Source organism: Haliotis rufescens, unplaced genomic scaffold (genome assembly GCF_023055435.1).
Source record: "Haliotis rufescens isolate VD_foot unplaced genomic scaffold, xgHalRufe1.0.p SCAF_7, whole genome shotgun sequence".
Classification (NCBI taxonomy): Eukaryota; Metazoa; Mollusca; class Gastropoda; order Lepetellida; family Haliotidae; genus Haliotis; species Haliotis rufescens.
This window is the reverse complement of record NW_025964361.1, coordinates 8,796,479-8,940,657: the sequence shown is the minus strand read 5'-3', so window position 1 is coordinate 8,940,657 and position 144,179 is coordinate 8,796,479. Positions and strand designations below refer to the sequence as shown.

At 41.0% G+C, this 144,179-nt stretch overlaps 4 protein-coding genes across 8 annotated transcripts in view; 3 read left to right on the top strand and 1 right to left on the bottom strand.

Annotated features, from left to right (window-relative positions):
- LOC124144451 (ubinuclein-1-like) overlaps positions 1-28,784 on the bottom strand; it is a 45,860-nt gene extending 17,076 nt beyond the window's left edge. For both annotated transcript variants that reach the window (XM_046513852.2, XM_046513853.2), the window contains exons 1-12: positions 28,521-28,784; positions 19,284-19,385; positions 17,787-17,897; positions 8,585-8,737; positions 7,885-7,938; positions 6,932-7,056; positions 5,398-5,689; positions 4,361-4,428; positions 2,486-2,655; positions 1,314-1,383; positions 1,022-1,177; positions 489-632 (exon numbers count right to left, since the gene is read on the bottom strand). In XM_046513852.2, the coding sequence (XP_046369808.2) occupies positions 489-632; positions 1,022-1,177; positions 1,314-1,383; positions 2,486-2,655; positions 4,361-4,428; positions 5,398-5,689; positions 6,932-7,056; positions 7,885-7,938; positions 8,585-8,737; positions 17,787-17,897; positions 19,284-19,385; positions 28,521-28,685 (1,610 nt within the window). In that variant the 5' untranslated portion in view covers positions 28,686-28,784. The remainder of the gene's footprint in view (positions 1-488; positions 633-1,021; positions 1,178-1,313; positions 1,384-2,485; positions 2,656-4,360; positions 4,429-5,397; positions 5,690-6,931; positions 7,057-7,884; positions 7,939-8,584; positions 8,738-17,786; positions 17,898-19,283; positions 19,386-28,520) is intronic.
- Positions 28,785-28,987: 203 nt separating this feature from the next.
- On the top strand, positions 28,988-43,464 carry LOC124144452. The gene is made up of 2 exons (XM_046513855.2): positions 28,988-29,143; positions 39,192-43,464. The coding sequence occupies exon 2, from the start codon at positions 39,238-39,240 to the stop codon at positions 42,682-42,684; it is 3,447 nt and encodes a 1,148-aa protein (XP_046369811.2). The 5' UTR covers positions 28,988-29,143; positions 39,192-39,237; the 3' UTR covers positions 42,685-43,464.
- LOC124144453 lies at positions 31,667-34,948 on the top strand. Its single transcript, XM_046513856.2, has 2 exons — positions 31,667-31,727; positions 32,671-34,948. Exon 2 carries the CDS (start codon positions 32,718-32,720, stop codon positions 34,713-34,715), a length of 1,998 nt encoding a protein of 665 aa, XP_046369812.1. The 5' UTR covers positions 31,667-31,727; positions 32,671-32,717; the 3' UTR covers positions 34,716-34,948.
- Positions 43,465-58,313: 14,849 nt separating the features above from the next.
- On the top strand, positions 58,314-136,904 carry LOC124144454 (transcription initiation factor TFIID subunit 1-like). 4 transcript variants are annotated; one of them, XM_046513859.2, is made up of 44 exons: positions 58,314-58,445; positions 59,934-60,008; positions 60,586-60,725; positions 68,475-68,604; positions 70,838-70,966; positions 72,500-72,783; positions 73,824-74,117; positions 76,238-76,417; positions 78,528-78,741; positions 80,176-80,250; positions 81,098-81,198; positions 82,847-82,969; positions 84,150-84,224; positions 84,661-84,774; positions 85,225-85,398; positions 88,682-88,855; positions 90,279-90,469; positions 91,512-91,626; positions 92,607-92,748; positions 93,000-93,130; positions 94,086-94,166; positions 95,867-96,136; positions 97,290-97,374; positions 98,729-98,837; positions 100,665-100,788; positions 101,302-101,442; positions 102,110-102,246; positions 102,819-102,878; positions 103,659-103,755; positions 106,199-106,404; positions 107,177-107,285; positions 107,512-107,610; positions 110,102-110,194; positions 111,749-111,833; positions 113,019-113,086; positions 113,633-113,752; positions 114,565-114,657; positions 123,251-123,403; positions 124,935-125,058; positions 127,129-127,235; positions 131,313-131,414; positions 133,005-133,095; positions 134,530-134,651; positions 135,550-136,904. In XM_046513859.2, the coding sequence occupies exons 3-44, from the start codon at positions 60,606-60,608 to the stop codon at positions 135,784-135,786; spliced, it is 5,679 nt and encodes a 1,892-aa protein (XP_046369815.2). In that variant the 5' UTR covers positions 58,314-58,445; positions 59,934-60,008; positions 60,586-60,605; the 3' UTR covers positions 135,787-136,904. The 4 variants fall into 4 exon arrangements, with proteins under 4 accessions (XP_046369815.2, XP_046369813.2, XP_046369816.2 ...); XM_046513857.2 differs by having other exon boundaries at positions 103,659-103,761; XM_046513858.2 differs by lacking the exon at positions 58,314-58,445 and adding an exon at positions 58,482-58,684 and having other exon boundaries at positions 103,659-103,761.
- The last annotated feature ends 7,275 nt before the right edge of the window (positions 136,905-144,179 follow it).

Below are 144,179 nucleotides of genomic sequence, written 5' to 3'. Positions count from 1 at the left end.
TGACATCAAAGACAAAAATCTACCTGAGCCTCTAGTCTAGCCCTTCCTCTCAAGTCATACAGCAACTGAAGGTGTTGACTACAATGTTTAATCAAATGACTACACATTCCAAGACAGTCTGTGGACTTTCATGAACTACAAATCTGTTCCCCACCCAGTTACCTCCCCTCTTCATCTCACTGGTAGAGTGCACAGGCTTTGACTAAACAGCAAAACAACTGAATCACAACAGCATGTTTTGTGTACTTGTGCCTGGAGCAGAATACACAGAAGCTGTTGAGGCCCTCTTGTACAATGCGATAACAGAATTATGATAAAAACTTCAACACTGGCCTATCAACAGCACTAAAATCACTTTGTGCAAGCGCCCTCGTCTTCCCTATTACTATTTTATTCCGCTCTTCATCTTACAAGCCTGGGGGGGTCCTGCTGATTCCCCTTAAGGACAATCACACAGCAGACCAAACCCTCAGGTGTTCCGTACTAACCGGGTCTGCATCCAACCTTTTGGCCATATTGGTAGTACATCGGCGCCAAGGAAGAATCGTACATATTCCTCAGCAGTCTGCCCCCTCTGCTTAGCAGCAGCAAAAGTCTTCATCTTTACCTTTGTGACTTCACACAGCAGATTCCTGAGAAAGCATGTCAATAAGTAAAGAGACCTGCAAAGCATGTAAGTATGTACGTGCCAAAACCCTTCCTTTGTACACCAAAATAGCCAACAAGTATCTGACATATTCATGTTTCACCCTGATTGTTAATTCTTGTCTTCTTTCCATCTAGTTGAACCACTTGAATCCAACAAATATGGTAAGGAGAAAATTTAACATCATATTTTTTATATGATGCGAGTTCGTTTTATCCTCAGTACAACTTTGGTGGTATTAAAACTAAACCTTGGCAAGGAGAAAATCTTACAAAAAAATATTGCCATGCGAGTTTAATTTATCTGAACATGCTGTAATTATAATGTAAAGTTTGAAGGAGAAATAAGGCATCCAAAACTGAAGTTTGTCCAAACCTGACATGATCTGTCCATTCAAACTTTTTACGAGGTCCCATTATCCTTTTCTTCTTCTCTCCATCTGGACCTCTTTGTTCCTCTTCATCACTTTCTGTTGACCCTTCTTCCTTAGGGTCTTTCTGTTCTGAGTCCACTTTCTCTTTGTTTTCCATTCTGAAAGAGGATACATTATTACACAACCAAGCACTGCATCTTTACAATAACAACTGAAACAACTTCGAAACAAAAACTAGTGATTCTGCTAAGCCACGACAAAAAACTCATATCTAGGCATGTGTTTTTTCTTTACCTCATGAGAACAGCCAGTTGGTTCTCGGCATCATATTTCTCCAACAGTGTCGGCATCATGCTGTTTACAGCTGCAACAACGAAGACAAATCTGTGTATTTTTTGTTGTTTTTCAACCTTAGATTTCAATTTATTTTACAATGATGCATATGCTCCTAAATAGTTTTCAGGGGTTGAAAAATCGGGCAAGAGTTTTGGACCAAAGCCTGAGAATTTCCCCTGGTCCCAAATAGTTTCAACTTGGACCAAAAATTGCAACTTAAAATAGCTCATGATAATACCATGTGAAGATCTTTTTCAATATCTTGTATTTCCGACAATGGTCGTATTTTCATTTATATGACCTTGTGTAAAATGAATGGTATGGTTAACTGAAAAGTAAACATTTTATTTGTCTGGGAAGTAGAATTGCTGTCAGTAGACTCGTAGGGTTGACCGATATCTTCAGATAATCACACTCATATTAATTTGAAATGATTTGAAAATGAGCTGGTCCATTATACCAACTGACGAATAAAATGCTTAGTCCCACGTGAAATGAGTCTGGTCTTCGTTCTCAGACCTGGGGATATTTCAACCACTGTTTTTTGTACTTGTACAATTCTTAAACCACATTTCACTGTCATCTCTATGATCTGACCTCTTACATGGTTACAAATGCCCATTACATGTGAAATAGTGACAGAGAGGGGATTAATGCCATTCTGTACAGAAGTTCCACAGTCTGCAAATCCCCCTGCCAAAACTTTCCTTTTTTGTTTTGAAATACTTTCTGCCATGACATGCATATATCGTCATAAGGTCAATCACATAATGTCACTATTATCCGACTGCAAATGCAGGAGAATTCTTATTTGTTCTGTTAGTTAAACTGACTCTAGTCAACCAAATACTTTTTGTATACATCTGTTTACCCATTGGTTATGGCTAGTAGTGATTTGGGCTTTACACCACTTTCAGCAATATGTCAGCAAGGTCATGCCAGGAGACACCAGATATAAGCTTCTCACATAGTACCCATGTGGGGGATCAAACCCAGGCCTTTGGTGTGGGAAGCAAACACTTTAACCACTAACCCCTATCAAGTTCATGTATCATGTGTATTTTTTCGAGGCCATTCAAGATATGAATTGAGCCAGTAATATAGACCCTACAAATGACAGAAAATCCAACCTTCTTTCAGTTTGTTGAGTGGATCTCGGAGCATATCATCTTGCTGTGACTGTCGTAGCTTTTTGGCCCGCTTCAGCAGTGTCTCCTTCCCACATGGCAGGAAACAGGACAGATGGGCAAAGATGGATGAGCGGTTCCCGCACGTCAGCTGACGGGATTTTACCTCCACACTAGAACAATACACACACAAATATGACTCCTTACTTAAGCCACTAGTCTGAAGCCCAGGCCCAGAAAATATGCTTTTGGTGTAGCGAGCATAGCATGTGAAACAACTCATAAGAAATACCTAAATAAGTATAGGCTAGTAGACTCAAAGTCAAAAGACCTTGTCTTCAGCATCATCCTTCCTTTCATGAGGGCAAGGGGGCAAAAATGTCAGCTTCAACACAATCCCATTAAAATCAGATCTTAGTTCTCGCTACCGCAAAGCAAAGATCTGAGGACATCCCATTGCAGGTCATGTCAGAATGACCTTTCATCTGACCAATCAGAGCATCGCTTATCAGATCATGAAAGTAACAGATGGAATGTGATTTTTGATCGTGCAACCTCGAAAAAAACACACACAAGGTATTCCGAAAGACAGTTATGTGCTTTATGTCTGTATTCATACAATCTAAACGATCTATTTGCCATTCCAGAACGTTCTTTTGTTCAGTTTATGTTTTTTTAATCGTGTATATGTCAGAATATGTTTCGAAGCGTAGTCGCTAGTTTGAAACTCGTGCCGTAAAGCTCGATTAAGCTGCCTTCTGATTGGCTATTGTCGACTTCTTGTCAGTCATTCAATTAGACGGTCAAAGTTAGCGAAAGATCGGTCTGACATGACCCATAATGGGATGTCCTCAGATCTTTGTTTTGCGGTAGCGAGAACTAAAAATCTGATTTTAATGAGATCGGCTTCAACAAAATTCAATCTCATTAAAGTCAGATCTTAGTTCTTGCTACCGCTGAACAAAGATCTGAGGACATCCCATTACAGGCGATGTCAGAACGACCTTCGTGAGCTTCCTCAAGCTGTACAGCACTAGTTTCAACCTGACAATTTCCAAACAGACTATGAAAAATATTTTGAAAAAGTTCTCGATTAAATATTTGAAAACTGAACAAAAGAATATTCTGGAATGTCTTATAGATGGCCTAGATTGTATGGCAGTACTTATCACGGGCTATGGAAAGTCTCTTCGGTTACAATGTTTATCCCACAGAAGTGCGAGACAGATGTTGATTTTGACAGATTCAGTTGTATAGCCTGTAACTGTAGTTAGAATACACTGTTTTAACCTTTTAGAAATTGCATGATTAGAAGACACGTTCTGACTGTCATTTCCTGACCTGATAAGGTCAGATAGGTCAGATGAAAGGTTGTCCTGATGTGACCAGTATTGAGGTGTCCTCAGATGTTTGTATAGCGGTAGCAAGAAATCAGATCTGAGTCTAATGAGATTGAAGAACACTACCTTTCAAATCCAAATACACAGTAATACAACACTATCACAGATCCTGTCATGTAAATAGACTCCTACTCAGACACCCTTCAAGGCTTGTCCAAGGTTTGAATAAGCATAGGGCACTGGGCATGCTGCAAGCCATATGTCTCCACATCATAATGGATACAAGAAACTGAAAAGGATGCTTGCTTCCAGGAATGAGATTGGAGACTGTAGATGTACAACCTTCAACACATGACACAATGATATCTAATCAAGACAAATGATGGACAATCATGCTGCCTTTGACAACTGTTTTGTTGTACTGGTTCAGGCTTATCCATTCAAAAAGTTCAAAATAGTATGGTGACTGAGTTACATTAGCCTGCGAGACATGTATTGGACAGGGTTTGGGGGCAAAATGAATTATAGCAAAACTCACTCCAACAACATCCTGTTCACGTTCGGTGAGAAAAATTTACACTTCCCTTCTCTAGACTCCTTGGCAGACTGAAAAAAAGAACATACAAACTCTCATCATACGTAATGCCAGTTATTGTGGACATATTGAGAGACTTCAAAAGACATTTGGGCTCATATCAGGGGACACAACTCTATTGATCATAAATATCTCACAGGAGCATTACTCCCATATATCACTTAAATGAAGTAGCAATAAAATATGTCAACCTTCACAAGGATCAAGTTTGGAAAATCTGCACAATTTCTTCTGGAAAATATGACTTGCTCGAATTAGTTTTCTATCATACAAATGAAAAACATTCAAGATTCTGGTTCTGAGTTTGTAGTTAAGCAGTATAGATTTCAGTTGAGAATGATTCCGGAAAAAACGCAGCAAAACATGCCATATATCAGTAATATTTCCCCAGCTTCCACTACGTTCCTCCATCACCTGCGAATACATACACCTGCTTAACAGTGTCATCAGTTAACAGCTAACTTAGTCATCTGATAAAATGAGATTGTGTCTAAACACATGACGTCACAAGAGCACTACTCCTTTCATGGACTTTGTGCAAACCATACCCCGGAATGAATGAGTATGGTTTTACGCCCCTTTTAGCCATATTCCAACAATATCTCAGTGGGGGACACCAGAAATGGGCTTCACACTTTGTACCCATGTTGAGAATTGAACGACGAGCAAAAGCTTTAACCACCAGGCAACCCGGCCGCCCTACCCCCCTACCTCTGCCAGTCACTGAAGCAAGGTGTACAGTTAGATTCATGTGTTACAAGACCATGGCCTATATTCCATACATTTTCAAGCAGGAGCCATTGCTGTTTATGTGATGTAATCAGTGTGCTCATTGGTCAGAACACCCATCTCTCTAGAAACAGGGGGCACGGCTTGATTCGTTGGTTAACACAGCTCTTCATAGAACAATGGCTTTATGCACAGATGGATGATGGAGGAACATGGTGCATGCCAGGGTGTGAAGTTGTAACAATGTCTACCTTCTTAAGGCTGGTGATAGTCTGCACAAGGTTGTCCGAGAGCCCTTGAGGTAGTGGGACCATTGTCTCCGGCTTCTTGTAGTCGTCGCCATCTCTGCTCTCTGAGTCATCCTTCAGCAACATCTCAATGGTGCTGCTGATGCCATCATAGGGGTTGTAGCCCTCATCCGCAGGCCGGCTGCCATCACCGCCACCTCCACCTCCACCCCCACCATTCACAGCGTGAGTTGGAGTAGAAATGGAGGCAGTCTGTTGTTTCAGCAGCTCCGACACAGTTGGGGAAGTCTTTTTCCTAAACATAATATTGTAATCACATTTCATGTCCTTTTCGTTGGTTTGCAAATAACAAAGCAAGAAATGTAACAGGTAACAAGGGCAAAAGGGAGCGAAGCTCACTAATACCCCCGACCCGCCTAGTGTGTCAGTAGTTTCAAATTAAATAATGGATAGGGTTAGGGTTTGAAAAATTCATTAAAAAAATGGAAAATTAATAAAAACAATTTTTTCTTTTGACTGCACCCCTCCATATGACACAGATTATATGTACTAAGTTTGAGATGAATCCACTGAATAGTTTAAGAGAAATCGCGAGGACAAAGTTTTTGGACGGACGGAATCTTGGTATAACTATAATTAATTTTCACACAAAAGTCAAATAATTCCATACCATGAAAATAATTTTGAGAATTCAAGTAGCCATGAAAAAAGATGTAATCATGTCAGTTGAGCCTAAAAACAAAAAGAACTGCATCTCCGACTGGACGGAAAAATACAAGAGTCATCAGAAGATGACATATCCCCCTGTCTGGTGCATTTCGGAAATGGAGGTTGGCTACTTATCCCCACTTTTGGTTCTTCACCATCTGATACCTTCAGTTCAGTGAAGAAAACTGCTGTTCAGTATTTTTCAATATCCCAAATCATCAAAAGACACCAGTTCACCACTAGACTGATCTGTATGGTAATTTTCATGAAGAAATATTAAATGGTTTTAGAGTTCTGCTCCATAAACGAGCACTACCCTCACTCCAAGTACAAGTCCAACTTTTGTCATGAAAACAAAAACAATATCAAAAGGCACCAATTCACCACAAGACTGATCTGTATAGCAAGTTTCATTAAGAAATATCCAACAGTTTTGGAGTTCTGCTCCAGAAACAAGCATAACCCTCATTTTCAGAACATGTCCAACTTGTCATGTAAACAAAAAAATAAAAGTTTAAAAAATCCCCAAACATCGAAAGGCACCAGTTCACCAAAAGGCTGATCTGTATAACAAGTTTCAAATATTCAACGGTTTAGTTCTGCTTTGAAAAAGGAAAAGGGACGGCAGACAGACAGACATGCTGATCAATATATCTCCCCGTCTTATAACCGGGGGATAGAACAGGTGAGGAGCAGATGGTTCTCATAGGTTTAACACTGGTGCCTGAGAAACACTAAAATATTACCTGAATCTCACACAAAGTTTTGATACATAGTTTTTAACTTTCCAGTAGTAAGTGATCATCGTAACCATGGTTAGCGTACATACTTGAGTTTATTTTTGTCCAGTGGTTTTCTGCCTCTCTTCACCACAATCTTCTCCCCATCTGGACCAATCACCAGCCTCTTCTTCTTCTTCTTCTCCCCATCAACCCCCTCCTTCAGCTTGCGCTTCTGTGGGGTGAGCAGTCAGTGAATGAGTGTGGACTTACATCATAGTATTCAATCTTTCAGCTTTATCATCAAGCCGTCTTCATTATGTGGGTGTAAGGAGAGTATGTACAGATACAGCACTGTAGACAGGTTATGACCGTGACCCATCTTGGTCCGTGGTCCTTTGTCCAGTGTCATTCATAACTAATAGCCTTCTCCTCACATTTGAAACATCGAGCTATTCACACATGCAATTTCATTTTTTTCTTGGATATTTTGTTGCCTTAAATATTTCTATTAAGGTGAGTATGTTGAAAAACACTAAATAATTTAGATTTTCATCCACATCATCTTGACATGGGATAAATAATACAATGTATAATTGAGGATGGCAATATGAAGACATGAGGAGTCACCCAGTGTGTGATCAGGAAAGAATGAATGAGTGTTATTTTTTTAAACTTCATCAACACTGAAGCTGTATCACAGCAACATGTAAATAATAGAATCTGTACCAGACAAACCAGTGTTAACAGGATTGTGAATGACCCACACTGCGAGGATACGTCAGCCACGTCACACATAGCAACCACCAAATCCTGAATTTGGTAGGTCCATACAAAAAGGGGTGCTAGGGACAACTTATAGCATCTTCTCCTCAAAGGGAGGTGAAAACAGATCCAGAACTATGACAGCATATCAGCCTTGTCCAAAGCAATCTTACCACCTTCCCCATCGTATGATTCCTGTAACTCATGATGGTCTAAGCAGGTAGATTGATTAAGCAGAACAGAGGCTAGACAGCTCTGTTCCCTTCCCTCTTCATTCTTAGCACCCCGGAGTACCTACCTTGGGGCCATTTTTCTTGACTTCAGCATTTGAGTCAGAGTCAGACTCAATCGTCTGGAATAAAGAACGTTCATAGTTATCTACACCATTAGAATACAACATTGTCAGTACTTCACAGGTTTGTCATAATAAAAACAACATTATTATTTATGCTTCTTATATAGAGTCAAACTTTGTTTTATGCTCAAAACATGTACCATTATTATCCCGGGAAATGGATCAGTATACTTTCAATGTTTCATGATATACTGCCGAAATGAAGAGTTGAAGTGATGCATGCTTTCCTTAAGTCAAGCAGTTATAATAAGGTAGAGTAGAATTCATGGAAGTCAAATGAGCCCCACTCTGCATGAGCTTTAGTGCACACCCTACAGATGCCTCATACTGAAGGAATGTGGAGAGCAGAGGGCAGCAAGGCTGTAGCACAGGTTGCAGGAGAAATATTGCAATGTTGGTTAAAAATGGGCGACCATACTGCAAAGCAGCCACATACTAGATTCAAAGGTGATCATGGCAATAGAAGGAACATAGTGGATATAAACCCACGAAGTACTGACAATGAGAATACAATTGGTTTTATTTTACATGTCCTATTTTAAGACATGACACATTTGTCGTGTATTTGAAGATACTATTTCTAGGTTCTGCACACATACAAGAAAGGGACTGATCATACGAAGGCCAATTTTCTGACACTAACCCTGATTTTCCTCTTCTTCTTGAGGCCAGAACTCTTGAGGCCCTGGAAATCATCTGTGGAATCTTCGGATGCATACCGGAAGTCGAGAGCACCTGAGTTGATGTAGAATCCTCCAAGTTTTGTCGTCAAACACCGAGGAACAATCTCATCATACTGTTACAACAAAGAAATAAGCGTTATGTTTCCATTCTTGATCAATATATTTCAAACTATCATAAATGATTGAAGGGCCGGATAGAAGTTCATTTCATCGGTTATCATGTGGTGAGGGTGTAACGGTGCACTGAAACAACTCAATATTAAACTCAGCAATTTCGTACAGGGTAAGCATGGTTACATGATTAATAGGTTGTGAGAGAGAGAGAGAGAGAGAGAGAGAGAGAGAGAGAGAGAGAGAGAGAGGGTTACATGATTAATAGGTTGTGAGAGAGAGAGGGAGAGAGAGAGAGGGTTACATGATTAATAGGTTGTGAGAGAGAGAGGGAGAGAGAGAGAGAGAGAGAGAGAGAGAGAGAGGGTTACATGATTAATAGGTTGTGAGAGAGAGAGAGAGAGAGAGAGAGGGTTACATGATTAATAGGTTGTGAGAGAGAGAGGGAGAGAGAGAGAGAGAGAGAGAGAGAGAGAGAGGGTTACATGATTAATAGGTTGTGAAAGAGAGAGAGAGAGAGAGAGAGAGAGGGTTACATGATTAATAGGTTGTGAAAGAGAGAGAGAGAGAGAGAGAGAGAGAGAGAGGGAGAGAGAGAGAGAGAGAGAGAGAGAGGGAGAGTGAGAGAGAGAGAGAGAGAGAGAGAGACTTCAGATTGCGAGATGGGTAGTCTGGATGAACGAGGCTACCTATTATGTCATCAATATGGAATGTTGACGTAAAATTATATATTAGTTCTTTTGTGATTGTATCACTATCAGAAAGTATTGATACACAAGGGTTGTATTGTGATACGTGTACTGCTGACGGACGTATTTCAATACTGATATACCAGTGATAATGCACACCCCATTTGGAAACAGGCCCTCTTTAACAATGATCAATGAAACGAGGCTATTATAAACAATTCAACATTCATTTGGTTCTCAAAACAATTCTTACATCACAGAAAAGGAAACACTACAGGCTTCGTGGCTCACCCAACTTGCAGCATGGTGAATCAAATTCCATACATTATCATACATTAAAATCATATATGTGATAAAAATGTAAAAATACTTGACAAAAAGACAAATTGCAACATATATATTTCTTAACGATGTTCACATATAAATAATGTTGGTCAAAATGACATTTGCAAATTTCTGATATATAAGCTAGTTTTGCACCCTGAAAAACTTAGTAGTTTCAAATTGAAAGTCACATTTCGTATTACAAGAATCAAAAGCATCAGAAGGTCAAAGTCACAGCTGAGCCATTATGCAAAGATACATGTGTAATACCTAATGGATATACATATCATGTCAAGAGTCTTATACCTCTTCATGAATGTCATGCTTAAGATTAGCTAGCACATTAAGTATCTGGAAAAAGAACTATCTCATATTTTCCAAAAACGACAGAGATTCTTAAATTAGCATGATTACTGGTTCTGAAAAAAATGTTCAGATTTTTCAAAGCGGATCAATGCATTTGGCAAATCCTGTTTTGATCCTACAATATTTTCATCATGTAGTCTTGGCCTTTTATTTCATATTAGTTTGTCAAACTGACAGAACTAAAAAAAAAAAAAAAAAAAAACCGAATTAGAAAAAAACAAGTATTTGTCACAGAGTGACGAAATATCCCCCGCCATATACACCATAGTACCAAATATGAAGACAATCCAGCGATTAGTTCTTGAGATATTGTGGCAACACCGTTTTCCAACTCCAAAAACAGATTTGCCTGCTGTGACCTTGAAAATGGGGTCAAGGTCACCAAATCTGACAGGTGTATGCGGTGTCTGTATATACACTATAGTTCCAAATATGAAGACAATCCAGCGATTAGTTCTTGAGATATCGTGGCAACACCGTTTTCCAACTCCAAAAGCAGATTTGCCTGCTGTGACCTTGAAAATGGGGTCAAGGTCACCAAAACCGACTGGTGTCTGCAGAGTCTGTATATACACCATAGTTCCAAATATGAAGACAATCCAGTGTTTAGTTCTTGAGATATCGCGGCAACAAACAGGTGGGACGTACGGACGGACGGACGGACGGACGGTCGTGAATACTATATCCCCCGCTTCGCGCTTTCGCGCGGCGGGGATAATTACAATGAATATTCTTTTACATCTGACTGTTTCATGATTGGGGATTTGTCCAAGGAACGCTGAAGCCATGTAATTTACAGTTGTTCGGAGGACAAAACTACCACCATTCACACACAGATGCTTCCTTTAACCATGTTAACTACTGTAGAGTTAGCAATGGAAGTCTAGATCGACACTGTTGGATGTTTCTCCTCTCAACTCTTGGTTGTCTTACTGCAATTTGTTGTGATTATATGATAAAGTTACTGTCAAACCATCAACGAACACTCATCTTTATTACCTCCAAAACCTGTTTGTTTTTCATTCATAAATATTAGGTTAATTTGGAAGCTGAAATTTTTATAGTGCTAGTCCAATGAGATACTATGCCGCAGTTTAACATGGATACCTAACTCATCCACAATGTACTGAGTTGTCCTTGTTTTATCCTGTTAAAGCCCAGCGCCAGGCAGGGAAACAACAAGCACCATATTTTAACTTCTTTTGTATGACGCAGCCGGAGATGAAATCCCCAATCTTCCCTTTTCTAGGCAGACACTCCCTCCACTAGTCTACAGAGGCGACCTCTAAGATTATGCAAACTTGAAACTACAGGGGTTTATTTGGACCTCCTCAGAGGCCAATATTCTGCAGTCTACAGCAAATGACAGTACTTTAGAAAATGGATATAACGAATTGTTTCGTTCTTATAGAGCGAATAAACGGATACAACGAACTGTTAAAAATCCCTGATTTATCTCCTATATATTATCATATCAAATTTTCGTTCATAACAAACTCTCTACAGCGAACTAACGGATATAGCGAACTGATATCTGATCACTGACAAGCCCATCTACCACTAATTAGTCATGTGTATAGCGAACTGAGAAATCTCACTCAGTGTCAAGTGTCACTGACAATTGGCTGTACGCAATCAGACACAAATCAACACAATAGCGGCAAACAAAGCAATCACTGGTGACGATTCAACCTTGTTAAACTTGCATTATGTTAATCTTACCTGTCCATGTAATTGGACTAATCTAGTCTGTAAAACAAACAAATTTCATTCAATAATGTTTACATTAATTTTGGTGATATTGGAATATACTATTCTGAAAAAATAATAATTTTAGATACAATTTCTTCCGAACATTGCATTAATTTTTTTGAAGTTGTATCATTTGGTACTTTTTAACTGAAACACCGGTAGATGCAGGAGGAAACGTGTATAAACGGGTATGTGTATTGTGTTTTGTTTTAGCCAAGATGGCGGACTTTTCCAAGCAAAAGCGTATATAACGAACAACGTATATATATAACATATACTCTGGTCCCTTGCAGTTCGTTATATCCATGTTCTACTGTATATATTCCCAGATCACATATTTGATGTGATATAGCAATAAGTAATGGTATGATTTGTATGGGAGACTTGTATATCACTGACCAATTGGAGCAAACTAATGATGCTTTTCCACAATTGCCAGCCAAGTTTGTAACCTGGATAAATCCGTGAAACTAACGACAACATAAATGGCCTTTGTAGCTGAGAACCCATTTCTGGGCACCTTATACTAATTGGCATCACCTGTTTGGACAAATAGATAACACGGTGGCCATTTATCCTCAAACATCCAAGGACTTAATGACTTGGACATGTAGGAGGCCCACTGTGCAGAACAAAATTAATTATGTAACTTAATCCTCAAAGCATGATGTTAACACATTGATTTTATGCAATCAAGTCAAAATCATCTGAAAATAGATTTTATCTGCAGGCTGAGCTGCATATAACCATGACAACTGTCTCCCTAAATGTTTCATCCACAAGTACCTGTCTGCCAACAAAAACAGTTTACACATTTATTTTTGATGACGAGGACTGCCAGACAATATATTATTAAAAAAAATTACAGCAACAATGTTGCCATTTGTATTGGTGTTCAATTGTTTAGTTAGACTTAAAGTTTAAAACACTGAAACCCGGTCATCACCATGTCATGGACTTATCTTGGTCCAGCTGCCCAGGGGCTCATATTCAGGCCCGAGTCTACACCAAATCTACATGCCCCCCCCCAAAGCATTCCAAATTCATGTTAATACAGTACTAATTCATGTTAATACAGTTCTAATTCATGTTAATACAGTTCTAATTCATGTTAATACAGTACTAATTCATGTTTATACAGTTCTAATTCACGTTAATACAGTACTCATTTATGTTAATACAGTAATTTTTGTTTATACAGTACTAATTCATGTTAATTCAGTTCTAATTCATGTTAATACAGTTCTAATTCACATTTAACATAGTAAAAATTCAGGTTAATACAGTTGTAATTCATGTTAATACAGTACTAATTCATTATGATACAGTATTAATTCATGTTAATACAGTATTAATTCATGTTAATTCAGTATTAACTCATGTTAATACAGTATTAACTCATGTTAATACAGTAATTCAAGTTAATACAATACTTATTGATGATAACAGAGTACTAATTCATGTTAATACAGTACTAATTCATGTTGATACAGTACTAATTCACATTAATACAGTGCTAATTCATGTTGGTTGGTTGGTTTGTTGTTTAACGCCGCACTCAGCAATATTCCAGCTACATGACGGCGGTCTATAAATAATCGAGTCTTTACCAGACAATCCAGTGATTGATTTCATGAGCATCGATCCACGCAATTGGGATGGATGACATGCATGAACCAAGTCAGCGAGCCTGACCACCCAAACCCGTTAGTCGCCTGTTACGACAAGCATAGTCGCCTTTTACGGCAAGAATGGGTTGCTGAAGACCTGGGCCTAGATTTTCGAAACGCTCTTAGCTAAGATAAATCTTAACAACTTACGTTCAAAGATAAGTTATTTTAAGGTTAAGATAAGATAGATTTTCGAAACTACCGTAAACCTGTCGCAGATCATTCAGAGTTACGATACCTATCATAACTCTGACAGAGAACTCATTTGTGTTAGAGATGGAAAAAGCGGGGTGTTTCCCAGTGACGTCACGGGGATTTCCCAGCTGCTGACAATAACAACAACATAGATACATGTAAGTGACACGGAATTCATGATTACATTGTCAGGTCACATTGTTTAACATGCACATATTTGTGTGAAATTCTGTACAATCCTACATATGTCATACATGTGGACGTTTTGTTCTTATGATAAAAGATGCCATGACTACCCGAACACAAAAAGCATTCGTGTGCCATGCAATAGCATTTTTCAAAACCAATAAATGCTATAATCAATAAGTGTAGTGTTACCACACTTTAGCTATTAGAATTGAAATAATGTGCCCAAAGATACTTCACTATTTTCACTTCAAATGGTCCTCTCGTGAGCGTGCAGAACTTTACGATATAAACACATCGCGAACAAAGTCAAGGACGAAAGTAAGGGACGTTATTCTAAATGACAATGACGAGACCTTTGATCGAACAGCATATGCGTTCAGCATTTAACATGCGTGTTCAAGTCTGATGTTAAGTGATGTATACTGTATATTTTTGTGTTTATGTCAAAAGTCAAGTTTATATTAGTGTAAACACCAACATTATACGTGGAAACACTCAAAACAAAAAATGTTCAAGAAGCAGCGCACCCACAAGCAAGTTTTTAAGACAATCTAAGCTTGTTAAGTTTGTTTTGTTATTTATGTAGGCAATATATTTCACGAATTATCCAAGGACTTAAATACAATATCAAGCTATTAGTATTTAGATGATGAAATTATTTTTTTTATCTATCTCGATCCATAATTCTTTTCAAAATTTAAAGGTGACACTAATTTTCAGTCGCAAAGGGAGATAATTTAGGAATTGTCAAGTCATGTTGTCTCATGGAACATGCCACAAGTTAACGTGAACATACATATTATGTAGTCATTTTCTATCATTTTAGATTAAGTAGAGCTAATAAACTGATTTGTCTGATTTCAATTAAATCTGGCTGAGGAGCGAAATACCTTGTATGTGTCAAATCTGTTCCAGAAAGTAGTTCAATGTTTGGCTTGTCGAACAGAATTGCTGAGGATCAATTACTAATATTTGTCTGTTGAACCTATACGTTACAACGATTTTATTGTCTCAAGTATATCTATATTTTTTTTAAACCTTAAAACGGGAAGATGTAGACTTGAATATTCAAAAGACCAAAATATTTTAAAACCGGTTTATTGAATGCAAAGATTATTGTGTTGAAAATGTGTATTTTATATTGATCAGTAAATTTCATTCAGTAAACTTTTTTTCTGCGAACATATATTGGAAAGTGAATTTTGGACAATGTGCAATCTATGCTACATTTTGACGATAACCCAAACGAGCATGGGAACGAATTTTTTATTTAATTTGTCGATACGAAAATCTATGATTAACTTTTGCTGTCAAAATTTCAGTAAATTGTTATATTTAATGGAATACATGCCGTTAATCACCTGTTTGTAAAGAATGCAATTGTTCAACAGACAGTTTGTAAATCACTTTGTATCAAATATTTGTCTTTCAAGAGGACATAGATAACTTAGGTATTGAAATTAAAACGAAACAAATAAATACAATTACTTTTGCAAGAGTGAGTGAGTGAGTGAGTATGGTTTTACACCTTCCGTTTTTATCCTTCCCAAATTATCGAAAAGGTATGTTGTTTCACACTTCTTCAGCATGGACTCGGATAGAAATATATTGTAAGCTATCGACGCCACAGTTATGTGGATCGCTGTCGCGATTAAGAACATTTTTGGCGTGAAATCCTTAATGCGTTCTTTGTATTTTCAAAATGTCAACTTGAATCACTCAGTTTTACAAAATGAAATGTCAATGTTTGAACGTAAAGCAAACTACAGAACTAATCATGCTAATGGTTTGTCAAAATATCTATGGAAAAGTATGCAGCAATCTTGGATGAAGATAAAATAAACTTACGACAGGTATGGGGCTATCTTAGATTTACGACAATCTTAAGATATCTTAGGGCTATGATAGTTTTTCGAAAATATGCTACGATAGCCTACGATTTCCTTACGACAAATTTACGATAATTTTAGGGCTACGATCGTTTCGAAAATCTAGGCCCTGTTCTATCCCAGATCTTCACGGGTAACTAATTCATGTTAATACAGCACTAATTCACGTTAATACAGTACTATTTCATGTTAATACAGTATTAATTCATGTAAATACAGCACTAATTCATGTTAATACAGAACAAATTCATGTTTAGACAGTACTAATTTTGGATAGGACAGTACTAACTTAAATCTTATTGCCTTGTGGGCAGTGTAGAGAAAAATTCACTGATAACATGACCAACAAACATGACGAGGCCATAATGCCTACAGCCCTTTAAGTAGCCACCTTTTTGGTCACCAATGGGATTTAATTCTATGATTGGCGACCTAAATTTATCTACTGTTCGCCGCTTGGCTACCTAAATATATACATTACTGGTGACAATAATTATTTCTGATACAAAATGTTAAATGTTAAAAGTTAGTTCATATAAGAAAACCTTGACTCAAGATATCCTGGTTGTGTGATCTGGGCCATATTCCGATTTAACAGAATAATGTCGCCTCACATAATAATGCACGTGTACATCTTCTGGGGTATTTGTACCCTGTTGAAAATTTCATTTTCACGAACATAAGCCTTACTAAAAAATCTTCTTGTTCCGATAATGTGATTGACCCTATAAAATGCTTGCAACCTTCGAGCTTTGTCACTACATGTATAAATTAAATTGACTGATATTTGCTCCGCCCTTTTCTCGATTACCAGTTCCCTGATTGCAATGGAAGTCGTATGATCACACTTATCATCTGTCAATGAACATTTTGATGGCTCCATGCATTCGGTTACCCTATTAATAAATGATACTTTACAAAAAAGTAAATACTTACATTATTATTAAATGCACAATCAAATGCCCATCTTTAAAGTTCACATAATGAAGCCCCTAAAAACCTGTGTATGTCCTATCTCAAACTGTCACTGAGTCAGTCTGGCTCCTTGAAAGAAAGGTTGGCTCCTCAGACTTACAATTGGCTCCTAAGACTTACAATTGGCTCCTAGGACTTACATTTGGCTCCAAATATATTAATGTTATGAGGCACTTGGCTCCCTGGTCAAAATAAGAACTAAGCGGGCATGCTTAGTTTTAGATTACTGCAGAGAATGCAATTCTATGAATACGGTGTAAAGACACTTCTGAACTTCAGAAAATAAAAACTTAAAAATTTCCCAATATTTAACAAAACAATGTTTTGGGTTTGGAATCCAAGGTATCCCTGTGTTGAGTAAGCTTGCTGAACAACTCTTCCCAACAGACAATGTTCCAGATGCTCGAATGTAAGATTACAAGTGAGGGCAGTCCAATTAATGAGGCAACATGTGATTCTTCTGCCTGAATAAACAAGTAACTGTGGGGTTTGACTGAGTGAGCATGGTGAGTTTGGTTTAACAACTTTTTAAACAATATTTCAGCAATATCAGTTTTCCAGTTTGATTTGGGAGGAAAGGCCACAGTGATTCATGTCTAAGATGCTTACCACTTTGTTGAAACCCACAGGCCCAGATATGGTGCTGACAAAAGTAGAAATATAAATTGGGCGAACAGGGATTTGAACCCACAATCATTGGTATCTGTCATGCCCAAGGGACACAACTCTGTGCAGAGAATTGTGGCACCTTAGACGACAGGGCCATCCGTACCCCCAACAGAAATGAGAAACACAATGTAAGGGAAATATGGGATTCAAACCCACTATCAAAGGTTTCTCCACAGTGAGTTGCAAGTCCTAAGACCCCACAATCCAAAACCATGACTCCGCCTTCCATGTGGGTATAAACAATTGGAATGCTTGTCAGTGAGTTTAGCATCACATATCATTCCCACCCTTTTCTATACTTTTTTACAGGATTAATCAGATGGTAATACTTACAGCTTCAGAGTTGTCAATAAAAGCATCTGTCTCATCATAGCCGTCACCAAGGTCAACCAAGTCACGCAGCCGATCGCTTGGACGACCTTTCTTGGTTTTCACTTTCGGACCCTGAAAAAACCAATTACCAGTTAAATCTGCTGAATGACATTTGATGCTGGATAAAGAGAAGTATTCCACTATATAAACTGTCTATCAAATGTTGTAACATGCTTCAGTCAGCAATATTCCAGCTATATTGCATGCAGTGGCCTGTCAATCATCTGGACAAACTGGAGACTTGGGACAGCAATAGCGTCAGACAACAGGAAGTATTACTAGGAGGTGTCATTAATTGGAAATGTTAGTTTTGATATATTGACTACAAGTATCACGATATATCGATTACTAATAAAATAATTATTCTGTAGATGTATTCACATAAATTAGTAAAAATTACCTATGTAGACCTACAATTAATCAACTTCATGCTAAATAAGAACTAGGCTGATCCATGAATTTCTTTTAGTTGAATTTTCTCTGTACTTAACTATAGTAATCTTAATAAAAGTAAACATTTCTGTGGCAGTGATTTATTAAGTGAGTATTGATATGCATAAATTTCTATCAATACAGTATCGTCTTAAAAAATTATAACATTCCTGATATTACTTGATTTCATTTACCAACATATCTTTCTCAAATTAGAAATCTAAATTTTCATGAGTGAAAACTACAAGAAACACTTGCATGTATTCATTGTCAAAATCCCCAGATAATGTAACATTATATGGCCGCAAAAGTTGGGAGAAGTGAATTGAAGTTAGAAGTTGAAAATCGAAATTTTAGTCTTATTAGTTGTCCAAAATTTCATCTCAAAATCTAATCTGTCAGCCACTCATTGTGACAAGCATTTAATCTGCCAAGACAATCACACAATCAGAGTCAATAAGCCACTGACAATGCTTGATGCAAGGCATGTGTGTACGGTGGCCCATACCCGCCACTGGTGAGATCATTTTTCACAGTATGCCTCTATATTTTATCTGGCGGTGAGATAAAATATAGAGGTTTACTGGGGAAAATGATCTCACCAATGGTGGGTATGGGCCACCGTATGTGTGCAATGTCTGACAAAAGTTACAGCAAATTAGTTCATATATGTTCAAGAAATATACTGAATATTTTAAACAAGGAGGAATTAGTGAAAAAACATTGATTCCACTTATATTTCAACATGAATAGTAACAGTGACAAAATATACATATACTATTATTTATTAATAAATCTGGATGGTAGGTGTTTCACCAGCTTCCACCTGCAATGCTGTGTCTAGAAAACATCATAAAAGAAATCTCTGAAACTAACAGCTATGAGGAAAGGCCTTGACTTGTTATGAGACCAGACAAACTGTACTTGTGATATGAAAAATTCTGTTTTAATTGCATCCACAATTTCACTGTCTATTTCAGTGTGTGAAGATCAATACAAACAGTATTAACTTCACACTTAACCTACATATTTCTCTTCAAATGCCTTGGCAATGGCCTCCATCTTGTCAGCATCCTCATCGTCACCGAATGGGTTGTCAGGGTCTCCACCACCACGCTCTTTCTCACGCTGAATTCAAAACAAAGCCATGAAAGTGTCATTCATAATTAAAGACATCCTAGTGTTCCAAAATGATTGGTCATAAATGATACTTCAGTCTTACACGGCTCCCCATGTACATTTAAGGTTTGGGTGAAAATTATTTGAAGTGAAATCTTGAAGTATTACATGTGCAGTGTTTGAGATTAAGGAAGTCCTAGGGAGCCGAGAGCTCCCAAGCATGTGTGCATGGATGCATGCAAGAGGGAGGGAGAGGGAGACAGACATTACTGTTGAGGTCCTTGCCCACTGAGATGACATGCCAAAGTTTAATATGGATACCTCACTCAGAAACATTATACTCCAAGCTGACTAGTCCTTGTTTCAATGCCAAATGCCAGATTAAGGAATTTCAGGATTAACAAATCATTGCAGCGATAGAAACTAACAGTTTTAGTACACCAGTCCTTATAATGATAACATATAGCAAAACCCTGGAAATGGCAATAGTCCTGGTGATACCGTAACTATTGGGCAGTTTGGCAAGTACTATAGGACTAGAGCCAATTTCTGACACAGCATTGGTAGATAGTATTGTTTGGGCAAGAGAGTGACTTTGAGGCTCACTGCCTGCTGATGCAATTATGCATTGTACTCGCGCAAGATTATGTTTATCGACTTACACAAATTCGCAATATTATATTTGTATTCAATATTTATCCCACTGTCAGCATCAGTTCAGCTCAATTTTCTTGTTTCCATGGAAATCAACATTTTAAAAAAGTCACAAATTTTAACAAACATGATCATGTCATAAGAGAATTTTAAAAAGTTTGCGATCATGTTGAGTGTGGAATAATTAATGTACCAAGAGCATGCATGAGTTTATTATGATGCTTCACGTCATGACCCAGTCACCGAGATTCCAGCCATATTATCTGATCAGGACAGCCTGAAAACAGTCTGGACCAGGCAAACCAGTAATACATAGCATGAACAACAATCCATGCTCTCAAGGTAGCAAAGTTTGAAAGGACATTTTACTCCATCAATATAATTATTTTTTTTAAATTATAAGGACACTTTGGATGACTGTCAGCCACAGTCCTTGAAAATGAACCAGCAGCGGTAGAAGCTAACATTCTTAGTCCACTAGTCCTTATAATGATATCATATAGCCAAACCCTTAAAAAGGGCAAATTTCTACTTACTAGTCCTTATGATACCTTAACTATTGGGCAGTTTGGCAAGGACTATAGGACTAGTGTAAATTTCTAACGGTGACCAGTCTGAAAAGCCTGTACAATACACCATCAGTCAGGTGATATGCTTTGACCACAAGCACAGATTCGGGATAAGAAAATAACATATATTTTCACTAGTCCCAAAATGATCTCAAACACAGACATTTATCTAGTGTTACAATAATAGTCCACAAGGAAATGTCACTACTCGTCCCAGAATTTCATCTGTCTCAAACCTGCAAACTTTACAACATTTGACCCATGAAGATCCGGGTAGAGAATAGGTCTTCAGGTGTGGTGTTGTGTACCTTGTCGAACTCATGTGTCAACTGATCGCACCAACTCAATCATTAACTGCAGCCATGACAAGATTACCACTAGATTGATTACTTGAAACAAAATTTAGCTGTCAGAGAATGGATGTACATACATTTCAAAAATAGAGGATATTTCATGTGTCCAGTGAAATATCTCCTTTTCCCCCCGTCATGTCCCAAAATACAACTTCACACGATAAGACTGACAACAGCCTTTTCACAACATCCAGGTCCTGCCATGGCCCTCCAGGCCTCCAGATTTAAATCCAATCAAACATTTATCAGAAGCACTTGATCATGACTCCGAGCATGTCAGCAACAACCACAGAACCTCCAATAGTTGACACAAGCACCGCAGGCAGAGTGGGTGGACATTCGCAACAATTTGGGATCTGATTGCTTCCATGGGACGGTGATGCCAGGCAGTTTGGACTCTAATGGTGGCCATACAAGATGTTGAGAATAGGTGACCTTCACCTTGAAAATCTACTGTTCCATGTGTGCCATACGGAACCTAGGACAATAACAACGTGTGCCAGTTTCCAACAATCGATTACCATCTGTTTATTCTTTTTATAACAGTAATATACATCTAAGATCAGTTTTGCCTTTCTTTTCTTGCAGAGTATATATAACAAAAGGAACTACCATATTCGATGTAATAAGCGCCCAGGGCACTCTCAAAATTAGAAATAGGGGGCTCTTATTAGAATATTATTTTGGTGAAAAAAATGAGTTGAAAGATAAATTTCATGGTTATGCTGACAGCCTGAAATGTTTATGTACAACAGATATATTTTTCCAGAATTTTATTGCCCATAATTAAGGGTGCATATAGCACACGAGTGCGTATTATATGCGAATAAATTAGTCTTGTGTACACTGATCACTCGGAAGGGGTGCTAATTGGGATTGTTCACCAGCCAATGTATCAGCAAATGTCACCGTGGGCACTTATTAGAGAGGGGCGCTTATTACGTCGAATACGGTATTCCTTATACAATAAAAGTTTCAGATATTATTTCTACTGATCACTCTATTCAAATTCTTTTTATGATTATATAAGGTACATGTATATCTGAACTGAATCCCTGGTATCACAGGAGAAAATGTGTTTACAGCTCATTGTTATTTCAGGCTCTCATCATATGATAATCTTAACATCTCCACTTGAACAAATTCCAAGCATAACAGGAAATCGGTTGAAATTTCAAGTCATTATGTTTTATCACAAAGTTTACATTTTTACTGACCAAATTTATCCCCTGTTTATTCATCTGAAGCGATACGATGCAGTGTTCGACTGCGTATTATATACAACATGGCAATTTTCCCTGAAACTTGCACCCAAGAATGTGGGGTGTGTATTGTACCTAAGTGTAAATAACACACAAGAAAATATGATAATAATATGATAATAATGCAGACATAGCTGAGACACAATAGCTGGGATCAAACATCCAAAGTTTCAGATTCATAGGCCTTGTAGTTGAAAATATGAAATTAACAACAGACACACAACCAGACAATGGAAAACATGCCACAACATGAGGTCACTTAAATTGCAATCAGGTGAGCGAAAAGCCGAAAACAAGATGTGAATAATGTCAGCTTATTCCCCAAACCCAAATTCACATTTCAATTACCTTGAATTCCAGTCAGTAGAATTTCTAAAGAGGCAAAACCTACCCACAATTCTGGCAAAGGTGCGAGGGCTCGTTTCACGATATTTTACATGATACATGTAACACTTCCACCTTACGTCAATATTGGCTATATTATCAGTTAGGGTAGACATACCGAATGTAATATCTCTTGAATATTTGCACGTACTACTGATCCATTGTTTATGACATAAAATATTGATAACATTATGTCATCTGAACAACAGGCTACGTGCAATTATGTTTCTCTGTAGGGTTTTTTTTTTCATTGTAATATCTCTTGAATATTTGCACGTACTACTGATCCATTGTTTATGACATAAAATATTGATAACATTATGTCATCTGAACAACAGGCTACGTGCAATTATGTTTCTCTGTAGGGTTCTTTTTCATTTTCTATATCCCACAACCATTACACTGATGACAAAGAAATGATGTACAGTCAAGTCTCGTTAATCCGACACTTGTTAATCCGACACTCGGCTTTATCCGACACAAATGATGGGAACCGATTGATTCAGCGCTATTTAGTCCCGTTAATCCGACATTCTCGCACTCCGACTCCGACACACCTAATTTGCAACGAATTACCGAAATCACTCATTAATCAGACACAGTGGTCAGCGTACTCCGTGGTCATCTGCCCGCGAGTACACAACCCCGTGTTTTGACACGCACTGGCTGCAGAGATTAACTTTAACAATTAACACTAGATGCCGGGATCATAAAGAATTTCAAGCTTTATTATAAGAAACAAATGAAATTACACCTCGACAATGTTGATGCTGAAGAACCACCAGCCCTAGACGTCAAGCGAACAGGGGACTTTGAGAAATGTGCCTTCAAAATGTGAGAAACAGAAAACACTGACAGACTATTTTAAGTAGATGAAGCAAGTTGTTAAGACAGTAGCACTTGCATTTACACGAGGAAACACACGGTTATTATCTATCGTGAAGATGTCCGATTTTCGATCACAAATTACTTAATTTCGTTAATCCGACATACTCGTTAATCCGACACAATCATGTGCAACCAACGATGTCGGATTAACGAGACTTGACTGTATTGAGTCCTATTTAGTACAATCTATCTGGTGAAAAGCATATTTGTCCTTGGTTCAGCAGCAAAGGAAATACTAGGGTGTCACACTGCCTTTGACCAGTGTTTTGAAAAGTCTATTATTCAAGTTTGATGTTATAAATAGACCATGAGGAGCAGGGTTAGAAGTAAACTGAAAAGCTTCACTAGCCAGGGTAAAGATAAAATGTACTTCTACTGTTAAAACAATGGGGAAATTAGGAAATTTGTACTAGCCCCCAGGATTATTTACAAGCCCTGGGCTCGCGGTATTTTCCCCGAGGAGTGAGTGAGGATTAACGTTGCTTTGAACAGTTTTTAGTTGAGATTTGAAACTTGAAGCAACAATCATAGGGTTTCAATGCAACTCAGCACAGTAAATTACGATACCTTAAGGCAATTTTGTCACCATACTGTTTTCACAAGGAAAATGTAAATTTACTGATCATCAGTACGTAAAGCTTTATTGAGAGTTAACATCTCTTCTTTGAAAAGTAGTGTTGGTGATACTACAGTTATTAAACTGATAAGGTGATTACTCTGGAACAGGCAACATAGATGTAATGTCTATTTGCTCAACATCATGGAGATCCCTTTCTGTTTCTGGTGCCTCATGTTCGGCCTCTTTGGTCACTGGACCCGTGAAGATTCCGGGGTAGAATAGGTCTTCAGCAACCCATGCTTGCCGTAAAAGGCGACTAACGGGATCGGGTGGTCAGGCTCGCTGACTTGGTTGATGCATGTCATTGATCCCAATCACTGGATTGTCTGGTCCAGACTCGATTATTTACAGACCGCCATCATATAGCTGGAATATTGCTGATTGCGGCGTTAAACAACAAACCAATCGACCAACAAACTTTGGTCACTGGGTGAAATTAGTTACTGAATGTAAAGAATGTAAGGATGGAGTAATAAAGGTTTATTTTTGCAGCTGTAAATTTGACATCTTTTGACCATCTAAAAGAGGACTTCAAACACCCTTCTTCCTGTGATTTAGTATGAATGGTGAGCAAAATATAGTCATGAACATGAACATAGATGTGATTCAACATTCATAACACTATCCTCCATAATTACTGTAAAACGCTAAGAATATCATGAGCTCTGTGTTATCATGGTATCCGATTCCATAAATACTCATGTACCTAGGTCTGTTTTCAGGGACATGAGTAGTTTTAGGGCAGTATGCTCTAATTGTTTTCAATTTTTCAATTGTTTGTGTTACACTATAGTGTTTGTGTGCTGAACAACAATCATCACAGAAATCTGCTGAGCATGCCGAGTTGGTCACAAATCCAAAGTTGAGTAAAATTGTCTTGTCTAGTCAGCTCTTAAATAATAATGCATGTCCATATTATATTGATGCCATAATTGTCAGAAAAAGGATGACAAGTTCTGGCAAGTCAACTCCAAAACATATTTGGCACCGTCTAATATTGGAAGTACTTCATATAGTGACCAAAGCTCCACCATGTCTACCCTAACCATATATATTAAAACAATGTTGTAAATTAAAGACCTGACAGGAGTCAATCTTCTGACAAATATCTGCGATATAGCTTGACTAATGTTTAGTTTTTTGTTTGTTTGCTGCTTATGTTTAATTTCAGGGTTCGAAATTATCACAAGTCTGCTAGTCTGGGACTAAACTTCAGGAAGGACTAGCTTGTAGACTAACGCTTTTACCAGTAGACAGACAGCAAAACAGTATCGGATCATTAGTGAAGGGTAAAGACAATAAAAACAGCCTGCAAATGTAAACACTAGTTCGAAGTTTGAATCCAGTAAAATTCTGTTCAGACTAATAATCTCAGTTAATAACAGTAAAGATATAACATTTAATTATACTGAAAATGGTGCCAAGGTCCAGGTTGGGGCTAGTTGCCTCAAAAATGTTCAGCACAGATCATGAAATATATATATATAATCTCACCAGTGTCTTTGATATCAAATATATTGTTACAAGTTTAAAACTCCCAAGATTAATAAGAATTTATAAACTCTTATCAACGAGTGTTGATATGTTTGATATCAAAAGATGTGAGGGTGAGATCTGATTTATCATTCTTCCATCTTTTTCAGTTTGTGAACAGTAAGAACTAAAGTCCAGTGAAAAAAGTTGAGCTAAACAGCTTCAGTGGCAGAGATAAGTGATGTCATTCGATTGTGACATCATGATAATTGTTTACATCACAAGGGTCTGAAATGCATTGTGCTGCAATTTACTGTTATGATATCTCACTGGATTTCAATCTCAACCAAGCAATATCTTGCCATGGAGTTTTTATCAAAGAGTTTTGATATATTTGATATCAAAAGACACATGGGTGAGATTCTATTTATCATCCAACATCATTCTATCAACATTTTCAGTTTGAAGACAATAATAAGCAGTGTCTTAGTGTAAAAAGTACTGCTAACAGCTTCAGTAGCAGAGCCATCAGTGATGTTATTTGATTGTGATGTCATGGTAACCAATAACGTCACAATGGTCTGCAAAGCATTGTGATGCAATTTCATTGCTGCGATATAATTATAAACCATAACACATATGTGCTGATGAAAATAAATTTGGTCTAAATGTCTACTTTCTTGTGACCTTATACAAGCTGTTCAGCAATAATATCCAAAACTAAGACAGCAATAGAGTTGCCTCCCCTAAAGTGACCAGACTAAAGGATTATCAGAGAAAATGGTGTAGAAATTAACATTTTCCAGCCAGCATAGAGATAACATTTATAGAATCGTCATAATTCACTCATTTTTTCCAACTCTCATTACCCCTGTAAGAACGTAGAAAAGTGGCACACGTGTCCATAATGTCAGGGACTCACACACCTTACGCTACCTACACAAACTCTACTGGAGTGAATCGACTTGTAGACATGTAAATCACTCTTGCGAGCTTATGCAACGTCAGACACTTTGGGCAGCACACTAAACAGACACAAATTACAAGCCTGCTAACACAGCATAACATAGCTACACCTGCTTACAAATTAATTACAAATAACAGGACACTGACAGGTGTGCTAGAAATCTTTATTCAATGTGAAATAATGTATTATTCAGTCAGAAAAATAACATATTTACCCTTGTTTTCTGCAAAAGATTATAGCTCATTATTAGAAGGCCTTTAGTTTCAATAGGCAAAGTTTAATTCAAGTGTGTACAAGGATAGATTAATTAATTTCGAGATTGTTTTATGATTAATTATTTGCCAAACAATTATTCACGAAATTCACACTCTAAATTTCACATAAAACATCATATTTATACTGTGGAACAAATATTTCTAAATAAGGACCTGAACTGTTTCAATTGAAATCTATCGTGAAGTTCAACTTTATTTAAGATTGCGTCACTCCAAAACAAGAATATGTTCCAAATAACAAAAATACTTGGAAATCAGGACACAAGTACATGTATTCCCGTTCAAATATCAATTCAAACACATCTCCAAACAAAAATCCGGTAAAATCTGTATTTTCCACTTTCCCGCACGTGTAACCTAACGCGCGTGCATGTGCGCTCCGGCGTGAATGACGCGCATGCTAACCCACCCGCTACCCAGGGGCAGCAGTGCGCGCTCATATCTATCACGCGAAGACACCCCCAGCGCAGTCAAACCCCCAACACACAACTCAAGACCCGCCCGCTAACACCAACTCACACCACATGCGCAAAACGGCCCATCGTATGACCTTCCGCTGTCAAGTTCACCCAATCACCCAATAATCAATCAATAAAATCAATAACTTACTTACAAAAGATCGTGAAAATCAACCATCGTCAATAACGCACGCGAGTGCATTGTTTTCAACACAAGGAAGCGTCGGTATCAATGCATAGACAACTGTGCTAAAAATAGATCTTGACCTACTTAGTCTCTCCCCTCACGTGGGCAAACCCATACGATCGATCTTATTTACATAATGACAACAGAAATTAGATTTATCAATCATTCTCAAATATGTAATTACAGAAACACTTTAGCCTCCTGATAATATATACCCTAAACCACGACGCCAGAGCTTGACACGGCTAATATAATCCAATACATCGAATGACATGCAGCTGAATGTAGCGAAGTTTACAACTTTAGAAAGAAAATTAAACTTTCAACACAAAATATTATCACGTGATGTCAGTTAACCAAAATGTACATGTCTGTTCCCTTATCTCCAATTCTTCCCGAACACAAATAATAAAGTTGATCAAAAACATCTTATGCCTGTTTCCGCCTAAAAGTAGCGCTGCATAATGTATGAAAATCTCCCAACCTGCCAACCCAGCCTTGGCAGACGAAATGTGCATGCGTGTCCTAGCTCGGGCCCAACATGGCAGTCGACAAATAACCTGCCCTGTGGGTTATGCTTAGCTTCACAATTTAACAATTTTTCAATAAAAATACGCACATCTCGATGAAAAGACGTCTCAAAATTTGACTCGTCCAAAAGTTACGATTTAGCATATACCGATGCTGTTATAAAAGTGACAGTGTGACCAGTGGAGGGAGTGTGGGAGAGCGTTAAGTTGTAAAATTTTCCCAGACTGTTGTAGTTGAGGGTTGGTGGTTCAAAATGGCGAAGCATAGTATCTGCCTGTTTTCTATGCAACTTGAGAACATTATCGCTCCTACTAGCCGAGGTTCGGCCATTTTCAAGCACATTTTATCATCCAATTCATGAACAGGGATAGAAAATGTCGACTTACAACATGACAGGGGATGGACGGAATTCCCTACGAAACATGTAAGATTGAAGGTACATGCATACAGTACAATATACCAATTGAAAGGACAGAGAATACACTATAACTTGCGACATTTTGGTGTAGTTTAGATGAACTTACCACAGCATTTTTCACTAATTCGGTATAGGAAAACTCAGGGCAAGTCGTCTCGGTCGAATCAGTTAGTGTCAGCGAGAAACGATCTGCTGGCGGGTACGACAATTTCTTCTTCGGCTTTTGTGTTGGTGTAATCGTCTTAAACTCCAATCTTTTTGGCTCGGCCATTTCGAAAAATGATAAACTCCATCGATTTGGTCGTTTTTCCTGTGAATTATTGAGTCCAGACTTCACAAAAATGCCAAATCTGCCGCCATTTTGTCACATACGTGACGTCAGATCTGACTGACCTTCTCAGCTGTGAAGAGTCATGGGCGAGTCTATATACCGAAGGGATAAGTATTGGGGATGATAACGTTTACCATCTGCCATACTTGTCTAACACATCTGATAACTTTATTTTATAATTGGAATACCTTAAAACATAATTATTGAAAGCGTATTTTGATCTCTTACAGACGTTACTCAATTCATCGACTGCTTCAATAAAATGCCACAAAACACCACCCCTCAGCCTTGAGAATCGTCTTGTCCCAGAGGAATCCCCAATACGGAAGCGCGACAACATGGAGGAAACAAGCTGTTTGTGACTTTGTGGGGATTTGTTGTTGTTACTGCCATATCAGGTGAGACACGATATTGCAGTGGTCGTAATTTATTAAATAAACACACCAATTAGATAATGGCATTTCTCTTGAATGAAATACGTTCGTGTTTATGCGAGTAATGACACAGATTGTGTGTGATGGAAAGGCTCTCCATCTTGAGGACGAACTATATAGTGGCAACAAGGCAGTGTATAGATTACCACGATGTAGAAATGTTATGATTTTTGTGTTTTGGCGATCATGACAATGAAATTGTTCATTATGGTCTCAAAACATTTTGTATACAAGAGCATGACGGCTCTGATGAAGTAATAGATTTATCATGAGAAAAAAGTCTGCCCTGACCAGGGTTGAAATGTGCGAACAAAATAATGGGTTTCTGATCACCTACATTCTTACCAGGAGTCCCCTATACTTGTCATAAGGTAAACTAGGTTCATTCGGTCATGCTTGGTTGATTGTGTGTCATCGAACCCTGACGGATGTTGTTCATTATAACAATCACTGGTTTGTCTGGTCCAGACTTGGTTATATACAGCCTGCTATTTTTGGAGTTGGTACATTGCTGGAAGCGGTGTTACGAAACAAACAAACAAATGTCACACTGTGTCAGCTCATGTAGAAGGAATGCCTGAAGTGATGCAGTTCTTAGACTTAACCCTTTATGAGTCATTCACAGCCACTAGTCCATTGGTCCAAGACATGTGAAATTCTAGGGTGACAAGTTGTTTTCTCCTCAAATTATTAACCATAATACACTTTTTCAAAACAAGAGTTATGTACTTTTTAGATATGACCAGTGATGTCTATCTCTGATATATATTCAACAAACTTAATAAATTGCCAAATATTTGTTTTTGTAGATTTCGCCTTCTCTTGCATGTCCACACTGGTCTATCGGGAGATTTACCTAGACCTGTTCAGTGGTCGATATTTGGCCCCATGTCTGCAGCAAATGTCATTGAAATGTCCAATTCATGTTATGATCAATAGTAATGACATTTCTTATGGCTTTTCGGGACTTGTATTAAACTGACTAATTAGGTAAAATAGTGGTTTTTACTCAAACAGCCTGCCAAGGTTTTGAAATCTTGGTATGTCCCTGAATATAATCCAAAAATTATGCAAATTTGTGGTTAATGATAATCATGATAACAACTATAAGTAGTAGTTTCAAGAAGGCATCAAAAGGCTTTTTAAAATAAAATCTTGTTTTTTTGTCATGATGTGTTTTTGCCGTTAAAAATTGCAACCTTTTCAAATTTTATCTTAAATTTTATTTTTTTGCACAGGGCTCCCAACTTCTTGCAAGTCAAAGTATGTCACAAATCAGACATCGCCTCTTCATACAGTGAGCGAAAAGGGCTGTGGGCAAAAGAGATCATATACTAATGTCATGGTATAGATTATTTCAAGAGGTGCTCATTCGATAAAGCTAATGTCTTGATTACCAATTACCTTGGTCAAGAGATGTTCTGATTTGAAAGCTATTTTCAAAGAGGGGAAGTAGGCTGTATTTTAAAGTAAAGTGCTGCTGTTGAGGAGGCTGTCACCCATTGCATGACTGATGATGTGTGTGTGGCCTTGTTAGTCAGCATCATCATTTGTGGATCCTGATCAAGATCTTTTTTGTCAATTTACTTTCCTGTGATAGATTTGTTAACTACTTAAGAAATAAAAAAGTCCCAACTTTGCACATGCTACATGTAATGGTGAAATGATACATGGTACATGTAATGGTGAAATGATACATGGTACATGTAATAGTGAAATGATAATGCTACATGTAATGGTGAAATGAGACATGGTACATGTAATAGTGAAATGATAATGGTACATGTAATAGTGAAATGATAATGGTACATGTTATGGTGAAATGATAATGGTACATGTTATGGTGAAATGATACATGGTACATGTTATGGTGAAATGATACATGGAAACTCCGAGGCAAGATACATAGATAAGATTTAAGATACATAGAGGCCACAAAAAAAAACAACCAAAATACATATTTTGTACATATCGAAATATAAGCCCTATTTTGCTATCTGTGATCCGTCTTGTTTACATGTCGTAGAGGGACTGAAAATGCTTTGTCAGTTGCTATTGCCAGTGACGGCTGAATTGACTGTCAAGTAAGTTACATGTTATTTCTTTAAAATTAAATAACTTTTCAGTTCATGACCTTTGTGTTCATTCTTGTGCATTAACATGATTAAGATGCCTATCGTATTGTGACAGTGTAACGAGACATGTATGATGTCGTGGCCTTCCGTATCTTTGCGCCCCTACCTGCATGCACTGCCCAGTCAGTTTTGAAGCAAAGTCAGCTGGCCTCATCTAACAACTGCACCCTTTGTATGCATTTCAGTAAAGCTTGATGGATTGAACGGAACATTATGGGGATTTTCCTGACCATCACTTAAGAGGATTGGGGGCAAGGATGGCCCAGTCGTCTAAGGCGCCACAATTCACTATGCAGAGTTGCGTCCCTTGTGCATGCAGAAACCTATGAAAGTGGGTTGGAATCCCAGTTTGGCGCGATTATGTTTCTAGGTTTGTCAGGACCATACCCTTGAACGTGGATTTCACCAAAGCGGTAAACGTCTTAGCCTTGCATCACTTTTGGCTTTCCTACGACAAAAGGGTCACTCACTCGCAGTGATGTAACTGGAATACTGTTCAAAGCGGCATTAAACCAAACTTATTCACCTGTAAGCAGATCAAGTTTGTCAAGGCATTAATTTAATCATTATGTTTAATAAACAGAAAACAAGGATATTCTCCTCCCAAATGGGCCCCAGGATGACTCGGATGGTGTTAATAATAATCACCATGAACATGATGAATATGATAGTTACATGCAGTGATTGGAAAAATCATGCACAATTTACGCACAATTTCAAAATTATAAAAAGTACAGTAAGGGGTCTGCATGCGCAGTAGATTTCTTCCATTCGCCACCAAGTTTACATTGAATGACCATGATGACAAATCACAGTTAAATTTCATCATCACAAATCAAATCGCCAATATGCCACCATTTATGTTTACCATCCTGCCTAGCAACCAGTTAATGCCTAGGACTAAATATCACTAACGTTCTTCGTTTACATATTTTATCGGGATACGCTCTGCTTTTGTTCAGTGCCTGCCATTTGATGATTCTAGTTAAGTTTTGACAACTTCAATTGTTGTTTTTAAATTTTTCTCATGCGTATTTATATGAAAGCAATTTAGGATAATTTGGGTTATGGTGTTTTATATTGTGCGAATGTTTTTCAAATGCACACCTTATTTGGAGCTCTGCCAGTATCTCGTGTAATGTAAGACGACCATCATAATTTGTATCAGGTGTTCTCAACGTGTGGCCTGGCTGACGTGTCAGTGTGTGTCATCACGCCCCATCAGTGTGAATTGGTGCTCATGCACTCAACCGTTAGAGTGCCTGTTCCAGATGATGTTGATTATTTACAGGCTGCTAGATAACACTGGAATATTTGCTGACTGCAAATTAAATGACTTTCACTCTTGTTTGTCAGATCCACAGTGCCTGAAATAGAGGGTGGTGCAGCCAGAGTCACTCGTCATGTCTTTGCTACCCAAAGTCATCACTGTGACACCACAGAGGCAAAGTGTGGAATTACATAAGCGGTCGTTTCACATGGACAGGGGGAAAATTGTCTGCAATGGTTGCGGAGGACACTTTCCTAATCTGGTTCTGTTTGAGAACCACACCCATGGAGCAGACCAGAAAGCCAACAATATGCCGTCGCGTAAAAGTGGCCCGAAATCCGACCATAAGACCTTCAACACAATGAGTGAAGACGAGATGATGGAGGCCTTTCATAAGATGCCAGAGTTGGAAGGATGCTGGTACAAGCAGGGACAGTACCATTGCCTTATGTGTGGGAAGGGTTTTCCAAACCCTTACATCCTTTTCAGTCACAAGATCCTTCATCCAGAAGGCATGAGGCCCATGAAGAAGGTTAAGGCAGATGACTCTGACGAATTCGTAACCAACACCACAAAAGAATCTTGGGCCAGAAACCAGAACACTGGTGATAACTGTCAGCTTAATGTGATCGTCCCAGAGGTGTTTAAGGAAAGAAGAGATAGCTGTTCAGATGACTCTGATGATGCCAAGGGTGATGTGACCAAGACGATCCTCAAGGTTACAAATGACGGTGAGGATGAAGTACATGCCTCCACGCCCGTCAGATTTGCTAGCGACAGTGATGAGGATGAGGATGCTGACGATGTACAGAGTCTGATGCAGGTGCCGTGGATGCCTATGAAGAAACTAAAGGAGATGAACTCTGGGAACAATAAGGCCAAGAGTAAAAAAACCTATTTCTACAAAATGTACGGAGCTGGTAAAGGGAGGTCAACGTATGTTAAGTCCAAGCCGCTTTCTGAACACATTGTCATGGTGGAACCGAGTAAGAAAAATGAGCCAGTTACAGGAGGTGACAGGCGGAGACAGAGACAAAAGACCAACCCAGGATGTGAGAAGGGCTTGTTGTTCACAGATCTGGATGATGACAAAATGATGAAAGCTTTTCACTCCCTACCGGGATTACGGGATTGTACAGTGACAAGTCCTGGTAAATTTAGGTGTGACAAGTGTTCCAGAACATATGAGAACCCCTACCTTCTGTTCACTCATAGATTGACCCACAAGGAGGTTCTTGAGAACCAGGTGATGGATTCCTCAACAGGAGACTCTGCAAATGCTAATCCAAAGTTGGTGTTCTATAGTCTACCAGGGCTCAATGAATGTAAAGTGGTCAATGGCAAGTATCAGTGCGATATCTGTCCAGCAGTCTGTGACAATCCATATTTGCTCTTCACACATAAGATGTCCCATGACACTGAGGTGAAAAGAAAACAGAACAAAGACTTGAACGAGAAACTCAAAAGTTCCGCATTTGGAAACGTGTTTGGACAGAATTTCCTGGACAAATGTAAAATAATGAATGGAAAATATTATTGCGACGAGTGCCCTAAACTTTATTCCAGCCCTTACCTTCTGTTGAATCACAAACTTTATCATGAGAAATACATGTACGTGGCTAAGACGTGTGATGCACAGGTAGGCACAACAGACGAGGAGGAAGAGGACAGTATGTGCTTTGAATGTAACTTGTGTCAGGTCAAGTTTGACACCATGGACGGACTTGCGGATCACATTGAAGCTCATGCAGCTGATACACAAGCTGGTGCAAGTTGCACCTTGTCTGAAAGTGCTCTTGCTGATGTCAGCAAGGCTTCTACATCTGCCTGCAGCACTGAAATGGTTGATGATACAATAGCTGTGAAAGTCAAGATGGAACCAATCACAGACTATGTGGGTGATACCCTGGAACCACAACTTGAATCATCGGGACTTGACCCAAGTGTTAGAATCAAACAGGAACCAGAACCTTCCAATCTTCCTCAGCATTCCATAGAAGACAGGATGCGGACTGGTGAGGTGGATGTGCCATTTGAGGACAAGCTGTTTCTGAAGAGATCCATGCTTAGTCCAGTTGTTCGGCTCAAGAGAATTAAGATTGAACCAAATGACGTTTACATTATGAAATAAGATATTTGAGTTCTATTCTTTTTGTTAATGCAGTGTGTGAAATAAATGAAATATGCACAAGCCTCCAGATCTAGCTTCAGCCAAATTATTAGTGCTCAGTCATACTTTACACAATCATCAGGATTTTCATCCCCACCATCATGCTACAAAACACCCCAACATTTTTTTTTGCCTTAAGTACCTTCAGACGTACAAAATCACTGAGTGTTCTCTTCTGTCTTTACGCACTTGAACATGTTGAAGAAAAATACAATATTCCTAGTCCAACAAAACATTCATGATCATGTGAATCGTCTCCTCGTAAGTTAATGTACCAATACACAGTTGCACTATATGAAAATAAAAACTTGTATGTAAATCTAATTATAAATTTATTGTGGTCTTATGTTACAATGACTATACACACAAAACGGAAACAGAAGCATAAACTAGGAAACGTCAAAGCCAGAGAATAATCTGTCTTGATTGAAAGTTAAGTGGATATCAATCTCATAAACATCAAATCTTAGTTTTTCGCTACCGCTGAACAAAGATCTGAGGACATCCCATTATGGGTCACCTCAGAACAACCTTTCATCCGACCAATCAGAGCGTCGCTTACCAGATCATGAAAGTGACGGTCGGAATGTTATTTCTAATCATGCAACCTCGAAAACTTTAACACGAGGTATTCCGAACAATAGTTACGGGCTTAACGACTGAATCCATATAATCTAGACCATCTATTAGCCATTCCAGAATGTTCTTTTGTTCAGGTTTCAATTTTTTCTATCGAGAATTTGTCAAATTATGTTTCGAAGCGTAGTTGCCAATTTGAAATTAGTAACGTAAAGCACGAGGAAGCTGCCTTCTGATTGGCTAATGTCGACTTCTTGTCATTCATTCCATTGGTCGGTCAAAGATTGCGCAAGGTCGGTCTGACGTGACCCGTAATAGGATGTCATCAGATCTTTGTTTAGCGGTTGTGAGAACTAAAATCTGATTTTAATGTGATTGAGTGGATGTTCAATCATGCATTGCCACCATGGCGATAACAAGTTTGTACACCAGTGCATTGGTCTGGTGGAACAAGAAAACATTTGGCATTTATTAACACCATTGGTCATATCCATTTAGTCGACAGCTCATTTCAGACTCGTGGTTTTGTAAAATAACTATGTTTGGGGATAAAACAACAAGTCTGTCTGTTCTCGGATTAGTGGCCAAGTTTATTCCTTGCTTCAGTTAGATTTCCAAGACATTTAGCCTGATATTCTCAGGCAGTTGCCTCAGCAGATTTGGATAATATTGGCCATTAATGGTCTGACCTCAGGGTCGCCTTGCCAGCTGATGGAACAGACTTTGTCTTTTTCTTCAGAGGAGACGTTAGAAATTTCCACTGCTCTGACGGTTGTTTGGTCTCTGGAATATAGTGGTGAACCTTCGAATTATCCATGGTTACAAATCACTCCACAAAATCAGATAGTTTTGCTTCTAACCAACATTAATTCTCAGAGATGATGAACCTTGAGCGTCTCTGATCAGTACTCAAGCATGCTAAAACCTTTGCCATGCCCAGTTCAGTCCTCAGAATGTTTTCAACTTTCCTTTGAGAGATGCCTACTGCTTTGGCAATGTGACACGTGGTGAGTGGTTGATCATCCATGATCATGTGTATTTTATCAACATTTTCCTACGTTATGTCAACTGAAGGTCGTCCGGATCTTGGATCCTCTTTGAGGCTCTCTTTTCCCCTCTTGAACTCTGCAGCCAAGCTCTTTACAGTGGCAAAGGAAAAAACTTCATCGCCTAAAACTGACCCTATGTCCACAGGGATGTCTGTTGGAGTTAGCCCTTACATTTGGAGATACTTGATAATAGCGTGGAAGCCAACATTGTCTTTTCAGCAATGGAGAATGCCTTGTGACATGCTGCCTTGTTGTGTATTTGATTCAAATGCAGCACGTTAGTATGATGATGATGATGATGATGATGATGATGACATAGTTTCAGGTAATGCATCTCTTGTCATGTTTGCAGGCAACCAATATGTAGCTGGTGTGAGAATGTATTGGCCTTGGCGTTTCCAGGGATAGGCACTTTTGGTCATATCCAACTAATTTACAGCTTATTTCAGAAAGTTGATGTAAAGTTACTAGATTTTAGGACAGAATAACTAGTCCCCTCATCATTTCAAGATTTTCACTAATCTCAGACTTAATGGACTCGAAGCTGTGTCTAACCCTGGTTTATGTCCTTCATGGAATGCAGGCCCAGTTCCATAAAGCAATCTTAGCGCTAAGACGATTGTAACTCTCATACTTGATCATAGATTTACGACAGTCATTGCCGTTTGATCGCTTTGTGTATTCAAAACATCTTTGCTCCTTTGGATCCAGCCTCTTGGGTATCTGTGGGTGAACTTTTTGCAAACATAATTCTTAGAATGCTGTTTCAGGTGACTCTAATTTGCCTCTGTGCATGTGATGCCCCAATTGTGTCACATATAGCATTAGCTCACAACAGCAATACGTGTGGATGTTACAGTAAGAGAGACGTTGGACTTAGTTGCAATTGTTTCACTGCTGTAGAGGTCACTGACATTTGATGCCGGTGTTCGATCAGTAGGTCTGTAATGACGTACCAGTATGTATGCTGAACAATCTCATTAAAATCAGACCTCAGTTCTCGCTACCGCTAAACAAAGATCTGAGGACATCCCATTAGGGGTCACCTCAGAACGACCTTTCATCCGACCAATCAGAGCATCGCTTACTAGATTATGAAAGTGACAGTCGGAATGTGATTTCTAATCATGCAACCTCAAAAACTTGAACTCCGAACGATAATTACGGGTTTAACCACTGAATCCATAGAATCTAGACCATCTGTTAGCCATTCCAGAATGTTCTTTTGTTCAGGTTTCAAATTTGAAATTGAGAATTTGTCAAAATATGTTTCGAAGCTCAGTCGCCAATTTGAAATTAGTGCCGGTCAAAGTTCCAGCAAGGTCGGTCTGATTTTAATGAGATTGTATGCTGAAAAGGCTCTGGGTTATTACACACAGTCATATGATATTGTTTTGTGCATTTTCTTCATGCATATTTGTATGCAAGCAATTGAAACTAATTGGGCTCATGTGCTCTTTTGTAGCATTAGATAGTTTATTTGGAGCTCTTCAAGTATCCCCTGCATTTTGTAAGAAGACTATCATAATTAGTATCAAGTGTTCACAATGTGTGATCTGGCCGACTGTGTCATCAGGCCCCATCCGTGTGAATTGATGCCTGTTCCAGATTTGATTATTACAGGCTGCCAGATATGACTAGAATAACAGGGACCACCTCCGTGGTCTAGTGGTAGAGTGTCCGCCTGGAGAGCGGAAGGTCCTGGGTTCGATCCCCGACCACGTCATATCAAAAGACGTTAAAAGATGGTACTTGTTACCCTGTCTGGCGCTCGGCATTAAGGGGCTAAAACAAGGACTGGTCGGCTCGGAGTCAGTATACTGTGTCTGAGTGGGGTATTCATGTTAAACTGCGGTATGGTATCTCAGTGAGCTAGCACTATTAATCGGCATCAGTCCGGACTAGTACAAGCAGCCACACAAACACACACACATACATGCACGTCGCTATATAAGTACAATAATCTTGGACGCGACGTTAAACCCCATTTCACCTAACCTCACTAGAATAACTGCTGACTGTGATATTAAATGACTTTCTCTTACTTGGGTTTATGATTACAGTGTCAACCCCTAGAACATATTTGCATATTTGTGTCATGTGAACTACTACTCAGATTTTGGGGGATTCTATTTTTCGGAGTCACTTGTCATGCTTGTCAGGTGAGGTGAAATGGGGTTTAACATCGCCTCCAAGATTATTTCACTTATATAGCGACGTGCATGTACGTGTGTCTGTTTGTGTGGCTGCTTGTACTAGTCCAGACTGATGCCGATTTATAGTGCTAGCTCACTAAGATACTATGCCGCAGTTTAACATTGATACCCTACTCAGACACAGTATACTGACTCCGAGCCGACCAGTCCTTGTTTTAGGCCCTTAATGCCGAGCGCCAGACAGGGTAACAACAAGTACCGTCTTTTAACATCTTTTGGTATGACGCAGTCGGGGATCAAGCCCCAGACCTTCCGCTCTCCGGGTGGACGCTCTACCACTAGACCACGGAGGTGTTCCATTCTTGTCAGAGTCAGACCTATGTTTTTATTAATCAATGACTAAATCACATAACCTCATTGAGATAATTGCTTGAGAGAATATATACTTTATTAACTTCAAAATCTCTTGGAGTTTATTATCTTAGTACTATATCATTGACATGCATGCTAAGATAACATGTAGTTTTCTTCTTGCCCAAAGGGGATTTAGATAAGACACATTTCCGAAAACCAGAAGCTCTATTGGTGTGAGTATTGCCTGCATGATATCTGTAGCCAGTGATAGTAACATCTGTATAACTCTTGTTTGTCAGATCCACAGTCCCTAAAATAGAGGTGGTGCTGCCAGATTCACTCGTCATGTCTTTGGAATCAAACATCATCACTGGCACTCCAAGGATGCAAACTGCGGAAAAACACAAGCAACCTTTTCACATGGATGGGAAGAAAATTGTCTGCAATGTTTGCGGAGAACACTTTACTAATCTGGTTCTGTTTGGAAACCATACTCATGGAACAGACCAGAAAGCCAGCATTGTGCCATCAGATAAAAGTTGTCCGAAATCCGACCATAAGACCTTCAACACAATGAGTGAAGATGAGATGATAGAGGCGTTTCATAAGATGCCAGAATTGGAAGGATGCTGGATCAACAATGGAAGGTACATTTGCAATATGTGTGGGAAGAGTTGTCCAAACCCTTACGTCCTCTTCAGTCATAAGATCATTCATCCAGAAGACATGACACCGATGGTAAAAGGTAAGGAGACAGACTCTCAGCAAACTCTAGGGGTTGCAACCCAGACCAAAATAGAATTGGGGTATGGAAACCGTAACAGAAAACTGGACAAGAACATCAGAATTGACAGTGATGATGATGATAGTGTGAGTGGTGATGCTGATGATGACAATGTTCAGAAGCCGATGCACCTGATGAGGAGGCCTTTGAAGAAACTTAAGGAGATGAACACTGGGAACAGTAATGCCAAGAGTCAGAAAACTCTTCTGTACAAAAATCTAATATCTTATGACAGGGGGTCAACGTTTCTGAAGTCCAAGTCCATTGCCAAGGAACCAGGGAAGAAAAGTAAACCAGCTACTGGAGGTGACAGGAGGACAGGTCTCAGACTTTCATCTGATAGTGAGGATGAAGTATATGACTCAACAACCATTACCAGTGACGATGATGTCAATGGAGACAATTCTCTGAACCTGCAGGGTAGGCCGAATCAGCACCTGGACACTACTAAGTACAAGAAAAAGGAAACCAATTTGTACCAATCTTTAATAGCTGTTAAGGGATGGCCATTTGTCAAAGCCAAGAAGCCGCCTTTTGAATACTGTGGCAACATGTTTGGACATAATTTTTTGGACAAATGTAAAATATTTAACGGAAGATATTACTGTGATGAATGCCCCAGACTCTATTCCAGCCCTTACCTTCTGTTGAATCACAAACTTTATCATGCGAAATGCAAGTGTTTGACTCAGAGATGTCATGCACTAAACGGCACAACACACAAAAGGGAAGAGTCACATGAAGACACAACAGACGAGGTAGAAGAGGCACAAGTAAGCACAACAGACGAGGAGGAAGAGGCACAAGTAAGCACAACGGACAAGATGGAAGAGTCACACAAAGACACAACAGACGAGGAGGAAGAGTCACACGAAGACACAACAGACAAGGAGGAAGAGGCACAAGTAAGCACAACGGACAAGATGGAAGAGACACATGAAGGCACAACAGACGAGGAGGAAGAGGACAGCATGTGCTTTGAATGTAACTTGTGTCAGGTCAAGTTTGATACCACAGATGGACTTGCGGATCACATTGAAGCTCATGCAGCTGATACACAAGCTGGTGCAAGTTGCACCTTGTCTGGAAGTGCTCTTGCTGATGTCAGCAAGGCTTCTACATCTGCCTGCAGCACTGAACTGGTTGATGATACAATAGCTGTGAAAGTCAAGAAGGAACCAGTCACAGACTATGTGGGTGATACCCTGGAACCACAACTTGAACCATCGGGACTTGACCCAAGTGTTAGAATCAAACAGGAACCAGAACCTTCCAATCTTCCTCAGCATTCCATAGAAGACAGGATGCGGACTAGTGAGGTGGATGTGCCATTTGAGGACAAGCTGTTTCTGAAGAGATCCATGCTTAGTCCAGTTGTTCGGCTTAAGAGAATTAAGATCATTCATCCAGAAGACATGACACCGATGGTAAAAGGTAAGGAGACAGACTCTCAGCAAACTCTAGGGGTTGCAACCCAGACCAAAATAGAATTGGGATGTGGAAACAGTAACAGAAAACTGGACAAGAACATCAGAATTGACAGTGATGATGATGATAGTGAGAGTGGTGATGCTGCTGCTGCTGCTGATGATAATGATAATGAGAGTGGTGATGCTGCTGCTGCTGCTGTTGATAATGAGAGTGGTGATGCTGCTGCTGATGATGATGATAGTGAGAGTAGTGATGCTGCTGCTGATGATGATGATGATGATGACAATGTTCAGAAGCCAATGCACCTGATGAGGAGGCCTGTGAAGAAACTTAAGGAGATGAACACTGGGAACAGTAATGCCAAGAGTCAGAAAACCCTTCTGTACACAACGTTAATATCTGATGACAGGGGGTCAACGTTTTTGAAGTCCAAGTCCATTGCCAAGGAACCGGGGAAGAAAAGTAAACCAGCTACTGGAGGTGACAGGAGGACAGGTCTCAGACTTTCATCTGACAGTGAGGATGAAGTATATAACTCAACACCCATTACCAGTGACGATGATGTCAATGGAGACAATTCTCTGAACCTGCAGGGAAGGCCGACTCAGAACCTGGACATTACTAAGTACAAGAAAAAGGAAACCAATGTGTATAAATCGTTAATAGCTGTTGAGGGAGGGTCATTTGTCAAAGCCAAGAAGTCGCCTCTTGAATACTGTGGCAACATGTTTGGACATAATTTTTTGGACAAATGTAAAATTTTGAATGGAAGATATTACTGTGATGAATGCCCCAGACTCTATTCCAGCCCTTACCTTCTGTGGAATCACAAACTTTATCATGCGAAATGCAAGTGTTTGACTCAGAGATGTCATGCACAAACCGGCACAACACACAAAAAGGAAGAGTCACACGAAGACACAACAGACAAGGAGGAAGAGGCACAAGTAAGCACAACGGACAAGATGGAAGAGTCACACGAAGACACAACAGACGAGGAGGAAGAGTCACACGAAGACACAACAGGCGAGGAGAAAGAGGCCCAAGTAAGCACAACGGACAAGATGGAAGAGACACATGAAGGCACAGCAGACGAGGAGGAAGAGGACAGCATGTGCTTTGAATGTAACTTGTGTCAGGTCAAGTTTGACACCACAGATGGACTTGCGGATCACATTGAAGCTCATGCAGCTGATACACAAGCTGGTGCAAGTTGCACCTTGTCTGAAAGTGCTCTTGCTGATGTCAGCAAGGCTTCTACATCTGCCTGCAGCACTGAAATGGTTGATGATACAATAGCTGTGAAAGTCAAGATGGAACCAATCACAGACTATGCGGCTGACAGAAACACCCTGGAACCACAACTTGAACCATCGGGACTTGACCCAAGTGTTAGAATCAAACAGGAACCAGAACCTTCCAATCTTCCTCAGCATTCCATAGAAGACAGGATGCAGACTGGTGAGGTGGATGTGCCATTTGAGGACAAGCTGTTTCTGAAGAGATCCATGCTTAGTCCAGTTGTTCGGCTCAAGAGAATTAAGATTGAACCAAATGACGTTTTCATTATGAAATAAGATGTTTCAATGCTATTCTTATTGTAAAGTGTGTGAAGTGGAACATACAAGCCTAAAATCTAGCATCAGCCAAATTATTTGAGCCCAATCAAACTTTACACCATCATAATAATTAGGCCGTACTCAATGAAATATTACATTGTCATCTCTGCCCATCCTGTAGAACAAAAGTGTGTCTCTTTGGCAGGGTGTTTAATTAAGGCACAAAAATATGGCCAACCATCATTGATGAGAAAGGTTTACATACTGGTCCAAGTTGTTTTACACACTTGCGTATTTAGCATAAGTGCCAATCTCTATAGTCTTAAACAAATGTTAATGAAGTTATAAACATGTGAAAGAGGACTGGTGGTGAAGATTACATCTGGCCTGAGACTGCTTTTGACAAGTGTAAGTTAGAAATGTATTGAGATACTTTCGAGGGATCGTTACATGTTCGAATTACAGTTTACTCACCATCACACACGAAGTGACATGACGTTTCATGTTTTGTGTGTGCTGTATGGACTGCTCTAAAATGGCACTTTACATTAGAGAATGTCAGTGTCCCCTGCCATGATAAAGCCAGAATATTGCTAAAAGCAGCATACAACTTTACACATTCGATACTGTGATAATGTGCTATCTGGCTACTATTCCATTCTTTTTATGCATTAGGGGCACGGGTGGCCCAGTCGTCTAAGACGCTGCGATTCGCTGTGCAGAGTTGCGACCATTAGGCACGCCAAAAACCAATGATTGTGGGTTTAAAATTGTGTGTTTCTAGGTTTGTCAGCACCATACCCGTGCTTGTGGGTTTCACCCAAGTTGTAAATGTCTGAGACCTGCATCACTTCAGGCTTTCCTCCCACATTAAGCTGACATGCCGCGATATAACTGGAATACTGTTAAAAGCGAGGTTAAACCCAACTCACTCACTAACTCCTTTTTTATGCATTACTGTTTGAGAAAGTGGGGATTCTGAACAACTGATCACTGTGCATTACCATCCATCGCACAGGCTTGTTTTGTCCTGACTCATCCGCTGTTTAGGGCTGACATTTGTTGCCCTTGTAAATCTGGATTTGATGTCAGTTGTAAGTCTTGTACACCTACACATTGCATCGTCAGTACTTCTTGGGTTTGTATTCACTATGTTCCACCATCTCTTGATTCTGAAACCGGCTGTGACTTGGTTTACAATACATGAGAGGTGTGCATGTTGGGTGAGGTGAAGTGAAATGTTGGGTAGAAATAAAAAGTAAATTACTGTTCATGTAACAAAGGTCCTAGTTGAATGACAAGTTACTTCTCATGTATGTAACAAATAAAATATTATAAAACAGTTCTTTATATTCCATTCATGTCTTTTCTCAACGTATGGTTCGATTGGTTCTAAACCACACAAAAAAAGTGTATTAGTTTCATAGCCATTTGATCTGTGGAATGTGAAGCAAATCGTTTATATATTGCTACCTAATCTGGAAAATTCTTTTGCAGTTTTTGGAACTGTTGCGTGTTTAAGACATGTTTGAGTTTTTTGTTTAATTTTGGAGACTGTTTTCAATGGTTGTTATGTCTGCTATATATATTGCTATTTAAATTTAGCTTATGGTCATGGGTCTGTCAAATAGTCATGGTTCTCATGCACCTAAATAATATGTTATTTAAATACGATTTCTCAGGGTACATTTGTCACACCAGACATGATAAAGAGAAGCTACTGCCTGAAAATTTTCCAAAGAAAATCTTTTTATTTCTTACTCAGGCAGTGTAAGGCAGATGACGATATGCTACTGTGCATATGACAGTTAAAAGATTGAAATTCCGTATAACCCTGAACACCTATAACACTAACGTGTTTACGAAGGGGTTGCTGAAAAGTTCTGAGCCAAGCTGTGATGGACTACGTAGAGGTTCCAAGGTTGACTTCACACATTTCTGCCAAGGATGCTAGACTGCTTGGGTCCCACTTACGAAGAAGGCTTCCTCCTGGTGGTGTAAACTGCCCTCCACAGCAGAAATGACGTCATCAGCATTTGCATAAAGCATGCCTGACAGTTATTTCTTTAGGTTTTGAAGAGGTGGAGATCTGTGCATTGACCTGGTGGAACAACACACCTTTTGTGCGTTTTCTACGTTTACCATTGATATTCATACGCAGTTGCTAGATTAGCCAAATATCGGTCGTTAATGCTATGATCTTTCGGGAGGTAGTCCACAAGACGTTTCATGTTTACACTCATCCATGGTTAAAATCGCTCAACAAAAGTCGGCTGGGTCTGAATCAAATCGACGTGAACTCTCAGGTGATAAGCCAGGATCATTTCTGATCAGGAATCCGAAGGTTTGGGACACTGCGTGTTAAAACCTTTGTCATTCCCAGTTCATTCCTCAGAATGTTCTCAACTCTCACAAGGGGTGGTCGGGTAGCCCGGTGGTTAAAGCGTAAGCTCGTCACGCCGAAGACCCGGGTTCGATTCCCGACATGGGTACAATGTGTGAAGCCCATTTCCTGTGTCCCCCGCCGTGATATTGCTGGAATATTGCTAAAAGCGGCGTAAAACCATACTCACTCACTCAGCTCTCATGAGAGATGCCTACCATAGTGGCTATCTGACGTGTGGTCGTCGATCATGTGTATTCATATCGTGTATTTTATCAACCTTTTCCTTTGTGGTGGCAGTCTTCCGGCTCGTTATGGCTCTCTTTACCTCTGCTGCCCAGCTTTAAATGAGCACAATCTCCTGAAGTTGACACGATGTCCGCACGGAAGACTGGTAGTGTTTGCCCTTTCAGTTGGAGATACTTCATGACAGCCTATGAGCCAATTTTGTTCATTTCCATCAAGAGAATGCCTAGTCACTTTGATGCCAGCTGAAATATATATGCTGCCTGGTTGTGTAGATGGTTTAAAAGCAGCCTGTAAGTATTGAAAGTAGTACAGTTAATACATGCAAACTGTTGAGGGTGTACCATGCATCCTTCGCAGTTAGGCCGAGAGCTTTACGGTCACCCCTCGCAGGTTCACACGTTTGTGTCAAAATTCTACAAATATACTCTTCAAAAATAGAAACTTGACACTGACTTTCAAAATGTAATATAATGCGATTGTTTCCAAATAGGACACAGAAACCATAATTGAAACACTGTTTGAAGATCAATGTACACAATGTTCAAAACATTAATCGTGTCACCTAGACAGACACACGTACACGATACAGTTAATGTCAGTATCGGTTGTGCCCACCACGTGCATCAATCACCGCTTGATACCGACGACCCATAGATGCAATCAAGTTGTCAATAACACGCTGTTGGATGTGCTTCCATTCATGCTGAAGTGCATCAAGTAGCGCCGGAAGTGTTAGGGGCGGTGGATTCCTTTTGCGAACGCGTCGATCCAACTCGTCAAACAGATGCTCAATCGGGGACAAATCTGGTGGCCGGGCTGGATGTCTGGATGTTGTTGTGGTCTAAGAAGTCCTGACAAACGCGTGCAATATGCGGTCGAGCGTTGTCCTGCTGGAACTGTCCGCCAGATGACGTGGGGTCAATACATGAAGTCGAACAGGTCTTCGTGCAAAATGTCCAGCCTCCCTCAGTCTGTTGCTTACCGTTTGATCTGATATTCTGCGTACCCCAGGGATCTGTGTGGTTGTAAACTTGGCTGTGGTAGTGCGGTCTCGGAGGTGTCGCAGCCGGATGTATCGATCTTGTGCTTGGGTTGTCACCCTTGGTCTTCCTGACCTTGGTCTGTCGTCAACTCTGTTGGTGTTGTTGTATCGGTTCAACAGTGCGGAGATTGTCTGTCTGGATACGCCAAAGTGCCTGGCCACTTCTTGCTGAGTTGCTCCAGCTTGTAATCTCCCAATGGCGTTGTTCCGTTGAGCTGCATTCAGTCTTGGCATTCTGTCACAGCCTCTACTGCCGTTATAAGGACTGTATGAACAGCCGTTGATGTGGATTTTTATACCCATTCAGCAGGTGGGCCTGCATGCCTAAATGCAGGATCCTGTGCTGCACGTTTTTTACAGGCGGTTGCGTTTGGATGAAGCTGTAAAATTGATCCCCAAACGCTACGTTTATGTGCCTGCATGTGTTTTCGCGAATTATAGACACATCATCTTTCTGTTTGACTTATTTGGTTCTCATTCAATGTAATTATTTTAGATATTTGGACATCAATGTCAAGTTTCTTTTTTTGAAGAGTATATATAGAAACGTCTGGGTATCTTTTACGTCAAAGTGCAAACCATTATTTTTGTGACTCCGCCTTGTAAATGAATGTGCTGTCAAGTGAATGTGAGACACGACTGTGTGTTGTCAATAATTTTGGATGCACTCCTATTTCTTGCTTCTGATATCTGTCTTCATCTGTGCACATACATGTAGAATATACATCTGAATACAACTGTAATTTATGTAAATAAAGCATTTTATTGTAAGCATTTGTTAATACTTATTAAAAGTGAGTAATGTGACTTGCAATGTATTTGATGAGCGAGATTGGTGCTTATTTCTACTAACGGGCACTAACCACTGATGTTACTGAGATTGTGTTTCTCTCTACCCACCCGGTTATATCCCATTAGTTAGACGTCCCATTAGTTAGACGTCCCAATTGTTAGACAATTTTACCTAGGCAAAGAGGGATTATACCTACAGGTGTAATGGATCAGTCCTTATTAGATTAAAGTACTGAGTAGGGATAGGGGACTCACAGTTTAGGGAGTATATATGTTACAATTTCCTTTAATTAATCTAAAATACCTTACTCTCAGCACAGGTTCAATAGGCATGAGATTAACTATGTAAACAATGGAGTAGCTTAATTGTCTTACTGTATGATCAGTTGAAGGAGTTGAGTTGAGATTATCTACTCATCAAACAAATAAAAATGATCTTGGGGTACGTATCATTATCAGTATCGATGATGACACCACCCACCCACACTCATGATTATCCAAGCCTCAAAGATCCTTTGTTCTTAAGCATGTGGTTTCGCGGTAGAGCGTCCGCCTGGAGAGCGGAAGGTCCGGGTTTCGATCCCCAGCCGCATCATACCAAAAGACGTTAAAAGATGGTTCTCGGCAATAAGGGGCTAAAACAAGGACTGGTCGTATAGGAGTTTTTACATTGTGTCTGAGTGGGGTGTTCATGTTAAACTGCGGCACCTTATCTCACTGGACCAGCACTATAAAGTCGACATTCGTCCGGGCGCACGCACGCACGCACGCACGCACGCACGCACGCACACACACACACACACACACACACACACACACACATAGAGAGAGAGAGGCTCGCTGGCTTTGGTAGATGCTTGTCATCGATGCTCATGATGTCTAGACTCAATTACTAACATATTGCCGTCATATTGCTGAGTGCCGCAACAACAAACAAAGACGCGGTATGTCTGATTCGCAGGGGAACCAAGACGTGGCTTCATGACTTCAGACAATATACTCTTTCTTCATACTGGAAAACGTTGACGTGGTAATCAGTGTTTAAACATTTGGGACTAAAATAAAAAAAATTAGAATTCTCTATCCCCCCTTGTCTGCCCTAATCAACTAACAGCTGCAACCGTTGTAGGCAGCGACCTTCCAGAAAGTCTGATGGATTGTGCAGATGAACCACAGGCTTTATTGCTCAAACTTTATCTAGGTATGTTTCCTTGAATGTGGCAGTTATAATGTGGCTCGTCAAGTGTTTTACAGTGACACATTGTAAACATTTGCATGGCGCACAAGTGACATCTCTCATCAATCATAATGATGGCACATACACGCCTGGCAGACACCTTGTCAGGGTTTCCACAACCTCAGAACCTCTACATTCATGATGACAATGTGTATGTTTTCCTGTACATATTCATACTCATGGAAGGTGAGCTTACCCTTGGATTGTGTTTACGAGGTGGCCTGTCAGACAGCTACATTTCATGATGAGTGATTGTAGTGTCGGTTTAAGCACCTGCTCTCAGACACCGTGCAGTGTTGGTCAGACCTCCCAGGATCAACTTATCACAGCTTTGAATTCCAGATTCTTTGGTGGTTTGGAAGTTTGGTGGTTGCTGTAGCTTTGCAGGAGGACCCAAACTATGCAATGACACTTGACCATGCATACCCATGAATAAAGGGTCTGTCTGCGTGGTGGATTTGCACAAAGTGTGCACACCGTTGTTTTACGTTTATAACTCCTTTAATCCAATTGGGGCGGTCGGGTAGCCTAGTGGTTAAAGCGTTCGCTCGTCACGCAGAAGACCCAGGTTCGATTCCCGACATGGGTACAATGTGTGAAGCCCATTTCTGGTGTCACCCGCCGTGATATTGCTGAAGTATTGCTTAAAGCGGCGTAAAACCATACTCACTCACTCACTTTAATCCAATTACATATAGAAGTCAATTTTTGAAATGTATACCCAACAATAATACCGTCACAGACTGTTCATTTATCCATTAACGCACAAAGGAAATGAGTGACATCGTTCAGCGCAATAATGCAACACAAGCCCCACTCATTCTAGTATCAGCCAATCAGGAAACAGTAGTCCGTTACTGGGCGTGGTCAAATACTTTTTTCGGTTTATGGCAAAGAAAATGCTTGGGAAGCCAATGACATGCGATAGAATCACTTACAGGGTATTTACATGGTGATAAAACGAGGCGGCAGTTCGGAGTCCGTATCCCGTGTTTGAGTGTTGTCTAATATGTTCTATGAAACCGACAGCAGTCCGGACTAGCGCACACGCACACACGCAATCACACACACGCACACACACACACACACACACACACACACACACACACACACACACACCAAGAGCAACTTGTCTCTTCTTCCAGGGTGCCGTTGTACAAAGCTATCACAGCGCTAAGGTCATCGTAACTCCCATACCTTAAGCTAGACTTACGACTGTCGTAGTGCTGAGGTTGTTCTGTACAACGGCACCTAGGAACGCCCACGTGGTCTAGAGCATTGAGCGTCTGCAAGGTCGGGGGTTCGAAACCAAAAGTCGCACGTGGTACTTGTTGTTACCCTGCCTGGCACTCGGCATTAAGGGGCTAAACAATACTGGAGTCAGCTCAGAGTCAGTATACTGTGCCTGGTGAGGGTGTTCAAGCTAAACTGCAACATGGTATCTCAGTGGGCTAGTACTATAAACTCGGCAATAGTCCGGACAAGTACAGTAAACTACGGTTATAACGAACACGCTTATAACGAACTGACCGTTATAACGAACACATTTTTTAGTCCCGGCCATTTGTTGTATGTATGCTGTATATATGCTTACAACGAACTACGGTTATAACGAACTAAAATTAGTGGTCCCTTTGAGTTCGTTATAACCGTAGTTTACTGTACAAGCAAACACACACACACACACACACACACACACGTGCAGGAACGTCGCTTTATCAATGCAATAATCTTGAATACGACGTTAAACCCTATTTCCCCTCACGTCTCTCTTCCAGGAAACCATTAAATAAAAAATACAAGGATACACAATAACACTCACTTAATTGTGTCAAGATTCTTTATTCAGTATTTTGGGCCATGTGGCCTAGAGTACAATTACAATTACCGCCAGTGTGGTTAGCGACCGTTGTTTATGTTTAGCGGCAGACTGCCTAGGTAGTGGGAGTGTTACCTCCCTTGGCTTCTTTTCGTTTTCTCTTCACATGTTGTTTGGCCATTACTGAGAAGTAAAGCTACAAGTATATTGGAATACCTGTGTTGGGTTGTGAATTGCGAGGGTCTAAGCTGGCGTACAATAATTGCTGCGTCACGTGATGTCAGGAAAATAAATACAAGTAGTCTTATTTCACATTAAATACATGATTTAAGTATAAGGCCAAAGCCTTTACAATGTTGATATTTTTGGAGTTGAGTAGATTACATAAACTGTGATTATCATGATGGACATTGGATAACCAAGGCAAATAGTGGTTTCTGACACTTAATTGTGTCATCACATATCGTCAATGTCACGTACACCTCCAGTCTCATTAATATCAGATCTTAGTTTTCGCTGCCGCTGAACAAAGATCTGAGGACATCCCATTACGGGTCACGTCAGAACGACCTCTCGCGAACTTTGACCGATCAATGAAATGACTGACAAGGAATCGACATTAGCCAATCAGAAGGCAGCTTTCTCGAACTTTACGACACTAGTTTCAAACTGGCGACTACGCTTCGAAACATATTTTGACATATTCTCGGTTAATTTTTTTAAAACTGATTAAAAGAACATTCTGGAATGGCTTACAGATGGCCTAGATTGTATGGATAAAATCATAAAACCCGTAACTGTCGTTCGGATTACCCTCTGTTAAATATTTCGAGGTTGCATGATCAGAAAACACATTCCGTCTGTCACTTTCGTGATCTGGTACGCGACGCTCTGATTGGTTGGATGAAAGGTCGTTCTGACGTGACCCGTAATGGGATGTCCTCAGATCTTTGTTTAGCGATAACGAGAACTAAGATCTGATTTTAATGAGATTGCGTACACCTCATTTCCCGCATTTGGGCCGACTAAGAGGATCGGGTGGTCATATTCCGTGACTGCTGATGGCGTGTCATCGTGCCCCGATATCCTGTTAGTTGCTGATGCAATCAGTTGCGGTACTGTCACTCGCTCAAGTTTATGTCGACGTTGCCATGACAGATAAACTACAGTAATATCATTAATATGAAAGGATCGGGAGTTTTTTAACTTCTTATCAGTCGAATGAAAATCAAATCTTAGTTCTCGCTACCGCTGAACAAAGATCTGAGGACATCAGGTCACGATCGACCTTTCATCCGACCAATCTGAACGCTGCTTACCAGATTGGGAAAGTGACAGTCGGAATGGGTTTTCTAATCATACAACCTTGAATAGATTAACAGGGGGTATTCCGAACGACAGGTATCTCTCGCTTGTGGGTGGAACAAAAGGATAAACATTTGAACGGAGGGAACTTTTCAAAGCCCATGGGAAATCAATCTCGGCCATATTGCTGCATTTTCTTTTGTTCACTTTCAACTTCTGAATCGAGAACTTTGTAAAAATATTGTTTAAGCGTTGTCTGGAAGGTAAGTCGCCTGTTAGAAATAGAGCCGTATAGCTGTAGAAAGCTGCTTTCTGGTTGGCTAATGTCGACTTCTTGTTCATCATTTCATTGGTCATTCAAAGTTCGCGAAAGGTCGTTCATAACTGATATTGACAGATCTTTGTTAAGAGGAAGCGAGAACAAAGATCTGATTTTTATTATATTGACTTCTTATGAGTAGTATGTAGGATCCTGCTACTTACGTTGGACCATTCACGTAAGACGATGGATGAAAAGTACAAAGTTTGATCCTTAAAATTGGCCCAGACATGCCAACCTTAACAGGATGCCATACTTTGATAAACTTGACCATTCTCCACTTATACCTATTCTTAACACTGTGAGGCTCGCGACCGCCTCCGTGGTCTAGTGGTAGAGCGTCCGCCCGGAGAGCGGAAGGTCCGGGGTTCGATCCCCGACCGCGTCATACCAAAAGACGTTATATGCCTGTTCCAGATTTGATTATTACAGGCTGCCAGATATGACTAGAATAACTGGGACCGCCTCCGTGGTCTAGTGGTAGATCGTCCGCCCGGAGAGCGGAAAGTCCTGGGCTCGATCCCCGACCGCGTCGTACCAAAAGACGTCACAAGATGGTACTTCTTGTTACCCTGTCTGACGTTCGGCATTAAGGGGCTAAAACAAGGACTGGTCGGCTCGGAGTCAGTATACTGTGTCTGAGTGGGGTATTCATGTTAAACTGCGGCATGGTATCTCAGTGAGCTAGCACTATAAATCGGCATCAGTACGGACTAGTACAAGCAGCCACACAAACACACACACACGTACATGCACGTCGCTATATAAGTGCAATAATCTTGGACGCGAATTATGGAGTTTTATTTATGCTGGACTAACGAGTCTATGCACAGTCTAATCAAAATCGCGTTAGAAATCGACACCAGGGCACCGTTCCACAAAGCGGTCTTATAGCGCTACGACCATGGTAAGTCAGTGTTAAAGTATGAGAGTTACGATCACCTTAGCGCTAAGATGTCTTTGTGGGACGGGGCCCCGGTTCGTAAACTGCCGTGCTGATTTCGGTGGATTGCAAGATTTGCAAAGAATGTGTATACTGACAATTTTGCGTCAAGGGATATTTTCCAAATCATTTCATATTTTTAATCAAGGTGCTCACGTGATTTGATGCATTTCGCGAAGTAAGACCCGTTTATTACAATACAGAACTTGGTTATCGATCAGATCGTCTTGACTGGGCGTTTGAAGCAAATGCAAGTGATATAAGGGGTGGAATCTGATTGGTCAATAGGTGAACATAACTCGAAATAGCCACTGGTGGCGCTACGATCGAGCCCAGAAATTCAATCCTTGTTGCACAAGGGTGGAAACTGGACTTTAACAGTCAGTTCACTCCCTTGCCTCGGGAAGATGCATTCAGTGGCCATGGGGCCCATTCTCTGCAAACATGTTCTCACAATGAGTAAACATCTTAACTTGTAGACATACATTGATACACAACTGCACCCTCCTCAGGCATTTTATTAGGAAAGAAGGGTGACCGGTGTTCACCTATTTTGAACAGATCAGGACACTACATCAAATGTTGCATAATCTAAATCTTATAAGAAAACCATTTCAGGTCTCCTGTTCTGCTTGAATGTTTTGGCTGAAATCCGCTTGTTGCTTATATAGATTTGAACTGTTGGATGGCCCTGACAAACATCTGCCACATCTTTAGGGAAAATGTCCGAACATGCCACACATGGTCTGCAATACACGTTACTGCAGGTGACTCACAAGTTCATATTCAGTTCAAGGTCTTATAACACTGGTAACGTTGTATCTGAATCATTCGGTATCGATTGCGTTCTTGAAGCTTAAAACTCACCGCGCAGTGTCGCGCGTCATTCCATCTCAATCTGGTCATCAACAGGTCAACGATGTGAGAGAAATCTGACTTTTAGACAGGACAGGCATGTATTCCTACATCTGCACGCACCATCGGTTTCAATCTGCTACCGTGACAGTCTCAACAATGGATTTGCAGTCCTCAAATCACTCCCGATGGTGCGACGTCTACATATTGCATAAGATATGGTTCCTTTGAAAACGACATTACTGTTTGGTGTCACACTTTCATCGGTTCTAGTGTTTCTTTCTTTCTTTCTCTGCCTGTCTGTCTGTCTGTCTGTCTGTCTGATTGTCTGTCTGTTGTTTAAAGCCGCACTCAACGATGCTATGCCTGTGACGGCGCCCTGTAAAAAAATGAATCTGGACGAGACAATCCAGTGATTGATATTGTATTTGTTTGTTTGTTGTTTAACGCCGCACTCGGCAATATTCCAGCTATATGACGGCGGTCTGTAAATAATCGAGTCTCGACCAGACAATCCAGTGATTGACATCACGAGCATCTATCCGATGGGAACGATGACATGTATCAGCGAGCCTGACCACCCGATCCCGTTAGTCACATTTTACGACAAGCATAGTCGCCTTTTACGGCAGGCATGGGTTGCTGAAGACCTATTCTACCCCTAAATCGATTGATATTGTAAACAACGATCCACGCCGTCAGGGCATGATGACACGTGATCCAGTCTGACCATCCAATCCATTTGGTGGCCTCGGAATATACAAGGGGCCGTATTAGTGCTTTGCATGGGGTCCGTTCCATGAAGGGGTCGTTAACCCCAGGGATACCTGGAGTCTTTGCGCAAAGATCGCATTGTGACACGAGGACAGCATTCGTCACCACTCGCCCCTTTCCGTAACCTGCAAGAAGATTCGGCTTGTTCCGGAATAACACGAGTTGGTCACGAATGACGAGGACAGGTGCCATGGGTATGTTTATGTTATTTTCCAAACTATGTCTTCCCTTTGTCACCGTTATATCGGGATACAATTGAACGGGCGTTCAGTTATAGTATATGTCACAGGTGCACAGTGAGATTGGGGGCACGGGTGGCCCAGTCGTCTAAGGCGCCGCGATTCGCTGTGCAGAGTTGCGTCCCCTGGACACGCCAGAAACCTATGATTGTGGTTCGAATCCCGGTTCACCCCGTGTTTCTAGGTTTGTCAGCACCATACCCTTGCTCGCGGGTTTCACCGACGTGGTAAACGTCTGAGACCTGCATCACTTCGGGCTTTCCTCCAACATTAAGCTGACACGAGGTGATATAACCGGAATGATGTTAAAAGCGGCGTTAAACCCAACTCACTCACAGTGAGATGAAATTAGATTTAACATAGCGTTACGAATTATTGCACGTATGCCATGGGAGCATTTGTTGTTCAGTGCATGTAAATATGACGATACCCGCAGGCATAACAAGTGTTCCAAAGTATCATCGCGGTATGGCTCTGTCGCATCGTAAGTTGGCTCTGGTTATCTCATCGTAGCTCTATTAAGTCAAGTCAAGTTTGTTGTTTAACACCGCACTCAGAAATATTCCAGCTGTATGTACCACGGACTGTAAATCATCGTGTCTGGACCAGACAATCCAGAGATTGACATCATGAGCATCGATCCACGCCAATGGGATACGATGACATGCATCAACCAAGTCAGCGAGCCTGACCGTCCGATCATGTTAACCGCCTCTTTTGAGAAGCATGGGTTTCTGAAGACTAATTCTAACCAGCATCGTCACGGGTTCTGCAACAGACCAATGTATGCACCTTCTCTGACTTCAAAGGATGGAGGTACCACGACAGCGTGTATAAGTGTTTGAGTATCCGTACCAGTGGTTGAAAGTATGAGTGAGTGAGTGAGTATAGTTTTACACCGCTTTTAGCAATATTCCAGCAATATCACGGCAGGGGGCACCAGAAAAGGGCTTCACACATTGTACCCATGTCGGGAATCGAACCCGGGTCTTCGGCGTGACGAGCGAACGCTTTAACCACTAGGCTACCCGACCGCCCCTTGAAAGTATGAGCAGCGATTCACGTCGTCACATGCACAGGATCACGAATATATGTGAAATCATTCTCAGTAATTAAAACTTCAATCTCTTTACAATTAGATTCTTTTACTCCAATACGATACCTCTCTGCGTGAAAGATCTGCGACAACATCCATGGAGGTCGCGATCTAACTTTCGAACACAGTTGCCTCAGCAGATATTGCCTGATATTGGTCTTTAATAGTCTGACCTTCCGGGAGGGAGTCCACTTGTTGGATTCCTTTGGAGTTTCAGAAAACGGAAGCCATCTCCTTGCCAGCTTATGGAAGATTATTTGCCTCCTTCCTTCTCGGAGACGTGAGATGATTCCATTAGGGGTGGGACGGGTAACTCGGGTACCCGGGTCGGCTGGATACTCAGTAGGACCCAGGTACCCACAGGACTAACCGAACTAGTGGTTAGTCACTTGATTTAATGACAAAATTTATCTAGAACTCTTCAAGTCACTTATGTTCGCATTTCTTTCTGACTATGCACCCATTCCTTCTGATTTTTCATATGGTTGAATAAAGATATAACTTAATTCAACTTCAGTGTATGCATGACCAGATTGTTTAATACATGCATCTAAATACGTTTTGCCAGGGCTATGCTAAAAATGTTCCCAATCGGACATTTTGAGACATCTCCTGAGACCTATACAGTGAGTAGGGTCGGGAAATAGGGAGATGGGTACCCGGGTAGTAAATTTGGACTCGTCCCAGCCCTAGTTTCCACTGCTTTGACTGATGTTCAGCCTCTGGCTAATGATAGTGGTGAACCCAAAACTCGTCATACCCGATACTGACTTGTACGGAAACTTAGTGGGGCCACGGTGAAACTTTTTTGTCTAAGTATCTCCTACGTAGGACTTAGTTTCTTCTACGTAGGACTTAGTATGGCCTAGAATTACTATCCCCTACGTATGACTTAGTATCTCCTACGTAGGACTTAGTATCTCTTACGTAGGGCTTAGTATCTCCTACGTAGGACTTAATATGGCCTTTTTGCAAAATCGTTCTTTGTTTACGGTTATTTTTTATTTCCAATGAAAGCCAGTGATGCACAGGAACTTTTCCCCGCTATTGAAACAAGATCGATCGACTTCCGAGCGTGGGTTTTTACTGTTATAAGAATGCAGGAAAGGTTATTCACTTTTAATATAAGCTATTTTGTGTGAGATTAATCAAGTCTTTGATAATATATGTAAATGAGTTTCAGGCTGATCTTAGAATATGGGCCTGGTCTAGTCAGATCCCCAGCACTCTGTTGCGCGTATAGTAAGAGGCGGCATAAATCGGGGAGTCTAAACACAACTTCAGTGGATCTGCTGGTCAGGCTTGGTGACTTTGCTGATGGCGTGATCGGCACCACCCTTGTGGCACCTACCGGCGCTTGCTTTAGATATTCCTAATTGACAACCAACACCCCCCCCCCCCCCCCCCCCTCCCCCCCCCCCCACACACACACCCCGTACTAGTCACAAACACATGCCCGGTCGTCTAAGGCGCCGCGATTCGCTCTCCAGAGTTGCGTCCCTTGGGCTACGCCAATTACCTATGATTTTGGGTTCGAATCCCGATTCGCCCCGATTTTTTTTTCCAAACCGTGCTCGTGGGTTTCACCGAAGTGGTAAACGTCTGAGACCTGCATCACTTCGGGCTTTCCTCCCACATTAAGCTGACACGCCTTGATATAACTGGAATACTGTTAAAAGCGGCGTTAAACACAACTCACTCACTCACTCACAAACACATGCAAGTCAGTGGATTACCTAAAACACACAGGAACATATTTTATAAACCCTGTGACATGGTCTAACCTCTTAGCTGGGGCTTTCCTTTGAATACACTACTGAAGTCCCCGGGCTCCCAGAAGGTAACGCCTTGACGTGTTTGAATGTCCCTAAATTATTTTTATTCCTCCATTTATTTGGCTACAGAACACAATCGACACAACACACTTTATAATGCTAACTTAAGGATATGTGGGCGGTCGGGTAGCCTAGTGGTTAAAGCGTTTGCTCGTCACGCCGAAGACCTGGGTTCGATTCCCGACATGGGTACAATGTGTGAAGCCCATTTCCTGTGTCCCCCGCCGTGATATTGCTGGAATATTGCTAAAAGCGGCGTAAAACCATACTCACTCAGTCACTCACTTAAGAATATGTGTGGAATGATGTAAGGTGAAGCTTTCAGTAGGATCGAACTTCGTACTTGGAGACTCGTGAATGAACCACTCGCACTCTAGGCTGCAGATCGAGGCACTGACATTTTTTGTGAAAACAAGGGAAAATAGATCTTCGATCAGTTAATGATATTTGTAAATGAAGCATTTGTTGTGCTGCATGGTATGGAAGGATTCATATTCGCATCTTGAACGTAGTCATTCTTAATAAAACAACAACAAAATAACAAAATAGAATATTGGTGAAATACCACACTTCTCCAACCAAATAATTTAAAAATATGTTGATGAAAAACTCACTGATTATTTAATACGAAGGTCAAATATAAGATGTAAGATATAATGTGAAACAGATATAGATAGACTAGTGCTCGCCATGAAAATCGGATCACGCAAGCTTTCGATCCACTCATTTCGCCTTTAGAGCAAAGGGAGATAAATCCCCATTGGCAATTACCGACAGGTGGCGCTGAAACAGGCCCCGCTAATATGGCGGAACATTAAGTAGCGAGAGTGAAAAGCTCCGTCGAAATAGCGTTCTTGTTCAAAGCCAGAGGAGCTTTTTGGTGATACTAATGTATGCATTGACCTACACATATCTACACGTCACCAGTGTATTTTCAGTTTATCATCTTGTTCTAAGAAAACCGTTTTTGAGACACATTTGTTGCTCTACTGTAGCTTGACACAAATATGATGAGCCAAGCAGCTTGGGCAAGGACCAGCGGCGGATTTCAAAACACAGATACCTATTATGTTCATTCGTCTTCGCCGTCAGTGAAAGTGCTCAAAGTGACTGAAAACCTCGAACAAATAGTAAAATGTTTTCAGTGTCTAGATATCATTTTACAGTATTGTTAAACAAACTTGCATGTTCCATATTTCTTGAAGTTCCCAAGATAAACACAAGAGAATATTTCTTTCTTGAGTCGTACATAGCCTAAACTTTTTATGGACAATATTGTCATCGTTGATAAGGTAGTATAACTAGAATCTGTTTTTTGAACAGTATAATTCTGGTATAAAATATCGTTTTATAATAAATAAGGGTAGCATTGGCCAATAAGACCTTAATTGCTCTTTATCAAAGCATACATGTCAGATGATATACAGATCTATGCAATATAGTTTTTGAGAAAATATTTACTAAAGAATATGTTCGCCATTATTTTCACTCAAAGATCCAAGGGCTAAGGATAGAGTTGTGGGTAACCTACCCAAATTTGTATATACATTTGTATGTACATAATACGTAAATATGTATATGTCATGAACTTGAGTTATACCTAGTTTATATAATGTTGTTGGGTGGCAAAAAAATTCCAGCTTATTGACATGAGTAAATGATGGGTCCATCTTATAGACTTGAGTTATTATGAGTCCACCATATAACATATAAGTACTAATCCACTTTAGATAAGGATGTTTATAGCTTTCCATGATGCACAAAACTGATTCTTATAATATATCCAGTGTATATTTAAATAAAATTACATATCTGATTATCACTATCCAAGCTGAGTGGTATTATAACCCATTGAGAAAATCTAACCATTTGGTGGTTTGTATGTTTTGGAGGATAGTAGTAATTAAATAACCCAAATGCAACAATACCTATTAATGACAATATTTCATGAGAATTTCAATTGATGCTATCTTTAGAATAACTGTTGCCTTCCTTTTGATGAAAATGTCAGATTGAACTTTGCAAAGTTAAAAGTTAACTTGCAAATATATAGTGCACACATTTAAAAAAAAAATGTTCATTGGATGGGGACTGTTAACATGGGTATCATCATCATGCAGGGTTAGAACTAAACTCAAAAGCTTCACTAGCCCCTGTAAAGATAAAATGACTTTGTAATGTTAAAACAATGGGGAAATTTGGAAATTTGTACTAGCCTTGGGCTAGCGGGCTAGTGTTAATTTCTAACCCTGGGTATGGTACTGTGAGTTAAGATAACATTTGATTTGTGTTGGAAAAGAAAACTATTTTCTTATTTCTTGATGATGCAGGAAGAATACACTTTTTCGTTTTTCCTTATGTTTCTAAGCTCTCTTTCAGGACTTGTGCAGGTTGATGTGATGGTCCCCCAGCGGTGAGATATGTGGGCCTTCTCACGTCTGTGAGACGTGCAAGGTAAGGAATTCTAAATTCACTGCAAGAGCATCAATAATCTTTCGACCTACAAAGTGATTAGATATTATCACATGAAAAGTTTATCTTATACTTTTATGTAAATGTAACTTATAAGACAATGAGGTCTATCAGGGGTTTGATGATTTGCATAGATCCCCTCTTATTCTGAATGCATGTGTAATTACTGATAACCTATACTTCAAATTTGATTGAAATGATTGATTGGCCAGCAGTTGAGTACAGCTCTGTTGTCTCAGACTGTAGTCTGTAGTTTAACCATGCATAGGAACCAAACAGTTTCCTTTCACCCCTGAGAAGATCTGGCTTGGAATTGATCTTCAGCAACCCATCCTTGTCTTAAGAGGCAACTAATGGGATCAGCTGATCAGATTTGTTGAATTGGTTGATGCATGTCATCAATATCCCAGTTGCATGATGTCAGTCACTGGATTGGCTGGTCCAGACTGATTATTTACAGACCGCTGTCATATAGCTGGAATATTGCACAGAGCAGCTACAGACATCAAAACTAATTTTTCTTTGAAATTCACCAATGTTGAATTGTGATTGTGTTCAGGATCAGCAAGGGAGATAACTATGGACAGCGAGGAGGAGCACGAGGGTGACCAGCACCATGCTGCTGTCACCTCCCTCACCGGCTTCCTGTTTGGCAACATCGATGAGAAGGGGGAGCTGGAGGAGGACTTCCTGGATGAGGTACATCTTCTTGATATTCAATGCAATTTTCATTGCAAATCTTGATAACTGATCCAACTCAGAACTGGCCTTCATCAACCTTTGATTGTCATAAGAGGTGACTAACAGGATTGGGTGGTCAGGGTCATTGACTTGATTGATGAAGTAAGACGAGTTCTATGGATAAACAACTTCTTTATTACAATTAGTGCGACGTTTCGGTGTAGATCCTAACACCTTTATCAAGCAAGTGATGGTCGTCTTACTTCATCACACCAACTTCTAAATGCAACTGAAAGAAGTGACTTGATTGATGCTTGTCATTGTAACCCAATTGCGTCGATCAATTCTCATGATGTCAATCACTGGATTGTCTGGCCCAGACTTGATAATGTACAAACCACTGTCATGTAGCTGCAATATTGCTGAGTGGACGTTAAACAACAAACAAGTATACAAACTAAAGTCCTGGAAGTTGGACGACAGATATTGCGTCAAGTTTTGTAGAGGTGCTCTGGTCTATATGTTGTCGGTTTACTGACTGTTTACATGCAGAAAGAACAAGTTATAAGAGCCATTTTGGTCCACAGGATCTGTGTAATTTAAGAAATGATAAACTTTTTTCGAAACTGTTATGGAAGTTACTAAAATCACTGAATGACTTCAGCCACTGGTTCTCGCCCACATACTTCAACAGCATATATTCCTTGAAAATTAAGGGGGCACGGGTGGCCCAGTCGTCTAAGGCGCAGCGATTTGCTGTGCAGAGTTGCGTCCCTTGGGCATGCCAGAAACCTGTGATTGTGGGTTCGAATCCCGGTTGGCCACGATTATGTTTCTAGGTTTGTCAGCACCATACCCGTGCTCGTGGGTTTCACCGAAATGGTAAACGTCTGTAACCTGCATCACTTCGGGCTTTCCTCCCACATTAAGCTGACACGCTGCGATATAACTGGAATACTGTTAAAAGCGGTGTTAAACCCAACTCACTCACTCACTCACTCCTTGAAAATTAAATTTGCAATAGATGTTTGTCAACTGCTGATGGCAGGTGTCTGTGAGCCGGCAATCAAACTCGAAAGTGTGTTTCCTTCTCTACCCCTTGTCTCCATTGCTTCAGTTAGTATAGGGTTTAAGGTTTGAAGTTGTAAAGTGCTTTAGGTTTCATTCGTGACCAACTCGTGTTATTCCAGGATAAGCCAAATAGCGACTTGTGCCCCTTTCGTGGCCATTTTTGCGACCGAGTTCCGTCTTAGCGCAAACGTGCATACCTAAAACAATTGTCAACTCGTTGCGTAATGGTTCACATATATTTCCCCATATATAATATATATTTCAGATGCAATTTAATGCACATCGGGGCATGTGGGATTATACAGTATGATTGAACACTTTTAACTGTGTCTTGGGTATATTTTTACATGAAAGACATATGTAAAATCAAAAATTATTTCTGACAGATTCTTTGACGAAGAACTTGAAATCCTACACACATTGTGATTGGTTTGTCGTATTTTTGCACATAACATTCATCAACAGTCTTCTTGCAGGTTACGGAAAGGGGCGAGTGGTGACGAATGAGATAGGTTCCTGTTCAAAACATTGATACTATGTACTGACACCTTCTTCCCACATTAACTTGCTCACTACATGGTGCCATTTGGTTTATCAGTGATTAATATACTTTCATTGATTAAATAATTAGACCCCTGGGGATTATTGTAATACTTTCCAAGCAACTGATGTTTGTCATAAGAGGTAGATTTGGTGGTCAGGTGTGGATCCATGCTCCATGTTCATGATGTCATTTACTGTATGGTCCCGACTTGATTATTTACAGACAGGTGCCTTCTATTTGTTATATTGCTTTGCATGGTTCAGTGTTCGCGTTAGGTTTTTGTACAGTACGTGCAGAAATGAAATGATAAATTTCAATAAAATCAGTACTAGTACAGGTAATAATTATGACCAAGCTTTAACTTACGGTCCAGTTTTGATATAATGAACGTGTTATCATTAATATAATAAATATGACTGTTGTTAGCACATGCCCATGTGTGGAAGTTTTCTTCCGTCGCTCTGTTTATGTTTGTTCGTATTACCAACTATTACTTGTAAGCTGGGCTCTGATTGGATAGAACAAATGACTTCCATCGATAGTAACGAATGACGTCCTGTGTCTGAGATTAGTTATTCCGTTGCCCAAAGACCATACATGGAAATATAAAGGACGCGATTCAAAGCGCCATCTGGCCACATTCTATTTTTAGCAATGGGAATTTCCAGGTTTTGATTTATTTTCGTCTGAACATCGTAAGCAGGCTATCAGCTTTGAATAGTTTTTTATTTTATGGTATTCATACAAAATTAAGTATATCACAATCTGTGAGTGCAAAACACGCATGCAAATTTTTTTGTGCAGGTTTATATGATTTTAATGCGTGAAAAACGTAGGTTTCTGCGTTAATGCAAACACTGTGGTGTTCAACAACAAACAATCAAAACAGGGTGAGGTTTGGGGTAGCATACAGTTTGTAGCCATAGAGATAATATCAGGGGTGAAACGATACAGCAAGGTCGCTATACATAGGTCGTGATACGTTAGGTATTGCGATACGCATATTTACGGCAAATCACATGGAAACTTCTAGACAATAAATATTTCAGAGTAGGTTCGAAAGGGAAACCTTGCTGTAGACACATGTTTGTATGGGCTATTTTTAGTTGTGAGCTTGAAACATTTTGTGATATCTGACTGACAAAAACACAAGGGTCTTGAAGCGAATAGTAAGTCATTTATTTCAGCAAGTGTATCATATTGTATCTATACAAAAAAAGGTATAGTGTATCATATCGTCACATGAAAACTCACGATGTACCAGTGCACTGATGTATCGTTTCACCCTTAGATAATATAGCGTAGGAGTAGAGGAAGGGTAAGGATTAGGTTAGGTGTAGCATGTCCAGATTGTAGCCACGCAGATAATATAGGATAGGGGTATCAGTAGGGTCAGGATTAGCATGATTAGGTTAGGGTCATCTTCCCGAGGCAAGAGAGTATACTGACAATACAAGTCCAGTTTCAACCCTTGCCGAACTAGGCTGGAATTCCTGGCCTCGACCGTAGCACCACCAGTGGCTATTACCAGTTATGTCCCTTCTAAACCTCTCCTATGGACCAATCAGATTCCACCTCTTGTATCACTTACGTTTGCTTCACACAAAATGGTGGCACCCAGTCAGGACAATCTGATTGATAATCAAGTTCTATATCGTGATAAAATTAGTCTTACATCGCGAAATGCATCAAATCACGTCAGCACCTTGATTAAAAACATGAAAAGATTTGGAATATATCTGCTGACAATGAGTTGCCGGTTTACATCCTTTGCAACACCTGCAATCGACCTAAATCTGCACGGCAGTTTACAAACCGGATTTCGATTTCGGTGCGTGATTTTCATTGGACCATGCATAGACTCATTAGTCCAGCCAAAATGTAACTCTATAATACCAGCCTAGTTCGGCAAGGGTGGAAACTGGACTTTTAAAGTCAGTTAACTCACTTGCCTCGGGAAGATGGGTAAGGGTAAGCATGCCCAATTATATATTTATATTGTGCATTATGACATTGGACATTGTAGACTTGCCTAAAATGTTGGCCCATTGCCCTCTTCACTACTATATTTAAGGGCCAGTATCAGCCAGATTTCATGTGGGTTCAAGTACTTGATCTGTTCCATCTATGACTCTTGTGTCAGTATTGCACCCATGAATCTCTTCAAATGCTGAATGATCGTCATCTGCATCACTTCATGCTTTTCAACCCATGCTGGTCGAAAGAGGCAGATAAATTGGGTGGTCAGACTCTATGACTTGGTTGATTGCATGTCATTGTACGCTGATGGCGTGGATTGTTGCTCCCAAATTGCTAGATTCTTTGGCCCAGAGTTGATTATTTACTGGCTGCCATGATATGGTTTGAATATTGCAGAGTGCATCATTAAACAAGAAGTGAACAAATTGACACATTAGTTGACATTTTGTAGATGTTTTCCGTTCTTTAAATGTCAATAGGCTCTCAAGATACAAGCTTTTAAAATTGGGCTTTAGCTTTCCATTTGCCTTTTTTTTTAGTGACATTAAATCTTGTTCATTATTTCTTTCAGAAAGTCGAAAGAAAAGTAATTTCTTTGTTATTTTTTATTTACCAAGCCTACCCCATATTATAATTTTGGTTATGCTGAACCTGTTCACTATGTTTGTTTCTACTGGTTTTCCTGTCCTTGTAAAGGTTTCAGAACCGATTCATTTACCAGCACCCATTCCCTCTGGTTGAAAGATTAAGGATGAGAGCAGATAGGGCTCGATGTAGGAACTTAATTTAACTTGCACAAGGCGCATGTTGACGTGAAAACCAAGCCGCATCAAACGAAACCAGGTTGCACCCTGGTCCCATAAAATTTATCTATGTTGAAACAAAGGCCGGTCTCCTGTTTGTGTCATATATTATTGACGTATTGCGGTAAAACATAATAGGAACATGTTCACATGACCTTGAAGTACCCACAGCTTGAGACCCATGAAGATCTGGGGTGAATAGGTCTTCAGTAACCCATGCTTGTTGTAAAAGGCAACTATGCTTGTTATAAGAGGCGACTATCGAGATCGGGTGGTCAGGCTTGCTGACTTGGTTGAAGCATGTCATCGATCCCAATTGCGTGGATCAATGCTCATGATATTAATCACTGGATTGTCTGGTCTGGACTCGATTATTTACAGACCACTGTCATATAGCTGGAATATTGCTGAGCGTGGCGTAAAACAACAAAAGAACCAACCAAACCAACCTGCAGCTTGATAACATCAAGCCTAAGAAAGCATGGCAAAGTACACATAACACAGAGATTAGTGTTTTATGATGGGAAATACACTTTCGAGACACGATTTTGTGTGGACAAATAAGGGTTAGACACAAATTTAAAATATTTTCACAAAATTTGATGCATGTCAACGTAAATATTAGGATGCATTTTACAATAAAGGTTGCACTTGTGCATGTTTTAGTTAGCTAAATCGAGCCCTGTCAGATGGCCAAGTCAAGGGAATGCCAGTAATTGTTAGGCAATCTGTTCAAGGGTTTTGTTTTTGGTTTAAGAAAATACAGAGTTTGCACTCAATGTACCGTATTCGACGTAATAAGCGCCCAGGGCGCTCTCAAAATTAGGAATAGGGGGCTCTTATTAGAATATTATTTTGGTGGAAAGAAAACAGAGTTGAAAGATAAATTTCGTGGTTTATGCTGACAGCCTGAAATGTTTATGTACGACAGATGTATTTTTCCAGAATTATATTGCCCATAATTAAGGGTGCTTATAACACAAGTGTGTCTTATACGCGAATAAATAAGTCTTGTATACATTGATCAGTTGGAAGGGGTTCTAATTGGGATTGTTCACTAGCCAATATATTAGCAAATTTCGCCGTGGGCGCTTATTGGAGCTGGTCGCTTATTACGTCGAATACAGTATATTCTCCCGTGACCATGGAGACAAAGGCTTGAAAATGGATAATGTGCCTTGAATTATCCATCCAAATCTCTGTCCCAAGTAATTAATCTAAATATGAAATACATCTTTTTATAATTTTAAATCTGTTTAAAACTTTGAGGTAAACCATTGTATTCAACCTATATATAGTCAGTAACATAGAGTTATCTCCCTTCCAAGCATGGTCTGCTCGTCTGGAGTTGATTATGCATCTGTAAAACATTTTGCAGGGTATGGCCTGAAACATATCACGATATCGCATGTGTTATGGAAATGTGTTTTTCCCACTCCATTTCATTTTATGTTTTTTTTTCAAATTTCAGTTTTCTAAGTCGGATTTAGGGGGCACGGGTGGCCCAGTCGTCTAAGGCGCTGCGATTTGCTGTGCAAAGTTGTTTCCCTTTGGCACGCCAGAAACCTATGATTGTGGGTTCAAATCCCGGTTCGCTCTGATTATGTTTCTAGGTTTGTCAGCCCCATATCTGTGCTTGTGGGCTTCACCAAAGTAGTAAATGTCTGAAACCTGCATCACTTCGGGCTTTCCTCCCACATTAAGCTGACACGCCGCGATATAACTGGAATAATGTTAAAAGCGGCGTTAAACCCAACTCACTCTCTCACTAAGTCTGATTTGTAAAGTAAGTTTTGAAAAGAACGTCTGGCCTAAGATATTATTGGCTGTAACAAAATAACTTTTTCTAGACAGGCTTCATAAGTGGCTAGGAGTGACACCTACAGGTTTTAGGGGGAGCCACAATTTTGTTAGGGAACTTCTTTGATTACCAGCCTGGCTGACCTTTTGAGGCTCATATTTTCTTTTTGTGAATTGCATCCGAAGCAGTTTTGTAAAACTAACTATCTGGAAGTCTTTTTCTCTTTGTTTTTCCTTTTATTTTCAAGTCATCTTTGCGATATTAAAGCGTTAATATCCAAATCATATTTGTTTAATTTGGAAGTGGTTAATTCTTCTTTGGGAGTTTTTGCCCACATTTCCCATAGAAATGAGGTCCAGATATAATGGTTTCTGAAAATGGCTCGATGAATCTCTGTGATGATCAACCCCAGATTCCCTTGGTCTATGCAGGTCACTATGGGGTGCTCCGTGGTCTAGTGGTAGAGCGTCCGCCCGGAGAGCGGAAGGTCCGGGGTTTGATCCCCGGCCGCGTCATACCAAAAGACGTTAAAAGATGGTACTTGTTGTTACCCTGTCTGGCGCTCGGCGTTAAGGGGCTAAAACAAGGACTGGTCGGCTCGGAGTCAGTACACTGTGTCTGAGTGGGTTATTCATGTTAAACTGCGGCATGGTATCTTAAGTGTGCTAGCACTATAAATCAGCATTAGTCCGGACTAGTACAAGCAGCAACACACACACGTGCATGCACGTCGCTATATAAGTGCAATAATCTTGGACGCGACGTTAAACCCAATTTCACCTCACCTCACTATGGATTGGTTCAATCTTTCAACCCAGGTTTCATAGTCAGCTCCAGGAGAGTTAACAATAGAGCCTTCTACGGACAACACAGTCACAGAACCATTTGACACTTCTCTTAGTCTTGACAGTTTTGATTTGTGTTGTTGAAAGATGCAAACAAATTCAAATACTGTTTCATTGACATGTGCATGCATGAATGGATTGGTGGAGTCTGTGCTAAGTAACGGTTACACCAACCTTGGCTCATTTTCAGCCGAAATGTGAAGACCCGGGGTAGAAGTCTTAGGAACCCATGCTTGCTGTAAAAGGCGTCTATGCTTCTCGCGAGAGGCGACTAACAGGATCGGGTGGTCAGACTCGCTGACTTGGTTGATCCCAATTGTGGGATCGATGTTCATGGTGTCAATCTCTGGGTTGTCTGGTCCAGACTCGTTTATTTACAGACTGCTGTCATAAAGCTGGAATATTGCTGAGTGTGGCGTTAAACAACAAACAAACAAATCATTTTCAGCCAATTTTATGTCATAACATGGACTATTTTTAGCTGAACTTACTAGAATGAAAATAAGTTTGAATCTAAAGGTCAAAGTTGTAAATGTGGACGAAGTAGCTGTGCAGAGTTGCATTCCTTATCCATGTCAGGATCCGCTGGTTGTTGGTTTCAAATTTCTGATTTGCGTGATAGTTGGTTAAGGCAGTGTTAATCTCTACTTACTTATTCCATTGCTATGTTTGAGCTTCGTGTTGCAAGTGCAGTATTTTAGTATGTATATGATTGCTCCTCAGGAATCCAAGAGACACATTGGTTCTCTCAGTACGCTGGGAGGGATTGGGTCGATGGTGAAGGAGCTGACTGAGGATGCCAGTGTTGCAGGGGACTCTGCTGGGGGCGGCTTCAGTGATGACAGTGGTTCAGGTGGGTCCCACTTCCACCATCTTCCCGAGGCAAGAGAGTTAAATGACTTTAAAAGTCCAGTTTCCACCCTTGCCGAACTAGGCTGGAATTCCTGGGCTCGATCGTAGCGCCACCAGTGGCTATTACGAGTTATGTCCTTTCTATGCCTCTCCTATTGACCAATCAGATTCCACCTCTCGTATCACTTGTATTTGCTTCAAACAAAACGGAGGCGCCCAGTCAAGACGATCTGATCGATAATCAAGATCTATATTGTGATAAAACGAGTCTTACATCCGAAAGTGCATCAAATCACCTTGATTGAAAACATGAAAAGATATAGAAAATATCTGTTGACAACGACTTAGCGGTGCACATGCTTTGCTAATCCTGCAGTCGACAGAAATCTGCACAACAGTTTATGAACCGGATTTTGATTTCGGTGCATGATTTTGATTGGACTATGCATAGACTCGTTAGACCAGCCAAAATGTAACTCCATAATACCAGCCTAGTTCAGCAAGGGTGGAAACTGAACTTTTATAGTCAGTTAACTCTCTTGCCTCGGTAAGATGCACTTCTACAGGACCGAGTTCATCTGAGCCTTGTTAGGTTGACATGGTTGAGGATGTAATCAGTTCCCCGATGTGGGATTCAATATATGTTCTGTTTTTGCAATGTTTGATATTTTGACCTCTTTGACCATTTTCCTAACATGCTTAGATTCTCTCAAAAGCCTTATTTGGGTGGTCGGGTAGCCTTGTGGTTAAAGCATTCGCTCATCACGTTGAAGACCCGGGTTCGATTCCCAACATGGGTCCAATGTGTGAAGCCCATTTCTGGTGTACCCTGCCGTGACAGGCCTCAAAGTACAACGACTAACACGGTGGCCAATGCGACCTAAAATTCAATTTGTCTAGTGTCTAAAATTCAGAGGTAGCCAAATGTCTACCTTCGAAAATATCTTGTGGCGACTAAATTCAATTGCTACCCAGATATGTAGACACAAAAATAAACATGTCTTCTACTGATTGTTCTTGCAAATAATTCCTCCTAAAGTCAGCAATGAACCGAAATGCATAAATATTAATGTAATTAGTATTTTATTTTAGTTGATAATTTATTGGATAAGCAAGGATATACCTGTATGATCTAGTAACATAAATTGCATCATTGTACCAGTCCCAAATAACAAAACTCAAGTACAGCATGTACAGTTTCCACTAATATACAATTCCAAGACTAGTACTATGACCTAGTACGTATAATAGTTATTTGATAAAAGATAATTTCAAATGCTTTTGGCTACCTAGAATATTGGCTTGACTTCTTGATTTTACCACTGGCTACCTGGAAAAAAATACTTGTAGCCATATTGCTAGTTGTTAAAAATTTAAATCTTGAGGCCTGCATGATATTGCTGGAATATTGGTAAAAGCGGCGTAAAACCATACTCACTCACTCACTCACTCAAAAGCCTTATTTGTCTGTGTAAACTTCCTTTGCACTGAACAAGCTTAAGTAGTTAGACTGGAACATGTATGAATGACATCGTACATAATGATCTTTAGATTTTTGTGGTTGTCTTTCATGTTAAGTATTATGCAGATAATATTTGAATATCAATACTGACCATGTTTTTTTAAATGTCTTTCTTTGTTGACATTTCAAACTGTTGACTACGTATTCAGGATTAGCAACTGTGCCATTGCACTTTTTTTTAATTACTCACCCAAATTGCACAAATATGGATTAAGGACACAAACACAAATTTCCTTCCCTCAAGTGTATTCACTAATTTCCAGCCCATTTCTGGTGTCCCCCGCCGTGATATTGCTGGAATATTACTAAAAGCGGCATGAAACCATACTCACTCACTAATTTCCACAATAAAAAACTAGGAATTAGGTTAATATTAGAAAGAAGTTAATACTTGTCTTTTCTGTTTTGTTTCACTTTTACATTTTTCAGACATATTTCTATTTCCACTGACCCTAATGTGCCTAATATTTTGAGAATAATTTGAAAAAAGATATCTTTGATGTGTCTGACGTAAGATCCGATGGTCACAACAGACTTGTAACAGACTATAAGCATTGACTAGATATGTATGTATATTGGCTAGATATATGTCTGAATGAATGTGATCGGATTACAGAATACTATTTGATGACTCAACATGTCAAGATTTCCATAGTCTAATCTTGATATTTGGGGGCCTTTGTCATGTGTGTTGCTGTGTTTTTGTTGACAGAGGACTATTTTCAAAAGGCTCCGAATGCTGTGGACTTCTCTGACATCAATGAGGCGGCTGAAGAGTCGTACGAGGATAGCGGGGCACGGATGCGGGAGGCGATGGGGTCTTTCCACATGATGAGACATGGTAATATGTTACTGCTGCTTCCATGTTGTGGGAGTTGGGCAGATCCTGTATCTGAAACATTCAGGTTAACGATGTGTTCACCTTTATCAAGTAGTAATATTGGTGTTCTATATTATTTCCGGTTGGTTGGTTGGTTGGTTTGTTGTTTAACGCCACACTCAGCAATATTCCAACTATATGATGGCCGTCTGTAAATAATCGAATCCAGTGTTTGATGTCATGAGCATTGATCAACGCAATTGGGATTGATGACATTCATCAACCAAGTCAACCAGTCTGACCACCCGATCCCGTTAGTCGCCTCTTACGACAAGCATAGTCGCAAGCATGGGTTGCTGAAGACCTATTCTACCCCGGATCTTCACAGGTCTATTTCAAGTTGGACAAATATTACATGACACAGTATGGAATCTGGATATCAGTAAACATTTGTTTCGCCTGTTCTACTGTTCTCTTGTAGCTCACCCTGTGAGAATTCTGGGCTAGAATAGGTCCACAGCCACAAGACCTGGTTGTTTGTTTGTTTGTTGTTTAATGCCACACTCAGCAATATTCCAGCTATATGTTGGAGGTCTGTAAATAATCAAGTCTGGACAATCCAGAAATTGACATGAACATCAATCCCACAATTGGGATATGATGACATGCATCAACCAAGTCAGCGAGCCTGCCCACCCAATCCCGTTAGTCGCCTCTTACGACAAGCATAGTTGCCTTGTGCTGGTTCTAAGAGGTGACTATATGGATTGGGTGGTCTGGCTCTGTGACCTAGTTGATTGCATGTCATTGTATCCTGACTGTGTGGATTGTTGCTCAAAATATAAATCACTGGATTGTCTGGTCGATGTCATAATGCTGGAATAGTTTTGAGTGTAGTGTTAAACAAGAAACAGGTGTTCTCGGCTGATATTTCGCATTTTATATTTTGTCCTGTTTAGAACAGGGTTATAACAGGCATGGGTAAGCTCTCTCTGGGCACTTATTGGTATCGGTTGATGAGGCTCAGAGACTTGGTTGATTGCATGTTGCCTGACAGCATGGGATGTTGCTCTTTGAAGAAGCCCAGGCTGCCATCTTTATTATTATTCCCTGCCACAAAGTGGAATGGGGATATGGGAATGGATGCTGTCCGTCCGTCCGTCCGTCCGTCCGTCTGTCTGTCCTGACCTGTTTTGTTTCTGGAACAGAACTCAAAAACTATGGGACATATCCTAACCAAACTTGGCACATAGATAGGTTGAGTGGTGAACTGGTGCCTTTTAAAAGTTTGGGACTTTTGAAAAATTTATTTTTCGAGTTTCCATGGCAACAACTATGACTTGACTATGAAAATGGCGGTAATGCTTGTTTCTGGAGGAGATCTTAAAGAATACAATATTTCTTGTCTGGCACACAGCAGGACATGTCATATTGACGGGGGATAAGAGTATTTCATGCTTGTCATCTTAATTGTGGCATAAAAACCATGTTCATTTTATCACCCCAGAAACCTTATTCCATTGATTCTCACATCTAATGTTAATTTGTCGACAGACGGTAAAGATGAAGATTACGATGATACTGAGTGTGACAGAAAGCTGATGCCGCCCCCGTCATGGCTGCCGGGCCACGGCATGTCCGGCCAACCAGATGGCCTGCATCACGACCCAAGTCATCTGTCACCCGTCAAGTCAACTCATAGCCCTGACAAGAGTTCTCCCAAGTCCGACTCTCTGTCACCAGGCTCCAAACTGAAGACACCCCTAGCAGACATGTTGCCCCCACAACTGTCTGAGGTGGATGTGACCACTCTCTTCCCAGAGTTTAGGCCTGGAAAGGTATTACACTAATGGTCTTTGGGATGTTTAGTTCTGTTGTCTGATGGAGGCATCAAGCTAGCCTTGTGGTTAATGCGTTTGCTTGACACGCCAAAGGCCTGGATTCAATTCCCCATGTGGGTAAAATGTATGAAGCCCATTTGTGGTGTCTCCGTTCGTGTTATTGCTGGAATATTGTAAAAAAATGGTGTAAAAACATACTCATTCACTCACTCTGTTATCTATCCCCATGCAGAAAAGGTCCCCAGTAACCAATGCTTGTACAAATCGATTTGAATGAGAATTGAGTGATATTGTGTAATTGTAACCCATTTTCTTGGATAGTTGTTCATGCTATCAACCATTGGTTTTCCTGGTTCTGATGGATCAAATAAAGCAAACAGCTGAGAAATGTCAGATTAGGGAATAGAAGCTTGTGTGTTGGTCAGCTTGTCAAGGTTACATTAAAAATTTCCACAAAATGTTATTTGAGAGTACCAGAGCTCCAGATAAGCTGCATATCTGCGTAAAATACGCATCAGAAATGCAGAAATACGCAGTAAAATAAAATCCAAGCGTATCAGATACGCAACGAACATTACATATAAGCTACAAAAATAAAACTTGTGCGTATCATCAAAATATTGTGAAGTAACCCTGAGTATTCGATTAGCAAATCGGCAACTTATTTTGAAATTATCAACGGGCATTCTGTTAACCTTGCCAAACTCCACGATGACAGTTACATCATGATCATTTGCCATCACACTTTCTTGTGGAAGTATCGTGGTATTTTTGAGTCCTATAAAGCTCTCGAACCCACACGACACCAGTTTGCAGGGACTAGATGAATAGTGTTTTTAAATATTTAACTTAAATACCCACATGTGTATAAACTAGTGGGTAACAGAAATTTGAATACCCAGATAGAATTACTGATACCCAATGATTTTAAAATGCATGGGTAAAATACCCACAACACCAAAAGCTTATCTGGAGCTCTGGAGTACCAGAACGTCTTGATAGTATCTATACCATTCAAACCTGTTGCTGGTGTGCAGGTGTTGCGGTTCTCTAGGCTGTTCAAGCCTGTGCACACACCCCACGTGTGGAAGAGGAAGAGGAAGAAGAGGGAGGACGACTCTAAAGACTCCAAGGAAGACCAGAAAGGGGATGAGGATCAGAAGGATGACAGAGACGACGATCCTTACCATGTGCCAGATGGTGGACACTCTGATGTACATATGGACAGACCAGCGTTCAGGGACCGGGTGTTTGAGGACGAAGAGGATGTTTACATCACCCCCAACCTCGGCCGCGAACCCAAACCAGAGGAGGTTGAGTCTGATGATGAGGTAAGTACAAGATGTTCACGGCTTTGTGTTTGAATAATGTGGCTTTTGTATCTGACAAGGTTGTGAGGTGAGGTGAAATGGGGTTTAGCGTCACGTCCAAGATTATTGCACTTAAATAGCGACGTGCATGCACGTGTGTGTGTGTGTGGCTGCTTGTACTGATGCCGATTTATAGGCTCAGTCATGTAAGGCGCCACAATTTCCTGTGCAGAGTTGCAATCCTTTGCTCATCAGAAACCTGTAATTCTTGCGAATCCTCTACCTCTATTACATCATTGACAAATTTCTGTATTTTTTTGCTGCAATCACACTATAACAACATCTGATTTCCACAGAAGTCTCTTCACTGTCAACTACACACAAGTAGTTGTCACTGCATTAGCACCAATCAGCATACAGCTCTTCACTTGCAAAGTCTGGAAAATCCTCACTTCTATCCTGTTTTTGCTCGAGTGAACATCAACTTTTCTGTCTCTTCCATAGCACTTGGGTTGTTTAGTCACACCTTGCCTAGCTCTATTCAGTTATTATTTGCTTTACATTGTTTTCAACTAATTAAGGAGTCTTCTCAGTAAGTGATTAATTTTCTGGTAATCATGTAAGTATTAACTTGTGTTTGTGTGTGTGAGTCCGTTCCCCAGTCGACATGGCGTCTGGGCCTCTCCCCCTACTTGCAAATCATGTGGGCATTTAATGATGACGGGAGACCCTATTCCTTCCTATCGTAAGTGTAGAGACATCCTTTGTCTGGAAGACAAGCATTGTGCGCCTCCTTCTCACAGCCTGCTTTCAATAAGCTGACAGAATCCATAAAAAAAACAAGAGGAAGTAGCGGCTAAGAAAACTGTAGAAGTCATCATGGCCCTTACCTCCACCCCATCAGCTCCACCTGTACTGTCTCCTCAACCTTCGGGGGCGGTCGGGTAGCCTAGTGGTTAAAGCGTTTGCTCGCCACGCTGAAGACCCGGGTTCGATTCGCGACATGGGTACAATGTGTGAAGCCCATTTCTGGTGTCCCCTGCTGTGATATTGCTGGAATATTGCTAAAAGCGACGTTAAACCATACTCACTCACTCACTCACTCACTCCTAAACCTACGACACATCAGACTCCTGTCTCACCTAATCTTACCCCAGCCTTCTCCATAAACGTGCTCGAAGAATTCTTCGTAAAACAGAAGAATTGTCTATTTGTCTGTTTCATGTCGTTTTCAAGTCCTCTTGAGGTGATTTGATCGTTGGTTATACCTTTAGGATTTGGCAATAACTATTAATGGATGCAATCACAAGAACTTTACATTCTACTTCTAACTCCACTGCAAGTCCACTAGAGGCAGGGACACCTATCTCTCTGGTGCATTTGTGGTAAAGATGCAGTTGAGGTAGAGATTTAAGAACAGTAGATATTGCTAATAATTCTAAGGATACAACTTCTATTGAATCAGAAGTGCTCTTCCTCCCCCCTCCCCACCTCCCCTCCCCCCTGCCAACTGAAGAGCTGTACACTGATGGGTGCTAATGCAGTGATAATGGGTTGTGTGAAGTTGACAGTGAAGAGGACTTCTGTTGAAAATCTGAAGAGTTTGTTATTGTGTGGTTGCAGCCAAAAACAGGAATTTGGCAATGATGTCATAGAGGTAGTATTCTTAGAATTATTAATAATGATAATGATTGTTCCTGTTATCAAAGTGCTCAACGTCTCAGACCTGTATCACAACAGGTTTTCATTCCACATCAAGCTGACACGCAGTGATATAACTGGAATACTGTTCAAAGCGGCGTTAAACCCTACTCACTCACCATTTTATCTGACATGGTGGATTTAGGGTTTTGTGGTTTGTTTTCTCATCTTGAAAAAATACTTTGGAAAAATCTTTAATTAGCCTTATTTTGAATGATTCATTTTAAGCATATGTGATGTGAATTCCAGATTTAATACAAGTTCGCAAAAATCAACTTGGTTGTAGACTACTGGAAACTGGTCATTTTGAATTGTTCTTTTTTTATTTCACTGCTACATTTTAGTGATTTTCTTTAAGATCTGCGATTTTAAGATTTGAAATGATATGCTTTTGCCAAAAAGGCCATAAAGACAGTCCATGTGAGAATGTGTTTCTACAGGAGAAGATGCTGAAGCCTATGGAACAGATCATTTCCAAGTCCACCCAGGACGGAATCACAGACTTGGAGCAGAAGATGGAGGTGGCGCCATGGCGGTACGGCCCCGCCCAGCTGTGGTACGACCGTCTCGAAGTGGATGAAACAGGAGAAGGATTTGACTATGGATTTAAGTTGAAGCAGGTGACTATTCTTCAGGAAAATCCTGTTTGTCCTTATCCTGTCATTTATTGTATATTTTCTGATGAGTGATGAAAGGGTGATATGAGTGCATATGCAACCTGATGCTTCCGACCCTAATGGTTTTTCTCTATTAATTAACTTGATAAAGGCGACTATTCTTGTCATAAGAGGCGACTAACGGGATCGGGTGGTCAGGCTCGCTGACTTGGTAGATGCATGTCATCGATCCCATTTGCGTGGCTTGAAGCGCATGATGTCAATCACTGGATTGTCTTGTCCAGACTCAATTATTTACAGACCGCTGTCATATAGCTGGAATATTGCTGAGTGCGGCATTAAACAACAAACAAACAAATTAACTTGATTGACATTTACTCCACCGTCATCTCCATCGCAAGTTACCCAATTGCATTGGAACTCGTATAACCAAAGTTATCGTCTTGGTCAAGGAACATTGTGATGGCTCCATGAAGCAGTGCGAGGATTTGGTTACACTAAATGATGCATGTGCAGTGCATCGAGTTTACAAAAGTTGGACATGCGCAGACCTTTATGCTTTACTTGACAACATCATCTCAAAGTACCTTTCCATCTTACACATGTCCAATTGCAACCCATCTTCCCTAGGCAAGAGAGTTAACTGACTATAAAAGTCCAGTTTCCACCCTTGCCAAATTAGGCTGGAATTCCTGGGCTCGAACGTAGCGCCACCAGTGGCTTTTATGAGTTATGTCCCTTCTAAGCCTCTCCTATGGACCAATCCGATTCCATTACTTGCATTTGTTTCAAACAAAATGGCCGCACCCTGTCAAGACGATCTGATCGATAATCAAGATCTATATTGTGATAAAACGGGTCTTACATCGTAAAGTGCATCAAATCACCTTGATTAAAAACATGAAAAGATATAGAAAATATCTGTTGACAACGACTTAGCGGTGCACATGCTTTGCTAATCCTGCAGTCGACAGAAATCTGCACAACAGTTTACGAACCGGTTTTCGATTTAGTTGCGCGATTTTGATTGGACGATGCATAGACTCGTTAGTCCAGCCAAAATGTAACTCCATAATACCAGCCTAGTTCGGCAAGGGTAGAAACTGGACTTTTAAAGTCAGTTAACTCGCTTGCCTCGGGAAGATGATTGCAACCTCAAATCTTAAGTGATGTTTTCAAATCATATTGACAGTGTTAGAAATTATGAGAAGTCTTTGGAGGTTTGACATTTCTCAGGTATCGTATTGCAACCTAGGGATAGTCATCAATGTTCAATATGATGATGTTACAGGAGTCATGCCACAGATGACAATCTTACCTTGTCAGCTTGCTGGTGGGGTTAACCTGTTTGGTCATGTGGACAAGGTGTCTGACCTAGGGTCAGAAGGTTTGTGGTTCGCGTTCCATCATAGGATTTGGAAATGCTATCGCCACTGTATTTGCGTCAAACATCTTTATCTTTATGCTGAATTTGGAAACACAGATTAGGAATGAATGAATTGGTTTATTCCGTAAAGGGGCCACCGGCCCATTATACAAGGTACATTGGATTGATCAGTTCACCTGTACAGAGCTGACTATTACATGAGGGGACTGATTCACAAAGCGCCCGCAAGCTACAAACAAGTGGTCAATGCTCATCGGAATGCTGAGAAGGATGCACAAAAAGTTACTGAAGCCGATCATAACCCACGAACACCGCACGGATCGGGTCCCAACACATGTTGCACACACTGGCAACAACCAGTCTCACATTGTTACAATGGCATAGTACTACAAAACTGGCACATCTTTAAGAAGAATGTTCCTTTTCTTGAGAGCGAGAAATACATGCTTTGCAAATCTTCTTATAACATAGAGGTTGCAGCTATATAATTGTTTTAGTTTATCAAGATTTGGTGGGTACAATGTGTGAAGCCCATTTCTGGTCCCCTGCCGTGATATTGCTGGAATATTGCTAAAAGCGGCGTAAAACCATACTCACCCACTCACTCAAGATTTGGACATATTTAATAATATTTAGGAAACAGATTAGGGAAAAATAGGGTAAACATTATTGCGATGAAATCCAGTTCGATCAGCTGAAAGACTTGTGATACTGCTAAATTTCCAGCTGGACCAAGAGCCGGAGAAGGAGATGGACCCGCTAGAAATCTTCTCACAGGAGACGTTCCTGATGGTGACTCAGGTCCACTGGGAGGACGACATCATCTGGAATGGCGATGACTGCCGGCAGAAAGTGTTGCAGTCACACAAGGCGAGGGCTGCTGCTGCAGGCTGGATCCCCAGCACCAACAACAGAACTGCTGGACAGTTCATCCAACAAGGTAAGGCCTGCAGGCATAGAAATAGGTTCATTTTCACTTCTACGCAAATATGTTGTGCTGCAGAGTTGCCATCTGTCTATAGGGAAAAATGGTTATCCACAAGGAAATGTCAGTTGTCATTCGTGAATATGACTGATGTTTTAGTTTTGAAGCCTGATCTGGGATAGACTGGGGTAAAGCTTTAGGTTTGTGTTTTGTTGATGTACTGTTTGGAAAAATAGTTAGTTATGTCATGGCATGTCAGTGGAGGACAGGGGAGGGTGGGTGGGCAATCTCATAAAAATCAGACCTCAGATCTCGCTACCGCTAAACAAAGAAATGAGGACATCCCATTAGGGGTCACGTCAGAACGACCTTTCATCCGACCAACCAGGGCATTGCTTACCATATTGTGAAAGTGACAGTTGGAATGTGATGTCTAATCAGGCAACCTTGAAAACTTTAACTCCGAACGATAGTTACGGGTTTAACGACTGAATCCATACAATCTAGACCATCTATTAGCCATCCCAGAATGTTCTTTTGTTCAGGTTTCAAATTTGTAATCAAGAATTTGTCAAAATATGTTTTGAAGCGTAGTCGCCAATTTGAAATTAGAGCCGTAAAACAAGAGAAAGCTGCCTTCTGACTGGTCATTCCATTGATCGGTCAAAGTTCACGCAAGGTCGTTCTGACGTGACCCGTAAAGGGATGTCCTCAGATCTTTGTTTAGCTGTAGCGAGAACTAAGATCTGATTTTAATGAGATTGGTGGGTGGGTGATTGAGTGAGCGAGTGAGTGAGTGAGTGGACAGCCGTGAGTGAGTGAGCAAGTGAGTGAGTGAGTGGACAGCCTTGAGTGAGTGAGTGGGGTGTGGGGGTTGTGGTTGGTGGGTTGGTGGGTGGGTGAGCGAGTGAGTGAGTGGGTGAGCAGACAGCCCTGAGTGAGTGAGTGGACAGCCTTGAGTGAGTGAGTGGATGGGGTGTGGGGGTTTTGGTTGTTGGTTGGTGGATGGGTGGGTAAGTGAGCGAGTGAGTGAGTGGACAGCCATTAGTGAGTGGGTGGGGTGTGGGGGTTGTGGTTGGTGATTGAATTTGGAGTGAGTTTGTAGCCATATCAGCAATATCTCAGCTATTCTCAGATGCAGTCTGTAGTGTTGCTGAGACCAAGGATCATAATCATGATGAAATTTGAAATTCGAATCAACCAGTGGATCCTGGCGCAGCAAAGGGATAAAACCTTGAAAAATGAATCATGGCGCCTCTGACCACTGGCAACCCATTTGCCTGACAAGTTCTGAATGATTCTCTGTCTCCAATATTCTGAAACTCAAATGTATCTTTACTTTTATCTATTCAAGAAGTGACAAGTACTTCAGTATACTTGATTTGAGATTCAGATCATTTGGGTACATGTGACAAGTAAAATGCATCAATACTCATCTTGTCTTTTCAGCTCGGGGTCTGACTACTTCTCTTATTCAGAAGCCAGGTTCAAGTGTTTCAACCAAACTGTTCCCAGGACAGAAAGGTAACATTGTTTTCCCACATAGTTCGAGTTTTAATTGAATTCATAGTCTGTCTTACAGACCCTGATACAAATATATATCAAGTACAGCCCATGCAAGTCTATAATGTTTGGCAAGTCTAGATCACTGCAGTATCTAATGAAGAGAGTCACTGGGCTCCTTTTTATTATATTTTTAATAAGATAACTGAACAACTGTTTTTTTCTGTACGATATGTTCATTTCAGAGACTAGATGTTAGTCTATTGAATTCATAAAAGAAAAGTTTAAAAAGTTTATAAGTTTATTTACCCCAAAAGACAGTCGGGCAGGTGATCCATAAGTGTTGCCTGCTCATCTTTAAAGTTACCTGCCCGCATTCAGATTTTATTTGTGTTGAAAAATCACGACAAGAAACTAAGAGACAAATCAGTTGAATTAATGCTAACAATTACTTGAGAATCTACAAGGAAATATAATACAACTGATAAAAGCTGTGTAAGTAGTCTTAAAATTATCAGCCCGACAGGCAGGCAGTTGAAGGAAAATTTCATGCAGCCCGACAGAAAAGTTACCAGCCACGGGCAGAAGGGCAGGGAGTTATTTCGGACACTGATTGTATCTACTATTATTACCTGAGCTTACAAGACTGGACAGAATTTTACTAGACCCAGGTTTTGGACAGCATCATGTCCGCTTTTATCATGTCACATTTGCTGTTCTTGACACAACTGGTTGACTTTGATGATGTAATTATAGGACCTCCATCCAAAGTATTGTACATTGTTCTGTTGCTAATAATGACTGCTGTACATGTAGCCTGTAGGTAGTAAGTAGAATCACCTCCTCGTCACTCTCAACATGTTTCCAGATAGTGAAATCGGAGACAACTCCTGGTACTCCATCTTCCCCATTGAGAACGAGAGTCTAGTTTACTCCAATTGGGAGGACGACATCATCTGGGATGCTGAGGTAAGAGAACTGACAGTGTTGATGCGGAAACAAGTTTCCACTTGACTTTGCTGAGATGTTTGGGAGAATAGGTCCAAGTACCTGAAGGGTATCTTGTGAAGCACCTCAACAGGCGATTGGGTGGTCATTATAGCTGCAGTGTATGAGTGAATGAATGAACGTTAATGGGTATCTTGAGAAGCACCTCAACAGGGGATTGGGTGGTCATTATGGCTGCAGTGTATGAGTGAATGAATGAACGTTAATGGGTATCTTGAGAAGCACCTCAACAGGGGATTGGGTGGTCATTATGGCTGCAGTGTATGATTGAATGAATGACCACTAAGAGGCAATTTAACAGGGGATTGGGTGGTCATTATGGCTGCTGTTTGTGAATGAGTGAACGACCACTAAGAGGCAATTTAACAGGGGATTGGTTGATCATTATGACTGCTGTGTGTGAGTGAATGAATGACCACTAAGAGGCAATTTAACGGGATTGGGTGATCATTATGTCTGCTATGTGTGAGTGAATGAATGACCACTAAGAGGCGATTTAACAGGGGATTGGGTGATCATTATGTCTGCTATGTGTGAGTGAATGAATGACTACTAAGAGGCGATTTAACCTGGGATTGGGTGGTCATTATGGCTGCTATGTGTGAGTGAATGAATGACCACTAAGAGGCAATTTAATAGGGTATTGGGTGGTCATTATGGCTGCTATGTGTGAGGGAATGAATGACCACTAAGTGGCAATTTAATAGGGTATTGGGTGGTTATTATGGCTGTTATGTGTGAGTGAATGAATGACCACTAAGAGGCAATTTAATAGGGTATTGGGTGGTCATGGCTGCTGTGGGTGAGTGAACGAATGAACGTTAATGGGTATCTTGAGAAGCAACTAAACAGGGGATTAGGTGGTCATTATGGCTGCTGTGCATGAGTGAATGAATGACCCTTAAATGGTGTCAACTAGGGCTGGGATGAGTCCAAAATTACTACCCGGGTACCCGACCCCCCTATTACCCAACCCTAACCGGATACCCACTGTAGGTCTCATGAGTTGGGTACAAAATGTCCGATTGAGAATTGTTTTACAGGAGCCCTGGCTATATGCATCTGATCACACATTCAATTAAGTTGCAGCTTTATCTTAACACAAACATATATGTCAGAAGGAATGCGTGCGTAGTCAGAAAGAGATGTAAACATTTAGCGACTTGTAGTGTAACCATTGAGTTTGATTATTGTTGTCATTAAACAATAAATCACATGACCATGATGACTAACCACGGGTCCGGGTAGTCCTGTGGGTACCTGGGTCCTACTTAGGACCAACCCGACCCCAGCGCCCGAATTACCTGTCCCAGCCCTTGCCACAACTGATGTAGATTGTTGCTCATGCTTTCAATCACTGGTTTGCATCATGTCTGAATATATCCTGATTATCTTGCTGATATCCGCAGTCAGCAATAAAAGTCACTCACTATTATAGATGGTTGTGACATATAATTATTTCTTAGCCTAGTCTGACTCACTATTTACTCAAACACTTCTTTCATCATATAAACAAAAATGCAAGTATTTTTCTTTCACATAATTTGCAACAATTTGTTATGCTATTTATTAGAATATGTATAATCTTGATGGTACATGTTTATTCCAGTGCATGGATAAAATACCCACCCCTCCAGTGCTGACCCTTGACCCCAATGACGAGAACATCATTCTGGAGATCCCGGCAGACAGGGACTCAACGACAGAGAGCGAGCCTGCGAAGAAAGAGAAGGTTTGGAACTATTTCATGTTGATTCAGACACGAGACTCGTGTACATGTGCTTGTGGGGGGCACGGGTGGCCCAGTCGTCTAAGGCGCCGCGATTCACTGTGCAGAGTTGAGTCCCTTGGGCACGCCAGACCCTATGATTGTGGGTTCGAATCCCGGTTCACCCCGATTATGTTTCTAGGTTTGTCAGCACCATACCCCTGCTCATGGGTTTCACCAAAGTGGTAAACGTCTGAGACCTGCATCACTTCGGGCTTTCCTCCCATATTAAGCTGACCCGCCGGATATAACTGGAATACTGTTAAAAGCGGCGTTAAACCCAACTCACTCATTCACTCACATATGCTTGTGACCTGCGAGGCTTCTGGGTTAGAATTAGTACCCAGCAAACCTATGCTGGTTAAATCCCCTGGCCACACCAAACCTAAAAACATTAAAAAATGGTACTTGTTATTCTGCCATGTGCCTGGCATCATGGTGATAAAAGGGGTGGTAGGGTAGCCTTGTGGTTGAAGCGTTTGCCCTTTATGCCGAAGACCCAGGTTTGATTCCCGACATGGGTACAATGTGTGAAGCCTATTTCTGGTGTTCCCCGCAGTGATATTGCTGGAATATTAATTAAAGCAGAGTAAAACCCAAACTCACTCATTCACTCCATATAAAAGTATTGCAGCTAAATTGAAGAAATTCAGAGTTGCTTAAGATTAAGACATGACTATACACTGTACCAAGGCATTCAGGAAAAAAGCAAACTCATGGAGGTCTCTCACAGATTCTCAGGGTCTCTGGGTTAGAACTGGTCCCCAGGAACCTTTACTGTTTGTACAAGATTACTAAGTGGATCGGGTCGTCAGGCTAGGGGGCAGTGGGGTAGCTAAGTGGATAAAGCATTTGCTTGTCACGCCGAAGACCCGGGTTCGATTATCCACATGGATACAATGTGTGAAGCCTATTTCTGGTGTCCCCCGCTGTGATATTGCAGGAATATTGCTAAAAGCGGCGTGAAACCATACTCACTCACGTCAACCTAGGTGACCTTCTTTTGCATAATGTCAATCTCTGCTTTGTCTTATCCAGAACATTGTTTAGTGTGACTTAAAACAACAATCTTATGCCATACATGTTGGCCATAATTTAATATGATTTGAACTGTTATTAACGAGATACGGTGTGACTCTTCCAGGCAGAGACGAAGAAGTCCAAGATATTGTTGGGGAAAGCTGGCATCATTAAGGAGGAACCAGAGGAAAAGGAGGAGGTAAGGAGCGAGGCAAATTATGAATTTCATTTGTCTTCTGCATAACAATGTTTGTAGGTAACTGACATGATTAGCTCTGGTAAAACAGTGATTGGTGAGGGGGCATTGTATTTGAAATGTATCAACTTTGTAAATATGTAGTCAGTCAGCTGTGTGTGGGGTGGTGGGGTAGCCTAGTGGATATAACGGTCGCTCGTCACGCGGAAGGCCGAGGTTCGATTCCAGTCATGGGTACAATGTGAAGAGCCCATTTCTGGTGTCCCCTGCTGTGATATTTCTGGAATATTGCTAAAAGTGGCCTAAAACCATTCTCTCTCTCTCACTCACTCACTCACTCACTCACTCACTCACTCACTCACTCACTCACTCACTCACTCACTCACTCACTCACTCACTCACTCACTCCTTGTCAGTGTTCTGTTTTGTTGTGAATCAGGAGGAGCAGACAATCCAGCGCAAGGATCCGTTCAACTTGTCAAATGACGAGTACTACAACCCGAAGGTGATGGACAACTCTCTCCGGTCTACCCTGGGCAGTAGCCTTATACAGGTCAGTGTGGATTTCCTACTGGTTGGTATTCATATTGAATTCCTTCTGGTCAGTGTACATGTTGATTTCCTGATTTAACCAGTACAGGTACAAAGTGATTCCTTATTGTAAAAGTGTTTAGAACACAAATTAATGATTTTACCTTATCCTGACTCATGCTAATTGCTTATCTCAGTCTTTTCCGAAAGATAGTGGAAACTTCTTAAACTGTGTTCCCAGAGAACAGAAAAAACAGCTCACTCGAACACCCCCCTTTTGCCATGCATTTAGTTTTAGTCAGGATAAGTAGAAATATTTTTACCCTAAATTTTACATTTTTCTCGTTTCTACATGCAGGGTGTTTTGTCTGTGAGCAATTTTTCAGCATCATTACAAGTTATTCATGCAGCATAAGGTTATTGTTGTAAAGATGTTTTAATCCCTGACTCACCCCTGTTGTGATGGTTTCAGCACTCCACTCCTGCTGTTGAGCTGCGGCAGCCCTTCTTCCTCACTTATCTCAATGCCAACAAGATGCGCAGCTTCCACCGACCACAGCTGAAGCGGTACTCTCACGGCGCCGTCACGGAGGCAGGCTTCCATCCTGTACACCCTCTGCTGAAGCAGATCCGGAGGAAGGCCAAGGTATGGCTATTGGAATATTGTGATAGAATGTTGCTTGTATTTACAGGAGATCCTTTTTTTATCCTTGTGGGGATTACGGTAAGAATAGGCCCCGCGTAGCCTATGTTAGTCGTCAGAGGTGACCAAAGGGATCAGGTGGTCAAGCTTGGTACTTAGTTGATGGCGTGTCGTGGTATCCCAACAGTGTGGATCATTGTTCACTATTACAATCAGTGGATTGTCTGGTCCAGACTTGAATATTTTCAGGTTGCCGTCACATATGTGGAATATTGCTAAGTGTGTTAAACAACAAACAAACATACTTTTTTGTCTGCTATTGAATGATTTAATGAGACTAGTAATAGTTCTGATTCTCGGTCACTGCCCCTATTATCACACATAGCACGGTAATATTTTTGTGTTCAAAGACTAGTGGGATTCATCACGAATATGATGCTTGGTCTGTCAGCTAGTGTTGTGTGTTCCATGTGGTCTGTCAGCTAGTTTTGTGGGTTCCATGTGGTCTGTCAGCTAGTGTTGTGGGTTCCATGTGGTCTGTCAGCTAGTGTTGTAGGTTCCATGTGGTCTGTCAGCTAGTGTTGTGTGTTTCATGTGGTCTGTCAGCTAGTGTTGTAGGTTCGATGGGGTCTGTCACCTAGTGTTGTGGGCTCCATGTGGTCTGTCAGCTAGTGTTGTGTGTTTCATGTGGTCTGTCAGCTAGTGTTGTGGGTTCCATGAGGTCTGTCAGCTAGTGTTGTGGGTTCCATGTGGTCTGTCAGCTAGTGTTGTGGGTTCCATGAGGTCTGTCAGCTAGTGTTGTAGGTTCCATGTGGTCTGTCAGCTAGTGTTGTGGGTTCCATGTGGTCTATCAGCTAGTGTTGTGTGATCCATGTGGTCTGTCAGCTTGTGTTGTGGGTTCCATGTGGTCTGTCAGCTAGTGTTGTTGGTTCCATGTGGTCTGTCAGCTAGTGTTGTGTGTTTCATTCGGTCTGTCAGCTAGTGTTGTAGGTTCCATGTGGTCTGTCAGCTAGTGTTGTGTGTTTCATGTGGTCTGCCAGCTTGTGTTGTGGGTTCCATGTGGTCTGTCAGCTTGTGTTGTAGGATCCATGTGGTCTGTCAGCTTGTGTTGTAGGTTCCATGTGGCCTGTCAGCTTGTGTTGTAGGTTCCATATGGTCTGTCAGCTAGTGTTGTGGGTTCCATGTGGTCTGTCAGCTTGTGTTGTAGGTTCCATGTGGTCTGTCAGCTTGTGTTGTAGGTTCCATGTGGTCTGTCAGCTTGTGATGTAGGTTCCATGTGGTCTGTCAGCTTGTGTTGTAGGTTCCATGTGGTCTGTCAGCTAGTGTTGTGGGTTCCATGTGGTCTGTCAGCTTGTGTTGTAGGTTCCATGTGGTCTGTCAGCTAGTGTTGTAGGATCCATGTGGCCTGTCAGCTTGTGTTGTAGGTTCCATGTGGTCTGTCAGCTTGTGTTGTGGGTTCCATGTGGTCTGTCAGCTAGTGTTGTAGGTTCCATGTGGTCTGTCAGCTAGTGTTGACAGTTCCATGTGGTCTGTCAGCTAGTGTTGTAGGATCCATGTGGCCTGTCAGCTAGTGTTGTGGGTTCCATATGGTCTGCCAGCTAGTGTTGTGGGTTCCATGTGGTCTGTCAGCTTGTGTTGTTGGTTCCATGTGGTCTGTCAGCTTGTGTTGTAGTTTCCATGTGGTCTGTCAGCTAGTGTTGTGTGTTCCATGTGGTCTGTCAGCTAGTGTTGTAGTTTCCATGTGGTCTGTCAGCTAGTGTTGTGGGTTCCATGTGGTCTGTCAGCTTGTGTTGGGGGTTCCATGTGGTCTGTCACCTAGTGTTGTGGGTTCCATGTGGTCTGTCACCTTGTGTTGTGGGTTCCATGTGGTCTGTCAGCTAGTGTTGTGTGTTCCATGTGGTCTGTCACCTAGTGTTGTGGGTTCCATGTGGTCTGTCGTCTAGTGTTGTGGGTTCATGTGGTCTGTCAGCTAGTGTGTGTTCCATGTGGTCTGTCAGCTAGTGTCGTGTGTTCCATGTGGTCTGTCAGCTAGTGTTGTGGGTTCATGTGGCCTGTCAGCTTGTGTTGTGGGTTCCATGTGGTCTGTCACCTAGTGTTGTGGGTTCCATGTGGTCTGTCGTCTAGTGTTGTGGGTTCCGTGTAGTCTGTCAGCTTGTGTTGTAGTAGCATGGTAGTACTCTTCTACAATCTGCAACACCTTGCCTGTCCTCCCACATAAAGCTAACACACAGATATCACTGAAATATTATCACTTTCTCTGATCTACAGAAAAGAGCTATCTCTCTGCTACATATATCAAAACTCTGTGAAGATCCGGGGTAGAATAGGTCTTCAGCAACTCACGCTTGCCGTATAAAGGCGACTATGCTTGTCGTAATTTGCGACTAACAGGATCAGCTGGTCAGGCTCGGTGACTTGATTGATGATGCATGTCATCGTATCCCAACTGTTTAGAATGATGCTCATGATGTCAATCACTGGATTGTCGGGTTGCGGCGTTAAACAACAACAAACATATGTCAAAAGTCAGTGTTTCTCAAAGTGTTTCAGAGGTGGTAGGGTAGCCTTGTGGTAAAAGCATTTGCCCATCATGCTGAAGACCCTGGTTCTATTCCCAACATGGGTAAAATGTGTGAAGCCTTTTTCTGGTGTCCCAAGCCTTGATATTGATGGAATATTGTGGAAAGTGGTGTCAAACCCAACTCACTCATTGATGTTCTCGTTTAATTCATGTTTGTGTTTTTATATATAAAAAGACTGCCTCCTTGGTCTAGTGGTAAGGCATCCACCCGGAGAGCGGAAGGTCCGGGGTTCGATCCCCGACCTTCGTCACGATATCGCTGAAATAGTGCCGATGTGACGTAAAATTTCACTCACTCACTCGATCCCCGACCGCGTCATACCAAAAGACGTTTAAAGATGGTACTTGTTGTTACCCTGTCTGGCGCTCGGGATTAAGGGGCTAAAACAAGGACTGGTCGGCTCAGAGTCAGTATACTGTGTCTGAGTAGGGTATTCATGTTAAACTGCAACATGGTATCTGAGTGAGCTGGCACTATAAATCGGCATCAGTCCGGACTAGAACAAGCAGCCACACAAACACACACACGTACATGCACGTCGCTATATAAGTGCAATAATCTTGGATGCCACGTTAAACCCCATTTTACCTCACCTTATATATAAATATATAATACATAAAGGTATTCAAACAAACAGCTATTTCACATGTAAGCTTGTGTATTTGTTGTCAACCTGAGCATTCATTGATTCTATGTGTCCTCAGATTCGAGAACAAGAGCGTGCAGCATTTGGAGGTGGCGAGATGTTCTTCATGAGAACCAATGCAGACCTGACTGGCATGGACGGAGACTTGATTCTAGCAGAGTATGCTGAGGAGTACCCTCCCCTGTTGATGCAAGTTGGCATGGCAACCAAAATAAAGAATTACTACAAGAGGGTGAGATCTTATTTTTCAAAAATAAAAAGAACAATGTTTTTTGTGGACAAAAGAGCTTTTTAACATGGTTATAAAACCAATTGATGAAGAGTATGTCATACATCATGTAATTTTCGAAAACACATTCTCAGAGGTGTTTTGACCGCCTCCGTGGTCTAGTGGTAGAGCGTCTGCCCAGAAGGCGGAAGGTCCGGGGTTCGATCCCCGGCCGTGTCATACCAAAAGACGTTAAAAGATGGTACTTGTTGTTACCCTGTCTGGCGCTCGGCATTAAGGGGCTAAAACAAGGACTGGTCAGCTATACTGTGTCTGAGTGGGGTATTCATGTTAAACTGCGGCATGGTATCTCAGTGTGCTAGCACTATAAATCGGCATCAATCCGGACTAATACAAGCAGCCACACACACACACACGTGCATGCACGTCGCTATATAAGTGCAATAATCTTCGACGCGACGTTAAACGCAATTTCACCTCACCTCACCTCACCTCAGAGGTATTTTAGAACTTAGATGACAGTGGATGAATGAGGCATTACAAAAATGTTGTTAGCTTGACCAGTTCTTTAATTGTTGGCTACTGACCTCCAATATTTGATTAAATTTTCTATTAAATGCATAGGAAACGCAAAATCAACCAACTTTCAACTTTTTAAGTTTAAGGGGATATGAGCAAATTGGTTTCCCTGATGATTAGGAAGTATTATTGTGGAACAACATCTTGGCTTTATAATGTTGATAATGCCTCTGTGGTGTAGTGGATAGGGAGTCTGCCAAGAGAGAGGAAGGTTGGTGATTTAATGCCTGGCGCTCGGCAACAAGGGGAAACAGTAGGGCTGGCTGGCTGGCTGGCTGGCTGGCTTCAGGTCACTATGCTGTGTCTGAGTGGGGTATCAATGTTAAACTGCGGCATGGTATCTCGGGGCTAGCACTATAGAACTGGCATTAGACAAGACTTGTAGAAGCAACCACAGACATGTGCATACACATGCCCGTTATAAGTGAAATAATTATGAACTCACATTAAATCCCATTTCACCACACACCACCTCACCTCGCCTCACCTCATCTGGCCTCACCTCGCCTTGTCTCACCTTTTGAAGGTTTGTCAGCACCAAACCCGTGCTCGTGGGTTTTACCAAAGTCACGTGGTAAACGTCTGAGACCTGCATCACTTCAGGCTTTCCTCCCACATTAAGCTGACACGCCGTGATATAACTGGAATACTGTTAAAAGCGGCGTTAAACCCAACTCACTCACTCACCTTTTGATGTTAAAGGTGTTCAAGGAAGTTATTATCAAGGCTCAGAGATAGCAAAGTAATGATGTTTTATCACTCTTTAAGTATATAAGTGGGTAAGGGTTGTATGTAAGTATATGAGTATATGAGAGTAGACATAACTGTCTATGTATTTGTGTTGCAGAAACCAGGCAAGGATTCTAATCCCCCTCAGTTCCCGTTCGGAGAACTGGCTTATGCCCACACCTCCCCGTTCCTGGGGAACATCCAGCCCGGCTCCTGCCTCCAGGCATTCGAGAACAACATGTACCGAGCTCCTATCTACCAACACAAGACACCGGAAACAGACTTCCTCGTCATCCGAACACGCCAGAAGTAGGTCATGGATGTTTAGTTTAGATCCTATCATCATTTACATTTGCATCTCAACTGTTTAATCAGTTGTCGTGAGTGAGTGAGTGAGTGAGTTTGGTTTTACGCCGCTTTTAGCAATATTCCAGCAATATCACAGTGGGGGACACCAGAAATGGGCTTCACACATTGTAGCCATGTCGGGAATCAAACCCGAGTCTTCGGCGTGACCGAGCGAACGCTTTAACCACCAGGGTACCCGACTACCCCTTAATCAATTGTCATAGGTCTTGTCATCAATGGTCATGCATGGACAAACTGACTTTTGATGGAAAGACTTACGTTATGTATGTAGGACTGGTAATTTATTAGGTGGGAGGAAGGGGGGCAGGGACATTAGTCTTAGGACTGTATGATATTTTGCTTTCTCTCCCCACCCCCCACCCCATTTTCATGGCACCCCACAAATACGTGCAACATTTATTCATGACTCCACCACTATAGAAAATGACCAGTGTCTTAATAATGTTCATATTTATATGTTTTATGTTTGAAAAAATAGAACTGTATCACTTTCTTGTGATGCCACCCACCCCATCCTCCACTCCTCAGAGGGACCTGTGAAGATCCGGGGTAGAATAGGTCTTCAGCAACCCATGCTTGCCGTAAAAGGCGACTATGCTTATCGTAAGAGGCGACTAACGGGATCGGGTGTTCAGGCTCGCTGACTTGGTTGATGCATGTCATTGATCCCAATTGCGTGGATCGATGCTCATGATATCAATCACTGGATTGTCTGGTCCAGACTCGAACTATTTACAGACCACTGTCATATAGCTGGAATATTGCAGAGTGCGCGATAACAAAAAACAAAAACAAACAAAAACTCTTTAGAGATGTCATTTTTTCACCACCCCTCCCTTAATCTCAAGTCCACCCGGTTTCAATTGTGCAGTGGAAACAATATCATACAAGCAGACATCTTGAGAAGTTTGAGATGTAATTTCCTAATCATCTACCTTCCTGCTTCTGCTGCATCTGTGACGACTGTGAATCTATTTTGCAGCTACCATATCCGTGAGGTGGACACTATCTACTGTATAGGGCAGGCAGGGCCTCTCTATGAGGTGCCGGGACCAAACTCCAAGCGGGCAAACAACTTTGTCAGAGACTTCCTACAGGTAACCTACATAATGTGTCATTGCCATGGTAACGATGTTCCCAGCATGACGTGTTAGAATATGTGTCCCCAGCAACCTATGCTGGTCATGAGACAACTAAATAAGGTCAGGTTTGGTGACTTGGTTGATAGCATGTCATTGTATTCTGACTGTGTGGATTGGTGCTCATAATATCAATCACTGGATTGTCTGGGCAGGCCGCTGTCATATATGGTGGTGAGTTGGAGCGATCTGCTGATCAGTTCTCACACGACTTCGCCAGAATTAATGTAAATAGTTGAATGGCATTTTAAATAAAAGTATTAAAATAGATTACAAATCAGTCAAGATTAAAAGTCCAGATTTACAATGAACTCTTTTATAACCAGGTAGTGTGATAGGAGGAATAAACTGTGTACTTCGGTATGGATTTGTTGACATAGTTTTTCCAATTTTTGCATGCTTACGTCTTTGCGTTGGGGAAAAAACATGAAAATTCAATATGGCGTGTATCATGAGTACCCCCCTCTTTTTAAAGTGTGCACAACCCTCAAAAACATGAGGGGGGGGCACGGGTGGCCCAGTCGTCTAAGGCACCGCGACTCGCTGTGCAGAGTTGTGTCCCTTGGGCACGGCAGAAACCTATGATTGTGGGTTCGAATCCCAGTTCGCCCCGATTATGTTTTTAGGTTTGTCAGCACCATACCCTTGCTCGTGGGTTTCACCGAAGTGGTAAATGTCTAAGACCTGCATCACTTCGGACTTTCCTCCCACATTAAGCTGACACGCCGCGATATAACTGGAATACTGTTAAAAGCGGCGTTAAACCCAACTCACTCACTCACCCTCAAGAACATAAGGTAGCTGGAATAAAGTAGCTGGAGTGCAGCTTTTGACAACAAACAAAAGTATTGAAGGTGATAATTATTGTGACTATAGGTAGGTTTGAATAGTGTTTGAAGTTTGTTCAAGACTCGTGACATCACTAATCTTGTTTCTAGGTGTTCATCTACCGTCTGTTCTGGAAAAGTCGAGATGAGCCCCGTAGGATCAAGATGGAGGATATTAAGAAAGCATTCCCTTCCCACTCGGAGAGCAGCATCCGCAAACGTCTCAAACTCTGTGCCGACTTCAAGAGAACCGGTAACTTGACTGCCACGTACTCTTTTTGCTAAATCAAAGTAAATGACACTTTTTCTTCTTGTTGTTTCGTCTCAGCCCTAATATCCACAAATTAACTTAGTTCCACGATGTGAATGAGTTTTCAGGGAATCTTCAGAGTATTTTACACTTCAGAACTGATGTCAATATTTGTATTTGTACATTTGTTATGCGTGTGTTTAGTCAAAGTCACAGTTGACATTTGTGTGAGTACGGACCTTATCTTGTGACAGGTCTGGACTCCAACTGGTGGGTGTTGAAGCCAGACTTCCGCCTGCCGACAGAGGAGGAGATCCGGGCAATGGTGTCTGCAGAACAGTGCTGTGCTTTCTACAGCATGGTCACAGCAGAACAGAGGCTCAAGGTAGACTTGTAACACAACTATTCTATAACAACAAGGAGTATTAAGGATAACAGCTTCTCTACTATACATACATGTTTCAGGGCTACCTCTTGCCCCTTCATTCAGTGATGAAGAAGTAGCCTTGAAATGTTGTGTATTTCAAATAAAGAAGTTGTTATCCATAATACAGCTTGTCATGATTACGTCCAACCTTTAAACCCCTATATAAGATAGCTGGGCGATAAATCCCAAAGAACAATGAAGAACGAAGCGTGGTTTATTTCACGATAAAACATTGTTCCATCATGACTTCATTTCTGGAGATTCGAACATGCGCTCGCAAATGACGTCCTATATTGGACAACGTTATTTTTGAGAGGGGAGTGTCTAGTGAGTTGTTCCCCATAGATGTAGCTAGGCAACGCAGATAAACACAATGGCTATATGATAGCATCCTAAATCAAGAGATATATGATAATCAGTATTGGGAGAAAAGGTACAGGTAATTGACGTGAGGATTTTGAGAATATGCGGGAAAGACTCACCTGTGCATAAGATGTACAAACTTGTCAAACATTGCTGAAGTCTAATTCTATTGTGGGAGTCTTCCTTTTTTAAATACGGGTAAATATTTTTAAAGTGTGTTCATTTTATCATCATCCTTAGAGAGGCTGTACATGATGATGATATCTCAAATAAGAAACAAAGACTTTCAACTGTTCTATCCGCTAAGGGAAAAGAAACGGTTATTAATTCCTATGTAGATATTTTTTCAAACTGGTTTAGATGTGTTTTCAATTTGTGCACATGTACATTTGTGACACAAAAAGAATATCCTTTAGTTGTCATGACTACCAAACAAAAACAATTTTCCAGATTTAGCCACTCTCTCATGGAAAAATGAAATAGTACAGAATTGTTGTTTTTTCAAATTGTTATGAGTAGTAGACAACATTTAGTGCTTCCTGTTTGCCAGGATGCTGGGTATGGAGAGAAGTCTCTGTTTGCTCCGGATGATGAGAATGAGGAGGAGACTCAGATGAAGATAGATGATGAAGTGAGTACAAAGCAGATGAAGAAACAGGTTATTGTATTCATGTCATCGGTAATGGATCGCAGTTTTAGTGATCATTTCATGTCAGCAAATGATCCTATTGAAGCAAATTCAACAGGACAAGCTAGAGACGACAATGAGCATGGCTGGAGTGAGGGGACCCTTGTGGTTTGTGTCATTTTCTGATTCTGAGTAAGTGAGGGCAATTGTGAACTTGATATCACCGTAATGCAGTTTACTGAATGTTGAATATACACCTGGAAAACCACTTACTAGATACATTGTATTTCTGTTTTATTAAACCATTTTAGAAAGTCCTATGCTGTATTTATTTTCTGATGAGGCACACTTGTTTTTGTTTACAGAGGGATACACTCATACATGTATTGAATACACATATCAATTATCTAATATTTGGAAACTGTTCATGCAAATAGAAGTTGATTATCATTTCACCTTCTTCCTCTGTTTCATTGTGTCATGTGACCCACCATAAGATGAGGAACCTTATGGCTGAAAAAATCACATTTTGACTTCTTATTATATTTTAAAACTACATTATCTTAGGAACACAACAATACAATTCATAATTCAATTTTTATTACAGAGATACAAGGCATTAAACGTTTGGTCTCATATTTTCTGGAAAGTCCAATTTTCAGACTAATTACAGTTTAAGTAATGATTGTAGTTTTTGGATACTAGTATAATGTCTGATAAATTGAAAATAGACATGCATGGTGGAATGTTTTGAAATAATGTTTTAATTACATTATGAACTGACGAGAGGAAAGTGAGATATTTTTATACTGTTTGCACACATGGCAATTTATATGGAAGTAAGTTGATGTCAAACGTCTTTATGATGTCACAGCACAATTGTATCCTAGCACCCATAAGGTTCCTATTCTCCAGGTGGGTCACATATATTATAACAGTCAGTGCAAAGAAACATTTGAAACTGCAAGTCAAAACTTGTCTCTTGGCCTACTTTTCAGTACAGTTCAATGTTATATGTACTATTATTAGCTGAGCTTACACGACCAAATGACCGCCTCCGTGGTCTAGTGGTAGAGCATCCGCCCGGAGAGCGGAAGGTCCGGGGTTTGATCCCTGTCCGCGTCATACCAAAAGACGTTAAAAGATGGTTCTTGTTGTTACCCTGTCTGGCGCTCGGCATTAAGGGGCTAAAACAAGGACTGGTCAGCTCGGAGTCAGTATACTGTGTCTGAATGGGGTATTCATGTTAAACTGCGGCATGTTATCTGAGTGAGCTAGCACTATAAATCAGCATCAGTCCGACTAGTACAAGCAGACACACACACGTGCATGCACGTCGCTATATAAGTGCAATAATCTTGGACGCAACGTTAAACCCCATTTCACCTCGCCTTACAAGACCAAACAGAATTTAACAAGACTCAGGCTTTGGATGAGTGTCAAAAGTCACAGACTGATGTGACCCTATGCCCATCTAGAGGAACAAAGTGTACTCCCACCCAGTTTCAGTAGGTACTTGTGGTACTTAGACCTTGATAAGATTGTAGATATTTCCAAAGGATTTATTGAATTTAGTGTATTTGAAAATAAAAGGGTGGTATTTAACTTTCTTTTAGGGTTCTAGACATGTGTTATGTTATTCAGGCCAAGCAAACCTATGTGTTGAGTGCTGATAGTTGACAGTATTCTTACCTTTGCTGTAGGTTCGCACGGCCCCTTGGAACACGACCAGGGCCTACATCTCCGCCATGAAGGGGAAGTGTCTACTGAAGCTGAACGGCGTGGCAGACCCCACGGGATGCGGGGAGGGTTTCAGTTACGTCAAAGTCCCCAACAAACCTCAGGCCAAGCAGGAGGAACAGAAGGACACTCCGGTCAAACGGACCGTCACTGGCACTGATGCTGATCTCAGGAGGCTGAACTTGAAGGATGCGAAACAGCTGCTGAGGAAGTTTGGTGTGCAGGAATCAGAGGTGGGTCTGCTCGTTTGATGATAGTTTTGAAGATGTAATATTGGCTTGTCTCCATTGTCTTGTGTTTCTTCAAGTCATCATGTGGACTGGGGGTGGTCAGGTAGCCTAGTGGTTAAGGCATTCGCTTGTCATGCCGAAGACCCAGGTTCAATTCACAACATGGGTGCAGTGTGTGAAACCCATTTCTGGTGCCGTGCCTTTATGTTGCTGGAATATTGCTAAAAGCGGCGTAAAATCAAACTCACTCATGTAGACTGTTGATTACTGTCAGACAGTTATGTCCTGTCTGAAATTGGGCAACCACTGTGACTGTCAATGCAAGTAATACTGTTAATAATCTTGCATTTCCATTGGTTAATTCATACCATGTGACAAGACAGTACGTGTCCATGCAGACCCTCAAGTCATATGACTGACACTGACCTCAAATTTTGGCTTTGACGTGTCACATGATGAGTATTGACTTGTCACATGATAAATATTGACATACCTCTGCTAGAAAACAAGATGGCGTCTGGTAGTAACAGTTCACTGTTCGCAGGTTACCATAATGAAACAGAAAACAGTTTAAAGGCTTCTTGAACTTTAAAGTGAATTTTGGTATCAGAAAACAAATGGTTGCTCTTGACAAGGTCAATGTGTGAAAACAAGGCCCCTTGGACCCGACCCCTCGGTCCGGTCACACCACCTCAGGGGTGGGTTTCCATGTTCTTTTCGCATATTGATTTTATCAATAGTAAATATTTGTATGCTGTTTCCATGTTGATGTACAGACTTGAGTTTGCAAATGACAAAATATTGAGACAAGGCTAAATAAGGCACTGATAGACAAAGTCTATGAACCCATCTTCAGAGAGGATATTTATGAACTTATGTTACTGAGCACACGTTTCTGTACAATGTGATATTGGCATGCCACTGGTTTCAATTTGTCCCTTGTGTCTCCCATATGGATTGAGCTGCAATCCAGTTGAGGGGAGATAATCCTGTAATCACTGTTTATGAAGACATTGTGCTTTGGTGTAAAGATGTCCATATTAAGTATAACGAAAACGATGTTTCTATTCTTTGGATTTCCTGTTACGATTTCAGGGATAATTTAAAAATTGAGTTCAAATAAAAAGAAATAATGAATATGGTGATAACATTGCAGATTAAGAAATTGTCAAGATGGGAAGTCATTGATGTCGTGAGGACAATGTCAACAGAGCAGGCCAAGACAGGGCAGGAGACTGAAAGTAAGTCTATGGGGTCTTGCCTGAATATTAAGCAAAGGACATATCCATTGAATTGTAAATTTGAGTGAACAGTAGCAGAAGTGATTACTTCCAACCAGTTGTTTGTGTTTCAAACATTGCAAGGTGCTTTATCAAAGCATTGAATCATGGTTCATGTAAACCTTGGAAAGTTCTTGAATTTCAACATCAGTCTTGACAAGTTGTTATTTTGAAATGAGTTGGTTTAAACTCGTTAAGTTTTTACTCACTTGTCTGAAAGTGAAGTGAGCTCATGTTGCTGCCTGTTTGTTGTCCATTGACCATCTTCAGTCTTCTGTCATGCATCTTTAACATCCCTGAAGATCCGGGGAAGAATAGGTCTTCAGCAACCCATGATTGCCATAAAATGCGACTGCTTGTCGTAAGAGGCATCTAACGGGATTGGATGGTCAGGCTCGCTGACATGGTTGATGCATGTCATCGTATCCCAATTGTGTGGATCAGTGCTCATGATGTCAATCACTGGATTGTTTGGTCCATACTTGATTATTTACAGACCGCTGTCATATAGCTAGAATATTGCTGAATGTGGCGTTAAACAACAACAAACAAACAAACAAAAATCTAAACATCTTCTCTTATGAAAGTACGCGACTAATGGAGATGAAGCTTCACCAATGATGACATCCCAAATTGTTTTATCCTATTTGGAGCCATTACTCAGCCATGTTTGTTCAAATATTATGAAATTTGGTATGTGTCTAGTTGCAATTGGGACTCAACACATGTTCTGATTTTTGGCCCTTCTTTTAACATCTCAAAATGCTTATTTTGCTGTGCAAGCTTCTCTGAAATGAGGAAGCTGAACTTTGGCCTGTATGTTTCTTCTTATGATGGGAACCACAGGTGGCCCAATCGTCTTAGGCGCTGCAATTCGCTGTGCAGAGTTGCGTCCCTTGGGCACCACTGAAACCCTAAGACCATGTTTCTAGGTTGGTAGGCACCATGCCCATGTTCGCCCCAAATATGTTTCCAGGTTTGTCAGCACCATGGGTTTCACCAAAGTGGTGAACGTCTGAGACCTGCATCACTTTGAGCTTCCTTCCCACATAAACCTGACACGCCGTGATATAACTGAAATACAGTTCAAAGCGGTTTAGATTTTGTTTTTATGTAATGTAGCAGTACTAAATAATGTTTAGCTTATTTGTCTGATTTGACAATAAACCTTCATATTTTCTGCATGTACTTAGATTTGACCTTGACAAGTTCTTGAATTTTGTAGGAGATATGAATAAAAGATTTAAACAAACTAGATTTTTTACGCAAATGTTTATGAAACTGCATCATTTGGCCATTGTGATGCTTTCTACAGACAAAGCTGGAGGGTGGAGCAAGTTCGCCCGGGGCAACCGCTTCTCCGTGGCGGAACACATGGAGAGATACAAGGAGGAGTGCCAGAGGATCTTTGATCTCCAGAACAAGTAAGCTCAGTGCCAGGAATGTGTACTTGAGGTTTAAAATTTTGAATTGGTTTGGGTTTTATGCATGCTTGTATGGGGGGCTATTTTGTATTACTTGATTTGTAGATCTGCTGACTCAAAAAATCGGAATGTGGAAAAAGAAAAGAAAAAGGAGTTTGGATTCAGAATTCTAGTTTATGTAGTAATTGTTTATTTATTTTGGAAATTTATACCCCAGATAGTGAAATTGTAAAGTCTCACTGATGAAAAATGAAACATTTTTTGTTATAGATTCTGTTTTTGTGAGAACAGATTGGAATGCAAATTGATTAAAGTCTGTGATTTTGGCTTTGCATAGTCTTCTGTAGAAAACTCTTTCACTGGTTAGACATACCAGTACCAGGGTAATCTTTTCAAATTTGAAGACTTGAGTGAAGGACAAGTGTCTACAGTTGCAGTTTGTAAGGTATTTGTACCACATATATGGCTGTATGTCATAGGATGAACTGGCACGACACGGATTTATCTAGCTTTGCTCAGAGGCCTATGTTCTGCTCCAAGTCTGCTGCAAATGTCAGTAAAAGTTCCCAAATTGAAATGAATAATTTCCCAATCCATTTTTTGAATATGGTCATAATTAGAGTGATGGCCTGGTCGATAAAAAGAAAGATAAAGACCAATAAAGAGAAAGGTGTTTTTACCTAAATTTTATATTATCGCAAAAATACTCAATGTTAAAATATCACTGAAATTAAGAAAATATAAAATGTAAAGAAATGCCAATTTTGGTATTATAGTCTCTTCCCAATGCTTTCCCCCCATGTCAAGCTGACACATTGTGATAAGTGAAATATCGTTCAGGAACGGAGTAAAACTCAACTCACTCACCCACACTATTTTCCAGAACAAAATAGAACATTACCGGTATACAGAGGAAAATATAGCCGAAATGTAACAGTTACTATCTTCATACATAACTTTACATTATTGCAGGGTTAGAAATTCGCACTAGTCCTGTAGTCCTTGCCAAACTGCCCAATGGTTAAGGTATCATAAGGACTAGTAGAAATTTGCCATTTTTAAGGGTTTTGCTATATGTTATCATTATAAGGACTAGTGGACCAAAAATGTTAGTTTCTACCGCTGTTATTGTCTGGGCTTGTGCCACATATCAGGTAGAAGATCTCTCTGTATTGTTATCAACCATTTAGACAGTTTGTACATTGTGAACACAATGCCTTTTAGTAAGTGGTCAAATGTAACAAATGTTAAATTTGGGATAACACTTTCTTTGTAAAGTAAACATTCTGGTACTTTTGGAGTCCCATCCGGGAGTGTGGGTTGGAATCCCTGATGGGACTTAACCTGAAAAAGTACTAGAATTGTTACTTTACAAAGAAAGTGTGATCCCAGATATAACATTTACTACAGTCAGTCCATTGATTATCAAAATAATAATAATGTCCATTTTGTGAAAACCATGACAGTAGCGTTCAGTATTATTTGTTGTGTTAGACCAAGTACTATCTGGATACTGGGGGCACTGGTGGCCCAGTTGTCAAAAGCGATGCAATTCGCTGTGCAGAGATGCAACCCTTGGGCATGCACGGAACCTATGATTGTGGGTTGGAATCTGGTTTGCCATGATTATACTTTAAGTTTAAGTCTGACAGCACCATACCCGTGCTCGTGGGTTTCACCGAAGTGGTAAACGTCTGAGACCTGCATCACCTCGGGCTTTCCTTTCACATTAAGCCGACATGCTGTGCTATAACTGGAATACTGTTCAAATGAGTGTTAAACTTCCCCCACTCACCTGGAAACTGACAAGGATGCTCTCCTTGACAGGGTGTTGTCCTCCACGGAGGTGCTGTCCACGGACGAGGAGTCAACGTCAGGAGAAGATTCTGACTTTGAGGAGATGGGCAAAAACATAGAGAGCATGCTATCCAACAAGAAGACCAGCACACAGGTAGGTTTAAACCTTCAAGTGCTGGAGTTGGTGCTGGTGTTGCATTGCTTAAGAAGTTACTGATGTTGTGGTTGCTTGACCGAACTGTTGCTTTAGTAGGTCACAGATGTTGCTGTTGTAGCTAATGAGTAACTCAGATGTTGTTGATGCTTTAATTGAGGATTGGCTGAAAAGTTGTTGATGTTGTAGTTGAGCATTGATTGAGATGTTGATGTTGTAGTTGAGCATTGATTGAGATGTTGATGTTGTAGTTGAGCATTGATTGAGAAGTTGCTGATGTTGTAGTTGAGCATTGATTGAGATGTTGCTGATGTTGTAGTTGAGCATTGACTGAGATGTTGCTGATGTTGTAGTTGAGCATTGACAGAAATGGTGCTGATGTTGTAGTTGAGCATTGACTGAGACGTTGCTGATGTTGTAGTTGAGCATTGACTGAGATGTTGCTGATGTTGTTGCTGATGTTGTAGCTGATGTTGTAGTTAGGCATTGACTTAGATGTTGCTGATGTTGTAGTTGAGCATGGAGAAGGAGGAGGCTGAGAGGCAGGAGCTGCAGCGTATGCTGATGGGAGACAACAGCATCGACAGCAAGGAGAAGAAGAAAGGAGATGCTTTTGGGCTGGGGAAGGATGAGGATGGTCTACTCTCAACACCAGTAAGTGTCAGTTTCCCTACAGTCATCAGTAGGCTTTGAACAGGCTGCAAGCACCATGTAGATGGCTCATTATGCCTGACGGTAGGATTGTTGTCCATGTTTTCTATATTGAAGGCCAAGATTTGATTATTTACAGTCTGCAGTGATGAGGCTGGAATATTGATTCCCTCACTTATATATGCTGATTGTTACCTTACAGGCCACAAGAATGATATATGCCTTTTAAAGAATGATAAACGCATCATACCAAGATACGTTAAAAGATGGTACTGGCGTTCGGCATTAAGGACTGGTCGGCTCGGAGTCAGTATACTGTGTCTGAGTGGGGTATTCATGTTAAACTGCGGCATGGTATCTCAGTGAGCTAGCATCAGTCTGGACTAGAAGAAGCAGACACACACACACACACACACACACACACACACACACACACACACACACACACACACACACACACACACACCACACACACACACACACACACACACACACACACACACACACACACACACACACACACGGTATCTACCTCAGTGGCATAGCACTATAAAATGGGCACTAGTACAAGCAGGCACACATGCACGTTGCTGTATTAATACAGTAATCTTGAGTGTGACGTGAAAGCCCATTTCTACTCACCTCACCTCACCTCACCTCATTCTTTCAGGGTGGCAGGAAGTTGAAGATAACACGGACATTCCGAGATGAGATGGGAAAGACGTACACGAGGACGGAGATTGTGAGGAAATCTCAGGTGATCGACACGTACGTCCGGATCAGACAGACAAAGGATCCCGGCTTCATGTGAGTCCTAGTACCAGCAACTGTTGTGTAGGGAAAGGTGACCAGCATCTGTTGTGTAGGGGAAGGTGACCAGCATCTGTTGGGTAGGGGAAGGTGACCAGCATCTGTTAGGTAGGGGAAGGTGACTGCATCTGTTGTGTAGGGGAAGGTGACTGCATCTGTTGGGTAGGGGAAGGTAACGAGCATCTGTTGTGTAGGGGAAGGTGACTGCATCTGTTGTGTAGGGGAAGGTGACCAGCATCTGTTAGGTAGGGGAAGGTGACTGCATCTGTTGTGTAGGGGAAGGTGACTGCATCTGTTGGGTAGGGGAAGGTGACAGCATCTGTTTGGTAGGGGAAGGTGACAGCATCTGTTGGGTAGGGGAAGGTGACAGCATCTGTTTGGTAGGGGAAGGTGACTGGTATCATGTGTCATGTTATCATATGTTGTGAGCATGTGAGGAGATCTGCACCATGCCAATAAGAGGCTGCTTTTTTTAAAAATCAAATTATGTATATACATACACTGATCTTTGAAACTATATATGTCAAAGACTACAATGATGAGTCCTGAACCTGATCTTTGTATTACAGCAAGCAGTTTGCAGCCATGGATGACCAGATGAAAGAGGAAATGAGGAAGGAAAGGCGAAGGTAGAGGATGTCAGGGGAGATCACTCTCATAGGCAACACAAGCAATGCTACAGAATTCACTCATCTCAACTCATTCTCATCACTCTTAATGTTAACTATAACTTACAGTAATGATTAATGGATGTTGAAGATTTTGTTCTAGGTTTTGCTACAGAAAAGGTATATTTTGTATTCACGTTAATGATTTGCGTTCCAACACATTTCTTGGTGAAGGGAGTTAATTTGTTGACCAGTATCAGTTTGGAAAAGTTGTGTGTTGATGCATCATTTACTGCTGTTCTTGTTTTCTTGATTGAAGTTTAACTAACAACCCTTGTATGAAGCACCTTTTCTGAAATACTAGTGGACTTCTTTTTACTGTTTTTTTAAAAACCCAACACAATGATGTTCTTTTTTAAAAAAGATGAAAGAGCTGTTGTGACGTCCGATGTCTCATTGACTCTTTTTTTGTCTATTGGTGACATATCCTAGTTCTTGTTCCTTTTCATAATAAGAGATGCCTATTCAATTAACAGCCCGGATCCCTTGATGAGCAAATTATTATCACAACAGCATTATTGTGAAGTGAAATAAGGGAACCTCTATGACCTTTATGATAAACAGATAAATTCTTCTCTCTAGTGTTCAAGTGTTCTAGTGTTCTCTGTTGGTTTACAATCTGTCAAAGTAAGAGCTGGTGCTTCATGATCAGTTACATTCAACTAACTATTTCATTCTGTGCAAGTTGTGGGAGTTGAGTTTTTGCTGTTTGTTTGAGAAAGCGCTCTTTGATTCGCACAGAATCCAAGAGCAACTGCGTCGTATTAAGCGTAATCAGGAGAAACCTCCTCCGCCTCCTCCGAAGAAGAAGAAAAAGAAGGAGATGCCCCTGTTGAAGGTAAAGGCAAGGTTGTCGTTCTCTCGCGCCGCGGTTGTCTTTACCACCCTGTCACAATAGTCATACATCAGGGTGGTGTCCCAGGTAAAAGACAGGACGGAATAGTATCTCCTCGCGTTTGTCGACAGGTTAAGGATGTCTGATTAGTCTTTTGAAGATGTTCGGCATATTTTACGTTATGATTTACTTAAGAAAGGTAATTATTAAATCTAGATGGTTGAACTGTGTTATTGAAACATGAAGGGGTTGCCCTGCATTCTATTGTGCGAGCACATTTATTAACTCTTGTGCTGTCTTCATACTTTACTATGGAGGTAGATAGCTTTTAGTTTTGTATTGAACTATTATTTAATAGGATTATATTTTGTGAATATTTTGAGCACATTTTGACTAATCAGAGAGAAAATTGTCAAGGTACATTTCAAGGTACTCTTGTTCGCATTTGCCACGAGCAATAACTTTGTGTTCACTTAGCACATCTAACAATCTTATGTGGGAAACACATACTGAACAAAAAAAGTTAGGGATCACGAATATTTAAGGGCATATGTTTTTGTTAGACTGAGCACACAATTTCATTACACAATCTCTAAAATTATTCATGATCCCCAACATTTTTTGTTCAGTATATTTTTGACGATGTGCTTTGAAGTCTGATTCTCAGCTGCACCGCTTCCTGGCTTCGAATATTTTGTCAAGAAATTCCCCGTGTGAGACAGTTAGATATGCACAATAAACACAATTATACCAGCAGACATCTGTAAAGCATGTCATTGTTCTTGTGTTGAGTCTAAGATTTATTAAAGTAAATATGAGAGTACCGAATTAATGAAATTGTAAAACTTGCATGTTGTAGTAGATGAAAATTATCACATCTCACATTTTAGCAATTTAAACAAAATATATTGTAAATAATGTTTTATTTTATCCTTGTTACCGATGTTGTTCAGGGTTAGAATTTAATTTTTTTAGGCACAAGCAAGTTTTTGCTTGTGGTTTTAAAAGTTACAAGCAAAATCAAATATCAACAAGCAATTATTTTTCTCAACTCAAAACTTCAAAATATATATCACAAGATTGCACGATCATGATTCATGCTGCATATAAATAATGGCTGATTATGCATGTTATGACATTCAGATAACAAAGTAATTAAATTACTCATAAAACATTTATCAAAGAAAATATCCTCATGTTTGTAAAACATCTTTGCTGCCACATATTATACACCATTTCAAGTTCCAATCCTATTGTATATAAATATGTTATGTTTATCACATTATTTAGATAATGCATTTACAACTTAATTATGTTTGTTCTAAATAAAGAAAATGCAAGCTAACACATTCATGACGTCCAGATTAAGGACCAAGGAAGCGCAAAATTGATGATTTTCGCAAACAGAATAAAAAATATCGTCTTTATTTTGATTTATAGATGCAAAATCATAATTTAAGACGCATTTTGCGTCTTAGCATCGCTTAATTCGAACCCTGTTGTTTATGTGTGACAAAAATGCAATTTGAGGACAAAGTTATGAACCTGACATGTTCTGTATATATAATGTCAATAGTGTAATAGTTTGTATGTTTTTGATACCACAGTTATAAGGAGTGACTGAATACTGTTTTGTGACTAACAGATGCTCTGATATTGGGTACAATGAGACTGAGTTAAATATAAGATACCGTATTTGACGTAACAAGCGCCCCGCTCTAATGGCGATATTTGCTAATATATTGGCTGGTGAACAATCCCAATTAGCACCCCTTCCGATTGATCAATGTACACAAGACTTATTTATTCGCGTATAATACGCACTCGTGTGTTATATGCACCCTTAGTTATGGGCTAATAAATTCTGGAAAAATATATCTGTCGTACATAAACACTTCAGGCTGTCAGCATAAACCACGAAATTTATCTTTCAACTCTGTTTTTCCACCAAAATAATATTCTAATAAGAGTCCCCTATTTCTAATATTTTATCTTATCCTGACTCATAGGGGGCACGGGTGGCCCAGTCGTCTAAGGGGCCGCGATTCGCTGTGCAGAGTTGCGTCCCTTAGGCACGCCTGAAACCTATGATTGTGGGTTCGAATCCCGGTTCGCCCCGATTATGTTTCTAGGTTTGTCAGCACCATATCCGTGCTCGTGGGTTTCACCGAAGTGGTAAACGTCTTAGACCTGCATCACTTCGGGCTTTCCTCCCACATTAAGCAGACATGCCGTGATATAACTGGAATAATGTTAAAAGCAGCGTTAAACCCAACTCACTCACTCACTATTCTGACTCATACTAGCAATAAGTATGAGTCAGGATAAATATAAATGATATTTTTACTCTAAAAATACATTTTGAGAGCGCCCTGGGCGATTATTACGTGGAGTACGGTATGTTTACTGTACTGCCTGGTGTTTGACCGCTGCCTACCCTCTACAGATGAAGTGCGGAGCCTGTGGCCAGATCGGACACATGCGTACCAACAAGGAGTGTCCGATGTACAACAAGGGAGGTAACTCTGCACCAGTACAGGTGGCCATGACAGAGGAGCAGGAAGAAGAAGAGGAGAAGAACATTCCTCTGGACAGCAACCTCATCAACCTGGAGGGAACCAAGCTGAAGCTGTCAAAGACGATTCTTGCCCAGTGAGTAAATAGAATATGTGATCGGAGATGTTGGCACTGTTTGAAATAATTATAAAACACATAACAAACCCATAATAGATGCCTGCTCATCTTCAAAGTTACATGCCCGCATTAGGACATTATAAATATTGAAAAATCACGAAAAATAAGAGACAGGTTGCATCTTGTTTTAGTTGAAATAATGCTAGCAATTACTTGAGAATCAACAGGGAGTTATTGGGTGGTAAGGCTCGCTGACTCCTCCGTGGTCTAGTGGTAGAGCGTTCGCCCAGAGATCGGAATGTCCGGGGTTCGATCCCCGGCCGCGTCATACCAAAAGACATTAAAAGATGGTACTTGTTGTTACCCTGTCTAGCGCTCGGCATTAAGGGGCTAAAACAAGGACTGGTCGGCTCGGAGTCAGTATACCGTGTCTGAGTGAGATATTCATGTTAAACTGCGGCATGGTATCTCAGTGAGCTAGCACTATAAATCGGCATCAGTCCGGACTAGTACAAGCAGCCACACACACACACACACACACACACACGTGCATGCACGTCGCTATATAAGTGCAATAATCTTGGACGCGACGTTAAACCCCATTTCACCTCATCTCACCAATTGCGTAGATCAATGCTAATGTCGATCACGGGATTGTCTAGTCCGGACTCGATTCTTAACAGACAGCCATTATATAGCTTGAATATTGCTGAGTGCGGCGTTAAACAACAAACAAAGTAGAAGAAGTTTAGAGTGAAAGTGCACTGAATGTGTAACATTTGGTTTTCAGTGCTGAGAGCATCAAGAGGAAGTCATTGTTGCTGAAGTTCCCAAAACAAGCCGTTGAGGCGAAGAAGAAGCGACGCATTGGGACTGTGGTACACTGTGACTACCTCAAGGTACTTACCACTGTGTGCTGTAGGATAGATGCGGCGAACTTTATGATGATGCAGGCGGTGCCTGAGAACCAAGACTTACTCTGACGTGACAGTCGTTATGGAGAAGCATCTTATATTGAAGCTGATTTAGACAGAATTGATGATACAGCTCTTCTCGGGGAGGGTTACAGGCAATTCTTCCCCACTTCTTGTGATTGTGGAATATCCATTATGGTCACTTTTTCAGAAACCCAAGCAGTCTTCGAACCGTCGCCGCACCGATCCATTGGTTACCCTGGCTACCATGTTCGAGAGCATACTGAATGAAATGAGAACTCTGCCTAATGTAAGTAGAGTTTTTTGTTTTTTTTAAATGTTTTTATTGTTGTAGATAAATACAGTATTCCGTCAAAGACATATTTCGGATTGCATAGAAAGGCACAATACATTGTCCTATTTCAAACCAACAAGGTTGCAACACACAGTCAGACTCAAACATATCATGTATCAACAGAGAGCTATGAATCAAATGCTGAGAATAAAGGTGACCATTTTTTGTTAGTTATTTTTGTCATCCTTTTTTATAGCAATAAATTTCTCGATTGAATATATGTTTTTAAATAGTTTTAATAGTTTATCTAATTGTCCCCCGCCGCGCGAAAGCGCGAAGCGGGGGATATAGTATTCACGACCGTCCGTACGTACGTCCGTCCGTACGTCCCACCTGTTTGTTGCCGCGATATCTCAAGAACTAAACACTGGATTGTCTTCATATTTGGAACTATGGTGTATATACAAATTCCGCAGACACCAGTCGGTTTTGGTGACCTTGACCCCATTTTCAAGGTCACAGCAGGCAAATCTGCTTTTGGAGTTGGAAAACGGTGTTGCCGCGATATCTCAAGAACTAATCGCTGGATTGTCTTCATATTTGGAACTATGGTGTATATACAGACTCTGCAGACACCAGTCGGTTTTGGTGACCTTGACCCCATTTTCAAGGTCACAGCAGGCAAATCTGCTTTTGGAGTTGGAAAACGGTGTTGCCGCGATATCTCAAGAACTAAACACTGGATTGTCTTCATATTTGGAACTATGGTGTATATACAGACTCCGCAGACACCAGTCTGTTTTGGTGACCTTGATCCCATTTTCAAGGTCACAGCAGGCAAATCTGCTTTTGGAGTTAGAAAACGGTGTTGCCGCGATATCTCAAGAACTAAACACTGGATTGTTTTCATATTTGGAACTATGGTGTATATGCAGACACCAGTCGGTTTTGGTGACCTTGACCCCATTTTCAAGGTCACAGCAGGCAAATCTGCTTTTGGAGTTAGAAAACGGTGTTGCAGCAATATCTCAAGAACTAAACACTGGATTGTTTTCATATTTGGAACTATGGTGTATATACAGACTCCGCAGACACCAGTCGGTTTTGGTGACCTTGACCCCATTTTCAAGGTCACAGCAGGCAAATCTGCTTTTGGAGTTAGAAAACGGTGTTGCCGCGATATCTCAAGAACTAATCGCTGGATTGTCTTCATATTTGGTACTATGGTGTATATACAGACTCCGCAGACACCAGTCGGTTTTGGTGACCTTGACCCCATTTTCAAGGTCACAGCAGGCAAATCTGCTTTTGGAGTTAGAAAACGGTGTTGCCGCGATATCTCAAGAACTAATCGCTGGATTGTCTTCATATTTGGTACTATGCTGTATATACAGACACCGCATACACCAGTCGGTTTTGGTGACCTTGACCCCATTTTCAAGGTCACAGCAGGCAAATCTGTTATTGGAGTTGGAAAACAGTGTTGCCGCAATATCTCAAGAACTAATCGCTGGATTGTCTACATATTGGTACTATGCTGTATATACAGGCGGGGGACATTTCGTCACTTTGTGACAAATACTTGTTTTGGTTTGGTTCCTTTAATTCCACTTACATGAATATGCCTTTTTCCCATTAAAACTATATGATTGCTTAAAGTATTAGAGTAGTTAGAACCAAACCAAATAAGATATTTTGTCAATTAAATTTTTTGTGAAAGATAAGTGTTAAGCCAAAGTTCGAGATCATTCCAAAATTGTTTAGTTTCATTACATTCTCAAAAGACATGGCTGGCGCCCTCATTGACAGCATTACAAAAGCTACAAACACTGTTGTCCTCAAGATTCATTGTTGATACACTGTAGTTCCTTCGTAATGTAAGTAGACTTTGTGCAGGGCCTTGCTATTGTTCATTACTAGGAAATATGTGGTTACATCCATTTGATGAAGTCATTACTTTATTTTGAAATGCTGTCTCTGAGGTCACAGTTAACTGTTATGATCCAAATTATGAAATGGTGAAGCAGGAGGCATTGTATTTTATATATATATTGATGTCGACAAACCAGTCGAGGCATTTGTGTACATCAAGTGTTGATGGATGCGATCCTCATGAAGTTTAGTTGTGTTAATCGTGACAAAGACTACGGTGTATTTTTATAAAAAAAAAGGAAACATGCAGTGACATTCCTGATCTGTTGGTATGGGGCAGTCGAGTAGCCTAGTGGTTAAAGCGTTCGCTCGTGGCGCCGAAGGCCCAGGTTCGATTCCCGAAATGGATACAATGAGTGAAGCCCATTTCTCGTGTCCCCTGCCGTGATATTGCTGGAATATTGCTAAAAGCGGCGTAAAACCATACTCACTCATTCACTCATCTGTTGGTACTGGGGACAAACAATGGTGTGAGGCAGAGGTTTTTGTTGTGTGGCAGGCAGGATAAAGAATTTAATGATTAATGTATTATGCCTTTAAGTAAAAGATGATTCTCATTTGCATATTCTCTCAGACCCAGCCATTCCTGTTCCCTGTCAACCCCAAGGAGGTACCGGACTACCACAAGATCGTCAAGAGACCGATGGATCTGCAAACAATACGAGAAGTAAGCACAGAAGCAGCTTGTATCCTCCTGTAGTTGTGTGTTGGTAGAGGATGAGTGAGAAGTTGTATCCTCCTGTAGCTGTGTGTCGGTAGAGGATGAGTGAGAAGTTGTATCCTCCTGTAGTTGTGTGTCGGTAGAGGATGAGTGAGAAGTTGTATCCTCCTGTAGTTGTGTGTCGGTAGAGGATGAGTGAGATGTTGTATCCTCCTGTAGTTGTGTGTCGGTAGAGGATGAGTGAGATGTTGTATCCTCCTGTAGTTGTGTGTCGGTAGAGGATGAGTGAGAAGTTGTATCCTCCTGTAGTTATGTGTCGGTAGAGGATGAGTGAGATGTTGTATCCTCCTGTAGTTGTGTGTCGGTAGAGGATGAGTGAGATGTTGTATCCTCCTGTAGTTGTGTGTCGGTAGAGGATGAGTGAGATGTTGTATCCTCCTGTAGTTGTGTGTCGGTAGAGAATGAGTGAGATGTTGTATCCTCCTGTAGTTGTGTGTCGGTAGAGGATGAGTGAGATGTTGTATCCTCCTGTAGTTGTGTGTTGGTAGAGGATGAGTGAGAAGTTGTATCCTCCTGTAGTTGTGTGTCTGTAGAGGATGAGTGAGATGTTGTATCCTCCTGTAGTTGTGTGTCGGTAGAGGATGAGTGAGATGTTGTATCCTCCTGTAGTTGTGTGTTGGTAGAGGATGAGTGAGAAGTTGTATCCTCCTGTAGTTGTGTGTCGGTAGAGGATGAGTGAGATGTTGTATCCTCCTGTAGTTGTGTGTCGGTAGAGGATGAGTGAGATGTTGTATCCTCCTGTAGTTGTGTGTCGGTAGAAGATGAGTGAGATGTTGTATCCTCCTGTAGTTGTGTGTCGGTAGAGGATGAGTGAGATGTTGTATCCTCCTGTAGTTGTGTGTCGGTAGAGGATGAGTGAGATGTTGTATCCTCCTGTAGTTGTGTGTCGGTAGAGGATGAGTGAGAAGTTGTAGTGTTTTTTGAAATACTGTGAAGACTTTTTTTAATTCAGAAGATGTAGGAACTGGTACAGAGTTATCTGTTGTTTGAGTTGCGGTGAATGGCGTTTAATGTCGCGTTCAAGATTATTGCACTTGTAAAGCGACATGGATGCAAGTGTCTGTCTGTCTGTCTGTCTGTCTGTCTGTCTGTGTTGGGCTATTTGTACGAATTAGAGTTTTATATTGCTGGCCCACTGAAATAAGGCATAAGATTTTAACATGACGCCAATTCGAGTTTTATATTGCTGGCCCACTGAAATATGGCATAAGATTTTAACATGATGCCAAGCAGTCCAGTCCTTTTATGTGGCAGGGGATCAAAACACTGACATTCCACTCTGTGCTGATGCTCTGTCCACTATACAATAGAGGCAGTCTCACCTTTGAGACAAACAGAGTTGGGGTAGTTGGCGGCCAACTGTTGGCCTATATGCCAAAATGGAATGTGTCTGAACAACATGTTTTCATTCACATGGTCAGAGATGTCAGTATTTAGTCAATAATACTTGGTCCAAAGTTTGTCTGCTTTTGAAATAGGCTGTTGTTTGTGTGTGTTCAGAATATGCGCAACAAGAAGTATCATTCTCGAGAGGAGTTCCTGGTGGACATCATCCAGATTGTTGACAACAGCAAGATGTATAATGGTGAGTCGCGGCTCGTGGAGCTCCAGCTGTCCACACTTACATGGTTAAATATGCCTCACAGAGTCACAATAACCTTTCTGCCAGCACTGTTTGCATCTTCCCAAGGCAAGGCCGTTAATTGACTATCAAAGTCCAGTTTCCACCTTTGCTGAACCACACTGGAAATTCCAGGCTCGATCATAGCGCCCCTGTTGCTTTTACGAGTAATGTCCCTTCTATGTCTACCTTTTGACCAATCAGATTACACCTCATATCGCTTGCATTTGCTTCAATCAAAATGGTGGCGCCCAATCAAGACGATCTGAATGATATCGAGATCTATATCAAAATAAAACGGATCTTACCCCGTGAAGTGCATCAAATTTTTTTAAAAACATCTGTCAACACCCAGTTGACGGTACACTTGCTTTGCAAATCTTACAGTCGACCGAAATCTACACGTTGAAATCCATGTTGTTTACAAACCGGATGTCTAGTTCGTTAAGCGATTTTGAATGGACTATGCCTAGACTCGTTATTCCAGCCAAAATGTAATTCTGGAATTCCCGCCTTGTTCGGCAAGGGTGGAAACTGGACTTTTATAGTCATTGAAATCCCCTTGCCTCGGGAAGATGAACGGTTTGCTGCATCCCCTCAAATTCAATCCAAATCTATTATGACCTGTGGAGAACCTGGGCTGGAATAGAGGGTAGGGAATGCCTATGCCTTATAACTGTTCATAGGTAATTCAGACCACATTTTTACAGATCACAGGTAATTTTTCCACCCATTTGACAATCACGGATCATTATAATCATGATAATGTAAATTAGTTTATATTTCATAGAGATAAGGAATAATTTATTCTTACTTATCAATCTGATTGTGACAAAACCATAACATTATCAAGTTTATGTTTATGCATGTACGTGTATAATCTTGGACTGCATCTCATATTATTGTAACATATATATGCCTGGTGACAACTTGTCAGACAGACCTTCTTGGGCGTTTCTTGATATTTTTAGGCAACTGTCCTCCAAATTTACAACATGGTATTTCTGGTTTCAACATAACAAACAATAACAAACAATTACAATTCACAGTACAATTAGCTATGACATCCAGATTAGGTCTTGTAGTTGTCTGTGGTCTGTGATGATCCTGTACAAGACTTGTCTCATTGCTGTGTTTTCCTTCATGCAGGAGCTCGACATCTACTGACAGAGACCTCACAGAACATGATGAGCCACTGCCTGAAGAGGTTTGCTGAGGTACGTACACATCAGTGATAGACATGGCCACTCATTTGTAAGTCCTCAGTTAGTGAAAACTTAGAGGGACTACCGTATTCGACGTAATAAGCGCGCCGCTCTCATAAGCGCCCAAGGCTAATATGTTGGCTAATGAACAATCCCAATTAGCAATCCTGCCGATTGATCAATGTACACATGTCCTGCCCTACTGGTAACACACAGCCATTCATTCAATTAGTATAAAAAAGTAAGTATTTATTGCCTGACATGTACTTAGTCCTCCTGCCATGCAACATCAGCCTGTAAACAAACCAGACAATGAATTGATCGATTCTAGGCACAAAATGCTCATTTTCTGTGGATGATTTGATGTGCAGAGTTGTGTCCCTTAGAAATGCCTGGATCAGTTTATGGGTTCGAATCCCAGGTGGGTCCAGATCATGATTCTCGTCAGCACCATACCTGTTCTGATGGATTTCAGTCATTGTTTTGAGAGATAAAGAGATGTTGGAGAGGTTAGAGATTGGTATCCTGGTCTGTAGTTGCTGTTGTTGTGTGTTTCAGAAAGAGCAGAAGCTGATGCGCTTGGAGAAGGCCATCAACCCCCTCCTGGATGACAACGACCAGGTCGCCTTCTCCTACATCCTCATCAACGTTGTCGAGAAGATGAAGTCTGTGGAAAATGTAAGTCTGAAGTTTTTCTTTCAGACTCAGCTTGAGTGAACTGTAAGACTAAATAGATTTTCTTAGTCTAAATCACCCTCACAAAATCATTGTGTTTTTAAACACAAACATCTGATCTATATCCTTAGGTAACACCCTTTGTTACTGTGTAAAATTATGTCAGTGATAATGTGAGTCACTTGAATCAATCAGCACAAGCTGACCAGTGTGTTAACATTGAGTTCCGGGTTGAAAGACATCACATTGGGGGGCGGTCGGGTAGCCTAGTGGTTAAAGCGTTCGCTCATCACGCCGAAGACCCGGGTTCGATTCCCGACATGGGTACAATGTTTGAAGCCCATTTCTGGTGTCACCCGCCAAGATATTGCTGGAATATTGCTAAAAGCGGCGTAAAACCATACTCAGTCAGTCAGTCAGCATCACTTTGGGATTCAGGGTTAGAATAGGTCCCAAGCAACATATGCTTGTCATGTTAGGGGACTTCATGTTATCGGCTGGTCAGACTGGGTTACTTGGTTGATTGTGTTATCTGCCTCCAATGGCTAATAACTGGAGTAGTTCATGGTATTTTTTATATCTGTCAGTGAACACTGTGTGTTCAGCTTTAATATTGTCTTCCCTGAATTCTGCTGTAGACTCAAGGAATGCTTATCATATGCTCCTGTACATATAATATTCCTTTCAAGATACTAGGAAAGGAGAGTGCCCATAGTTGCATAGATTTATATGAAGTGTAGAACGTCATTTTCATGTTTTTGCTGCTTTTATTTTCTGTAACTGCTTTCATATGATGTTGTGTTTTTTTATGCTAGTCGTGGCCTTTCCACCAGCCAGTCAACAAGAAGTTGATCAAAGACTACTACGAGATCATCAAGAAGCCCATGGACCTCAAGTCTCTGCTTCATGTAAGTGTTTGTGTTATTACCAACCTGTGGCTTGGCGACCCATTTGAGATAACGGGTATTTAGCATTAGACTACTACGAGATCATCAAGAAGCCCATGGACCTCAAGTCTCTGCTTCATGTAAGTGTTTGTGTTATTACCAACCTGTGGCTTGGCGACCCATTTGAGATAACGGGTATTTAGCATTAGACTACTACGAGATCATCAAGAAGCCCATGGACCTCAAGTCTCTGCTTCATGTAAGTTTTTGTGTTATTACCCACCTGTGGCTTGGCGACCCATTTGAGATAACAGGTATTTAGCATTAGACTACTACGAGATCATCAAGAAGCCCATGGACCTCAAGTCTCTGCTTCATGTAAGTTTTTGTGTTATTACCAACCTGTGGCTTGGCGACCCATTTGAGATAACAGGTATTTAGCATTAGACTACTACGAGATCATCAAGAAGCCCATGGACCTCAAGTCTCTGCTTCATGTAAGTTTTTGTGTTATTACCAACCTGTGGCTTGGCGACCCATTTGAGATAACGGGTATTTAGCATATGTGTGGGATCTTAGTTCCAGGACAGTGATTGGCTTGTCCATGGGTCAGATTATGACGGACTACTTTCCTGATTGTAATGCATTGATAAGTGTCTTGTGTTTCGGTCGAATCACCTACTTTATGGTTTAGGAGCATTTAATAAATGTTCCTAGATCTTATCTAGCTTGCATTATCATCACAGCCTTGACAATACACAGATATAGCTAAAATGTTTTCGTGAAGAGTCACGCTAGTTATGAGTGGTACCGTATTTTCTTGAGTATAGTGTGCACATTTTTTCCAAAAAACACAGCTGTGTAGAAGGGGTGTTATTGTACACTAAGTAGTAGGTGGAATGTTGTCACTCATGACTGTTGTGTTATGTATTCTACCATTACTTTGAAGAATGCTTGAATCTGATTGGTTAAAAAGAGGTTTTCTTTTTGCAACAGAAACCTCTTTTAAATATTTTAAGCCTTTTTCACACCAAAACTGTTTGTATGAATACATCAATAACCTACATATTGGTCCAAAATAAAATGGGGTGATATTGCTGCAATGTTGCTGAAAGTGGCGTAAAACCATACTCACTCGCTCTATATGAGAGAGAACTTAGAATAATGTGTTGTGGTGTGGGATATCACAAGTCTTGGTACTTCTGGATAGAGTTGACCATAGCCGTAGATTATCATAATTACCTTCAGAATATGAAAAGAGACAAAAATAATCCTTTTAGAGATGGGAGTTGATAAGACAAGATTACTGAAGAGCGGATTGACGTTTCATCTTCTGCAAAGTTTCTATACATGTGGGGGCACGGGTGGCCCATGTGTCTAAGGCGCCGCGATTCGCTGTGCAGATTTGCGGGTTAAACACCGCTTTTAACAGTATTCCTGTTATAACGCAGCGTGTCAGCTTAATGTGGGAGGAAAGCCAGAAGTGATGCAGGTCTCAGACGTTTACCACTTTGGTGAAACCCACGAGCATGGGTATGGTGCTGACAAACCTCGAAACATTATTGGGGTGAACCAGGATTCGAACCCACAATCATAGGTTTCTGGCGTGTCCAAGGAACGCAACTCTGCACAGCGAATCGTGGCGCCTTTGACGACTGAGTCACCTGTGCCACCCGTGCCCCCGTGTTTACTTTGACCAATTCATAAATGTAGTGTTCCATGTATAATAACAATAACTATATGGCATGGTTGTTAACAGCAATTTAACATGTGGCCTGAAACTGTTCACCTCGTTCAGTTGAACAGTTATTTGCCGTATGGATTCTGGTCTGGAATAAGTCTCCAGTACCCCATGCTTGTTTCAAGAACCTACTCTTGAGGAATGGTTTCAATGAGACAAGGCTGATTGAATGTTATCTTGCAGCGATGGTGTGGGTTGTTGTTCATGCTATCAACCACTGGTTTGCCTGGCCCTGGTTCAGTGGGTTACAGGCAGGTGTGGTGGTTTGGATTCAAGAAAACCATGCCAGAAACCTTTGATCTTGGGTTTGAATCCCAAATTTTCCCTGAACATATTTGTGCTCTTGCATTTCCATGATAAAAATGGCTATGATCTGCATCACCTCAGATTTTGCTCCTGCATCAAGCATGCTGTGATATCAGTGAAATACTTTCAAAGTGGCATTACACCAAACTACCTCACTAAAGGCTGATTACCCGTGAAGATCCGGGTTAGAATAGGTCCTCAGCAACCCATCCTTGTTGTAGTGTAAAAGGCGACTATGCTTGTCGCAAGAGGCGTCTAGCGGGATCCGGTGGTCAGACTCGCTGACTTGGTTAATGAATGTTATCGCATCCCAGTTACGTAGATCGATGCTCAAGATATCAATCACTTGAGTACTGGCCCAGACTCCATTACTTACAGACTGCCGTCATGTAGCTGGAATACTGCTGAGTGCAGCGTTAAACAACAAAAAACAAACAAACAAGCTAAAGGCAGATGTGACAGCTGGAATATTGCTGATTGGGGTAAAACATAACCCACTCACATGTGTGCCTTACCTACAGATAACTCTTTAGGCCCCCGGGGTGTGATTTGGTTGATAGTGTACTTAGCATGTCATCGTACATAGAGTTTTATGATAACTCTGTAGGCACCCAGGGTAGAAGGTGTCCCTATCACCCCATTGCTAGTCATGAGAGGCAACAGATTTGAGAACCCATGGGTATTGGGGGTTAGAATTGGTCCCTAGCAACCCATGCTGGTCATAAGAGATGACTTGATGAATAAGCTGGTCAGACTGTGTGATTTGGTTGATAGTGGACTGAGCATGTCATCGTACACTGACGTGTTGATCGTTGTTAATGGTACAACAGTAATCACTTGTCTGGTCCAGACTCGATTATTTACAGACCGCGTTTATATAGCTGGAATATTGCTGAGTGTGGCATTAAACAATAAACACACACACCTGCAGATAAAATGATATGTGTAATCTGCATTGGCCGACTGCAAGCTTCACAATTTTTTTTTCTTGCTTCCAATCTTAAATTTTAGACTTGCCCATATGGTACAGATTTCCATGCAGAGTACAGCATTCATTTACCATGTTAAGATATACATGTACCGTATTCAACGTAATAAGTGCCCCGCTCTAATAAACGCCCACGGCGGTATTTGCTAATATATTGGCAAGTGAACAATCCCAATTAGCACCCCTTCCGAATGAGTCATGTACACAAGACTTATTTATTATCCCCCGCCACGGAGTGGAAGGGGGATATAGGAATGGGTGCTGTCCGTCCGTCACATTTCGTTTCCGGAGCAGATCTTGAAAACCGAACCATATTTCTTCACCAAACTTGGCACATAGATAGATCTAGTGGCGAACTGGTGCCTTTTGATAGTTTGGGATTTTAAAAAAAAAAGTTTTTCGAGGCTCCATGGCAACGACTTTGATTTAGACTGAAAATGGCAGTAGTCCTTGTTTCCGGAGCAGATCTTGAAAACCGTACCATATTTCTTCACCAAACTGAGCACATAGATCGATCTAGTGGTGAACTAGTGCCTTTTGATAGTTTGGGATTTAAAAAAAAATAGTTTTTCGAGGCTCCATGGCAACGACTTTGATTTAGACTGAAAATGGCAGTAGTCCTCGTTTCCGGAGAAGATCTTGAAAACTGTACCATATTTCTTCACCAAACTGAGCACATAGATAGATCTAGTGGTGAACTGGTGCCTTTTGATAGTTTGGGATTTTAAAAAAAAATTATTTTTCGAGTTTCCATGGCAACGACTTTGATTTAGACTGAAAATAGCGGTAGTCCTCGTTTCCTGAGCAGATCTTGAAAACCGTACCATATTTCTTCACCAAACTTAACACATAGATAGATCTAGTGGTGAACTGGTGCCTTTTGATAGATTGGGATTTTAAAAAAAATAGTTTTTCGAGGTTCCATGGCAACGACTTTGATTTAGACTGCAAATAGCGGTAGTCCTCGTTCCCGGAACAGATCTTGAAAAACGTACTATATTTCTTTACAAAAAGGCCCAGTGAACATAGTGCACAGGAGCTAATGCATTGCACACACCCGACATGTCATATTGGCGGGGGATGTGAGTATTTCATGCTTGTTCGTGTATAATACGCACTCGAAATTAAATTCTGGAAAAATATATCTGTCGTATATAAACTGTCAGGCCGTCAGCATAAACCACGAAATTTATCTTTCAACTCTGATTTTTTCACCAAAATAATATTCTAATAAGAGCCCCCTATTTCTAATTTTGAGAGCACCCTCGGCGCTTATTACATCAAATACGGTAGTTCTTTTGTACTGTTATTACTGATAGTAAGAAATAAGATCTGCAGCCAAAGCTGTGATTGATTGATCTAATGATGTCAGTAATTTGGTAAACAAGCTGTTTTTGGCAGAAGCAGTGATGTTTTTGTTATCTCTTGCCAGTTAAGGAAATGCCAACATCAATTTCTTATACTTTATAACCTAAAGTCTTGGCATTCCAGTGCAGTTTTATCGGAGCTGAGCTCCTGTAGGTGCAGATGGCTAGTGATAATTGGTGTAGAGTTGTTGACAAATCTTCACAGCGAAGATAGAGGGTGTCCTGCCTCCTCGTTGCACGTGGATTTCTTCTGTCTGTACACTGGGGACGAGATAAGATATTGGCATTGATTGGGATGGAATAACAGGCCAACGTACTGATCATGACACTCAACTGTTTCTTCCCCTCTGTTGATGTTTTTGCTACTTTCATGAGTTTTATGAGAAGTGTTTAATTCTTTCATGAGTTTTAAGACATGTTGTCATTTCTTTCATCAGTTTTATGAGATGGTATGCTTCTTTCATCAGTTTTATGAGATGCTGTCATTTCTTTCATGAGTTTTTGAGATGATGTCTTTGCTTTCATGAGTTTTATGACATGTTTTTGCTTCTGTCATCAGCAGCCTTAGAAATTGGCACTAGTCTGCCTAACAGTTAAGGTATCATAAGGACTAGAAGAAATTTTCCATTTTTAAGGGTTCTGCTATATGTAATCATTATAAGGACCGGTGGACTAAAAATGATAGTTTCTACCCCTGATCGGTGTAATGAAGCTGTCGTTTCTTTCATGAGTTTTATGACATGTTTTCCCTTCTGTCATCAGTTTTATGAGATATCATTTCTTTCATGAGTTTTGTGAGATGGTGTTGCTTCTTTCATGAGTTTTTTCAGACACATTTTCTATTTGATTGTGTTGATTGATGTCTTAGATACGGGTATGTACGGTATTAGTCACTGTTTAAAAAAAAAAAGTTAAGGTATGATTTGCACTGTTTCAGTTGTCTGGAGGTACTATCAACAACCCACATTTGAAAGTTAGATAAGCAGAATTGTGTGATATTTAGTATAAAAATGTTTAAAGGTGCTGCATAAGATTTGTTTTTTGGTGTCAGAGTACTAAATAAATCAGATAAGAAAGCGTTCAATCCAAAAATATCCAAGCCTGCACTGTTTGAAGGGAGTTGGCGTTTTTACAACAAGGTAATTCCAATGTGTCTCAGCAAAGGAAAGATTGTCTGAAACCCATAAACATGACATGAAGTGTTACGCCTAGGTGCAGGCTGTGTAGGTGGGAAATATAGTGTCTAACACTCATTTGAGAAGTTTTTGGCTGGCAAGACAATGTCAGTGTACAGAGCTTTGGAGAGAGCCTGGGTACAAACATCACAGCAATGATCAGAGGCTAGTGTCGGTTATTGGACAGAGTGTTTTGTGGTCGATAAGCCCCTAAAACTGCTTTTGAGTCTAAATCGGTACAGCTTTATGATGTTATCATCAAAGGGGAGTAATTCGGGGATGTTGATAAACACTCTAGAAAAATAAGGTGGGGTGGGGGAAGGTGCTGCAGACTTGGGTTGGTTGGAAAAAACCAAAGTGCATATAAATCCATTCTCACTCACTCACTTATTATTAGGGCACAAGAAGGTGAAATTTATCATAAGTGTTGCAACTGTTTGTTGCCAGAACTAGATATCCCATTTGCAGTGTTTGATAATTATGAATGAATGTTAACAGGTCCTTTTTGCAACCTTATTATTAAAACTAAATAATTATAATAAATTTTAATGCACAAAATCTGATGTACTTTAGGACCCCTAAGTTTCTAACACTGCCTTTGTGTTTGAAGTCATGTTTGGTGTAGATAAATCAAACCAAGGATATGGATAATTGACAGTCGTCATTGACGGTAATTAGTGATTCTGGTCATCATTTGAAAATGTTGCATGACAACAGGAAGCATTCCTGGACTGGTTGCGGGGAATACTTGCCACTGATGCTTGCTGTTTCTAACAGATGATATGATTATAATCCCCTCCATTTATGATGAGTGAGAGAGTACTGTTTCACGCCGCTTTTAACAGTATTCCTGTTATATCACAGCGTGTCAGCTTAATGTGGAAGGAAAGCCCGAAGTGAAGCAGGTCTCAGATGTTTACCACCTCGGTGAAACCCACGAGCATGGGTATGGTGCTGACAAACCTAGGAACATAATTGGGGTGAACCGGGATTCAAACCCACAATCATAGGTTTCTTGCTACCCAGGGGACGCAACTCTGCACAGCGGCTACTTAGACTACTGGGACACCCATGCCCCCCCCCCCCCCATTCATCATGTGTTGAATTGATAACAAGTGCAGGATGAACTGAATTGGATTATTTTGAAGGGAGGTAACTCTTTCTGTCTTAAGACACCACATCCTACAAAAACCTCTGTGAGACTTTATTCATAAACCAGCTGATCTACAATGACAAATTCTCTTCAGATCCTCCTTCAAAGCCGTTCTTGTTAATGTGCTAGGTTGTTAATGAGATTGATGTTTAATGTGTTAACTGCTCATTCATTCACAGGGTGATGCAACAAATCCTATAAATAAATATAGCGTGTTTACTGGCAGTAGGAAGGGTATTATCAAAGGAAATAGACCAAAATCCTTTGACCAGACAGCTAATAGTACCACTGACTGATTTCCCAACCATAAAGTGAACTTCAAAGCTGACAGTTCAATCTGACAATTATCCTCTTGGCTGAAAATGGAAATTGATGTCGTATTTTTTTCAAATGAATTTTAGTGATCAAACATGTTCATTCTGATGTGACAAAGGAAGAAATGTCATACAAGTCTCAAGTAGTCTTGATTAGTTGTAATTTGAGAAAAGGAGATGTGTGTTTACAAAAATGGATCCCTTTTGCATTGAATTCCTTATGAGTTTTGTTCTGACTGATGTGGCTTTGATGTTAGAAGATTTAGGCTGGATTGTTGTTTGGGCAGGTATTAGATCAATAACGTGAAGGAAGGGATTGAATTTGTAGTCCTGTTTCTATATTTCCTGAGCTTGTCTGTTGTAGGCCACAACAAAATAGATCTTTGATTGTTCAATCTTATTAAAATCAGACCTTAGTTCTCGCTACCGCTAAACAAAGATCTGAAGACATCCCATTAGGGGTCACGTCAGAACGACCTTTCATCCGACCAATCCGAGCATCGCTTACCAGATCATGAAAGTGACAGCAGGAATGTGATTTCTAATCATACAACCTCGAAAACTTTAACATTTTATTCCGAACGATAGTTAAACAACTGAATCCATACAATCTAGACCATCTTTTAGCCATTCCAGAATGTTCTTTTATTTAGGTTTCAAATTTGTAATCGAGAATTTGTCAAAATATGTTGCAAGGCGTAGTCGTCAATTTGAATTTAGTGCCGTAAAGCACGAGAAAGCTGCCTTCTGATTGGTCATTCCATTGGTCAGTTAAAGTTCGCGCAAAGTCGGTCTGACGTGACCCGTAATGGGATGTCCTCAGATCTTTGTTTAGCGGTAGCGAGAACTAAGATCTAATTTTAATGAGATTGTTGATTGTTAGACCTGAGCAATGTACCTACCAGCTTTACAGATTTCTTGGCCATTATGCAAAAAGGCCAGAGTCAAAAAAGGAAATAAAATGTTGTTTTTGTTTGAAGTTCATTTTCTTTTCAAACACTTTTGAAATACCGTATTCGACGTAATAAGCGCCCAGGGCGCTCTCAAAATTAGAAATAGGGGGCCCTTATTAGAATATAATTTTTGTGAGAACAAAAAACAGAGTTGAAAGATCGTAAATTTCGTGGTTTATGCTGACAGCCTGAAATGATACAAAATAAAAGTCTGTGCGTATTATACACGACAGATATGTTTTCAATAATTTAATTGCCCATAATTAAGGGTGCATATAACACACGAGTGCGTATTATACACGAATAAATACGTCTTGTGTACATTGATCAATCGGAACGGGTGCTAATTAGGATTGTTGACTAGCTATTCAATATATTAGCAAATATGGGCGCTTATGAGAGCGGGGCGCTTATTACGTCGAATACGGTATGTTTGAACAAAAATACTAGCATAAAGATGTTGAATAAAGCATATGTTCCGTCCGACACCGACTTTTTTCACTTGGTTCACTTTTAGCTCTCCTGACTAAAACATGGCTCATTTTGAGAAAGTGAAAATTCAAGATAATTAAATGTGAATGTAATGTGAATGTAATGTGAATGTTACTTTATGGCAGAATGCCCAGACCCATAAGTACCACGCCCGAGAAGCTTTCATGGAGGATGTGGAGTTGATCTACACCAACAGCATGGCGTACAACGGCGCCGACAGCCCGTTCACTGCCACAGCCCGGAAACTGATAACCATCTGTAAAGAGGCTCTGGATGAGGTGGGTTCTTGTGTCCTCATACCCTGAAGGTTTGGGTAGGGATGTGAGGAGGAGGATAGGATGTGGGGGCTGAGATTGGACTGAGATGGTACAATGGAAAGTAAAGGCATCATGATGGCGACAGTGATGTTGAAAGTAAAAGAGATGGAAAAGTAATGGATAAGGGATGGAAAAAGTGATGGGGATGGGATGGGAAGAGTGATGGGGTTGTGGAGTGGAAGAGTGATGGGGTTGTGGAGTGGAAGAGTGATGGGGTTGTGGAGTGGAAGAGTGATGGGGATGGGATGGAAAAAGTGATGGGGATGGGATCGGAAGAGTGATGGGGATGGGATCGGAAGAGTGATGGGGTTGTGGATGGGAAGAGTGATTGGGATGGGATGGGGACGGGATGGAAAGAGTGATGGGGAAGAGTGATGGGGACGGGATGGAAAGAGTAATGGGGTTGTGGAGTGGAAGATTGATGGGGATGGGATGGGATGGGAAGAGTGATTGGGTTGTGGATGGGAAGGGGGATGGGGTTGTGGAGTGGAAGAGTGATAGGGATGGGATGGGATGGGATGGGATGGGATCGGAAGAGTGATGTGGACAGGATGGGAAGAGTGATGGGGTTGTGGAGTGGAAGAGTGATGGGGATGGGATGGGAAGATTAATGGGGCACGGGATGGGAAGATTGATGGGGCACGGGAAGGGAAGAGTGATGGGGTTGTTGAGTGGAAGAGTGATGGGGATGGGATGGGATGGGAAGATTAATGGGGCATGGGATGGGAAGATTGATGGGGCAGGGGATGGGAAGATTGATGGGGCAGGGGATGGGAAGATTGATGGGGCAGGGGATGGGAAGATTGATGGGGCACGGGATGGGAAGATTGATGGGGCACGGGATGGAAAGATTGATGGGGCAAGGGATGGGAAGATTGATGGGGCATGGGATGGTAAGATTGATGGGGCACGGGTTGGGAAGAGTGATAGGGTTGTGGAGTGGAAGAGTGATGGGGATGGGACGGGAAGATTAATGGGGCACAGGATGGGAAGTTTGATGGGGCACGGGATGGGAAGAGTGATGGGGTTGTGGAGTGGAAGAGTGATGGGGATGGGATGGGATGGGAAGATTGATGGGGCATGGGATCGGGAAAAAAGTGATGGGGTTGTGGATTGGAAAAGTGATGGGGATGGGATGGGAAGTGATTGGGACGGGATGATATGGGAAGAGAGATGGGGAGTGGAAGAGTGATGAGGATGGGATGGGATGGGAAGAGAGATGGGGAGTGGAAGAGTGATGCGGATGGGATGGGATGGGATGGGAAGAATGCAGGGGTTGTGGGGGATGTAGATCGTGAAGGGATGGGGATGGTGAAAATAAGGTAATTAGTATTGGAGATTGAATAAGGCTGGGATGAGAAGAAATAGAGGCGAATCTTGGTCATGAAGGTAACATCTCACTATGCTGCTGATGGATTGATTTAATGAAATTTGGATGACCATATCTATTGCTTATGGCAAAGGTTGATTTGTTATCTATATCTGTTAAAAGGAGGAACACCTACAACAGCTGGAAAGTGATATTGCTGCATCAAAGGAAGCTGCCCTGGATGCAGCCGAGACTGACAGTGTGATCACAGGCACATCTCTCAAGACAGATGAAAACAGTATGCTGGGTAAATTTCAAATTACATTTTCATGCAGTAATACAAAAGTGTCGATTCTATGTGTCATTGATGGATTGCCCTAAAGGACTGAAATACTTTCAGATTTTGAGTGATTAATAATTCACCAACATTATATTAGGTCATTGAATAGGTCAGCAAAGATATGAATGACAGTCTGTGTTCCTGTGCTATGGTGGTAGTGGTAGCAGCTGGTGGGGCTTCCAGGGCACATATGGGGTGGTTGGGTAGCCTAGTGGTTAAAGCGTTCACTCATCACACCGAAGACCTGGGTTTGATTACCCACCCACCCACTCACTCACTCACTCACTCACTCACTCACTCACTCACTCACTCACTCACTCACTCACTCACTCACTCACTCACTCACTCACTCACTCACTCACTCACTCACGCTCGCACGCACTCTCTCTCTCACTTTCTCACTCACTCACTCACTCACTCACTCACTCACCCGCACAAGAGCATGACCAACTGATTTGGTAAAATGCTCCAACTGTGTCGGATCTGCCACCATGGGACTCTGACCCGTGAAGATCTGGGGTAGAATAGGTCTTCAGCAACCCATATTTGTCGTAAGAGGCGACTAACGGGATCGGGTGCTCAGGCTCGCTGACTTGGTTGATGCATGTCATTGGTCCCAATTGCTAATGAACGCTGTCATATAGCTGGAATATTGCTGAGTGCGGCGTTAAACAACTAACAGACAAACCAACACCATGAATTGTTGCTCATCATATCAGGGCACAGGCATCATTAGGTAAAACCTGCCATAATACAGCTGGAATTTATTGTGGATTGGAGGGTAAAACAACATTCATTTATTGTAGTGGTATCTTTAGGGCGTCTTGGGTAGAAATTGTACGACATGATTTTTGTCCAAAACAGAGAGTTAGAGGCAACCCTGTTGGGGACTGTGTGTCCACAATGTCAGAAAGTGTCTGGGATGTGTGACCACATAGGAAGCTGTTGTACACGTACTCTGAAAAAGACATTGATTACTGTTTGAAACTATCTTCCAGTGGATTGTTGGCTTCATATATGTCTGAATAAAAGTTAAGGACCTCCCAATTCTTTCATATTACTGTAGGGGGCACAGGTGACCCAGTCATCTAAGGCGCTGCAATTCGCTGTGCAGAGTTGCGTCCCTTGGGCACACCAGAATACTACGATTGTGGGTTTGAATCCCGGTTCACCCCGATTATGTTTCTAGGTTTGTCAGCACCATATCCGTGCTCTGGGGTTTCACCGAAGTGGTAAACGTCTGAGACATGCATCACTTCATGCTTTCCTCCCACATAAAGCTGACACGCCGCGATATAACTGGAATACTGTTAAAAGCGGCGTTAGACCCAACTCACTCATTCACTCATATTACCGTAGTTAATCTGTCATGACATGTATATTTGGTTACAGTTGTGGTCTGCTTTGGCATAAAACTTCATCCCTTTAATAGTAGAGACTTTGTTCAATATTCACCCCCTATGAGAGTATGTAAGACCACATCATTCAAAGTACGTTTATTACTACCATACTTTTAATCGTAGTATACTTGTAATTTTAATTGTTGGCTTAATTTTCAAACAATCACCAGTAGCCAGAGGGATGGTATAAATCCTGCCGGAGTACCATGTAGGTAGCAGAAGTACCGTAAGTCCCCATGGTCCCTAGTATGGTGACCTACCTTTGGTTGTTGGTGATCTATAGCCCATTTATATTTTGTATTGTTATGAATAGTTCAAATGTTTATAATGACATGCTACTTTTAAATATACGTCTGTGATAATCTAGTTATTTTACTGTCCTTTGTAGACCGGTTTTATAGTTCAGTTTTGTGTTTCATTAATATATAACTTGATTTAGTCACGATATGGCTGAAATATTGCCGATGTGACTATAAACCATAACTCACTCACTCACTCAATATTCACCGATGATTACCCAGTTTCTTTGATTATGTTGGTTATGACTTTTGGTTTTGTAAATGAATCATACTTCTTCTGTTATTTAGCTGTGTAGAATATGTGAATATTCTGAGTGAAGATTTTGTTGTTTTTGCAGGTGGGGACGAGAGCTTTGATGACATGTTCCTGGGGGTAGATGACGAGGGCTTACCCATCACTAAAGTAGGCAGGTCACTGGATGGGACCCCTGGCAAGAGGAAGAAGGTGGGTCCCCTGTCACCTTGTACAGGTCACTGTGACTCAATAGCTGTGTGGGCAGGTTGCTGGAGGGTAGAGGGCTTGTCCTTGGTCACCTTGTTCAGGTCATTGTGACACAATAGCTGTGTGGGCAGGTTGCTGGAGGGTAGAGGGCTTGACCTTGGTCACCTTGTTCAGGTCATTGTGACACAATAGCTGTGTGGGCAGGTTGCTGGAGGGTAGAGGGCTTGACCTTGGTCACCTTGTTCAGGTCATTGTGACACAATAGCTGTGTGGGCAGGTTGCTGGAGGGTAGAGGGCTTGTCTTTGGTCACCTTGTTCAGGTCATTGTGACACAATAGCTGTGTGGGCAGGTTGCTGGAGGGTAGAGGGCTTGTCCTTGGTCACCTTGTTCAGGTCATTGTGACACAATAGCTGTATGGGCAAGTTGCTGGAGGGTAGAGGGTTTGTCTTTCATGACCTTGTGTAGGTAATTGAAACCTTGTGTGACCTAATGGAAGGTTGCTGGAGGCGAGAGGATGGGTCATTTGTCACCTCATGTGACCTAATGATGCTATCGTAGGTTGCTGGAGGGTATAGTGTTTGGCTTAAGAACTGGTGACATTGTGTAGGTCGTTGTGACCTGATGATGTGATCATAGGTTGCTGGAGGGCAGATTGCTGGTCCAATGTCACCTTATCTAGGTCTTTGTGACCTTATGGCGATGATACATTCCTGGTCCTGACACCTTGCATAGGTTTTGTAAGGGATCATAGGCGAGGGATCATAGGTCACTGGAGGATTAGAGTGGGATGAGTTGTCAGTGGTTTATCATGATCAGTTCCTGGGAAACAGACATTTCAGTTTAAAAACGCTTGCTCAATACTTTGAGGAATTACAAGTAGCAATACTGATGCTTGCTGTGTCAAATGTTGACATATTCATTGGTTTTTTTTAAGCTGAATTCATTTCATGAAATATATAATCAGTTCATTATCCACAGCAACCTGTTCAGTTTGCTAGCACTACTGAGATAGATCATACCCCTATCAACAACATAGTGGTATAGTTGACAATATGGAGAGTTAAACCTTCTAAAATGGATTTGTTTTTATACTTACCGTATTCAACGTAATAAGCACCCCGCGCTAATAAGCACCCATGGCGATATTTGCTAATATATTGGCTAGTGAACAATCCCAATTAGCACCCCTTCTGATTGATCAATGTACACAAGACTTATTTATTCGTGTATAATATGCACTCGTGTGTTATATGCACCCTTAATTATGGGCAATTAAATTCTGGAAAAATATACCTGTCGTATAAACATTTCAGGCTGTCAGCATAAACCATGAAATTTACGATCTTTCAATAAGAGCATCCTATTTCTAATTTTGAGAGCACCCTGGGTGCTTATTATGTCGAATACGGTATTTTATAATTTATATTTGTTTGAGACATAAAAATAATGTGGTCCCGATTACACTTAATTTCAAATTGATTGATTTGCAGGGCTTTGTGACGGTGCACTACTGTAAAGTTAGAAGTGTTGGGTTATATACTACTCAAAAGAAGTTTAGGAACAACCAATTTGTTCATATGACTATAGATAATCTGGTATTCCTTAACTTCATTTGAGTAGTATATGTTCATATATGCTCTTTGTTTTGTCACAGGTCCACTGGACCCGTGAAGATCCTGGGTAGAATAGGTCTTCAGCAACCCATACTTGTCGTAAAAGGCGACTAAAGGGATCGAGTGGTCAGGCTCGCCGACTTGGTTGATACATGTCATTGATCCCAATTGCGTGGATCGATGCTCATGATGTCAATCACTGGATTGTCTGGTCCAGACTCGATTATTTTACAGACCGCCGTCATATAGCTGGAATATTGCTGAGTGCGGCGTTAAACAACAAACAAACAAACAAACAAAAAACAAACACAGGTCCACTGAAAAAACATTGCAGTTAGCACTGAGGTTAAGTCAGTTGTGTAATTGGAACCGCATCACTTTGTTTCTCCTTTGTTATTTACATATGTCCATGCTCTTGTACACGAGTATTGTTTGTATGACATGGTGAGGGGACATCATCTGCTTCTCAGCATGGCTTTGTGTCGCTATTGCATGGCCAATTGTTCTGTCCCATGGCTGACACTCCAAACAACACACTCACCTGCCAACCATCACTTCATTCAACATGAGCACTGTGTTCATGTCTCTTCTTAATTACTAACATCCACTGAATGCTTATTGTGTCCAAGTTGGTTTTTTCTTTGTCCATCTTCCCGAGGCAAGGGAGTTAACTGACTTTAAAAGTCCAGTTTCCACCCTTGCCGAACAAGGCTGGAATTCCTGGGCTGGATCGTAGCGCGACCAGTGGTTATTATGAGTTATGTCCCTTCTGTGCCTCTCCTATAGATCAATCAGATTCCTCGTATCACTTGCATTTGTTTCAAAGAAAATGGCGGCGCCCAGTCAAGACGATTTGATCGATAATCAAGATCTATACTGTGATAAAACAGGTCTTACATCGTGAATGCGTCAAGTCATGTGAGCACCTTGATTAAAAACATGAAAAGACTTGGAAAATATATGTTGACAAATAGTTGGGCGGTGCACATGCTTGCAAATCATGCACGACAGTTTACTAACCGGATTTCGATTTCGGTGCACGATTTTGATCGGCTCGTTACTCCAGCCAAAATGTAACTCCATAATACCAGCCTAGTTGGCAAGGGTGGAAACTGGACTTTTTATTTAGTTAACTCCCTTGCCTCGGGAAGATGTCTTTGTCGTACTGGCTTAGAGACTGTGAGAAAGTTGATGTTAGTCCGTGTTTTAATTTGGCTATCAGCTGTCTTTTATTTGATCAAACATCACGGGCGGACCATCGTATGTAACAAGTTCAATGCGCAAATATCCTTTTTTATCTTGAGAATAGATTTGGTTTTTCATTTGGACCTAAACACTACAGGGCCCTGTTCAACAAAGCGATCTTAGAGCTGAGACTCTGGTAAGGCTAAAAGGTGACTATGTTTGTCATAAGAGGCGACTAACGGGATCGGGTGGTCAGCATTGCTGACTTGGTTCATGCTTGTCATCGTTTCCCTATTGCGTGAATCGATGCTCATGATGTCAATCACTGGATTGTCTGGTCCAGACTCGATTATTTACAGACTGCCGTCATATAGCTGGAATATTGCTGAGTGCGGCTTTAAAGAACAAACAAACAAACACACAAACTGTGGTAAGGCAGTGTTAACATATCGGAGTTGTGATTGTCATAGCATCATGATCGCATAATGGAATGGGCCTAGGGACATTGCCATCGGGAATCAGGAATCAAATTTGAGCTGTATAATGAGCTGAATGAGCTGAATTTTGAACCATGCTGGACATCATACATCATTTATCAGGGATCAAATTTGGCCAATATCAGATGAAAAAGATATACTCTTGCAGTGTGACATGACATTCAGTAAGTTATACATTTGCCAATCATGTGGTGTACATCGGGAAACAATTTGGTGCGCATACATGCTTGCAAAACCTCTTCTCATTCTAATATTGTAAACACTGAATTTGACTTTTCTGGGTTTTCATTTGATGGCCTTGCATGGAAAGAGTTTCAAAAGGTGAACAAGATTGTCCTGTATTGAGAAGGGATCAGGGCTACCTTGATTGAGGTTTCAAGCTTGGAAACTAAATCATACGGGGCGGTCGGGTAGCCTTGTGGTTAAAGCGTTCACTCTTCACGCCGTAGACCCGTGTTCGATTCTCATGGGTACAATGTGTGAAGCCCATTTTTGGTGTCCCCAGCTGTGATATTTCTGGAATATTGCTAAAAGCGTCGAAAAACCATACTCACTCACTCACGAAATCGTACTTTATTTAATAATAAACAAGACATGCATGTGAATTCTGATTTGTCTTTAAGTTAGTGGAGACGTATAGAGAACGACCTGATGACAGTCATGTAAGGATGAAGACATCCACCAGCTCATTCACTACCCCAGCTGTCCCGGTGGTCCGTGATGTGTCAGTTTGTGTGTTGCGGGAGTGTCACGCTGGGCAGTTGGTGTTGTTGTTATGTTGTAGGGGGCCGCGCATGACGACTCTGACTTGGACTATGTTGACATTGAGGGTGACGATGATAATGCTGTTGATATGAGATATGGTCACCCCAGCACTAGTCATTTGGTAAGTTCTAGATGCTACTGAAGGAAGGAGCAAGCAACACATCTGGTGGCCAGAGAACAGGGATTGTGTACAGTGAAACAGAGATACCATCCATTAGGATTTTGGCTGAATTGTACGATAATTTGAACCAAAATCTGTTGATACGGTCAAGTGATATAGATTTATAAATTTGTCAAAAAACCATTGCTTGTAACTTAAAGTAGATATTGATCTCGCCAGGGTCATTGTCAGAAATATAACCATGTAATGATCAATTGAAAATCACTTGTTTGAGTTGGAGTAATACATATAATGCAAAAGATAATATGTTTTTAGAAATTATATATAAAACATCAATGCCAGAGAATAACCAGTCTCAATTATCCACAGATAAAAGATTCCATTGGGTGTAAAAGGCAAAATAGCAGTGAAACTTATATAAATGGATCAGTGATGGCACCAGGTGTTCATGAGGGCCACACAGTCCGGCATGCTAATAATGATTACTATTATTTTTCAAAATTACTAATTTGAGATGCCCATTACAGATATTCCTAATTGTCTCTTTTTGGGGTTAGCATCAAGTAGCATCAAGACTGTTGTACAGGGAGAGACAATAATGTAGAGTTTTTCCTGTGGGTTTGGTCTCAGTCACCTGTTAGTGTAGTTGCTCCATGTACCTGTGCTTGTGTCAAGTGACAACTGAATGGGAATCAGAGAACCAATATGGCTGCTATGAGTGGCCATGTTGTGGACCATTGGTTGGCCAGTTCTAGACTCAGTTTGTGATATTGAGGAAATATTATTAATTAGGGAAATAGGTCATTCCAATTCTTTCATTGCAGAGATTGAGCTTAGCTTTTTTTTTTTGGTTTCTCATTGCCGAAAGATGGCACATCTGTCTAACGCTAATATTCCGTGTGGATAGTGAAAAGAAATGTATTATGTCTGTGGTGTGATCAACCATAAATAGTCAAAATATGTTCAGGGTAAGTTGTCAAAATGTGCTTCTTATTTTTCACTATTATGTTGTTTTTTTTAAACTATTTTCTTTATGCTAAGGTATGGTTAGCTTTGCACACATCCTCTGTTTTCCTGTGTATTGTGTTTCAGTTGTAATTAACATCATGGACCCATTTGCCACCACAATTTTGTCCATTTTTTCCTGTTAAAAATAGGCAGGCAGATTACTCTGTTCTTTCTATAGACAAATGGTGAATTCCCTGGGCAAAATGTTGAATTAGATTGTTCCTGAACTCAGAAGGCATGTTGATTTGTTGTTTATTTAAAGTTCGTAAGTGAGAGACTTTTACCTGACTTCCAAAAGGAGTTTTGGTGGTGAATGGATCTAGGGTATTCATGAAATAGAATGGAGATATAAATATGCTGGAAAATCAAGGGTGCTTTGCGTAACACACACTGTGTGTATGTCTGGACACAGTGCTTTGCTTTACTTTGTACTTTTGTTCCTAATTCTGAAGTCTTTTAGCCTTTCACTGAGAACTTATCACATGTTTGTCTTGAGCTCTGTATGGCTTGTGAGTCTAAGGCTTGCTGTGATACACCAAAGGTTGCAGCTTCCTTCCAGTAAACCCATCCTTTGTGTAACAGAGTCAGCTGGACAGTTCTACAGCAGAGAATGATGAGTACCTGGCCCGGGAGCTGCAAGCTACCGACTTTGATGAGGACGAGGACATTCTGGGTGAGTAACATCAAGAAAGGCCTTGAAAAAACGTAGAGGACTTCATCACATGTTAGTCTTTTTTAAGAGACAAAAGGACTGTCAGAAATGTCTGAGTCTGCTTCAGGAGACTACAAGACTGCCGGGAACATTGTTGTCGGAGACCAGACAACAACACCTTAGTCTGCTTCAGATATTCCTTAATCTGCATCAGGAGACTACAAGACTACCGGGAACATTGTTGTCGGAGACCAGACAACAACACCTTAGTCTGCTTCAGATATTCCTTAATCTGCATCAGGAGACTACAAGACTGCCGGGAACATTGTTGTCGGAGACCAGACAACAACACCTTAGTCTGCTTCAGATATTCCTTAATCTGCATCAGGAGACTACAAGACTGCCGGGAACATTGTTGTCTAAGACCAGACAACAACACCTTAGTCTGCTTCAGATATTCCTTAATCTGCATCAGGAGACTACAAGACTGCCGGGAACATTGTTGTCTAAGACCAGACAACAACACTTTAGTCTGCTTCAGATATTCCTTAATCTGCATCAGGAGACTACAAAACAGTCGGGAACATTGTTGTCGGAGACCAGACAACAACACCTTAGTCTGCTTCAGGAGACTACAGAACAGTCGGGAACATTGTTGTCGGAGACCAGACAACAACACCTTAGTCTGCTTCAGGAGACTACAAAACAGTCGGGAACATTGTTGTCGGAGACCAGACAACAACACCTTAGTCTGCATCAGGAGACTACAGAACAGTCGGGAACATTGTTGTCGGAGACCAGACAACAACACCTTAGTCTGCTTCAGGAGACTACAAAACAGTCGGGAACATTGTTGTCGGAGACCAGACAACAACACCTTAGTCTGCTTCAGGAGGCTTCAGGACTGCCTTAGTCTGAGAGTATGATACATGTCAAGGGCAGAATAGGTCCCCTGAACCCATGATGAATATGTCTCTGAGACATGAAGGCATGTCAGAATCATGACGTAGAAGATCTAAAGTTTTACTTATCCTGCATTACTCCTTAATGCATCTACTGCTTACCTTTGACAAAGAGACAACGCCTAGCGATGGTCTTAGATGAAGAAACAAAGTTGTTTTCACTTTCAATCTAATTTTCTAAGGACCCATTGCAGCTGGTTGGTCACTTTACTGCATGTCACTCATGCAGAAGCTTTTGTGGGAAAGCAGGTCTGCGACGGATGGGCCCTTAGATGTAGTAATGCAGGATAAGTATACAGATGTAAAAATATATTTAGATTTTACTAAGATTGTCAATCAGTCATCAGTCTTTATTTCCACCAGGACCACTCACTGTGGTGCATGGCAATCATTATATGATTATATGTATATGTGCTACATATCCTGGACTTCCTCATGTATTCAGGAAGGTTATGATGGTGAGTGTAGGACTAATGCCCCTGTTGTGTTTCAGGCAAATTGAGTGAGAGTGATGGTGATGATGAGCCGGGGGAGAACTCCATGGAGGTGTCGCAGTATTTCGCCCAGAGTGAGGAGGCCCAGGACTATGATGCCATGCAGCCGGGCTACTATCAGGTCTGTAGGGGCACACGACCAGTAGTTCCACTAGTTGCTTCTCTGGTATCTGTACTGTAGGAGCTGGAGATAAGCTTTTGGGTATTTTATCCAGGGGTTTGATTTTGATTGGGTATCCATAATTTTTAGAGGGTATTCAAATATTTTTTACCCACCTGTTTCTTTACATTTGGGTATCTTAACTTGAAAACCTGTTATGTTACAATCCCTGTAAATCATTTTAAACTATGTGAATAGTAGTATACTCTTTGTGTCTGCTTGCGTCTCCCTCTTCGGGAAGGCGTTTTTGTTTTCAAAACGGGGCAGTCGGGTAGCCGAGTGGTTATAGCGTTGTCACGCCGAAGACCCAGGTTCGATTCCTGACATGAGTACAATGTGTGAAGCCCATTTCTGGTGGTCGTGATATTGCTGGAATATTGCTAAAAGTGGCGTAAAAACCATAACTCACTCACTCATTGTTTTCAAAACCTAGCATTGTTAGAAAGGCGCTATTTTCCATCACCAATCAGTGCCTGTTTAAGATAAAACATGTACATTGACTAGGCACTATGTGCTTTTTAATTGTCATCTGTCAGTATGGTTGTTGCACAGGCTTGTCCAAATGTATATCTAATGGTTGTAATATACACATTAATTTTATTTTAATAGCATATTTGATACGCTAGGATTTTATTTGTCTGTGTATTTCACTTTATTTAATGTGTAATGCGCAGCTTATATCGAGCTCTGACTGTGATATTTAACATGTCTAGTGTCTTCTATCCAATCTGTCTGTCCATGTCCATTCTTGTAATTCAACTTGATGCGGTTTTCTTTCTCTCAGATTGAGGAGACAGAGTAGGCTCTCATTCTGAATAGCTTGGATGTAGTCTTTCCAATGTTGTCTCTTCTCTTTCAGCCTGGGACCAGCACAATGGAGGGCCAGCCAATGGATATGGGTTATGATGACGAGAACAGCTTTGACCCGACTGAGTTCTTCATGAGCAGTTCCCTGGCCCAGGCCCAGGTGCAGGTGCAACAGGGCATACCCACGGACATCAACCGCGACCTGCAGGTGTCCGAGTCGGACGATGATGAAACACCACACATACCTTCTGGCAACCAAGATGAGGGGTTTGATCTGGATTTCTTCTGAAGACACTATCCATTTTAAGGACACAGAACAAGTTATATTCTCAAGAGACAAGGTGGATTATCTTCACCAAATACAAAGTTGGATGTCTTCTTTGGACAGCAAATTGAGTTGTTCCTCTGAAGAAGAAAGAAAGTTATCTTCTGAAGACACAACAGAAATTGTTCCTCTGCAGACGAAGTAGGTTATATTCTGACGATTCAAAGGAAATTGTTCCAACGAAGACCATGTGTGTTAACTTATGAAGACAATTGAATTGAATATGTGTCTTGCAGACATTTGTGTCTTCATAAATGAAGTTACTGATTTGGTAAAATGATCCAACTGTGTCTGATCTGCCACCATGGGACTGACCCGTGAAGATCTGGGGTAGAATAGGTCTTCAGCAACCCATATTTGTCGTAAGACTTAGGGGATTGGGTGATCAGGCCCGCTGACATGGTTGGTGCATGCCTTCAATCCCAATTGCTCCAGACTCAACTCGATTATTTACAGAATGTTGCGAAGTGCAACAACAAACCAGCCATGGGACTCTGGGCCATCACAGGACATTGTCTCTTGGGGCAGTGTCAGAAGGGAGACAACTGCTGATACAGTTTTGTTCATTAGTATTTAACAGTATGTTATTGTTAATACACATCCTCAATATGATGGGGTGCGAGTTATTGTGTACTGACCTGAGGCTGGTGGTCCTGTACCCAGACAGACAGGAGCAAAGCAGTGTGTGAACTGCTTCACCGAACACTGACAGTTTATGTTCTGTCTATTGTATAGGTGTGTGACACTAACCATGATGCACACAGCGAGTTGTACTTGACCTGCTTGTGGAAGTGTCTGTAGATTCTTGTTCCAAGTGCTTTAAGGGTTCAATCATGCCATGATGTATGGCCAAATAAGGACATAAAAAACGATATGTTTTATATCACTAATTATGTGTAACATCTTCCAAATGCAAGGTAGTTTACCGATTGTAAAAGTCTTGCTGGAATTTCTGAGCTCAATTACGAGTTTTGTCCCTCTTACTGACCAATCAGATTCCACCTCTCATATCACTTGCATTTGGCGGTGCACAGTCAAGACAATCTGATTGATGTTGTAATAAAAAGGCATAGAGCAGCCTAGAAGTGGACTTTCATAATCTGTTAACTTCCTTGCCTCGGGAAGATGTGTTTATGGTATAGTGTGTGTGACTGTGATGGACGGATGGTGAGTGACTGACAGTATTGTCTACTGTATTTCCAATGGTGCAGTTTGAGGATGTTAACAAGACTCCTGAAGCTTGGGTCTCCTGCTGGTCGGCGAGAACCCTCACATTGTGTATAGTTTAGTAGATCAGTTCTCACATAGTATTTAGTTTTGTATCACATCAGCTCTCTCAAACAGATCAGCTTCAACTTAATATATAGTTTTTAATCATGCCAGCTCTCACTGCATGGCTTTTTCAAATCGGGCTCTCATTGTATATAAATTATTTTTTTTGTGGCATTACTTTAAATCACTATGTATAATTGGATTTGTACTGTACAAATTATTTTCATCAGGTAATCAGTTCACAACATTCTCTCCTTCAGACTGGGTCACCCTCTAAAGTACAAGAAATGGCTATGCAGAGTTACAGCCCTTAATCCTGCTAACCATTGCAGAAAGTCAGATTTGGTTTGCCATCATTATGTGATAAACATATACCACCTGCATCTCTTTGGCTTTTACGAAATGACTGAAATGCTATTAAAACTCGCTCATTTTCCATTGCAAGATTCACTTAGACTCTGTTCCCCATAATGGTAGTGGTTTGCTTGTCATGCCAAAGACCTGGGTTCAATTCCCCAACGCCAACACTTGCATTTTCACCCTGTTCTCATTACTCAAAATGCAAAAATAATTTCATCGTTAGCTGCGATCATGTTTTGAAATGTACATAGTTTGTGGCATTGTGGGTTTATTATTTGATCGTGGATCCGTCTGTATTATATTTCTTTACTGTTTATGACCAGATCTAGAATCTATATCTGAAGCTTCAGATTTCAATGACATGTGAGAAGCCCAATTTCTTTACAGGTGAAATATTTTATTTCAAACTTAGACGTCCTTAATGCTGATGATGTTTGACTCATATGCAGAGAACAAAAAATGTATGTCACAAAATAATCTGGTGGCCCAGTCGTCTAAGGTGCCGCGATTTGCTGTGCAGAATTGCATCCCTTGGGCAAGCCAGAAACCTATGATTATGGTTTCGATTCCTGGTTTGTCCCGATTGTGTTTCTAGGTTTGTCAGCACCATACCCTTGCTCGTGGGTTTCACCGAGGTGGTAAACGTCTGAGACCTGCATCACTTCGGGCTCTTTTCCCGTATTAAGCTGAAACGCCGCAATATAACTGGAATACTGTTAAAGGGGGCATTAAACCCAATCACTCACTCCAATCCAGAGTGATTAATGTAGAGACAAGTCTTCATTGTTATAGAAATGTTTCTTGAACCTAATCAGAATATGATGACTGCTTGCTACAAAACCCAGCTGATGAGGCTTGAACATTCTTTCTCATGCAAAATGTTCTGTTCAGTTAAACATTTTTTCGATGTTTGTCAGATACCACTCTTGCTTTCCCCAACATTAACTTTGCATTATTATCATATTTTGTTACGGGGTATGTTGGGCACAGGTGGCCTAATGTGGTAGATGACAGTGTGAAGTTGAAAAAGTATTAGTACTTCCAGTTGTCCTTGGCCATCACAAGTCATGAAAACAATTTGTGATGTATTTTATTGCTAAAATAGGTTGTTTTTTTAATCACCGCCAATTCTGAAAACCAACATCATAATAATTTCCTACTTTCTTGATATATAGGGTCAGTTGATCCATAAACCAATTAATAAAAATGAATTGCCTTATTGTGAGGTAGTTCAAGAATGAAAATAGCTGCATCCTACAACCACAGGTGGTTAGTGTGCGAGTATACTCTGTATAGGAACATTATCACTGAAGTTCATACATGATTTGTCACAATCACATTGTGCAGATGGAAAATATATGTCTAAAGTTGAATAAATTATTTCTAAATACATCACAGAAGTCTGGTTTATGTGTTTGCAATTTTACGACATATCCATGGATGATTTCTTTCAGGGTTGAACAATGGTGCAAGCAGAGTTTTGTCCCTTCTTTGCCACTCACTGCAGGATGAATTGTTTGATGGGCAACTTTGATTTTGTACTATAAACCGTTTTTAAGGAAGACTTGCTTGACAACGGTTAAATGTACCAAAAACTCACCTTAATAGTATAATGAAGTTTTTATCCACAAATTGTGTTTACTTTGTTATCTTGTACTTTGCTAGTAATCTTGTCCGTCAACGCGAATCCTTTCCTTGTTGGTGTCGGCAAGTGTGGCCAAACAATCCTCGGCTGTTCAGGCTTCTGCTTGTGGATTCTGTTGAAGGGCGGTCAGGTAGCCCAGTGGTTAAAGCGTTCGCTTGTCATGCCGAAGACCTGGGTTCAACATGGGTACAATGTGTGAAGAACCATTTCTGGTGTCCCCCGCCATGATATTGCTAAAAGCGGCGTAAACTCACTCACTCCATCCCTGTTGGGTTCAGGGTTAGGACAGGTACCCCGCAACCTGTGCTGGGTGTAATGGACGGTGGTCAGGTTGGTGGTTTGGTTGACAGCATGTCATCTTACCCCACGGTGTGGATCTTTGCTCACAATATCAATCACTGGATTGGCTGGTCCTGACTTGATTATTTACAGGTTGCCATCATGTAGCTGGATTATTGCCAAGTGTCGAGTTAAACAAGGAAACAAAAGTCCAAATAAGGCTGACCTGCAGTGAAATAAGTGAACTCACTGGATCTATTGTCATTGGTTGCATTTATATAGCCCTGTGGACCTGTCCATTCTTTGCAAAGAAAATTCAAGTTTTCTTCCCCACATGGATAGAAACATGTTGACATCCCCTACTAAAATAGGACACTTTAACAGAATATGTTCTGGTTTTATTGAAGTTATTGTTACTATAATAATTAACTATTGACATATCAATTATCATTCAGTGTTCAAGAGGAGGATAACTCCTAACTTCACAGTTCAATTTCTAATGTGTAGATTATCATCTAAGAAAGGGTAGCAGACTGAAGTCTGCATCTCTTTGTTAACAGAGGTGTCATCCGAGCTTCATAAACAAAACTGTGTTCATTGTGTTCAAGATTATTGCATTTACCCATGTTTGTGTGCTTATGTGGCAGCTTGTTCTAGTCTGGACTAATGCTGGCTTTATAGTGCGATACCATGCCACAATTTAACATGGACTCCACACGTAGACACAGCATACATACTCCAAGCCGACCAGTCCTAGTTTTATCCTCTTAATGCCAACAGGCGGGTAACAAGAAGTACCATCTTTTAACTCCTTTTTGAGATAATGACACGGCCAGGGATCAAACCACCGACCTTCCACTCTTCAGGCAGATGCCCTATCCACTGCACCACAGAGGTGGTCTCCGCGCCATAGAGATAGATTTGAAAACTTTTGCTTGAAGTGATAACCACAGGGAAAAACAATATATTTCCTAACCCTTGCAGTTTCATCAGGGATGTCAGGGTCACAGGAGGCCCAGTTGTCTAAGGTGCCACAATTCGCTGTACAGATTTGTGTCCCTTGGACATGCAGAAACCTATGATGGTGGCTTCAAACTTCGGTTCTACCTGATTATGTTGCTAGGTTTGTCAGCATCATATCCGTGCTTGTGAGTTTCATAAAGTGGTAAACGTCTTTCTCACGTCGCGCTTTCCTCCCACATTGAGTTGACACGTTGGGATATAACTGGAATAATGTTTAAAGCCCAACAGAATCACTCATTCGGATGTCAAGAAATGACTTCTTTTTTTTCTACAAATGGAAAAAAGATATTGCTGTTTCTGAATATGGGATAAACACAAACTTGCACTCTACTTATTGTCTGAATATTTGATGAATAGTATCTATTAGTGTAATAAAAGTTTATATTGCAATAACATTTTAACGTCAGCTGTTACCATTGTCTTATAAACCCTGATGCTTCAGAGACACCTTCAGTTCACCTCGACAGCCTAGGATGGCGACACCTTCAGTTCACCTCGATAGTCTAGGATGGCGACACCTTCAGTTCACCTCGATAGTCTAGGATGGCGACACCTTCAGGTCACCTCGATGGTCTAGGATGGCGACACCTTCGGTTCACCTTGACAGTCAAGGATGGCAGCACCTTGACAGCCTGGGATGGCAGCACCACCTGGACAGTCTTTAGGAAGAAAACACCTATTCCCCTCAAGACCTGTGGGATATCTACACTATGTATCCAAAGAACAGCAAGATCATCACACGTTCGGTTCATCTCACGCAGCATGGCAACTGAGATCTGTCACATCAATAGTTTCCTCAAATTCGTTCCGTAAGTGAGTAACGAATATCACCTCCTTTGATTCGTTTTGACAGCCCATATAGTACAGGCTCGGTAAGCGTTTAAATCTTATATTGAGGTATATTGTGCGACTAATACATGTGGCCGAGCCAAACGTCTCACCTGATTAGCCAGGCTATCGGATCAGCTGGGAAACCTCTCGTCCTGCTAACAAAGGAATGACGATACAAATTGCCACAGGTTCACATAAATCCTGTCGGAAGCACTAGAGTAATGAACTTCTGATAAGCACAATTTGCCGGATTACGGTCATGAACACTACCTATGTCGCCTGGTCAGAGCTAAGTGCTTGGAAGCCAAGCCAGACGAATTCAAGTCCCTGTTGGCCCAATCGTGTTATTTTTGTCCTTTTTCATTATCATCGACCCCTTACTGGACGCTTGCCTGCAGTACCTCTTCCCCCGCTCTCTGGTTGCTTCTGAGGTGGGTGTAGAGTAGGAGGGCGTCGTGTATCAAGCTGGAAACAAATCATTGTTATGGCCACTCTCACGCACATATGGCTGATGGAGACATGGTTATTCTCGATTGATGGCAGGTCAGTAAATGTACCGTAAAACGACGTTATTACATTTCCTATTATTATATCAGCCAATCCTAGTGAGCAAGTATGTGTGAAATACACCAACAAAAACTGCAGGCCGCAGTTAGGATTGCTGTATACGCTTATTAGCAGTAGGTAAAGAGGTCATCATTTGCCTGATGGGTTCGGCTACAGCATGAAAGGTGATGTATGCTGTTCCAGATTAGATTAGACGTAAGCAATACATTGATGATCACTTGGCAATCTGGGATAGACCACTGGTTGTCTAACGGCCCTATCGTTCAACCAGCTTTACACAGAAAGACGGGAGTCAATAAAGATTGCAGTGTTCCAGAAGCCTGTTGGAGCTGTTGGCGTTCAGCACGCATCGTTCAGTTGGTTGGTTGGTTGGGTTGTTGGTTTGTTGTTTAACGCTGCACTCAGCAATATTCCAGCTATATGACGGTGGTCTGTAAATAATCGAGTCGGGACCAGACAATCCAGTGATTAATATCATCAGCATCGATCCACGCAATTGGGTTCGATGACATGCACCAACCAAGTCAGCGAGCCTGACCAAACGATCCCGTTAGTCGCCTTTTACGACAAGCATAGTCACCTTTTACGGCAAGCATGGGTTGAAGACCTGTTCTACCCCGGATCTTCACGGGCCTGCAGGATTAGAGGGCTACAGATCTACAACTGGTACCTTCATGGGGATATAGGCTAACAACCGGAGGTGTACCCGCGGACGACAGGCTACCTTCAGTTCACCTCGATAGTCTAGGATGGTGACACCTTCGGTTCACCTCGATAGTCTAGGATGGCGACACCTTCGGTTCACCTCGACAGCCTAGGATGGTGACACCTTCGGTTGACCTTGACAGTCAAGGATGGCAGCACCTTCGGCGCACCTTGACAGCCTGGGATGGGCCTGCAGGATTAGAGGGCTACAGATCTACAACTGGTACCTTCATGGGGATATACGGCTAACAGCCTGTGGTGTACCCGCGGACGACAGGCTACCTTCTGAGCTAATCCCACTGTAGCCCATAGCATATGCAATAGCGGAACTATCGGAACATATTGTTTGTTGTTATTTGTTGTTTAACGTCACAGTCAGGAATACTTCAGCTGTATTAGAATCGAATTCGAATCTGGACCAGACAATCCAGTGATTGACATCATGAGCGTCGATCTACGCAATTGGAATACGATGACATGCATCAACCAAGTCAGCGAGCCTGACCACCCGATCCCGTTAGTCTCCTCTTACGACAAGCATGTGTTGCTGAAGACTTATTCTAATCGAATCTCTTCAGGGGTATATCAGAACAAGTGTTATCAGAAAGACAATAAAATACCTTCAGGATTGTCATAAACATTACATCTCGCGAGAGTGATCCTTCAATTCGAAAACTAAATGTTTTATATCATTCGTCACCACTCGCCCCATTCCGTAACCTGCATTCGGCTTGTCCCGGAATAACACGAGTTGGTCACGAATGGTTTTATATTTGTCGATGCCTTCCTCTAAAGCCGTTACGAGATTTTCACCTTAATACATTTTACGGCGATTAATGAATTTACTATCGTATACTCAACGGTATTGTTTTTGTTTTATTCACATGACGCGTGTTTTTTGTTTTTGTTTTGCAAAGGTGATAATTTTGTGGATTGAGCTAATTTCTGGTGTCCCCTCGTGATATTGCTGCAGTATTACTAAAAGCGGCGTAAAAACCGTTGGCTCACTCTCTCAAAGACCACCGTAACAGACGCTGTCGGATGTAACAAAATCAGGCTTTATGCCCTTCATTGAAAATATCCTCACATTTCTGTGAGGTCAATGCCACACGATAGACCACATGACTACATGGCAACATATACTGTTGAAAGACACGTGTAGATCCGGGGTAGAATTATAGATCTTCAGCAACCCATACTTGTCCTAAGAGGCGACTAACGGGATAGGGTGGTCAGGCTCGCTGACTTGGTTGATGCAAGTCATCGTATCGCACTGTGTGGATCGATGCTTATGATGTCAAACACTGGATTGTCTGGTCCAGACTCGATTATTTACAGACCGCCGTCATATAGCTGGAATATTGCCGAGTGCGGCGTTCAACAACAAACAAATAAATACAATACAGCTGTATTTTGCTTTGCGCTTGTATCGTAATCGAATATATAAATGTCCGAAAAAATATTCAAACATCCTCATGAGACAACTCAATCGAGACACCGTCATCACTCAAACCAAATACTTATTTCGAGAACAACACTTTTTTATCAAATGAAAACATGTCTAAGGGCATTCAGCAATACTAGGACGTAACACTGTATTATTTGTTTTAGACGGAAGCTAATCAATAAAGGGCGAGAGATGTGTACTGTTCCCATTGTCTCAGATATAAAAACG

What these genes read in the sequence shown, in the direction of transcription:
- LOC124144453 (XM_046513856.2), top strand. Translation starts at nt 32,718, where the DNA reads ATGTCTTTGCTACCCAAAGTCATCACTGTGACACCACAGAGGCAAAGT.
- LOC124144452 (XM_046513855.2), top strand. Translation starts at nt 39,238, where the DNA reads ATGTCTTTGGAATCAAACATCATCACTGGCACTCCAAGGATGCAAACT.
- LOC124144454 (XM_046513857.2), top strand. Translation starts at nt 60,606, where the DNA reads ATGGACAGCGAGGAGGAGCACGAGGGTGACCAGCACCATGCTGCTGTC. An exon ending in TGGACAGTTCATCCAACAAG is followed by an intron (nt 78,742 to 80,175) that starts GTAAGGCCTGCA and finishes TTGTCTTTTCAG; the next exon opens with CTCGGGGTCTGACTACTTCT. An exon ending in ACAAAGGATCCCGGCTTCAT is followed by an intron (nt 102,247 to 102,818) that starts GTGAGTCCTAGT and finishes TTTGTATTACAG; the next exon opens with CAAGCAGTTTGCAGCCATGG.